This window comes from Hyla sarda, chromosome 2 (genome assembly GCF_029499605.1).
Source record: "Hyla sarda isolate aHylSar1 chromosome 2, aHylSar1.hap1, whole genome shotgun sequence".
Lineage (NCBI taxonomy): Eukaryota > Metazoa > Chordata > Amphibia > Anura > Hylidae > Hyla > Hyla sarda.
The window spans coordinates 458,006,911-458,121,875 of record NC_079190.1 but is presented as its reverse complement, the minus strand read 5'-3'; the positions used below and the strand labels follow the sequence as shown (position 1 = coordinate 458,121,875).

At 42.9% G+C, this 114,965-nt stretch overlaps 1 protein-coding gene and 1 long non-coding RNA gene across 3 annotated transcripts; one reads left to right on the top strand and one right to left on the bottom strand.

Annotated features, from left to right (window-relative positions):
* The first annotated feature begins 12,537 nt into the window (after positions 1–12,537).
* LIPI (lipase I) lies at positions 12,538–92,767 on the top strand. Its single transcript, XM_056559381.1, has 10 exons — positions 12,538–12,676; positions 36,071–36,450; positions 47,896–48,004; positions 48,271–48,372; positions 53,184–53,273; positions 55,760–55,927; positions 57,620–57,715; positions 61,828–61,939; positions 65,336–65,509; positions 91,511–92,767. The coding sequence occupies exons 1-10, from the start codon at positions 12,610–12,612 to the stop codon at positions 91,653–91,655; spliced, it is 1,443 nt and encodes a 480-aa protein (XP_056415356.1). The 5' UTR covers positions 12,538–12,609; the 3' UTR covers positions 91,656–92,767.
* LOC130357060 (uncharacterized) lies at positions 91,568–112,786 on the bottom strand. 2 transcript variants are annotated; one of them, XR_008889092.1, is made up of 3 exons: positions 112,731–112,786; positions 104,041–104,160; positions 91,568–91,683 (listed from the first exon to the last, which is right to left on the bottom strand). It is a non-coding gene; the product is annotated as an uncharacterized LOC130357060 (long non-coding RNA). The 2 variants fall into 2 exon arrangements; XR_008889091.1 differs by lacking the exon at positions 91,568–91,683 and adding an exon at positions 96,932–96,972.
* Positions 112,787–114,965: the final 2,179 nt, after the last annotated feature.

Sequence of the window (114,965 nt, the reverse complement as noted above, 5' to 3'; positions counted from 1 at the left end):
GAAAAGCTACTGCCGCCCGGGCTCCGACATACTTTCTCCCCGCTACCCTCACTGCGCTATCGGGACACTACAGTCACTACAGTGATTTACATCCCCCCCCTCTCACCTGCCAGCGCCACACAACTCCCATCTGTCTGCTGTTGCAAGACTACAAGTCCCAGCATGGCCTTACAGTGAGGACACGCTGGGAGTTGTAGTCTTCTAGCAGCGGGAGCTGAGCGGCGCGGGCGGGAGACAGGGGGGGGGGGGGGCAGCGAGGAGGCCGTATGAGGAGCCCGGGCGGGAGACAAGGGGGGTAGCGGGGAGGCCGTATGAGGAGCCCGGGCGGCTGCACTGTAATGTCAGCCCGGGCTCCTGCCCTGAGAGCCATAGGCTTTGGCTGTCAGGGCATGCTGGGTGTTGTAGTTTTGCAACAGCTGGAGGGCCACCGTTTGCAGACCACTGGTGTGTGGTCTGTAAACTGTAGTCCTCCAGCTGTTGCAAAACTAAACAGCTGAAGGGGGCCGGCGAAGAAGTTCACTTACCCTTCCGAGGCTCCAGCGACGATCGGTGACGGAGATCGTCGCGCGGCACTGTCGCGCGGCAGTGTCGCGCGGCAGTGTCGTGCAGCGCTGGATCCTACGGAAGCCAGTAAGTTGCGCAAGCTTCCCAACCAGGGTGCCTCCAGTTGTTGCAAGACTACAACTCCCAGCATGCCTGGACAGCCTTTGGCTGTCCGGGCATGCTGGGAGTTGTAGTTTAGCAACAGCTGGAGGCACCCTGGTTGGGAAACACTGGCCTAAAACAGTGTTTCCCAACCAGGGTGCCTCCAGATGTTGCAAGACTACAACTCCCAGCATGCCTGGACAGCCAAAGGCTGTTTAGGCATGCTGGGAGTTGTAGTCTTGCAACATCTGGAGGCACCCTGGTTGGGAAACACTGTTTTAGGCCAGTGTTTCCCAACCAGGGTGCCTCCAGATGTTGCAAGACTACAACTCCCAGCATGCCTGGACAGCCTTTGACTGTCCAGGCATGCTGGGGCTTGTAGTTTTGCAACATCTGGAGGCACCCTGGTTGGGAAACACTGTTTTAGGCCAGTGTTTCCCAGCCAGGTTGCCTCCAGATGTTGCAAAACTACAACTCCCAGCATGCCTAGACAGCCTTTGACTGTCCAGGCATGCTGGGGCTTGTAGTTTTGCAACATCTGGAGGCACCCTGGTTGGGAAACACTGTCCTAAAACAGTGTTTCCCAACCAGTGTGCCTCCAGATGTTGCAAAACTACAAGTCCCAGGTTGGGAAACACTGTGCCCGGCCTCCGCCCCACCTTACTGTAAGGGCATGCTGGGAGTTGTAGTCCTGCAGCTGGGGGCAGGGGACAAGCTTGTCACTTGCCCACACATCTCCTGCACCACACAACTGCAACTCCCAGCATGTCCTTACTGTAAGGGCATGCTGGCAGTTGTAGTCGTGCGGGGCGGGAGATGTGTGAGCAGGTGATAATAAATGTACTAACCCATTTTTTTTGTTTTCTTCTCATTTCAGATCCATGTATCCTGTGGACTCCTTCGGATTCGGTGGACTACTTCGATGACCAGCGTTTTTCTTTGTTTGATTTTAATAAAATGGTTAACGAGGGCTTGTGGGGGAGTGTTTTTTGTAATAAATTTTTTTTAAAACCTGTTGTATTTTTTTCTTACTTTACTAGACAGGTTTAGTAGTGGAAGCTGTCTTATAGACAGAGTCCATTACTAACCTGGGCTTAGCACTAGCCACAAAAACAGCTAGCGCTAACCCCCTATTATTACCCCGGTACCCAACGCCACAGGGGTGCCGGGAAGAGCCGGTACCAACAGGCCTGGAGCATCAAAAATGGCGCTCCTGGGCCTAAGCGGTAACAGGCTGGCGTTATTTAGGCTGGGGAGGGCCAGTAACAATGGTCCTCGACCACCCTGGGAACGTCAGGCTGTTACTGTTTGGTTGGTATTTGGCTGAGAATGAAAATAGGGGGGACCCTATGCGTTTTTTTTTTTTTTTTTAAATAAATAATTAAATATATTTAAAAAACGCATAGGGTCCCCCTATTTTTATTCTCAACCAAATACCAACCAAACAGTAACAGCCTGACGTTACCAGGGTGGGCGAGGACCATTGTTACTGGCCCTCCCCAACCTAAGTAACGCCAGCCTGTTACCGCCTAGGCCCAGGAGCGCCATTTTTGACGCTCCGGGCCTGTTGGTACCGGCTCTTCCCGTCACCCCTGTGGTGTTGGGTACCGGGGTAATAATTGGGGGTTAGCGCTAGCTGTTTTTGTGGCTAGCGCTAAGCCCAGGTTAGTAATGGACTCTGTCTATAAGACAGCTTCCACTACTAAGCCTGTCTAGTAAAGTAAGAAAAAAACACAACAGGTTTAAAAAAAAATTTATTACAAAAAACACTCCCCCACAAGCCCTCGTTAACCATTTTATTAACATCAAGCAAAGAAAAACGCTGGTCATCGAAGTAGTCCACCGAATCCGAAGGAGTTTACAGGATACACAGATCTGTAGAAGAAGTAACCAAAAAAAAAAAAAAAAAGTGTAAGTACATTTAGGGAGAAAAAAACTGTGTTAAAAAAATTTAATAAACACACACACACACACTAAACACCGTTTACCACTTCTGAGCCATGACTACAATTTACAGTGATCCCTCAACTTACAATGGCCTCAACATACAATAGTTTCAACATACAATGGTCTTTTCTGGACCATCGTAAGTTGAAACCAGACTCAACATACAATGCTACAGACAGTCCAGATCTGTGAAACGTGTCAATGGCTGGAAGAACCAACCAATCAAAATGGGCATTCACTGGTAAAACCCCTGTATTACTGAAGTGTATGCACTGACTGGTGTCTGGTATTACATGTTCTGTACACTTTACCTGTATCAGGGTTAGCTGCTCTTTTGGACACCAGGTGAGGGCGACTCCATTACTTTTTTAGGACATTGCCTGTACTGTACAGGACCCCTGAAGACGCTCCTGTCCTCTACATAGACCAGTGTTTCCCCAGCAGGGTGGCCCCATCTTTTGCAAAACTACAACTCCCAGCATGCCCGGACAGCCTTTGGCTGTCCAGGCATGCTGGGAGTTATAGTTTTGCAACAGCTGGAGGCTCCCTGCTTGGGAAACACTGACATAGACAGTAATTTACAGCTCCCAGCAGATCTTTCTTACTTTTATATGTAAGGATTTGCTTTATCTATATTAGTTATCTACTTATTTTTCTTTGTCACTTTTTCCTATTTTGGATGACATTTTGGTGCCTTTAGAACCAATTACCACGTTTCCATAGAGTTCTGGTCTCAACATACAATGGTTTCAACTTACAATGGTTTTCCTGGAACCAATTAATATTGTAACTTGAGGGACCACTGTAGTTATTGAATTATTTAGATGTGGTGAAAAAGCTAAAAAAAAACTCAAAAACAAAAGATCCAGAAGGAAACCAGCAGCCAAACCTATTCAGACAGCAGGAAAAAGGAACAGACTATTTTTTGTACTACATGAAGTAAATTTCCCACTTTTGCCTATGTGTGCCAAATTTATTAATGCCGTGCAACAATTTAGTAAATTTGTCGCACATAGTCAAAAATGAAGTAGAAAAAAACAGGGTAAAAACCAGACTACATAGTAAAAGATTAGTAAATGCCCCTCTTAATCCTTCCAATAGTTATTAGCTTCTGAAGTTGAGTTGTTGTTTTCTGTCTAACTGCTCTCTGATGACTCACGTCCCAGGAGCTGTGCAGTTCCTATGGGGAAATGTTCCCATCATGCACAGCTCCCGGGACGTGACATCATCATAGAGCAGTTAGACAGAAAACTTCAGAAGCTAATAACTATTGGAAGAATTAAGATTTTTTAATAGTAGTAATTTACAAATCTGTTTAACTTTCCGGAGCCAGTTGATATATAAAAAAAAGTTTTTGCCTGGAATACCCCTTTAACTTCTTATAAATAGAATAATACCTATTGCTTAGGTTTTTGTATAAAACGACACATTTGCTATCAATGACTCCTTATAGGGGATCCCAAAAAAAATGAATGCAAATGCAATGAATGAGGGATAATATCACTACATCACTATAATATCACTACATGAATACAGATTAAGTAGAATGTCTGTGCTAAATGATTTCAATCAGTGTTTCCCAACCAGTGTGCCTCCAGCTGTTGCCAAACTGTTTTGCAACAGCTGGAGGCACACTGTTTGGGAAACACTGCTTTATATTCTTTGAAAAGGTAACAGGGTCTTACATTTTTAACAAATAGAAGTGTATATATGTATAATGAAAAGATATGGTATTATTTAACATACTTTCTGTATCAGTTTCTCACAGTTCACTGTACATGCGCGATGTTATTCATTAGGACCCTCCATTGCTTATAGGAGCAGACTGCCCGGTCATGCTGGAGGTTGTAGTTGTCTAGGGATCTTCCCAAATAGAAAAGACTACCCATATTTTTAGAAAGATCCTTGTGGGCAGCTCACATATCTTATCCTAGCAGTGATCATAGATAAAACATCCTGATTTGCACTATTCATGGGGGACAATGATGCTCCAGCGGAGACATAGATTGGGGACGCAGAGCACTTAAATGGGCACTTTCAGATTCAAAAACATTTGATATATTGTACATCTTGAAAATGTTTCTCCTTTTTATAGAAATCATGACTTATAAAAAAAAGACCACTAGGGGTCGCCATACCATTCAGAACATAATCCTGTCTGGCTTCAGCATCATCTTTGTCCCTGCTGAAGCATAGGTAGAAACAAAATCCAGTAAGTGAGGGCAGGACTAGAAAGAAAGTAAAAACAGCTTTGGACTGACCACAGAAGCTCTTTAAAGGGGTACTCTGGTTGAAAACCATTTTTTTTAATTAACTGGTGCTAAAAAGTTGAAAAGATTTGTAAATTACTTCTATATACAAATCTTAACCCTTCCAGTACACATCAGCTGTTGCATACTACAGAGGAAGTTCTTTTCTTTTTAAATTTCTTTTCTGTCTGATCACAGTGCTCTCTGCTGACTCCTCTGTCCATGTCAGGAACTGTCCAGAGCAGGAGCAAATCCCCATAGAAAACCTATCCTGCTCTGGACAGTTCCTGACATGGACAGAGGTGTCAGCAGAGAGCACTGTGGTCAGACAGAAAGATCTACACAACTTCCTCTGTAGTATACATCAGCTAATAAGTACTGGAAGGGTTAAGATTTTTAAATCAAAGTCATTTACAAATCTGTTTAACTTTCTTGCACCAGTTGATTTAAAAAAAAAAAAAAAAGAAGTTTTCCACCGGAGTACCCCTTTAAACTGGTCTTTCAGCTGGTATTATTCATGTAACGGAATGTATATTTCACGGCTGTTTCAAAAATTTTGTTTAAAATTTTTTTTGCTGGCGCAGGAATACAGTGGCCGCATTCTTATTCGTCACGTGAGTTTGGAAAGTGAAATGATGCCATGGGAACCTTTCTGTTTGTGCTGCGTTCCTGCCATTCTGACTCATTCTCACTCTGAGATAATCTTCTACTTCACCTTTTCACTCTCGATTTTCAACATCAGTGACTTGTGGGAATTCTAAACTTTTTTTTTTTAGGAAACTTTAGTTCCTTTAAAGGGGCTATCCAGGATTAGAAAAACAGAGCCGATTTCCTCCAAGAACAGCACCTCACCTATCCTCAGGTTGTGTGTGGTATTGCACCTCAGTTCCATTGAAGCGAATGGAGCTAAGTTGTAATACCCCAGACAACCTGAGGACAGGGGTGGCGCTGTTATTGCAAGTAATTAACTCTGTTTTTCTTTTCTTTGGTAACCCCTTTATTTTAACTGAATAATTCACATGTAAATAGAAACAACTCAGTTGATTTTGGCTAAAATTGGAGCAAAGGATTACCTTTTGTTTGTGTCATATGTGTGATATATGACATGGTTATCTACATGATTCACAGCACTTGTGCATTTTTCAGTTTTTACAAATTATTTTTTTGCCACTGAAAGGTACGCTCACTTTTATTTTGAAAAACATGTATCCTTTACATTTCTGAATGATTACTTGGTAATTAAAATATATAAACACAAATCAGTGCAAACTAGTGATTGTATATTTGGAAAATGTAGCACCTTTAAAGTGTACCTGTCAGGAGATTTAAAAAAAAAAAATGCCTCAGGCTTAAAGGGGTACTCCACTGGAAAAACATTTTTTTATATCAACTGGTGCCAGAAAGTTAAATAGATTTGTAAATGACTTCTATTAAAAATTTTTAATCCTTCCAGTACTTATCAGCTGCTGTTATGATCCACAGGAAGTCCTTTTCTTTTTGAATTTCCTTTCTGTCTGACCACAGTGCTCTCTACTGACACCTCTGTCCATTTTAGAAACTGTCCAGAGCAAGATAGGTTTTCTATGGGGATTTGCTCCTACTCTTGACAGTTACTAAAATGGACAGGTGTCAGCAAAGAGCACTGTGGTCAGACATAACAGCAGTTGATAAGTACTGGAAGGATTAAGATTTTTTAATAGAAGTAATTTACAAATCTATTTAACTTTCTGGCACCAGCAGTTGATTTGAAAAAAAAATAAATAAATAAATAAAAAAATATATAAAAAAAAAAAAAAAATATATATATATATATATATATATATATATATATATATATATATATATATATATATGTTTTCCAGTGGAGTACCCCTTTAATGTTTAACTGGTGCAGATCCTGTCTGTACTTAACCCCTTAGGCTAAGTTTCCACTTGTTTTTTTTTCTGGCAGTTTTTGGAATACTGCCACTGCAGTTTTTGAGCCAAAGCCAGAAGTCTATTCAAAAGGAAAAGGACATATAAAGGAAGGACTTACACTTCTCCTCCCTTATGGATTCACTTCTGACTTTGGCTCAAAAACTGCAGTGACAGTTTTCCAAAAAATCTTAATCCTTCTAGGAAATTCTTTTCTTTTTGGAACATAGAGCTCTCTGCTGACATCATGACCACAGTGCTCTCTGCTGACACCTCTGTCCATTTTAAGAACTGTCCAGAGTAGGAGCAAATCCCGATAGAAAACATATGCTGCTCTGGACAGTTCCTAAAATGGACAGAGATGTCTGTGTTCCAAAAAGAAAATAATTTCCTCTGTAGTATTCAGCAGCTAATATGTACTGGAAGGATTAAGATTTTTTAATAGAAGTAATTTACAAATCTGTTTAACTTTCTGGCACCAGTTGATTTAAAAAAAAAAAAATTCCATTGGAGTACCCCTTTAAGTCCCCATAGGGGGCTATACCATGCAATTTTTTGATTGCATACACTGTTCACTGTGGCATAGCATTAATCAGTATTATTGGTGCTCTGCTGCTCCAGCCTACTATAGCTGGCCAGATCCTCAGAATACCGATCAGACGACGAAGAGGCAGGTATGGGCCCTCCCGCCGTCCACTCAGCTGATTGGGATCAGTTATTTTGCCACCGATGTCCCGATCAGCTGCCCTGAGCTAACCGGCAACAAAAACCCTGCATTAGAACTTTGATTGTGGCGTCTAAGGGTTAATTACGGGCATCGGCCTGGTCTGCGATGCCCGACATTAACCGTGGGTCCTTGCTGCTCATACCAACTGGGACCCACCGGGTATGAAGCGTGCCCAGTTTGTGAGCAAGCTTCAAACCCCAGTAATGGGGCCTCAGAGCACCAAGGATGTAAGCCAGGATTTACCCCCTAAAGGATGAAGGGCGTACAGGTACACTCTTGTGTCCTGATACTTTAGGACCAAGAGCTTACAGGTATGCCTTTGGTCTTTAAATACCAGGACGCAAGGGCATACCTGTATGACCTTCGTCCTTTTATGGCTCATGATTACCTTGTTTATGTTGCTCACATGCATGTAGTTCACTGAGGAGGAGGCATTCCCTAGGGAATCTCATGTAGGAATTTCCATCTTCATTTCTTAGAGCTGATAACTGGCTGCTCTGTGCACTGAGGACAATCAGGACTCCGTGCCCTGAGGACAAGCAGAGCTCTGTACACTGAGGACAAGCAGGGCTCTGTACACTGAGGACAATCAGAGCTCTGTACACTGAGGACAAGCAGGGCTCTGTACACTGAGGACAAACCGGGCTCTGTACACTGAGGACAAGCAGGGCTCTGTACACTGAGGACAAGCAGGGCTCTGTACACTGAGGACAGGCAGGGCTCTGTACACTGAGGACAGGCAGGGCTCTGTACACTGAGGACAAGCAGGGCTCTGTACACTGAGGACAAGCAGGGCTCTGTACACTGAGGACAAGCAGAGCTCTGTACACTGAGGACAAGCAGGGCTCTGTACACTGAGGACAAGCAGGGCTCTGTACACTGAGGACAAGCAGGGCTCTGTACTCTGAGGACAAGCAGGGCTCTGTACTCTGAGGACAAGCAGGGCTCTGTACACTGAGGACAAGCAGGGCTCTGTACACTGAGGACAAGCAGGGCTCTGTACACTGAGGACAAGCAGGGCTCTGTACACTGAGGACAAGCAGGGCTCTGTACACTGAGGACAAGCAGGGCTCTGTGCACTGAGGACAAGCAGGGCTCTGTACACTGAGGACAAGCAGGGCTCTGTACACTGAGGACAAGCAGGGCTCTGTGCACTGAGGACAAGCAGGGCTCTGTACACTGAGGACAAGAAGGGCTCTGTACACTGAGGACAAGCAGGGTTCTGTACACTGAGGACAAGCAGGAGTATGGAGCATTTTGTAACACCAAAAACTATTCACATTTTATAACCATGTATATTACCAACATACATATAATCTTATTATCTACATTATATAAATAGTTTTTGCAAATGACAGTGCCCATTTAGCAATGATGCATTTGGTCATCCCCCTATTGTCGCTCTTACTGTGTCCAAACTTGAAGGAAGAGAAAATAACACGTTTTTTCAGATTTTTCTGTTGTGACTCTAGAGAGGGCAAAACCTCTTGAACTGTTTTAATCTGATACAATCCAGTCCTGTGTTAATCCTCCCTCAGGCAGTGTCCTTTTATATGTTAATAAACTCTACATAGCCAACATAATGAAAGGGAATTATCCCCTAAAACAGCCTTCGGCTGTCCAGGCATGCTGGGAGTTGTAGTTTTGCAACAGCTGGAGACACATTGTTTGAAAAATATTGCCCTAAAATAAATAAAATTGCAAGCATGATATAAGCAATGCAAAGTGCAATATATCGCTGGCGATCATATGTAATAACATATTGGAACAGCGCAAATGTCACCTTGGAACCCGGATCTTATTGGATAGTTGAGTATTAATACTGTACAGCAGTGGTCTCCAAACTGTAAATAAAAAAAATAAAAAAAATTCTTTATTGATATACCAGACACTGTGCTGTGAACCACCAGATTTATCAAAACTACAACTCCCAGCATGTCTGGACATTGGTTGGCAACTTCATTGTCCAAATGTTGCAAAACTACAACTTGCAGCATGCCAGGATAGCAAATGGCATGCTAAGAGTTGTAGTTTTGCAACATCTGGAGGGCTACAGTTTGAAGACAACTGGAAACATATAGGTTGTATAATAAAAAACGGATATAGTAACAAATGCTTAAAGCCATACATGCTATACAGTATAATCCATTTCCCATTAATGTACATTATAAAAAAAATAATAATAATAATAATAATAATAAAATAACAGTAACGGATACATTTTGGCATATGCAGTAGTGTGGTTGACCATGTTTTTGCATAGATAAAAAAAAAAAGAAAAAAGACTAATGGAAACAGTAAGGCTACAATCACATGTCGAAAATTCTGCTATTCCACTCAAATTCCGTTCCTCAAAACTTCCTGTGGAATTTATGCAGATTTGCCGAATTTGGCAGAATTTGTGTGCTCAAAATACAGAATGCTGGCAAAATTCGAAGCCCCATTGACTTCAATGGGATTCTGCCGCAGAATTTAAGGCAGTTCTTATATGTTTGCAGAATGCAGAATTTCCGCAGCAGAATTTACAAATCGAAAATTTTGCCGTGTGAATAAGACAGCAAAATCCCCATTGAACACGATGGGGGAGATTTATCAAAGGATTTAGACTGGTTCTTCCTAAAATTGTTTTGATAAATCTCCCCCAATCTGCCTTAAACTTTGTGGAATTTCCTGCTGAATTTTTCCACAGTATTCTGTGTGGAAATTCTGTCATGTGAACATAACCTACGGTTGTGTTCAGGTGATGGAATGTCCACAAGGAAAATCTCCTTGCGGACATTCCACCAACAGCGCTGCGCCGGCATGTTCTAGGACTGCTCGGAATTGCTCCGTCTCATTAGTGCATTTCCGTGCAGACTTCACAGAAGGAATACACATGCCTACTCTTCCTGTAGACTCCGGAATCGGGATTTCCGACATGTGCATAGCTTGTTGAAATCAAAGGGACTCTGCTGCTGCTGCCGAATCTCCGCAGAATAATTCTGCATTGACATTCCATAGCCTTACAGAGACCCTAGGGAGTATTCCTTGTCATTCAGGGGCATGGAAAAGCTGGGTAAAATCTTTAGAGCGCACATAAATATTTGTGGGCTCAACCAATAGATAACCCAAACCGTGGGTGCTACCAATGCTTCATAGTAAGCACATAACTTTAAACAAGAATAAGCAAAGAGCACATACAGGCGCACACCAATAAATACATTACAATTTATCCTTTATTCAGATCACATAGAAAACAATGTATGTATCACACATTTAAAAACAATTAAAATGTGGGAGCCAGATTGCACATGGTCTCCCAAAGCCAAGGAGGAGAACCCCGAGAAATCTGGAGAGTCCCCTCAAAGGGACACCTACTAATCCAAAGTCACTAATAACACTCCTCTATTAAAGGGGTATTCCAGGGAAAAACTTTTTTTTTATATATCAACTGGCTCCAGAAAGTTAAACAGATTTGTAAATTACTTCTATTAAAAAATCTTAATCCTTTCAGTACTTATGAGCTTCTGAAGTTAAGGTTGTTCTTTTCTGTCACCTGTCTCAGGAAACACCCAGTTTAGAAGCAAATCCCCATAGCAAACCTCTTCTAAACTGGGCATTTCCCGAGACACGTGTCATCAGAGAGCACTTAGGCTATGTTCACACTACGGAATTCTCGCGGAATTCCACGAGCGGAACTCCGTGAGCAGAATTCCGCGGTGTGAACTTAACATTAGTGTGAATGGGTCTCCGAGAGACCCGTCCACACTGCGGAATTTCCGCGGCAGACAATTCCGCCGCTGAAATTGTTTCGCGCAAAGAAAGAGCATGTTCATTCTTTGCGCGGATTCCGCGAGCACTGCATAGCCGTCAATGGTGACGGCTCAGTTCCCCACAGCCCTAGCGCCGAAGCCCCTTCGGCGGCCGCCAGGCAGAATCTCCGCTCGGGGAATTCAGCGAGCGGAGATTCCGTAGTGTGAACGGGGCCTTAGACAGAAAAGAACAACCTTAACTTCAGAAGCTCATAAGTACTGAAAGGATTAAGATTTTTTTAATAGAAGTAATTTACAAATCTGTTTAACTTTCTGGAGCCAGTTGATATATATATAAAAAAGTTTTTTCCTGGAATACCCCTTTAACACCATGTACCCCTATACTTATATGTAAAGAAATAAATATATTGCACAATTTCCCAGCAGCCAAGGAATGTAAACTAATCTACACAGTAAATAGTTCTTATGCAGACAAGATATAAATATAAACACACAATATTAGATAGTCATGCGAAACATATGAAAAGATGCTGCCCAATATACAGGCTGCTCCTGTACCTATCTTGTGATGTATCATTAACTGCCTCTCTTCCCTTTACTGCATATTGGGCAGCCGGGTGGCGACCACGGGGCCGGAGTATCGTGACGTCACGACTCCGCCCCTGTGTGACGTCACCCCGCCCCTGCTATGCAAGTCTATGGGAGGGGGCGTGACGGCCGTCACGCCCCCTCCCATAGACTTGCATAGCGCGGGCGGAGTTGTGACGTCACGATACTCCAGCCCCGTGGTCGCCACCCGGCTGTTTGTGAGCCGGCACCGTGGCGTGCAGCTCAAACAGGTGGGTGGCGAATACAAGATTGTGGGGGTCCCCAGCGGCGGATAAGATGTCTCAGGGCCGGAGTACCCCTTTAAATGTGTGATACATACATTGTTTCCTATGTGATCTGAATAAAGGATAACTTGTTATTTATTAATTGGTGGGCGCCTATATGGGCTTTTTGCTTTTTCTTGTTTAGAGTTATGAAATCTTTAGAGGGCGCTGTATTGGTTGTTCCTCATCTTTGCAAGACAATTACATATGAACACCCAGAAAAGAAAAAAAAATTATAAGAAGAAGAAATTGCTGTAAAGCGGATATACAGGTTCCACTGCAGCAGTGTGATTCCAGACAGGTTATGGTTAATTGAAGGTGCAACCGAAATCAGCTGTCTGGAAGCTGCCTATCCCTAGTGGGGAGGAGTCCAGGTATTCTGAACCTCAGAAGCTGTCACTTGAAGGCTCAGCACTTCCTGCTTGTCACCCCTAGGAGAGTGTCTTCCCAGCGCTGCCTCTGTACCACTTCTTACATGTACTCTGTGAGCACGAGCTGCACCTATGCTGCCAAGGTTGTGCCTGGGTCTCTGCTTCTTCTTCTTCTGTCAGATCTACCCTGCCAAACCTGGTAAGAAATGTTACTTTGTAGCACTTTAGCTTTGCTACACTTGGCTGTTTCATTTGAGGTTTACTGTAACTATAGCTATACTTTACTTTTACTGTCAATGTGTTTATATGACCGAATTGTATTATAAGCAAATTTATTTATTTATTAGGTTGTGTGGTGTTAAGGTACGTTCCCGCATGCCGTATTTTGCTGCGTATTTGCTGCTGAGTATTTTCTTTCCCATTGAAGTCAATGGGTTGCAAAATACGCAGCCAATTTTGCAGCAAATACGCTGCAAAATACGACACGTGGGAACGTACCCAAGGGTACGTTCCCACCTGGCGTATTTGCTGCTGCGTATTTTATTTTCCCATTGAAGTCAATGGGGAGGAAAATACGCAGCAGCAAAATATGCCAGGTGGGAATGCACCCTAAGGGTACGTTCACATGCGCAGATTTTTTAGCGGGTTTTCTGCTGTGTATTTGAAAGTGGGCGGGGTCTTCTCAGCTGTCCGGAGCAGATTTTCCATGGCGGAATTTGCGCTGTGGAAAATCCGCCACAGTCCCTACTGACTTCAATGGGGCTTGCAGCGGATTTTCCGCAGTGTACATTACACCGCGGAAAATCGGCTGCGGACAGCCGAAAAGAGCCCGCCCACTTTCAAATTTGCAGCGGAAAACCCGCTAAAAAATCCGCGCGTGTGAACGTACCCTTAGGGTACATTCCCACATGCCGTATTTTGCGTATTTACTGCTGCATATTTCCTTTCCCATTGAAGCCAATGGGTAGCAAAATACATACCGTAGCTGACTTTTCTTCCCATTGACTTTAATGGGTAGAAAAATATGCAGCAACAAATATGCAGCAAAATAAGGCACATGGAAACGTACCCTTAATGTGTACAGGGTCCCTATTTATTCAATGGTTGCGCGGCGTGTGATTATAGGAGGTGCTATACTTCAGTGCACTACTTTGTATGACTCCACCTTTGCGCCTTTTTATCCAGTTGCGCCAAAATGTGCTACTTTTTGTACAAATGCTGTCCACAGCCAGTTTAGAAACTTGGCGTAGATTTAGATTTGCGACAAATTGTGCGAAAGGTCAGGTAGGATCAATTCCAACATGCCATAGTTATCCGGGCTATGGCATGGCTACACAATTTAAAGAAAAAAAGCTCCTACTTTATGTTTATTGTTCACCTGCCATCTGGTATAGTTTAGTTGTTTCCATATTGGAGGAAAAAAGTTTCTTCGAATCTCTGGTCAGTTACCAAGGTTCCTTCAGAAGTTTCTTTTCTCCATTCCGGAGACAACATAGAAACACTCTGGGGGAGATTTATCAAAACCTGTGCAGAGGAAAAATTGTCCAGTTGCCCATAGCAACCAATTAGATCCCTTCTTTCATTTTGCATAGGCCTTGTTAAAAATGAAAGAAGTGATCTGATTGGTTGCTATGGGCAACTAGACAACTTTTTCCTCTGCACAGGTTTTGATAAATCTCCCCTTCTAAGACTCTGGTTGTTGCAAAACTACAACTTCAAGCATGTCTGGACAGTCAAAGCCTATTCCTGAGACAACATAGGAACTTTCTAAGCCAGTGTTTCCCAACCAATGTTCCTCCAGCTGTTGCAAAACCACAACTCCCAGCATGCCCGGACAGCCTTTGGCTGTCCGGGCATGCTGGGAGTTGTAGTTTTGCAACAGCTGGAGACTCACTGGTTGGGAAACTACTCTAAGGCCATATTCACACGTCGAAATTTTGCACGTATTCAATGGGATTCTGCTGCGCTGTGCATACAGCAGATTTTCCGTAGCGGAAACATCCGAAGTTTAGATTTCTGTCCATTTTTTCTGAGGACCCCACACGGAATGAAATGTCATCTATGAGACAACACATTCCCATCCGGTCCTAGTGCCAGTATGTTATGCCAGCGCCCGCAGTCCGCAGAATGTCTACCCGTGCGGACATTCCGGACGTGTAAACATTGACTAAGCCTCAGCACCCCAGTGGAGGCTCCGTAGTTCCCCTGACGGTTTATGCTAGGTACCGCTTTGTTTTTGTCTACTGTACAGGGGATGTACCTAGCATATATATATATATATATATATATATATAATATATATATATATATATATATATATATATATATATATATATATATATATTCGAGTATAAGCCGAGGCCCCTAATTTCACCCCAAAAACCCAAGAAAAGTTATTGACTCGACTATAAGCCTAGGGTGGGAAATACATCATCCCCCATGTCATCATCCAGACCCCCTTCATCATCCCCTCCCTTCATCATCACCGCCTGTCATCATCCGCCCCGTCATCATCCAGACCACTGTCATCATTCCCCCCCCTTCCTCATCACCGCCTGTCAATCCCTTTTAAGTGGTCTTCAACCTGCGGACCTCCAGATGTTTCAAAACTACAACCCCCAGCATGCCCGGACAGCCATCGGCTAGTGACGTTGCCTTGACGACGACGCACAGAGACGTTCATGCGCAGGGACGGACGTCCCTGTGCGTCGTCGTCAAGGCAACGTCACTAGTCCGGAGCGGAGAAGAGGGCCGCCCGGGTGAAAATGTACAGCCCAGAATGACTAACCCTCCCCACCGGACGGTCCCTGCAGCATAGATGGCCCGGAACAGCTCACCCTTCCTTCCCACCGAGGGGAGGTGAGTAGAAAACTAAAGGGGGGTGGTGGTCTGGATGATGACAAAGGCCGCAGTGGTCTTCAACCTGCGGACCCCCAGGTGTTTCAAAACTACAACTCCCAGCATACCCGGACAACTGATGGCTTTCCGGGCATGCTGGGAGTTGTAGTTTTGCAACATCTGGAGGTCCACAGGTTGAAGACCACTGAGATGGGATTGACAGGCAGAGAGTTCACTCGAGTATAAGCAGAGGGGGGCATTTTCAGCACGAAAAATTGTGTTGAAAAACTCTGCTTATACTCGAGTATATACGGTATGTTTGGAATGTTGTTACAAAAAATATGTAATTGAAAATCTTTGATAAACATGTATGGAATTAACCCCCCCAAAAAAAAAAAAAAATAAGAAAATCAATCAATAAATAAGTATAATAATAATAATAATAATAATAATAATAATAATAATAAATAATAATTCTAAAGCACAAGTAGCATTGAAAAATCTCTAAGCAACAGCTGTGATAAATGACATACCCTTTGGAATGCTGCGTCTTATTTCACTCTGTGTCGCCGCAGATTTGCGCATGGTTTTGTACGCAGAATAGCTCCATTCAATGCTGGCACCCTGCCGTGATTCCTCAGTGGAATACATACGGAATAAGACATTTCTCTTATCCATAGATATTTGAAATATAGATTGAAAAAAATGTTTACTGTGTGAACTGTGACATGTATTTTCCATTGAAAACCAAGGGATGTGTTTGTCATGCGGTTTTCATATTTATTCTGCTATGGCAATATTTCCCAAACCAGGGTGCCACCACCTGTTGCGAAACTACAACTCCCAGCATGCCCGGACAGCCAAAGGCTGTCCGGGCATGCTGGGAGTTGTAGTTTTGCAAAAGCTGGAGGCACACTGGTTGGAAATCACTACGTTATATGATAAAAAAACAGGAATATGTTTAAATAAACATGACTTGGTCCATTCACTGAATAAGCTACTGGGGGAGATTTATCAAAACCTGTCCAGAGGAAAAGTTGCCCATAGCAACCAATCAGCTTGCTTCTTTCATTTTTAACAAGGCCTCTGCAAAATGAAAGAAGCAATCTGATTGGTTGCTATGGGCAACTGGGCAACTTTTCCTTTGCAAAGGTTTTGATAAATCTCCCCCACAGTGTGCGATGACGTATTTGGAAGAGATTTATCAAAACTTGTGTAGAGGATGAGTGGTGTAGTTGCCCAGAACAACCAATCAGATTGCTTCTTTCATTTTGCAGAAGCCTTTTTCAAAAATGAAAAAAGCGATCTGATTGGTTGCTATGGGCAACTCAGCAACTTTTCCTCTGCACAGGTTTTGATAAATCTCCCCCATTGTCCAAAATCCAACATGGTCTTATATTCCAACTCAAGCAGAGAAAGTCAGTATAGGATGTTTTATATAGTGTTGGGCGCGAATATTCGCATTGCAAATTTGCGAATATATTCGCTATATTCAAAATTACAAATATTCACTTTTTTCAGCATATGGGAATATTCACATATTCCTTCTTTTCACTTGTGGGCCAATTAGAATGATGCAAATACACTTGTCAGAGGTTATGAACAACTTCCCTAGCAACCAATAGTAAAGTTGCCCACCCCCTCATTGGTGTCTTCCTCAAATATGCGAATATTTGCATATGCGAATATAACAAATACGCAAAATTCATGAATATAGGAGGAATATTCGTCTATATATTTCCTAAATATCGCAAATTCGAATATGGGCAATGCGGCTCATCACTAGTTTTATAAGACATGGGCTGCACAGCAACTTATTGCAGTGCCGGCTCTGCCTGGGCATATTGGGCAACCCCTTCAAGATCACAATGTCACACCCCTACAGTTCCACTAGTGGTAGTGAATGTGGTCACCTTGTCATCCAAAAGTTATTTCGACCACAGCATGACAGTCGGCAGAAATACTAACTTCTGTGATTTTAGTGAAACCATTTCATATTGGCGGCCTAAAGCCACCATGTATCCGTAGCCCGGCTTTGATAAATGAATAGCATTCATCCCAAAGTTTGTGATGAATACTTTTTACTAGCTGAGTACCCGGTGTTGCTCGACCTTTCTACCTAAATCTTGTGTGTGAGGAGATTTAGTAATATCCCATTCCTAGTTATATCACTTGCATTTTTTTTAGAGCATCTAAGCTCTGCCCATCAGTTCTGGACAGCCCAGATAGACCAGAGGAGACCATTGTTTGATCAACCAACAACCACAAGCGGTTCCCACAGCTTCCTCTTCCACCATACACGGTGGCCCCTGCATTACACACTCCTGTCTCTGGCCGGACCATTTCCAGGCACCTAGCATGAGTTGCGACCCTATCATCATCTAGCGATGGATTAAGGTTCTGTTTGGAATCCAATGATGGCGTGGTTAAAGTATAAAGGCCTCGTGTGGAGCGTGTTAATTCTGCCATTGTTGTAGAGCGACGCACTGCCCCGACTGCTGGTGTGATGAGTGTGGTGTGATGCAGAGGAGTAGCTATAGGGGATGCAGAGGTAGCAGTCGCACAAGGGCCCTGGTGCCTAAGGGGGTGCCAAAGCACATCTTCCCCATAAGAGACCAGTATTATAATTGGCACATGGGGCCCTTTTGCAGATTTTGCATCGGGGCCCAAAAGCTACAAGTTACGCCTCTGTCTAGGGAGCCATGGCATATAACAGTCGGTCACCCCTAGTAGTCATACGAGGGACACTTGAAGCTCAGCGACATGTGTAGGCCATCCTGCGGCCAAATGTGTCAACTCTCATGGCTTCCCACTGCCATTTTTCAGGAATGGCTCCGTCAGATGGCAACACTTCCTTAGCCCGTCCAGTCATCAGATTTATGGCCAATGGAGCTTTTATGGGACCAGCCAGGATGTCCGCTTGGATGGATTTGGCATGTTGACCCTACACTCCAGTCACTGTTCTGGAGATCACAGGGGCCCGGTAGTCGGACCCTTCTCGATCAGACACTTATTCTCTATCCTGTGGATAGTAAATAAGTTCTTAGATGTAGGAGTGCCCCTTTAACTCATCAGCTGCCTAGTTTCAATGCTTGCAACTACTTCACCATGGGGGGCATTTACTAATCTTTTACTATGTAGTCTGGTTTTTACCCTGTTTTTTTCTACTTCATTTTTGACTATGTGCGACAAATTTACTAAATTGTTGCACGGCATTAATAAATTTGGCACACATAGGCAAAAGTGGGAAATTTACTTCATGTAGTAGAAAAAATAGTCTGTTCCTTTTTCCTGCTGTCTGAATAGGTTTGGCTGCTGGTTTCCTTCTGGATCTTTTGTTTTTGAGTTTTTTTTTAGCTTTTTCACCACATCTAAATAATTCAATAACTACAGTGGTCCCTCAAGTTACAATATTAATTGGTTCCAGGAAAACCATTGTAAGTTGAAACCATTGTATGTTGAGACCATAACTCTATGGAAACAGGGTAATTGGTTCTAAAGGCACCAAAATGTCATCCAAAAATAGGAAAAAGTGACAAAGAAAAATAAGTAGATAACTGATATAGATAAAGCAAATCCTTACATATAAAAGTAATAAAGATCTGCTGGGAGCTGTAAATCACTGTCTATGTCAGTGTTTCCCAAGCAGGGAGCCTCCAGCTGTTGCAAAACTATAACTCCCAGCATGCCTGGACAGCCAAAGGCTGTCCGGGCATGCTGGGAGTTGTAGTTTTGCAAAAAATGGGGCCACCCTGCTTGGCAAACACTGGTCTATGTAGAGGACAGGAGCTTCTTCAGGGGTCCTGTACAGTACAGGCAATGTCCAAAACAAGTAATGGAGTCGCCCTCACCTGGTGTCCAAAAGAGCAGCTAACCCTGATACAGGTAAAGTGTACAGAACATGTAATACCAGTCAGTGCATACACTTCAGTAATACAGGGGTTTTACCAGTGAATGCCCATTTTGATTGGTTGGTTCTTCCAGCCATTGACACGTTTTACAGATCTGGACTGTCTGTAGCATTGTATGTTGAGTCTGGTTTCAACTTACGATGGTCCAGAAAAGACCATTGTATGTTGAAACTATTGTATGTTGAGGCCATTGTAAGTTGAGGGATCACTGTAAATTGTAGTCATGGCTCAGAAGTGGTAAACGGCGTTTAGTGTGTGTGTGTGTGTTTCTTACATTTTTTTAACACAGTTTTTTTCTCCCTAAATATACTTACACTTTTATTTTTTTTGGTTACTTCTTCTACAGATCTGTGTATCCTGTGGACTCCTTCGGATTCGGTGGACTACTTCGATGACCAGCGTTTTTCTTTGCTTGATGTTAATAAAATGGTTAACGAGGGCTTGTGGGGGAGTGTTTTTTGTAATAAATTTTTTTTAAAACCTGTTGTGTTTTATTTTTATTTTACTTTACTAGACAGGCTTAGTAGTGGAAGCTGTCTTATAGACTGAGTCCATTACTAAGCCGGGCTTAGCGTTAGCCACAAAAACAGCTAGCGCTAACCCCCAATTATTACCCCGGTACCCAACACCACAGGGGTGCCGGGAAGAGCCGGTACCAACAGGCCCGGAGTGTCAAAAATGGCGCTCCTGGACCTAGGCGGTAACAGGCTGGCGTTATTTAGGTTGGGGAGGGCCAGTAACAATGGTCCTCGCCCACCCTGGTAACGTCAGGCTGTTACTGTTTGGTTGGTATTTGGTTGAGAATAAAAATAGGGGGACCCTATGCGTTTTTTTAATATATTTAATTATTTATTTAAAAAAAAAAAACGCATAGGGTCCCCCCTATTTTCATTCTCAGCCAAATACCAACCAAACAGTAACAGCCTGACGTTCCCAGGGTGGGCGAGGACCATTGTTACTGGCCCTCCCCAGCCTAAATAACGCCAGCCTGTTACCGCCTAGGCCCAGGAGCGCCATTTTTGACGCTCCAGGCCTGTTGGTACCGGCTCTTCCCGGCACCCCTGTGGCGTTGGGTACCGGGGTAATAATAGGGGGTTAGCACTAGCTGTTTTTGTGGCTAGCGCTAAGCCCAGGTTAGTAATGGCCTCTGTCTATAAGACAGCTTCCACTACTAAGCCTGTCTAGTAAAGTAAGAAAAAAACACAACAGGTTTTAAAAAATTTTTATTACAAAAAACACTCCCCCACAAGCCCTCGTTAACCATTTTATTAAAATCAAACAAAGAAAAACGCTGGTCATCGAAGTAGTCCACCGAATCCGAAGGAGTCCACAGGATAAACGGATCTGAAATGAGAAGAAAACAAAAAAATGGGTTAGTACATTTATTATCATCTCCCGCCCCGCACGACTACAACTGCCAGCATGCCCTTACAGTAAGGACATGCTGGGAGTTGTAGTTGTGTGGTGCAGGAGATGTGTGAGCAGGTGATAATAAATGTGACAAGCTTGTCCCCTGCCCCCAGCTGCAGGACTACAACTCCCAGCATACCCTTACAGTAAGGTGGGGCGGAGGCCGGGCACAGTGTTTCCCAACCTGGGACTTGTAGTTTTGCAACATCTGGAGGCACCCTGGTTGGGAAACACTGTTTTAGGCCAGTGTTTCCCAACCAGGGTGCCTCCAGATGTTGCAAAACTACAACTCCCAGCATGCCTGGACAGTCAAAGGCTGTCTAGGCATGCTGGGAGTTGTAGTTTTGCAACATCTGGAGGCAACCTGGCTGGGAAACACTGGCCTAAAACAGTGTTTCCCAACCAGGGTGCCTCCAGATGTTGCAAAACTACAAGTCCCAGCATGCCTGGACAGTCAAAGGCTGTCTAGGCATGCTGGGAGTTGTAGTTTTGCAACATCTGGAGGCAACCTGGCTGGGAAACACTGGCCTAAAACAGTGTTTCCCAACCAGGGTGCCTCCAGATGTTGCAAAACTACAAGCCCCAGCATGCCTGGACAGTCAAAGGCTGTCCAGGCATGCTGGGAGTTGTAGTCTTGCAACAACTGGAGGCACCCTGGTTGGGAAGCCTGCGCAACTTACCGGCTTCCGTAGGATCCAGCGCTGCACGACACTGCCGCGCGACGATCTCCGACAGCGATCGTCGCTGGAGCTTCGGAAGGGTAAGTGAACTTCTTCGCCGGTCCCCTTCAGCTGTTTAGTTTTGCAACAGCTGGAGGACTACAGTTTACAGACCACAAACCAGGGGTCTGCAAACTGTGGCCCTACAGCTGTTGCAAAACTACAACTCCCAGCATGCCTGGACAGCCAATGGCTGTCCAGGCATGCTGGGAGTTGTAGTCTTGCAACATCTGGAGGCACCCTGGTTGGGAAACACTGTTTTAGGCCAGTGTTTCCCATCAAGGGTGCCTCCAGCTGTTGCAAAACTACAACTCCCAGCATGCCCGGACAGCCAATGGCTGTCCAGGCATGCTGGGAGTTGTAGTCTTGCAACATCTGGAGGCACCCTGGTTGGGAAACACTGTTTTAGGCCAGTGTTTCCCAACAAGGGTGCCTCCAGCTGTTGCAAAACTACAACTCCCAGCATGCCCGGACAGCCAATGGCTGTCCAGGCATGCTGGGAGTTGTAGTCTTGCAACATCTGGAGGCACCCTGGTTGGGAAACACTGTTTTAGGCCAGTGTTTCCCAACAAGGGTGCCTCCAGCTGTTGCAAAACTACAACTCCCAGCATGCCCGGACAGCCAAAGGGTGTCCAGGCATGCTGGGAGTTGTAGTCTTGCAACATTTGGAGGCACCCTGGTTGGGAAGCTTGCGCAACTTACCGGCTTCCGTAGGATCCAGCGCTGCACGACAGTGCCGCGCGACGATCTCCGTCAGCGATCGTCGCTGGAGCCTCGGAAGGGTAAGTGAACTTCTTCGCCGGTCCCCTTCAGCTGTTTAGTTTTGCAACAGCTGGAGGACTACAGTTTACAGACCACACACCAGTGGTCTGCAAACTGTGGCCCTCCAGCTGTTGCAAAACTACAACACCCAGCATGCCCTGACAGCCAAAGCCTATGGCTCTCAGGGCAGGAGCCCGGGCTGACATTACAGTGCAGCCGCCCGGGCTCCTCATACGGTCTCCCCGCTACCCACCCCCCCCCCTTGTCTCCCGCCCGGGCTCCTCATACGGCCTCCCCGCTACCCCCCCCCCCCTTGTCTCCCGCCCGCGCCGCTCAGCTCCCGCTGCTACAAGACTACAACTCCCAGCGTGTCCTCACTGTAAGGCCATGCTGGGACTTGTAGTCTTGCAACAGCAGACAGATGGGAGTTGCATGGCGCTGGCAGGTGAGGGGGGGGGGGATGTAAATCACTGTAGTGTCCCGGTAGCGCAGTGAGGGTAGCGGGGAGAAAGTATGTCGGAGCCCGGGCGGCAGTAGCTTTTCCTGCTCCATGTTGGAGCTGGAGTAAATTTAGTCAATTTTTACGGCCGTTGCGACAGTTTATTGCGCAACTGCGACTGTCTCAGTTAATAAATTCCTGACCACTGCAAGTCAAAACTGAAAACTTGCGTAAATTAAGCGGGAATTTTTTTTTTGACTTTCTAGCTCTTGCTAGGGAAAGTCGCACAATTTATAGGGTAGGCGCAATTGCGACAATTTTGCGCCAAAAATAGTCAGAAAAAAATGACTAAACCCCTTAGTAAATGCCCCCCCATGTGTTTATAGCCTAGGCAGTGGATAGGTCATAAATGTCCATGTTGAAAATGCCCCTTTATGACAAATTTAGACTTATACAATTATTAGTTTATTTTTTTTGTTTATTATTATGATGACATAAAAATATAACAGCATTGTGCATTGGCAGTAAATATATAAGTTGGACTGAAGTTATAAAAGATATATTGTTAGAAATCTTCAAAAGTGATCCCCCTGCACCAAGTTGTTTATAATCTATAGCGGTGTTCTCCAAACGGTGGCCCTCCAGATGTTGCAAAACAACAATTCCCTGCTGGGAGTTGTAGTTTTGCAACATCTGGAGGGTCACTGTTTGGAGAACACTGATCTATAGCAATGTTCTGCAACCTGTGGCTCTCTAGTAGTTGTGAAACTGTAACTCCCAGCATGCAAGGAATGTTGTACTATGAACTCAGTGATCTTGGCTTCGGGCTGGAGAAGAAACAAAAGAAATTTATAAAGGAAAGACTGTTCCTTGGCCTCTCTTGTGTCCGCTCCTGTGTTTGGCCAACAAAACAGCATCAAGGACTATCTGTTATGATCCGACCAAGAATATTGTACAGCAGTGATCATTTTTAGGGGGAGGCCATGTCCCCTGTAAAATGTCTGTGCACATAATCCAGAGCTTGGAGCCATGTACTGATAGTATAAGGGTGACTGCAGGGGATCAGCCTGTGTACACCAACAACACCTCTATATCCAGTTTCATGTCCTTATGAACCTTGGCATCATGTGCATTGTATAGTACAGTATTTGCATTACTAGACAGCATGTGGGACTCAGCTTATCTTTATGGGTTACATTGTGGGAGGATTTGTGACATGAAGAACAGCTTCCTGGGAGATAGTATGGCTGTATTTATCTTGGTTAGTTATGTTTGTCACTATGGTGAAGGCTCTGTTCATATCTTATGTGAACATGTTTGTTGTACGCACTGAAAAAGTTCCTGGCGCATAGGCTGAATGTAGTCATAGGCCCCCATGTTCAACAGAGATTAAAAAAGTGACCCCCATCAGAGTTATATGTATACCTTTACTAGCAGAGTACCCGGTGAGAAGAAAAGCAACAGTGATGCCCTTGTGGTCATATTCTGTATTGATAACCCCATACTGATATCCCCTGCCTCATATCCCATACCCCGCACTAACTATTTTCTGCACCTGCCTGCCAGGATGTTAAAAAGTCCCGGGCAATCTCTGCAGCCTAAGAGTAATGCAATCAGGAGATGTATTGGAAGTCCCATAGACTTGTATTGGCCTATGTTATTGCATAATGGGGTTGTTTAGGGTTAATTTAACTATACTATACTACTATTTTTAGTTGACACATAAGGGACATGTTTAAAGGGGTACTCCGGCGCTAAGACATCTTATGCCCTATCCAAAGAATAAGGATAAGATGCCTGATCACAGCTGTCACGCCCCCTCCATACGCTTACATTGAGGGGGTGGGGCCGTGACGTCACTATGCTCCGTCCCCGTCATCGCCAGTAATCAGACCCAGAGCGATCACGCTCCGGGGGCTGATTCTAATGGGGTGCGGCGTGGAAGATCACGGGGGTCCCCAGCGGCAGGACCCCCACGATCAGGCAGCTTATCCCCTATCCTTTGGATAGGGGATAAGATGTCTTAGCGCCGGAGTACCCCTTTAACAAGTTTCATTAAAACATCTCCAGCCATTTGGAAGTGATGCTAGAACATACATACTTTACATATACACCTTTTGAGTTTTATATATATACAGCAGACTGCTAATATTAGCAGGAATCTGCTAATAAAGATGTATGAATGCGGAGCATTCCCCCCCCAGATTACAAGCTGTCCTATAGTAATTCTGTAAAACATTTTGTATATAGCAGATTTATCACAGCCAGACTGCAGACAGTCCATGCGTTTACATTTAACATGTCCTTGTGTTATTCCTGGGTAGTATTCTGTGGTCACCATCATGAGAACAGAGTCTCGCACATTTATGTTATTGACTTGGCAGAGGTCTCCTCCCAATGCTTTCATATATTGTCTCTATAAATACCTTCTACAACCCTTGCTACATTATTTCCCAACCAATGTGCCTCCAGCTGTGGCAAAACTAACTCCCATTGTGTTGACACAGGGGTGCAAGATATACTTCTTAAATCGTGACGCCAGGGCACTGGTAACCTACACCTTCCGAGGTGGAGACTGTGATGTAATAAAACAAATGGCACTGTATGACTTGTGATAGTGGGTCTGCATAATATGGGCAAAAAAACCCCCCCAAAAAAACAGTGCTTCTTTAAGAATCGTATCAAAATCCAAACCATAAGAAAATGTTTCCCTTCTCCCCTCTCCTGAATTTACCTATATGACCCCTCCCCTGTCTGGTCTATGACTATGGGGGTCAATGGTGCAGCTGGGCCTATTTCTTCCCCCATAGTTACACAGCAAGAGAGAAGCAGTGCAGTCATGCCACTTGCCCCCTTCCCCACCATTTGGAGTAACAGGTGAGTATTGTGGAGCCGAATCTCTCGGGGCTGATAGATCTTTAATGATTATTTAGCTGGCGGTTATTTAATAGTTTCTTTTGAGTTAATATTTGGGGTTTGGTTTTGCACGGCAATTGCTATACACTACTACTTATGAAAAGAAAAACAGGTTTACATTGAGGGATTGCTGTTTTTTGTAGCGATGACATACATATAATTGTGATTCTTATTGGACTGTTGACCCAATGGAGTAGTGTCTGTCCTAACTTAAGGTCATTGTATTGGTGACCCCATCTTCCCAGAAGGGAATTTCCCCCTTTACCATCCATCTTCATGTGTGTTCTTTGATTCGCTCTTTGGGTGGCCTGAGAGACTTGTAAAGGTTTTGCACATTGTTGGGATGTTGTACTCTTGGCCTACTAGAGGACGACATATAAGGGATTTATGTTGCCATATGAAGCCTCCATAGAGTGGCGCATGGATTGCCTACAACTCTGCGTGCATGTCTCCTTCATGTGCAAGAGGTTGTCTTCTGCTGGATCCCATCATCCTGTCCAAACCTGGCCCATTGGGAGATCTTCTGGTTCTCTAGTAGGCCAGATTAACCTTTCTCTGCTTTTGTTTTGTTGTATTTTTTCCTATTAGTAATCAATAAATGATTCCTGTAACTCAGAATTTTGCCTGCGGACCTTTTTAAAAGTGGAATTTTGCTTGGTTGGCGTGGGAGACATTCCGTGTCCACTTACAGTAAAAACATTTGCAAATATTGGGCGTGTATAAAAGAGTTAAGCAGGGGGTGGGGGGTGGTATTGGCATTACATTGACTGTTTACTTTACCTTTTTTTTTTTTCTTTGTACTTTCCACATCTAGACAGGGTGTGATCATGATCTGTGTTTGTACTGGAATGTGTTGTATTAGGTGGTAACATACTGGAATTACGTTATCAATACTGACCGCAGCAGTTCAACTATGGGGCTCCATTATACTGTAGCTGCAGAACGAGTTTAGTCCTGTATTAACCTTAAGATTACTTTACTGCTGTCTGTTTCTCCTCCTATTACCTATTTCTGATACTTTTTGTTACATTACTTGCTATACTGTATTTTCTAATAAATTAATGGTTATATATTTCCTGATTCAGTGTATATATATATATATATATATATATATATATATATATATATATATGACAAAATCAACAACTTAGTGTCCAACTAGTTCTAGAGGAGGTACTGCACCATATGATTTATGCTTTTATGGCAGAACTCCTATCTAAGCTCTTGTATATTTTGGACTAGGATAGGGAAATCCAAAGGGGGAATTTTTTTCTTCCTCACAAGCACATATTGTGCTTCACCTCTATTTTAAGGCTGTGCTCACATGCAGCTTTTTGATTTTGAACCCCCAAATGTCTGAAAATTTCAGAAAATTTTCAACTTTTTTTTATTTTTTTAAACTTATTTAATTTTGGGTAAATAGAAAAATAATATATACCTATTTAGCCACGCTCCTCCGCTGGTTCCCTGCAGCTCCAGTTCCTGGTTTTCTCTCTTCGTCCCGCTTCAGAGAAGAGCGGTGGGTGCAAGCCCTGCATGGTCAGGCAATCGTTGGACACATAGGAGTCCTGTATTGGTCAGTGATTGGCCTAGCCAGCAGGTCCTGCATAAACCTGGAGGACCGGACAGAGCCAAATCCGAGCTGCAGGGAACCAGTGGGAAAGTAAGGCTAGGTAAGTATAAGTTTTTTTTTTTTTCTATTTTTCTACCACCCCAGCAACCCATTAACGTTTTAGTAAACACTGGATAACCGTATACAAAACAGGCTATACTTAGGATAGACAGGATAAAGAAGCCAAGGAAAGATGGGAAAAATCTCCAAAAGGCATCAAATTACAGATTAGACATTCTTATAATATGTCAACAAAAGTTACATTTTATTTCCATCATTTACACTTTCAAAATAACAGAAAACAAAAAAAATTGCATCTGGAAAAGTTTGGGCACCCTGCAGAGTTAATATCTTGTACTGCCCCCTTTGGCAAGTATCACAGCTTGTAAACACTTTTGGTAGCCAGCCAAGAGTCTTTCAATTCTTGTTTGAGGTATCTTTGCCCATTCTTCCAAAAGTCTTCCAGTTCTTTGAGATTTCTGGGCTGTCTGTCATGCACTGCTCTTTTAAGGTCTATCCATAGATTTTCAATTATGTTGAGGTCAGGAGATTGTGAAGGCCATGGCAAAACCTTCAGTTTACGCCTCTTGATGTAATCCCCCGTGTATTTCGAGGTGTGTTTAGGACCATTATCCATTTGTAGAAGCCATCCTCTCTTTAACTTCCGCTTTTTCACAGATGGCATCAAGTTAGCATCCAAAATTTGCTGAAATTTTATTGAATCAATTTTTCCTTCTACTCGTGAGATGTTCCCAGTGCCACTGGCTGCAATACAACCCCAAAGCATGATTGTTCCACCCCCATGCTTAACAATTGGACAGATGTTCTTTTCATTAAATTTTGTTCCTCTTCTTCTCCAAACGTACCTTTGCTCATTCCGGCCAAAAAGTTTAATTTTAACCTCATCGGTCCACAGAACTTGTTTCCAAAATGCATCAGGCTTGTCTATATGTTCATTTGCAAAGTTCACATGCTGATTTTGGTGGTGAGGACGTAGAAGAGGTTTTCTTCTGATGACTCTTCCATGAAGACCATATTTGTACAAGTATCTCTTTATAGTGGAATAGTGTTCCACAACTCCAGTGTCTGCCAGATCTTTCTGGAGGGATTGTGCAGTCAAATGTGGGTTTTGAATTGATTTTCTCAGAATCCTGCGAGCTTTTCTGTCTGACATTTTTCTTGGTCTTCCAGATCTTGCTTTAACTTTCACTGTTCCTGATGACTGCCATTCCTTAATTACACTCTGAACAGAGGATATTGACATCTGAAATTTTTTTGCTATCTTCTTATAGCCTTCTCCAGCTTTGTGAGCGTCAACTATTTTCAGTTTCAGATTTCTAGACAACTGCTTAGAAGAACCCATGGTGCTGATTGTTGGGGCAAGGTCAGATGAGTCTGGGCATTTAAAACCTTTGAGATTGACATCACCTGGTCTTCCCAGATGATGATTGAGAACAATCCATGACACTGGCAGGTCTCAGCTTTGCAAAGGGGGCAGTGCATGCTATAAATTCTGCAGGGCCAATCTTTTGTAGACACCATTTTTTTGTTTTCTGTTATTTTGAAAGCGTAAATGATGGAAATAAAATCTAACTTTTGTTGACCTATTATAAGAATGTCTAATCTATAATTTGATGCCTTTTGGAGATTTTTCCATCTTTCCTTGGCTTTTTTTATGCACATTAATACAAATTTTTACCTGGGGTGCCCAAACTTTTGATCCCCATTGTATGTGTGCTGCTGATAGGACTTAAGGGAAAATATTCATGTTTTGTCCGTATTATGTCTCAAAATATGACAAAGAATTACAGTATGTGTGAACTTAGCCTAGATCAGATGTATGTCAGGGAGTCCCAGATGTGTACATCCGATGCATACCTATGGCAGATGCTGACATTTCTCATATACTGGACAAGTAACTACGGTATTGATCAGATGCATTCAGAGGATAGCTACTTAAATCCAATGACTCATGGGTAATGACTTCTCTGATTGTAGTCTTTAACTTTCCCTGTCTGTTATATCTGACCTAGACCGGCATGACAACTTCTTCCAGCTATGATGCCACTGCTTATATGTCCCATATGTCAATTGCAATGCACCCATGGCAGCCTTATGGTCCAATGAGGTGTATACAGTTAAGTGTCTCACATAAGACGAAGGACAGAAGATCTGGTGCATGTTCCCCTGGTGTCTGTAGCCACTGCCCACAAGTGTATAGGCAACAAAAAACGTGGATCTGGGTTAGGGCCAAAGTTTTCAGTGATTTTTTTTCTAATCTATCAAAGCCTATTCCAGCAGATATCAAGAAACCATATCAGCTGTCTCCTCCACCTACTGTCAGCCCTGTAGAATGTAAGCCCCCATGGGCAGGGCCTTTTAGGTCAGTCTGTCCTTTACTTTTCCAGGTTCACAGTACTGCGTCATGTATTTTAGGCCCTATAATATGTCCAGCACTCTAGAAATAAGGGCGCTATAAAAATAAATAATATCAACAATACTATTATTATTTAAAGCCATGCTGACACAAAGGGTCTATTTACACGGCAGAATTTCCGCTTGGGGAATTCTGCCTCAAATCAAAGCACATAGACGTCTATGGGATTCCGCACTCCCATTCACACTTCTGAATTTCCGCGGAATTCCGCAAGTGAAAAATTCAGAAGTGTGAATAGTATTGTGGAATCCCATAGAAATCTGTGGGCTTTCATTTGAGGCAGAATTCTGCAAGCACAAATTCTGCCCTGTGAATAGACCCAGAGTGTATTTGTGAGTTGGTTTTGCCACAGCAGTATCCACATCGCCTTCCATTCTTTGGTTGAATTGATGGACGTGCCTTTTTTTTTCAATTGTACTATGTAGGTATGTGTTTTTCACTTAGGTAAGACTGTTTTTGTTTGTTTGTTGCTTGCCTTTAGCAGATCGTATACCCCAGGGATAGGCAACCTTAGTGGGGCAGAGATCTACCGTAGTAATAGAGAAGTTTCTGAAGATTTATGTCTCATAATATAATGTCCTTCTTTAACCAAGAAGAGAAGCTACCATACCTAGGTCACAAACTGTACCTACAAGGGGCTAACTATTTTGTGGAAAGACATAGTACATTATAAGCATCTTCTTGCAGAAAATGAGAAGGAAAAGATGTGTTAGGCAGTTTAATAACAGAAATGGCCCCTAGTAAATCCTCATGACCATATATTAGTTTGTTATCCTTAACAGGTCCATCCTAGAAATTAAAAGCTGCCCTGGCACACAGACCCCATTAGCCCACACATATATAGCTCTTTCTCCCTATTTCTCCGAGCACACACAATGTTTGGCCAAGCGTTTATATGTTCTGAATAGAGAGAGCGCTGTTACACTTCCTTGGTGGTGGGAAAGGATTGCACGGTTAAGATTGTCTATTCCGCCTCCATACACATTAGATGGTTGGCCAAACCCACTAAAATAGACAGGTAATGATGACACCTTTAATGTATGGGGCCCTCACTCCTCTTACAAATGTTATGACTTAATCTGCAACTTCGTGTTACTATTTCCATTGTGAAATTGCTGGTGACAAATCACTTTACAAGAGGATATGGTAACAAACAGTTGTCAATTTATTCATACACTTCCTGGGGGAAAAATGTTAACATAAAAACATTCCTCCGGAATTATAATCATCAGAGAAATACAAAGGACAAGACACCAGCTCCTCTATAAATCCAGTGACTCACAGGTGACGTCTTCTCTTATGTAAACGTAGGAGATTTACCAAAACCTGTGTAGATACCCCATAGCAACTGATCAGATCGCTTCTTTCATTTTTAAGTTCTCTTCTGAAAAATTAAAGAAGCTGTGGTGTCCTGGTACCGTATTGCATACCGTACCTAGTGTGGTGGTCCCCAAAGTCAGAGTAACTACGATCAGGTAGGGTCCCCCAGGTGGGACAGCCCCTAGTCACCTCTTATCTACTCTAATTCTACACTCTTAATATATGTATATATTTAATAATAATGTATATTTAATATAATGTATAGTACTAACCTTGTTTAGCGTCGCAGGACCTTCGGTCATGTGACCATGTTAATATCCCCTATGGTATGTTGGAGGACCTTTGAGGTTCTTGGGTCACGTGTTACTCATAATCCTTTGTAATGGTGATTGACCCAAGTATTGGACCAATTAGCACTAGTCCAGCCCCTGCCCATATAAGGGAGCTGCAGCCAATTATCGCTCTCTTGGGTTGCTGCTCTCGTGGATGCCAGACTAGCAGGACGGATCTGCGCAACTTGCAAAGACACGCTAGGCCTGAAAACCTACTGGCCTCAGCGGAACTTAAACCGTGAGTTCTAAACTACCCCCTGCTAAAGCTAGCGTGACTACTGGACCGCAACTAAATCCCCTAAATCCAGTGGAACAGTGCATATTATCCTAAAGACTCTCTAAATTGCTAAAGTCCCAACCTTTGTCAATCTCCAAAGAAAGCTTGCATGTATAGCAACTGTTTCGGTTATGAGGCTTGCATAAAATCTTCAGTAAAAGTTACAATTGTTTCAGCAAACTCTCCGGTTGTGGACATTCCATTATTATCTACCTCCCTATCGCTCTTGGGAAGGGTGGTGGTAGGACAAGCATTACTGAGGAGCCCTCACCCTGGCATCACAAATAGCAAGGGCTAACAAGCACCCTTTAGTCACCGCACAGCTACACTCCCCATACCCTACTCCCCCAGGCTATCACATAGCTATCTGATTGGTTACTATAGGCATCTGCACCACTCTTCCTCTAAGCAGGTTTTAATAAATCTCTTCCCGATGTCTCCTTCTTTCTTCTTCTTCCAGTCCAGACCTCCATGATGACTGGAGAGTTTGTGAAACTCTTCATCCCCTTACTTCTGAAACCATCTTTAGTCTCTACAGTAAATCAAATAAGACCCAAGACAAGACCAATAAACCTATCCGTCCTCTAGACCAGTGGTCTTCAACCTTCGGACCTCCAGATGTTGCAAAACTACAACTCCCAGCATGCCCGGACAGCCGTTGGCTGTCCGGGCATGCTGGGAGTTGTAGTTTTGCAACATCTGGAGGTCCGAAGGTTGAAGACCACTGCTCTAGACCCTGATGAGATATTGGATAGTATTAATCTCCATTTGACTCTTAGTCCTATACAAATTACAGGATTTATGTATTGGGCCTCCCGATTCTGGCCCGACAGATGATGTCAGGGGGAGAAGGATTGATCAAGCTGAATTTCTGCTGGATCCTTTTGTTCTTGGGAAGATACAAAACAACATTTCTGCAAATTCCTAAAAAATTTTTTTTACTTTAGTTTTTTTTTTTTTTTTTTTTCCGTTCTATGTTTCCAGTCATATTTACTGCCATTAATTGCATGAGGCTATGTTTGTTTTTTAGCCATTTATGGTTCAGGAACCTACCCATAATAATGTATTGGTACATGGCCTTACACTGTTGCAATTCTTCACCATTTCCATGTTTCTCTTTGCTGTCAGTAAATAGCAATAACCTTTGATTTAGTGTTTTTAAAATACAGTTGTGCTCTCACACAGCTGCAGTATGTTACAATGTTTTAGCGCTGTGAGCCTGAAGTGTAGGCAATTTAAACCGACAAAGGATTGTCAAGACTTGTACAGTGTAACAACCCCCCCAGTTGTGAACAAGGTTGTTTGCTACCATTCCTTACAACATTCCACAACACTCGTGTTCTTGAAGATGTTTCTCTATATATATATATATATATATATATATATATATATATATATATATATATATATATATATACGTGTTGGATGTATCAGGACAATACAGATTGTCTAAAACTGTTGCTACACACACGGCGCCAATTCACGAGCCACTGATTAAGAGTAATTTAGGACATTTTCTACCAACAACTCATTTTCTACACGAGCCAATGTAAGTTTATTTGCTTTTAATATTATGTTAGAAGCGTCCTTTATAGTCATCATGGGTGTGTACCGTACCAGCCTGATCTAAGCGGGTAGGACATACCAAACTCTGTGTGAAAGTGGCCGGAGAATGACTTGTATAACCTCACATATTGTCTTCCCTCTCTATTCACTGGGTCTTCATGGGATACTGACCAATGGATAGTTTCTCAGATCCAACAAATGCTGGATTAAATGTATTGTAATACGTATAGCTATTGGATAACATTATATATGTATATTTTTTTCCTTTTTTACCTCTTTATGGTAGGAGAAGTACCCATGGGACCATTTATCACCAGGGCAGTTTTGTATAATAGGGGAGAAGATGGGAAGGTAGGGAATAATCCCTTGGCTCCCCATGGAGTTGCCAAGAGAATACAGGTTCTTTTGATGTCATACAGTTTCGTAACTATATGTTTTTATAGGGTTACAATTGCCTCTAAATAAAACCCAATAGCCATTGTTTTAGGTTAGGACACATAGGAAGACTGATGTGATGGATGTTACTACATCAGAAAGGCGTCTTCCACTGTCTATTGATAGTATAGAGATTTCTATAAATGCTGCCTATAAGGGGTGCTTAGGAGTTAGTTATAACGAACTTCTCCAGTTAGGTAGTATGGATGGTTTGTGATCACTAGTACGTTACAGTTGTAGACTTGAAAGAAAGATATGCAAAGCAGCTCTCTTAGGCCACCTTTTGGAGGTATAAAGGGCCCCCCCTATCTCTCCCACCTCACCGCTTCTGGACAAAGCAGTGGCGTTGGAGGGTGAGGTGGGGGAGCTTGGGATCCTTGGTCAGCACTTTCTTTATTATTATTGACATTTGAGGACTGTCATTTGTATCTCTTTGCACCATTGTTCCCTTTTGGGCGTTTTTTTTAACTTCCGTTCACTGCCATACTGATGCACTTTATTAACTCCTTATGCCCAATGCCATTTGCTGCTATATTACATATACTGCCAGTTTTTTAGTGCAATAACAACATATGCACTTTAATGCTATTTGCTGCTATATTATATATATATAATGTCAGTCTGTTGAGTGAAATAATAACTATGTGCACTTTAATTTAGTCTTTTATGCTGTTATAGTCATTGCACTGTTATATATATATATATGCGCATTATTAACTGACTTTTGTGCCACTATCGACCATCAGCACCAATTGGCATTTATTATGTGAACACATGACTCAATATTTTTTGATTATTTATAGAGATACTAACATAAAGGCTGTCATATTTATTGTTATAACTATCATGTATATTTTTGTATGTAATTCTTGACATCAATCATGTTATGTGATCCTAGCTCCCCCATCAAATTTTAATATGTCTATTAATTGTGTTTATGTTTTTATAGTTATTTTTGGTTGCATTATCTACTAATAAAAGTGAATTTTAATATAGTTATACTGTGTGGTTTTTCGTTTATTAGCTTAATTATCTTGGGGGATATATATTGTTATGTAAGCTATTGTTGATATTTGAGGAATTTGTCCTAACTTTTTTTGGTTATACCTTTTTGGAGGTAGCCTTTCTTTCAACCAATGTTTGGGTTACTTTAAGATGCCCAAGAACATGACTGGGGATTTAATTAGCTATGCCTGACAATTTTTCCCAGAAGCAGAAGTGGCCAATCTGTAGACAACTGTTTTGAATTCTTGCCATTTATCAGTACAGAGCAGGGTGCTGACTGGCTACAGAGAGTCCTGTCTGATAGGGCTGGAGCAATAATGTTTCTCCCTGAGGAGAGCATCAAACCGGCTTGTGGAGACTTATAGGCCATCCATGCTTTACTAAGAACTCTGGGAAGAAGAATATGCAAAGTAGCTCTTTGGTGCCAATATTGTTGCTACTACAAAATTATTATTATTTTTTTTTTTTTTATGACCTTCAGCTGTCGGGACATGATGGGTATTGTAGTTGGTATGCAAAGTAGCCCTACACTGGAAGGAAGAGAGCTTGTTCTCTGCTGCTACCTTTTGGTGGGAAGCTGAAGAACCCCAAAACAGTAAACCCCTCTTTGTTAAAGGGGTTATCCACCATAAGGGGATTTTAGTAGTACATACCTGCCAGAACTGTGTATTTCCTGTTGAATTTCATTCTCTAAACTACACATCCCATAGTTCCATAGTTTGTATGAGGTCACTTTCCTCCCTCCCACACATCAGCCAGCCCATCCATTGAAACACACCTGTGATCCCTTCAGTGCAATAGATCAGTGTTTTCTAATCAAGGTGCCTACAGCTGTTGAAAAGTGATCTACCTCCCACCCAGCGGTCGCTCCACCCATTAAAGCAGGACAGACTCCCTCTGATCACCCGACTAGTGATGTCATTATGCTGTTAAAACTAAATATTGGGGCGACAGACACATAGGAATTGTGAGAAAACTGTCACACACAGGTACAGACACTATATTCTGAACTACACTAACTTTACAGCCCCTGTAGCATAGTCAAATAAAAAAATTCCTTGAATACCCCTTTAACTACTTTCTCTGGTGAAGCATTGACTTATAGGGTTGCAGCCTCCAACTATCTGTTGTCCTTCTGGTTGAAAGCTACTTTGCCCATTGGCCTGGAAGACTTTACACTTTATTTGGCTCTCTGCTAAAGGAGGAACTCTAACCTATGCTTCAGAATTTCTGACAGCAATGGGCAATGACCAGCTGTGTCCTCTTGGTCCATTCACAAAAACTGTGCTGATAGCTGTTATAGGTGTTCGTAAAGTCGTAGACTACAGCTTTAACCCATATTGCAACTGGAGCTAAGCAGTTGTACAAAAGTCATGGTGATGGATAGCTTCAGAATCACATGATCCTGGGGGGGAAGGATCTCCAGACTAAGTATAATATTTTCATTCTGACATCATATCTTTATTACTCCATTCTATCTACGTTAGACCTTTTGTAGAGTAACTTGTGTTAGTACGACATCCCTCTATGGGTCCTTATGGAAGGAGATTGTCTACATCATCTGTACTATATAAGTACATCACTTCTAACCCCTCTCCATCTTGATTTTTTCAGATTCCGAAGAAACATGCCATGAATTCACAGATCTAAACTTACCTCATGCCATTGTTGGGACTGATCTTCACCTGCAATTGTTAATATACACAAGAGACAATGCAAACTGTGCAGGGGACCTTAACAAAGAGAATACCACGGCTTTCGAGAAGTATTGGGATGCTTCCAGAAAGACTATTTTTATCACTCATGGGTACAGACCGACCGGGTCTCCTCCGGTGTGGATAGATGAAATTGTACAAAAACTGCTCTCTGCCGGTGATTTCAATATAATCGTAGTGGATTGGAACCGAGGAGCCACAACTCTCATCTATCACAGTGCTGCCGGGAAATGCAGGAAAGTTGCGGAAATATTGAAAGATCACATTGATAAAATGTTGGTAAGAGAACGTGCTGAACCATAATGGTTACCTTATATTCTGCTATTGTGGTGCTGGGGTGTTGCAATGGTCTAGCAGGGTCTGGTGGTATTAACCCTGTGGGGTAAGGTGTTATTAACGCCTGATTAGTCATGACACCAGGATGTGGTTGTTTTGGTATAAGGCCCTGCCGACATCTAACCCAGAGATGGCAGGCAATAAAGGAATGTTCACAGCAGGAATTGTGAGAATAACTGGAACTTTTACTTGAAATTCTTATTAAACAGTCTTTACAGTTATGCAGTTTCTCTAGAGGCAACCGGGATGCAGGCTTGCTGGGATTTATAGTATTGAGATGATTTATACAGGACACTGTGCTACTAATATTATTCTTGTGTTGAGTAGTAGTCACTAGAATTGAACATAGAGCTTGATAACTTGAAGTGGCTGCAGGTTCTTTAGGCTTTGGCCTAGATGAGATGAATTTAGATAGTACAGGTATTGTGCTTTCTTATGAATCCAGGATTTAAGAAAGAGAGAGGGAGGGAGGGAGGGAGGGAGGGAGAGAGAGAGAGAGAGAGAGAGAGATTAGAGACTACAGCCCCTTATATAGTAGGGGGGCTGGACTAAAGCCCATTGGTTGCTAAGCCTGTGGTTCCTGTGCCCATGGCACTCTGGGTAGGGTCACATGACTAACCTCTATACATTTGTACAACTTTATTTATAATGAACAATATGTACACAACACATTTACAATGCATTAACAGAAGGTGAGCAAGGGGTGAGCCCCGCAGGAGAGCCCTATGGACTGCAGGGACTCTTCCGGAGGGGACCTAGAGATGGTACAGGACCATGACCTGTACCAGGACACCACACTATGCTTTCTATTTCTATGAATATTTTCACTTTGATAAAAAAAAAAAAAAAATTATGAATGCTGGATACTTACTAGGTGGAAGGCTAAGGTGGAATTCCGCAGAACATCTTCCATGGAAATCCCAATTTCACCATCTGTAGAAACATTGAACTGTTGAATGTTTGTTCGGATTATGATCAGAAATGCATTGCCGCCTATAGAGACAGAGCATTTGAGAGATCCTAGCTTCACCAAAGCATCCAAATATGCGAAATGCCCGCCTGCATTTTCCAGGCAGACCCCCCCCCCCATTTTCAGTCATTTGAACATGGCCTAAAGCTGACATAATTTGGCACCTTATTTGAGTAGAAAATATCTTACAGTTGTCTTGTCACTAGAGGACAATAGGCCAGGGGTACCAAGCAGCTGATAATAGACGTGCAACATTTAGGCAACACCTACAAAAATGACAGCTCACTCGACCAGATAAAATGTATATTTAACATAGTTACAGTAAATTAATAAAAACTATTAAAACAGAAGCTAAGCAAGTGCAACATGACAATCACATGTTACCATACATATAACAAAAAAAAAACACGAATTATTAATTATTGACCCATTTCCATTGTGAAGTAAAAAATACTAAGCTTAAGTGCCAAAATAACAAGTGTATAGGAGTAGTAAATGATTTGAGGCATTTAGACCACAGATGCTGCACCTCGACGCAAGTTTCACTGGCTATGCTTCTTCAGGGTGTGTGGGCAGTTAAAACTCCTGGGTTGCGATGAACAGGACAGTTGTAGACATTTTCTGCATATGCTGTCAACAGTGGTGTTTGCCTCCATGTCTCCCCTTTGTGTCACCATGTTTCACATAATATCTGTGCTGTTTGGCCAAGGATGGAACAAGTTTTCTGCATACAAAAACCTTTTCCCATTAAATGGCACCCACATTCTGTTTTTAGTGCAACCACAGAGGATTTTATTTTCCCAGGCTTGCTGTCTCTTATTACCCAGATTGGTGTTTCCTAACCAGTGTTCCTCCAGCTGTTGCAAAACAACAACTCCCAGCATTCCCTGGGAGTTGTAGTTTTGCAACAGCTGGAGGCACACCAGTTGGGAAACCCGACCCAGATTGTACCCTGCCCAGTTTCCCCTACAGTTGTGCATTATGACATATATATATATATATATATATATATATATATATATATCTATATATATCTATATATATAATATATATCTATATATATATCTCACATTACATGTATGTCTGATCATAGGCTCTGGCCTATAGGACTACCACAAGGGTCTTTTTACACCCTTGGGCAATCCAATGTGACCAGCGAAGGCAATTTAGCAATTGTTGTTAACTAAGGGTCTTCTCCAGTTCTTTGTATAGATCCAGTACCCCTAATAATCTGTTATCGCTACCAATTTCCAAACATGCTATAAAAGTATAATATATTTACAGAATTTTTGTTGATTGGATAAGTGTTATGGATCATTTGATCGTTGTGGAGGCACAAAGACCTTTTGGGCCATCCTATTGATCTTGCTGCTCACCAGGAATGATTTCCAGTACTTCAAAATAGTTACTTTCAAACCTGGTATCATTGAGGAATGATAAAGGGGTTATCCACAATAAAGTGACTTTATTATTTGCCTGCCAGACAGTAATGGACATTAGGAAGGCTCCGTGCTTGTCTTGAGGCTAAATCTGCTACTTTATTTTTGTAAAATTGCTGTTGGAGTTCCTTTCTGCCAACTACAAGTCCCAGGATCCCTTATTTGTAAGTGTAAGGTCACATTTCTCCCTCCTGCACATCAGCCACCCCACCCATTGAAGCACACCTGGGACAATTTCCTGAAGCCCTGTGGAAATTGATTCCCCCCCCTCTCACCCAGTAGTCGCTCCACCCATTGAAATACAGACAGGCTCCCTTTCAACACCTTGACTCTTGATGTAATGTATCAGGCTGCACTGCAACCTGGGAAAAGCTGAGACAACACTTCTTTTTGTATGCTGCTAAAAATAAACATTGGGGCAAAAATCACACAAGGATTGCGAGACCAGCCATCAAACACAGGTACAAACACTATATTATGAACTACACTAACTTTACAGCCCCTGGAGCACAGTCAAATTAAAAAAATCGCGTAATACCCCTTTAAATCCCCCCCCCTCCCCCATTCATGTCACGTTTTACAGCACTTGTATCTTCAAACCCAAAATGACATGAGTTGTAGGGGTTTTGTCAGATCACGGTCTGAATATTTTGCGTAGTCCTGTGATCAGTGTACATTTGGTTGATACCAGACTTGAATCTTCTTGCATTTTCACTGACAGAAACTTGACTCGATATGACATCTCTAACTCTCATATTATGCAATAGGCCGTGAGTATTGAATGAATTGCTCACAACAGAGTTTCCTTGTGCTACCACTCGATGAGTTTTGGTCTGTCTGCTCACGCTATGTGGTCATCCTGCTGTGAAATCCTCCGGTTATTTTTAGATGCAGGAATTCTGTGAACCTTCTATTCGGCTGCTTGAGAAAACTAAAAAAGGTTGATATTCTGTAAAATAACAGAATTTTTAACTACTGTTGATATATATATATATATATATATATATATATATATATATATATATATAATATATTTATTGTGTGTGTGAAGGGGTCTCGTTTCACAAGGCAGGCAGAATAGGAGATGTCTAGGAAATCGGTGGGGGTCAGACAACTGAGCACCCCCCCCCCCCCCCCAACTGGTTTCAAGAGCACAGGGTGGGATAAATCGTAGTAGGTGAAGCATTTTCTACACCTTTTTTGTGTGCTGGTAATGTGTAGGAGCACCAAATTTATTAAATGGTTGCAGGGCATTTGATACATTTTGTGCAGGTCACATTTACTGAAAGTTTACTTTACACAAACATCAAAAAGCTAAGCTAAGGGTTGGTGTATTTTCAGGCATTCTCGGACTTGGTGAGAGTCTCAGCAGTGTGGGGGGGCCTCACTTCTTCCTATTGAAAATACCTTTTATGCTGGAATGTACAAAGCCTACAATGCTACGGGGCCTCTGTAAGATTTGGTGCCTGGGTACCTTCAAAAGCTTGTTTGTCCAACAGATTTTGAAGGTACCTGGGCAGATTACATACTGAGGTAATAGGATGATCTCTCTTTATTTTTATTTTTATTTGTCAAATTCTGTAGCATACTGGCAGATGACTATTATGTTCCATCTGCTCTGTATGTGCAGAGGTGTTATCTAACCCCCGAAAGCAACGCTTCTAATGGAGACCATTTTTTTTTAAAATCACAATCTGTCCCTTTCGAATACCACAAAAGAAGGCAGCTATCGGCCATTATTTTGAGCTGCCATTTATTTTTATTTTTTTGGTCAATGTTTTGTACTGTATTTGACGAGTTGTGCCAAATGGCAACAATGAAAGTGTAGAATAGGCAACAGATCACAAAAGAAATGATCGTCGATTGTCCTTTTAACTTTTGACGTTGTAATCTAAAATAGTTTTTTCAGGTCTTCCATGGAACAAAAGTCATTTAGCAAAGGTCATCAGGAATCCCTTGTATAGCTATACTGGTGATTCCAGCTCTGCCTGGGCTCACAACTTGCTTTTTCTATGTAGGACACACATTGCTCCTCAAATCTAATATAATAGCTGTGGATTCATCAGAGATTAGAATTTTGTGGCACACAATGAGCTGAATAAGTATTTAAAGGAGTTAAACAGATTTGTAAATTTCTTCTATTAAAGAATATTAATCCTACCAGTACTTATTAGCTGCTGAATACTACAGAGGAATTATTTTCTTTTTGGAACACAGAGCTCTCTGCTGACCTCATGAGCACAGTGCTCTCTGCTGACATCTCTGTCCATTTTAAGAACTGTCCAGAGTAGGAGAAAATCCCCATAGCAAACATATGCTGCTCTGGACAGTTCCTAAAATGGACAGAGATGACAGCAGAGAGCACTGTGGTCATGATGTCAGCAGAGAGCACTGTGCTTGTGATTCAGCAGAGAGCTCTGTGTTCCAAAAAGAAAAGAATTTCCTCTGTAGTATTAAGCAGCTAATAAGTACTGGAAGGATTAAGATTTTTTAATAGAATTAATTTACAAATCTATTTAACTTTGTGGATCGAGTTGATTTAAAAAAAAATAAAAATTCCAACGGAATACCCCTTTACAAATCTACACCATACTTTAATTTTCAAAACCCCGTCCATTTGGATTATACCATAATGAAGTTACATCTTGTTACATAATAAAATCTAAAGCCGGCCACAATAGATGGAGTTCATCTCCTCTGATCTTCCTGTACACTTGAATGTTCTGCCGGGAGAAGGTAGACAGCCATTACCAGATGACCAGGGCACTGTAATATCTCTCTAAAAAACTATTGGAATTGGAAAGTATCAGGAGGCCATCATGCATGTTAGATTGTTGGTCGTTCCTGTCAAAATTGGCATATTTGACCAACATATGCCAAACTTGTTTTACCGGGCCACACGTCATTCATGTGGTCTGTATATATTATTTGTAAGATTTATGTTTAAAGTTTAAACTGAACCTGTCAAAAATCTTTTCACATGTCCTAGGGAGATCTCAAAAGTTTTTTCAGATGGGGGTCTGAGTGTTCAAACCCAAACTGATCCTGAGAATGAACAGGAAAAAAGCCCACTACCATGTGTTTCATTTCCTTTCTGTGTCTACGAGACCAGGGTGGCACTATAGACTTACATTTTGATCCTGTCCTAGTCACATGACACAGCCCTAAACATACAATGTGCACCCATCCATGCTCGTTCTCTCAATTGGTCGGGGTCTAAGACCCCTATTATTTTGAGCTACATTTGGAAGACTCCTAATTAGAGATGAGCGAACTTACAGTAAATTAGATTCATCACAAACTTCTCGGCTCGGGAGTTGATGACTTTTCCTGCATAAATTAGTTCAGCTTTCAGGTGCTCCGATGGGCTGGAAAAGGTGGATACATTCCTAGGAGACTCTTTCCTAGGAATGTATCCACCTTTTCCAGCCCACCGGAGCACCGGAAGGCTGAACTAATTCACGCAGGATAAGTCATCAACTGCCGAGCCGAGAAGTTTGTGACGAATCGAATTTACTGTAAGTTCGCTCATCTCTACTCCTAATATGCTTCATGGATCTTGAGATGCACAAATCTCTTTCTTCTCTGTTTACAACTAAAGTTAATTCCAAATTCTTCTGTCTTCCTGTTATGAGAATGCAATTCTATTTAAAGGCTTAGACAGCAGGGATTAGAGCTGAGATAAGATCTTGTGGTTGTTAGATTTCATGTAGCAGACAGCAGAATTTAATGGGGAAATGCACAGATAAGCTGGAAATTGGTCTAAGTTATTTAGTATTTCCGAGAGATCACATTGATGGCCTATTCTTTCGGTAGTCCATCAATGTACAATTGGCAGGGGTGGTACTTTAGCTTAGCCCTATTCCCCTGTATTGGCATGCTTCTGTGTGCCAATCCAAGTAAATATTGGTATATTTTGAAGGGACACAGTGCTCTCTCTTCTACCACTGCCCTGCTGATCGATAGGATCCCAACTGCTGATCAATGGGATGTCCAACCACCATCAGTCAAACTCCTCAATACCCATCCTACCTCAAACATTGAAAACCGTAAAGTTCGGAAAGTCAAGAAGTTAGTTTTTTTTTCTCTCTCTCCCCTTCTCTGTCCCTCCCTTTCTCTTTCTCACAGCCCAAACATTCCTGCAGACAGATGACTAGTAAACAATATAGCTTTCCATTTTATGACAGAGGTGCTTTCCTACTACTAACTATGGAGGAATTTACAATGAGTCACAAGCAGGTTCTCTTGGTTGTGAGACGTGTAATGTTGGATCACTATATGAAAACCAGATGAGTCAGGTGTATGTTAAAAGGTAATGAGAGAAATGTATAGCTGCGTCATGTGCGTCCAGCATCAGCGCTGTATCCCGTGAGAACGACATCGTTCTGTTCACATTTGGTGCTAGGAGCCTCTGTAGCAGATACCGTTGTTTTTTCACAGTAAAAATGAGGCTGAATGCAGTCGTTTTTTTTTCCTGATCAAAACAGTTCACTAGTGGAACCCAATGGACAGTGGCGTCCATTGTGTGATATGTCAGTGTTGGGTTTTCTGTTTATAACTAATAGATATGTGAACAAAGCCTTAAATGTAATATAAAGCATGCTCACTTTTTCATAACTGATATATAAATTTGTATACGCAGATGTAGCCATTGTTATCTTGAGTGTTCATATGGCAAAGATGAAAGAAAAAACGTTGGCGACTCACCAATTCTTCTTTCTTGAGCTTTATTGCAAATACTGACATATTACAAATATGTAAGGGGGTGGACGGGTCCAGGGGGGGGGGGTACAGTAGGCTACAGCGGCCGTTGTTTCGCACTGGAGTAGTGTTTCGTCGGGCCTCCTGGAGGCCCGACGAAACACTACTCCAGTGCGAAACAGCCGCTATCGCCTACTGTACCCCCCCTGGACACGTCCACCCCATTACATGTTTGTGTGATAGCCTGGGGGAGTTGGGTATATGGGGTGTAGCTGTGCGGTGACTAAACGGTGTCTGATTAACCCTTGCTATACGTGACGCCAGGGTGAGGGCTCCTCTGTAATGCTTTTCCACCGCCACCCTTCCCAAGAGCGATAGGGAGGTATAGAATAATGGAATGTCCACAACCGGAGAGTTTGCTGAAAACAGTTGGAACTTTTACTGAAGATTTTATGCAACTTCACAACAGGAACAGTCTCTACAAATGCAAATTCTCTTGGAGATTGAAAAAGGTTGGGACCTTAAGCAGTTTTGAGTCTTTAAACTGATATGCGCTGTTCCACTGGATTTAGGGGATTTAGTTGAGGTCCAGTAGTCACGCTAGCTTTAGCGGGGATTAGTTTAGAACTCACGGTTTAGTTCAGCTGAGGCCGGTAGGTTTTCAGGCCTAGCTTGTCTTTGAAAGTTGCGCAGATCCGTCCTGCTAGTCCGGCATCCACGAGAGCAGCAACCCAAGAGAGCGATAATTGGCTACAGCTCCCTTATATGGGCAGGGGCTGGACTAGAGCTAATTGGTCCGATACTGCTGTCAATCACTTTTACATAGCATTATGGGTAACATGTGACCCAAGGACCTCCAAAGGTCCTCCAACATACTATAGAGGATTTAACATGGTCACATGACTGAAGGTCCTGCGACGCTAGCAAGGTAAGCATACTATACATTATATTAAATATACATTATTATTAAATATATACATTACAAAATTAGCATAGAGGAGAGGCGACTAGGGATTGTCCAACCTGGGGGACCCTACCTGAGCGTAGTTACTCTGACTTTGGGGACCACCATACAAAGTACGGTATGCAATATGGTACCGGGACACCACATTTGTAATATGTGAGTATTTGCAATAAAGCTCAAGAAAGAAGAATTGGTGAGTTGCTGACGTTTTTTCTTTCATCTTTGCCATATGAGTTATTGACTACTGCATGACGTCTGAGCACCACTGAACTACAAAAGACAGTGTCCTACTACACTCTACTAAGGTATCCTTTCGGGTATGCAGAAGTAAGCAGTGCCGAGCTACTTCACTTTATTGTTCCTATCTTGAGTGTGTTAACCTAATACACAATGGCTCTGATTTACTACCTGTCTTGTGGGTTTTGCACCACAATTTCTTTCTGCGCCAGAATATGCAAAAAAAGGGGTGTGGCCGTCCAGAAAGGGACCGTGTCCCTGACAATCTCAACATATTTATTAATGTTTCCACAGAAAATGTGGTGGATTTAGGCTGAGGAAAATCCTACAGCTCAGAGCAGTTGTGATAAAAGCAAAACATAGGGAAAAATACTTGTAGAAAACTACAGAAAAGGTATTGTGTTTGGATATCCCAATGCACCAGGAATCCCGATAAGGCCAATAATTGAGGATTCATGTTAAAATGAGGTTTGTGTGATGTGTTATGATAACTTATCTCGACTTTAGTAGTGCCTTACAATACAGTGATCTCTCAACATACAATAGCCTAGGTTACAATATTTTCTGGACCATTGTAACTTGAAACCAGACTCCCCATAGAATGCTACGGACAGTCCAGATCTGTGAAACCTGTCAATGGCTGGAAGAACCGACCAATCAGAATGGGCATTTCACTCAAGAAACCCCTGTATTACTGAAGTGCATGCACTGACTGGCTGTGTGGTAGCACCTCCTACAGTACAGGGAGGGACTACATGTTCTGTACTACTCTGTACCTGTGCCGGGGTTAGCTGTTCCTTTAGACACCTGGTTAAGGTGGCTCCATGTTACTTTTTTAGGACATTGCGTGTACTGTACAGGACCCTGAAGAAGCTCCTGTCCTCTACATAGACAGTGATTTACAGCTTCCAGTAGCTCTTTATTACTTTTATATGTAAAATTTGCTTTATTTGTACAGTGGTCCCTCAAGTTACAATATTAATTGGTTCTGGGACGACCATTGTATGTTGAAACCATTGTATGTTGAGACCAGAACTCTATCGAAACCTGGCAATTGGTTCTAAAGGCACCAAAATGTCATCCAACAAAATAGGAAAAAGTGAGGATTAAAGAAAAAGTAGATAACTAATATAGATAAAGCAAATCCTTACATATAAAAGTAATAAAGATCTGCTGGGAGCTGTAATCACTGTCTATGTCAGTGTTTCCCAAGCAGGGAGCCTCCAGCTGTTGCAAAACTACAACTCCCAGCATGCCCGGACAGCCAAAGTCTGTCCGGGCATGGTGGGAGTTGTAGTTTTGCAACAGCTGGGGGTACCCTGCTTGGGAAACACTGGTCTATGTAGAGGACAGGAGCTTCTTCTTCGGGGTCCTGTACAGTACGGGCAATGTCCTAAAAAAAAAAAAGTAATGGAGTTGCCCCCACCTGGTGTCCAAAGGAGCAGCTAACCCTGGTACAGGTAAAGAGTACAGAACATGTAATACCTCCCTGTACTGTAGGGGGCGCTACCAGACACCAGTCAGTGCATACACTTCAGTAATACAGGGGTTTTTACCAGTGAAATGCCCATTCTGATTGGTCTGTTCTTCCAGCCATTGACGCGTTTCACAGATCTGGACTGTCCGTAACATTGAATGTTGAGTCTGGTTTCAACTTACGATGGTCCAGAAAAGACCCTTGTATGTTGAAACTATTGTATGTTGAGGCCATTGTAAGTTGAGGGATCTCTGTATTATCTTTCTACTTTAATCCTCACTTTTTCCTATTTTTGGATGTCATTTTGGGTCTTCAGAACCAATTACCAGGTTTCCATAGAGTTCTGGTCTCAACATAAAATGGTTTCTACATACAATGGACGTCCTGGAACCAATTCGTATTGTAACTTGAGAGACCACTGTATATTAACCCTCTAGGGATTAAGATGATGCCGGATACATCTGTACATTTTATTACTTATATTGATCTTGAGTCATGGCCAATGTAATGTTCTAGAGTACTTATACATTGTTTTCCACTATAGTAAGTTATGGCATGGTACTAATGTTGCTAGGAATTATGGTGGCCAAGCATTTTTGTATAACTGTTTGATTGGCCATCAATTATCTTTCCCAATCTTCCTATACACGTGAGAAGAAAGGGCGCTGATCCACCGGGAAATTCAGTAAGGCTATCCTCCTTGTTGAATTCCAGTGTGAACATAACCTATAAATATGTTCACACAAAGAAAGCATTCTGCAGGTGTTGGTGCGGATTTGTTGCAGATTTTCTGCTGTGGATATTGGTGCAAAATATGCAAAAGTAAACATTTAAATGTGCTAAAAATCCCCATTTGTGAATGAGGCTTATTAAAGCAAATCCACCACGTGCAGATGTACCGTAATAAAGACTGTTACTCAGAATCAGTAATAAGTAATGCAAGGCATTTATAAACTCCATTTTTATATGCATTTTATATTTGAGCTGGAAGATAAACTGGGAGCCTGTCAGGCGAGCCATATGAATCACACGAGCCATGGGAAATATTAGTTTAACGCCTTACATGAAACAAGTAGACTTTTACAAGTAGGTTTTTAAAATGCTGCCACGTGCGCCTATTCCTAATACATGACCTGACCAAATCTGTCCCTCCTGCACCATTGCACAGGCCTCGGACAAATTGCAGGACCGCACATCCTGCTAGTTATCCCTCTCATACAGAAGCGCTTAATCATCTGCATGAACCACTGCACAAAACAATGAACTTCTTATGTGCCATGTTTCACAGTCATGACTTTCATCAGGGGTGCCAATCCCTCGTCTTTGGAATTGTAAACGTTTCAAAAATGTTAATAAAAAAATAAAGATAAATAAATATATATATAAAAACTTCTTGGCCAAGATGTCAGTATCCTGCTCTTATACCCCAGGTCTGCTACCCTAGTAAGCCTTAATTTGGTGGAGAACCAAACTTGGGGTGCGGTGTATATACGTTCTACCCCTCCTATATTGCTACGTAATATTATTATTTTATTAGTTTTATTTATTTTTAGAAACCACTTGTCGTCTTTTAATGTTTTACTATATGTATTTTTTACAGGACAACGGAGCATCGCTGGACTCCATCTATATGATAGGAGTCAGCCTCGGGGCGCATATTTCTGGTTTCGTTGGGAAAATGTACAATGGTTCACTTGGCCGAATAACAGGTGATTCCCTTTTGTCATGTTAACTGTTCTTTTTCCATTTTGATGACTAAATAATTACAATAAGACCTTTGATGCCCTTTGTACACAGTATCTCAATAGCCACCAGCATTTTTTGCCTCTTAGTCTGGTAACTTTGAACTTTAGAATTCTCAAATAATTTACACAAATTTTTAATTTTTTTTTTTACAAAGAAGGTGAAATCTTTCTTGCACGTACTAGAGAAACATTATCACCTTATTGGATATTCTCATTCTTTTTCATTGTAGGACTGGATCCTGCTGGACCTTTATTCAATGGGAAATCGCCTGAAGACAGATTGCATTATAGTGATGCAAAGTTCGTAGATGTCATCCATTCTGACATTGATGGTAAGTCTATTATACATAATAAACAAATCTATTCTACCAAAGAGACAGCACATTGTATCATTGTGTAAAGATATATAATTATTTATTATGGGTCACAATTGCACTTATATTGTATTTACGATCAATAGGATATCACAAATCTCTCATTTTGTAAAGAATCCTTGAGGTCAAAGAATAATAGGTAAAACTGTGTTCTTAGTTGTTCTATATTTAACAAAGCAGTAAGAAATTAGAAATTTCCTTCTATGATGACACTTCTGTCCAAGCCCTTCTGTAAAAAGAAATAAAGGGATATTCCGGCTTTATAGATCTTATCCCCAATCCAAAGGACAGGGGATAAGATGTATGATTGCAGGAGTTCTGCTGCTGGGACCCCCACAATCTCGATGCAGCACCCAGCATTCTGTGACGGGCGATGTCTCCGGGACCGGGGGGGCGCGGCCATGATGTCATGTCTTGGAGGCAACACCCTGCACAGAATGCTGGTGGCTGCACCTAGATCGCGGGGGGTCCCAGCAGCAGGACCCCTGCGATCATACATCTTTTCCCCTGTCCTTTGGATAGGGGATAAGATGTATAAAGCCGTAATACTCCTTTAATTCTGTCTCTTTCTGTAACAGCAATTTATGTCTGTCTCCCTGGCTGGTTGAAAGGATTTGGTGAAAAACCGTGTGTACCATTTACATATTGTGTGAGCTTGGCTTCTTATTGGCCACCCTAAGTTTTACTTCAGCCAGGTAATACATGGAACAGTAGGGGCCCTTTGCTGTCGTCAGTTGTCGGCCACACATCCCCCTGTTACAAGCAGAGATGTCCTCCTGATGGCCATTAATTTTTTGACAAGTCAAATGATGCGATCAGCCAAAAAGAGTATGTTTGCCCATACATCAGCTGATCGCTGGCCCTATTACACAGGGTCATATTGGCCTGTCTGGTTGATAATTTCCCTGTGTAATAGGGGGTATTCCAGGAAAAAACTTTTTTTTTTTTAGATCAACTGGCTCCAGAAAGTTAAACAGATTTGTAAATTACTTATATTAAAAAATCTTAATCCTTCCAATAATTATCAGCTGCTGAAGTTGAATTGTTCTTTTCTGTCTAAGTGCTCTCTGATGACACGTGTCTCGGGAGCTGTCCAGAGAAGAAGCAAATTCCCATAGCAAACCTATTCTGCTCTGTGCAGTTCCTATGGGGATTTGCTTCTACTCTGGACAGCTCCCGAGACATGTGTCATCAGAGAGCACTTAGACAGAAAAGAACAATTCAACTTCAGCAGCTTATAAGTACTGAAAGGATTAAGATTTTTTAATCGAAGTAATTTACAAATCTGTTTAACTTTCTGGAGCCAGTTGATATATATAAAAAAGTTTTTTCCTGGATAACCCCCTTTTAAATGGACCATCTATTGGGTGGGGTTTCTTAAAGGGGTCTTCACCTAGGTTTTGTGAACAACATGTTACTGGGGGAAAAAAACTATACTTGCCTACCTCTGATCCTCCACAACTCCTGTTTGGCTCCTTCCAGTCCCCCAATTTCCTGTCTTCTTCCTGCTTCTGAGACAAGAGCTCATCTGTTACCCTATGTTGGCCAGCGATTGGCTGAGCTGGCAGGTCCTGCACCCAGCTCTTGTCTTGGAAACAGGTAGAAGTCAGGAGATTGTGGGGACAGAAGGAAACAAATCCGAGCTGTGCGGGACAGAGAGTAGGTAACAATAACATATTTTTTTTACAAAGTGCCAGAATACCCCTTTACAATAATCCACAGGCTTCATTACAGCATGGTGATGCAAAGCATTGATCTTATCACACATATATCTCCTGGCAGTAATAGACTTTTCTTTGGCCTACTTTACCATCCATACCTCCCTCTGTAGCTGCCTGGAAGACTGCTCTCAGCCACAGCAGAACATTCCGCACTGCAAGTACTGAGACCTACTGTCTGGGCAACCTAGAAAGTAATGGTATCATATACAAAGTCACCTACAGTAAATAGGAATAGCTAAGCCCAATAAGTTATTCTTAACCTGGTGTTTCTATATGTTCAGTATAGAATCTCTCTAATCGATAAAACCAACATGGAGGCGGAAAGGACTTTGTCCCTACTTATTATTTCATTTAAAGAAACAGATGACAATTAATAAAGGATACATCTGCATGAGAGCATAGAGTTCAGCCCTTGACACATCAGCTTACCCAATGGTGTCTACAAGATGTCTACTGTCGTGTCCCCTTGACTACCAGCAAAAATCTACTATACTTGTTTATTATCACCTGGCAATTCTTTTATTGCCCATGTGCTGTAATGATGTTGTTTTACATGCAATATATTATGTACAATTTTGTGCAATAAATTATTTTAATCAGCAAAACGTATCAGTAGCCCATACATTTACTATATCAGTAGCGCTTCCATATAGTAGACATAAATACACATTAAGATGCCGCTAAAGACTATTAACACCGACTGCCTTTTAAAAGTTCTTTGTTTTTGAGCCACTTTCTTAGCTTCAAACTCCGTAATTGAAAAATTAGTTATGGCTTTGCAAGCAATTTATCATTTTTGTATTTTCTGTACTATCGCACCATTAGCCGGAAGAAAAGATATACAACCTATGATTTCCTGAAGAAAAAAAAAAAGCTTAGATAACGCAGAAAGGGTCTCTTAAGAAATTCAAGGGAATAGAAAGTCAATGAGATGACAATAAAATAATTTATTGACTGCACTCACATAAAACGCTTTATGTTATTTGGTAATTTATTCGCCTCAATTCTCCTGGTACACATTTCCCAGTTTCTGCATTCGCTTGAATAGAAGTAAAAATATAACAATAAAAGAAACTTATGCATGTTTAAAATGTATATGCTAAAGCCTCTAATCTGCTGCTCTCCAGCTATTGCAAAACTACAACTACCAACATGTCCTGATGTATATATCATATTTGTTCCCCCCATTTATTATATATAAAGTATAAAAATCCAATAAGCAGCACCATCCAATGTGAAAAAATGCAGTGGGTGCCAGCGTCCAGCAAACCTGATCAGGGTTTTCCTTAGATATATAGCCAGAAGACGCAGCACTCCGAAAAAATGTAAGAAACGTGTATTTATTCCAACATATACAGTCCACAAGCAACGTTTCTGCTCTCTATGGAGCTTGAAAATGGCTCCATAGAGAGCAGAAACGTTGCTTGTGGAGTGCTGCGTCTTCTGGCTATAAATATATATATATATATATATATATATATATATATATATATATAATATATCTCATACATACATATATATATATATATACAAAAAAAGAAGGTTGCAGCGGCTCTCTTGGTCAAAAAATTGAAGTGCATGTCACCCAGTCAGAGGCTATATGCCCAGCAGAAGTGAGTGGAATGAGCGTGTTAGGGTGGATGGGGGACACGTTTTGATCAAAAAGTGTGCTAAGAAACTCCATTTTTTGACCATGAGTGCTGCTGCAACCTTCTTTATTGTATACTTTGTACTTGCCACAGCAGCGTGCACCCGTGTATTAGGTAGCTGTTTAATTTTTTATTTTTTTTTGGTAATGTATATCTATACAACTTAATGGCCCTAATTTACTAATGTAAACCTGATCTGTTTTGTCGAGGCGTCGCCGCATGAAAAAGGGGGCGTGTCCCCCAACAGTTTTGAAAAATCCCAACATGTTTACTAAGGTTTCCACAGAAAATGTGGTGGATTTGAGCTCTGGAAAACCCCACAGCTCAGAGCATGTGTAAAAAAGCAAAATGTAGTGAAACATTATAATATACTGTGAAAAAAAAAAATCTGTTCGAAAAAAAAAAAAAAAAAAAAAAAAAAAAACACAATGAAAACCCCATTTCACTCTTCGTAAATCAGGGCCGGTGTGTATGTGTGTATGTTTCAACATCACTTCCAAACAGCGAAGGATATTAACATGAAACTTGGCACACGTGTTACTTATATGTCTACAACAAACATAGGATAGGTAACTGAACCCTTACCCACCCCCCATTTGTGAGGGTCGGGGTTTTTGTTTATAGTCCCCTACAAGTCTATGGGAAATATATGTTACTGCATAACTTCCGTACGGCTGGAGATATTTCGATAATACTTGGTCACATGTTACTTATATGTCAAATAAAAATATAAGATGGTTAAATCAACCCTAATCTACCCCCATATGTGAAGGATGGGGTTTTTATTTCAAGTCCCATGCAAGTATATAGGACTTCTGGTACCTTACTCCACAAGCTCCGCTCTGCATCTCCTGGTGAATGTGTCAGTCCGGCTACCAAGCCACACCCTCCCTGCATGCCATGCCCCATCTGTCAAAGACACGGCCACCCTTTAAGCCACACACTCTATTTTCTACTCTTTTTGTGTATCGGTCTGGCTTGCAAATCACGCCCACTCCAACAACACCACGCCCCTTTAATTTTTGTCTTACAATATCTTCTTTACAACTCAGTCCCACCTGAGGTTGGGAGATGAGGTCGGGATAGGGGGAGGGAATTTGGGTTCGGAATATCAGGAGGGGATACAAAGACAAAAGCTTTCTCCTTTTGTAGGAAAAAACGGGCAACGCCCGATACTCAGATATTATATGTATATGTGTATATATATTTGTCTATAGCTATTTATCTATTTATTTATAAATATATATGGATGTAGGTTATTCTAAGAGTAACTGATCAGTTCCATGGTTCAATGTTGACAATTTGCTAAAAATCTATTGGAGAATAATGTCCTTTTTTGGGCCTATTGCACCTTAGTTGACTGTTGTACCTGAACTCACACGGCTTATCTCGTCCACAGCTTTAGGCTATCGGGAAAATTTAGGACATATTGATTTCTACCCAAATGGAGGAACTGATCAGCCCGGGTGTCCTAAGACCATATTGTCAGGTAAGTCCAATTTTTTTTTTAAACTAAGTTTGTGTATGGATTTACTATTCCGGCCCATGTCCTGTATTAAATTCGTATTCCAAACAAGTGTCTATCTCTAAAGGTGACTATCAGTTTTTACTTTGGAAAAATTCACATTAAATCTTCAGCATTTCCACAACATACAGGAGTGTTTCCCAACTAGGGTGCCTTCAGCTGTTGCAAAACTACAACTCCCAGCATACCCGGACAGCGGTTGGCTGTCCGGGCATACTGGAAGTTGTAGTTTTGCAACAGCTGAAGGCAGAAGAGAATCGATCCAGTGCTGAAGACATAATGCAGCTTTATTGTAGATAAACGGACACACTTGGAGGACAGAGTATACAAAAAAGAGGATTGCAGCAAAACACCACCTATGAGAAAGGGGGAGGGGTGCACAGCGAAAGAGGGTGCCATTCCCCCTGTGTAGTAAATACAAGCAAAAAGAAAAATAGCCAACACAACAACCTAATACACGGGTGCACACTGCTGTGGCAGATACATAGTATACAAAAAAGAGGATTGCAGCAGCACACATTGGTCAAAAAATTGAGGCTCTTGGCGCACTTTTTGATCAAAACGAGTCCCCCATCCACCACGGGGAGGTGGCCTCATTTAGGATGGGACCCCAACACAAATTCTGAGCCTAAAACTCAGATATCAACTCACCTCTGCTGGGCATATAGCCTCTGACTGGGTGACTGGATCCATATACAATTTAAAACACCACCTATGAGAAAGGGGGAGGGGTGCACAGCTAAAGAGGGTGCCATTCCCCCTGTGTAGTAAAATTCTGAGTGTTAGGGTCAGAATTTGTGCTAGGGTCCCATCCTAAATGAGGCCACCTCTGTATTAGGTTGTTGTGCTGGCTATTTTTCTTTTTGCTTGTATTTACTACACTTGGAGGACAGACGCGTTTCTGCTGCATGCGCGCCATTTGTCACTGAGGAGACTTGGGGCACCCTGGTTGGGAAACACTGACATACATTATATTGACATGCTGCGGATTTAAAATCTGCATCGCAGGTCAATTTGAGTTCTGTTGTTTTGCTATTGCTGTACATTATACAGCATAGAGGAGTAGAGTGTTTCATTGGGATCTAATGGACATTGAAAAATCCCTTACGGTTTTTCCGCGTACATTTATTTTTAGAAAAATCTGATTAATAAAGCAGGCTGATAAGGAATATATGTATAGTGTATCTGCTATCAATACAGGTCCAGGTCCATCACCCTGGATATTCATGATGACTTCAGATTAAAGGCGAACTCCCCGGTGGAAACAAGTGGAAAACAAATGTTTTCAAATCAACTGGTGCCAGAAAGTTAAACAGATCTTTCAAAAAACTTCAAAATCCTAATCATTTCAGTACTTATCAGCTGCTGTATATTACAGAGGAAGTTGTGTAGTTTTTTTTCCAGTCTGACCACATTGCTCTCTGCTGACACCTCTGTCCGTGTCAGGAACTGTCCAGATTAGAAGCATATCCCCATAGAACAGTGTTTCCCAACCCAGTCCTCAAGGCACACCAACAGTCCAGGATTTACATTTTTCCCTGTTCTATTCCAATGAAGTAACTGAAAAAACCCGGAATGTTGGTGTGCCTTGAGGACTGGGTGGGGAAACACTGCCATAGAAAACCTCTCCTGCTCTGGACAGTTCATTACACAGACAGCGGTGTCAGCAGAGAGCACTGTGGTCAGACTGGGAAGAACTACACAAATTTCTCTGTAGTATATCTGTGGTATACAGCAGCTGATAAGTACTGGAAGGGTTAAGATTTTTAAATAGAAGTAATTTGCAAATCTGTATAACTTTCTGGCACCAGTTGAGTTGAATTATTTTTTTCCCACCGGAGTTCCCCTTTAAGTCCACCCAGACTCTGCGCTGAAAACAGGCAATGAGTTTTTATTTTTTTTTATTTTAAGTGCTTTTGACATGTTCCCCACACAAAAAAACTTTTTCTTCGGTTGGTAAAGGAAATTAAAATATTCCTGTTTTACATATCAAAAGACGGTAACATAATGGGGGACCGATTCTTGCCTTTGTAATTTAGTGGCACATGGTTTTTATTTTTACTTTTTTAAGTATTCTAATTAGAGATGAGCGAACTTACAGTAAACTTGATTCGTCACGAACTTCTCGGCTCGGTGGTTGATGACTTTTCCTGCATAAATTAGTTCAGCCTTCAGGTGCTTCGGTGGGCTGGAAAAGGTGGATACAGTCCTAGGAAAGAGTCTCCTAGGACTGTATCCACCTTTTCCAGCCCACGGGAGCACCGGAAAGCTGAACTAATTTATGCTGGAAAAGTCATCAACTGCCGAGCCGAGAAGTTCGTGACAAATCAAATTTAATGTAAGTTCGCTCATCTCTAATACTAATTCATAATAAAATATAGCTTTCTACTACTTTCTATAGTGTTTATGGTGTTTTATCCCATGTGTGACTTCATCTTTTCTTTGTGCAGGTTCAGAATATTTCAAGTGTGACCACCAGCGGTCCGTGTTTCTGTACATGTCGTCCCTAAATGAGTCTTGCGGCGTGGTGACGTTTCCCTGTAATACTTACAAAGATTATAGGATTGGAAAGTGTGTGGATTGTGAGATGTTTGCTCCTCTTAGCTGCCCAGTTTTAGGTACAGTGAAGTGAATAAATCACATTTTTTGTATAAATTTATATATATATATATGTATGTGTATATATATATATATATGTATATATATGTGTGTATATATATATATATATATATATATATATATATATATATATATATCTCTATCACACACACACAGTGTATGTGTGTATGTGTATATATATGTATATAATATATATATATATATATATATATATATATATATATATATATATATAATTTTTTTTTAAATAAATATAAATGCATATTATATATAAATAATATTTATTTTATGAGGTGTTTGTGCTAAGGTAAAACGTGTTTTTATCAGGATCACCCTTACCCTTACCTGTATAGGTTAGTACAGTTTCCCTTTTAAATGGGTACTCTACAGGGAATTTTTTTTTTTAAATCAACTTTAAATTTTAATCTTAATCCTTTCAGTACTTATCAGCTGCTGTATGCTCCACAGGAAGTTCTTTTCTTATTTTAATTTCCTTTCTGTCTGACCACAGTGCTCTTTGCTGACACCTCTGTCCATGTCAGGAACTATATAATAAAAAGAGGAGTTGGGGGCTCACACTAATATTTTGGATGAATTGTATGCCTAGGTTTCTGCGTTACACGTAACCCCACGTGTAAAAAGTGAATACAATAAAAGAAAAAGGGTTGCAGACCTCAAGGTATATACTTACTATATGTGGAAGGGATCACTGGGTTTTTAATAAAAGTCAAAAAATTTTACTAAAAACCCAATGATCCATTCCACGTAAAGTAAGTAAATGTCAGGAACTGTGCGGATCAGGAGCAAATCCCAATAGCAAATCTTTCCTGCTCCGGACAGTTCCTGACATGGACAGAGGTGTCAGCAGACAGCACTGTGTTGAGACAGAAAAGAAATTAAAAAAGAAAAGAACTTCCTCTGTAGCATACAGCAGCTGATGAGTACTGGAAGGATTAAGATTTTAAATAGAAGTAATTTACAAATCTGTTTAACTTGCTGGGACCAGTTAATAAAAAAAAAAAAAGTTTTCCTCCGGAATACCCCTTTAAGGTTTCTGTAGATGACAGTGACTGCAAATAAAAATCTGACCGCACATGATGCTGTCTATGTAATGAATAAATTCTTATGCCTGTAAGCCAAAGATAAAACTCTGCCACAAAAAAATTCTGTAGTGTGCACTGTTCGGCAGAATCCTGTGGACAGCAATGGGACTCTGCTACACCAGAATTTTCAAGCAGAATTCTACTTGGAAATTCCATATTGTACTGGTGAAATTGGTGAAAATATTTAGGATTGGTGAAAATATTTAGAATACATATTTTGCAAATTTCCTCCTCCTAATTTTTGGGCCTGGAGGACCCCATGCCATAGATAGCCTATTGAGTTCAATAAGAATTGTGTAGTAATAAATTAACCCTGTGGTGGTCCTGCAGGGGAACTTTTCACTTGCTATTAGATTCCCTTGTAGATTGTAGCAATCACTGAAGGTCTCAGCAGACAATGTCCTATTTATCATCTTCCTTTTGGAGGATTGTTAAAAAAAAATGAAAGCATTGTAAAAAAATAAAAATAAAAATAAATAAAAAAAAGGGACAACCCTCTTAAAGTAATGTTTTTATTTTTTTGTAACATTTGTACTTGATGGAGAATCCCTTGTGCTGCTAATGGCTTTGTTGATATATTTGTTGCAGGTTTTTATGCTGATAAGTGGAAAGATTATCTGGTGGCGAAGAATCCTCCAGTGACGAAAGCTTTTTTTGACACGGCTTCGATGAAACCATTTTGCAGTGAGTGAAATTGAATTTGCATAAAGTAAAAGCTGCCAGACTGAGATAATGGGGGCTTTGGGAAGTTGACGACATTTGCTTGGAACATTAATTGCTTTAGACCGAGCAATGTGAGCCGCAAATAATAATGGCGAGGAGAAGGGCTGCTCGGGGTATAGGTTTTGTCTTCCATTTTGGCCTAGTTCTTTGTTGTAGCAGCGTTGGGGCTGATCCGTGCTCTTCAGACATGGATTTCTTTTCACCGAGGGACCTATTTAAATATTGTTGTGTGGTCGAAGCCCAGAGCTGCTTTTGTTCTCCTGGCTGCGCACTGATCTTTCATCTTTTTTGTGCTTCAGGGGCGTACAAAACAGAATTATTCCCGCAACTCGAGGGACTGACTAAGCCCCCATCTCTATTACAATAAAGAGAACAAGTGAACAACTTGACCTTGATTTTGTGAAAATGCTGTAAACATACAAATATAATTACAGAAAGGAAGGAAATAGGCTTGAGGATGTAAGCGTTTAAGATGCTAATACACAGACACTAATCATTCAATGAATGGGTGATATGTCATTGCATTTTATATTGAGGATCCTTTAGGTTTTTACACTTCAGGAGGCAGAAGCTGGACTTGGAGGATACCAGATCCGTGCCAAAAGAATGTTCCTATTATAGATAACGTCTGGCCAATCAGGACAGACACTGGGGTCACGGTCAGAGGTTGGCTGGAGCAACAGATCTGCAACCTGGTGGTAATTGCAGTAGATACAGGACAGGCAGGGGCAGAAAGCGGCTTCAGGTGATGGTGCTGGTCAGCGGAAGGGGATTCAACCCAGTGAAGGTTAAGCAAGAAGGTGAAGATGTAGCAGCAGGATGATACATGCTCCAGAAGGTTGGCTAAAAACAGGCTCAGGTTTAGTGTCGACAATCTAGGTCATGCACAGAAGGGTCAGTATGGAACACAAAGGTCAGGCAGAGGCAATGTCAGGTAATAAAGCACAGGTCAGATACAGGATAGCAGATCAGGAACACAACTTTGCTATGGGAGAACCACACTATTGCTCAGACACAGGTAATCTGGTGGAGCACTCTTAAAGGGGAATTCCAGGTTTATACATCTTATCCCTTATCCAAAGTATAGGGGATAAGATGTATGATCGCAGGGTCCCGCCGCTGGGGACCCCCGTGATCTTGGAGCAGTCCCCGGCATTCTGTGCCAGGCGCTGCTTCAGAGACAGGGACGTGACGTCATGGTGATGCCTCCTCATGATGTCACACCACGCCCCTTCCATTCATGTCTATGGGAGCGGGTGTGATGGCCGGAAGGGGTGTCCATGACGTCACGCCCCTGTCTCCGAAGCGGCACCCAACACAGAATAAAAATGGGTTAGGTTTTTTTTGTATTTGTATGTTATTTGTTTTATGCAAAAATGTTTAATAAAAATGTATTATTTAAAAAAATAATAATAATACGGCCTAGCGGTGGTGAATGCTTGGACACCCTGCACGCTGGTGGGTGCCAACCACCAGCATTACATACCTTATGTTACTACATTAGAGAACATCTTGTACTTGTACAGGGTATGTGGAATTTTTACAACCTTCGTCAATTCCCCTAAAAGTAAAAAAAAGTGATGGAACTTTTCAAATAGTCTTAATAAAAATATCTACTGTTTTATGTCTACAGCTTCTATGCAGCCCTATGTGTCTCCATGTTTGCAGACTACAAATAAATCCTATATAGTTTGACCCTGTTGTCATATGTTGCCCTTTTCTCTTTGCATCCTCTCTTTGCTAATTGACAGGTAGGTAGAAGAAGGGAGTAACCTATGACTACAAAATTGTTTGCATATAGTAACTCACAAAATGACTTTGTCCCTATTTAAAATAATTGAGTTTACTGTGAATCAGGTCATGGAAGTACTAGATTTTTGTTATTCTTGGCATTTATTTTTATAAGGGAAATAAATCTTCTCTATAGTATAGGAAAGAATGAAAAATGAGAATCAATTTCCTCTAAACTGTAGTGAAGACCAAAGTGAAAGCAGCTGTGCACGAATTCACTACTTCTGTATTAAATTCCCCTCTAGTCTTCATGATGGGAAGGTTTGGAATGTAGATTATAGGTTTCCCAGAATAGAAAGCGCCTTTAGCCTAAAAATGTGTCTGTCATGCTACCTGTAAGCATAAAGTAACCACAACAGCAAACAGAGTGTATAAAGTTTGATTTAATCTCCTCTTATTACTATGGGGACTTTTTGTGGGTGCCTCAGGAGACCTACTCCCGAAAACCCCTGTAATAGGAAAAAGTGTATAAAACAATATAGGTTTTGGTTACATGTTTGATCTATTTTTATTTCCTTAAAAAACATTTATACCAAATTATCTTGAGAAAGACATTCTCCTTTTGGATATGTAGTTTATTAATGCTAATATCTCCATTTACAAATTTAGATGATACGAGGTGCTAAGTATTGAGCCTTACACAGAAGAAATGGAGCTAGGAAGCTGTAACTACCGGACCATTCTACACATATTCCCCCAGGAAGTCAATGCACTTGTGACATCTGTTCTGCAGCTTCTTAAAGGGGTGCTCCGCTGCCCCAGCTTTCGGAACTTTGTGTTCCGAACGCTGGGTGCAGGCTGCGGTGGTCATGACGTTACAGCCATGCCCCCTCGTGACATCAAGTCCCACCCCCTCAATGCAAGTCTATGGGAGGGGACGCCACGCCCCCTCCCATAGACTTACATTGAGGGGGCATAGTGTGACGTTGCTAGGGCCGTGGCGTCACAACCCCCACAGTCTACACCCAGTGTTCTAAATGTATGCAGTGTGCTGCACAGAGATCAGATGGGGTCCTAGCTGTTGGATGCCTGTGATCAGACATCTTATCCCCTATGCTTTGGATAGGGGATAAGATGTCTAGGAGCAGAGTACCCCTTTAAACCCTGCAATAAAATTCCTCCCACTGCTGGTGTAACTACTCATTTTTAGCATTAGTTGCCTCTGGAACACTCCCAAATCATTGTCCCTTTCAGTGTTTTTTTTTTTTAGATTGGGGAATAGATAATAGTCAGTCGGAGGCAGGTCAGGTAAACAGTGTGGATGGGGCATCACTTGAAAGCCTAAGGAGGCCAATTTTGTCATGGCTTCACCTGCAGTGTGTCCTGCAGTGGTCCTCCATAATAATGTCATGGATGGCTTTCACATTTACAGGCACAGAGACAGACAGGCCTTTCGCTTGGTTTCTCACTTTTAACACTGAAATGGTCAGTTTTAAAATTGACAACCCAACAATTAAAAGGTCACTGTCATTAAAACTATTTTTTGCTATTGCACTCCTTATGGTAAATAAAAAATATTTCTAATGTACTTTGTTTAAAAAATGTATGTTTTATTAATTTAAAAAAGCTGCCACTAGGTGTCTCCCTACTTGTCCAGAGCACATTTCTCATGCGCAGACTTTGGCAGAAGTCCAAAATCAGGAAATGCAGCCTGGAGTGCTGAGGGGTGTGTGCACAGCTTTAGCCAATCATAGCTCATCTCAAACACTGAACTGCTCTGGGCTGTATGTAGCAGAGTGAGGGAGGAAGTTCTCCCCTGTATGGCTTCAGATGGTGTCACGCCTGCTGGGTAATGCCCCTTCTCAGTCTGTGAATTTGTCTGAGCAGAAAATACAGAGCAATATCAAGGTAGAAAACTTAAAAATTATTTAAAAAAATAAATAAAGGCAGGGAGTGGTTTATCATGATGGGGGCAGTGACCCAGGAGGATTATAAAATTTAACAAGATCATCAGAGATTCTCTTTAACTATTGCATATGAAGGGTCACTGTCATCCAACGTTTCTGACCTTTCATCATAGATGTGCTTCGGACCTTTCCCTTGGAGAAACAGGAACTTGGATATGGTCCTATGCTCTTTAACATTGAACTTTTCTGGAGGTGTCGCCATAAAGAGAACTTAAAATTATTGGTGGTTGATTTTTGCACCATTGAGTACCCTACAATTTACAGCTTCCTAACTCCATTTATTTTAATTTTTTTGTAAGGTTCAATACTTCTCAGCACCCTCATATGATTGCTTTGGTCAATAATAAGAACTTTTGTGCCTTTTTTTTCCTTTAGTATTTCATTATTTCTTGGACTTCATCACTTTAAATGATAAACCACGTAGTGGGTTTATTACCATCAAGCTTGAGTCCCCATCAGGAAATGTCACGGAATCAAAGCTTGATCAGTAAGTATAACAAATCATTGCCTCATATAATATCAATGTTGTGTCTCGCATAATACAATTTTTTTTTTTTTTTTTAGTATTGTGAGAGAAATGAGGAATTGAGGATGTCTAAGGCTGGGTTCACACCACGTTTTCAGCCATACGGGACCACCACAGTTTTAGGTCCGGTGGGAAAAATGAGCCGACCGGAGGCAGCATTTCACTCCGGTCGGCTCAATGAAATGAATTACATACGGGCGGCATACGGCAGGGATACGGGAGCGCCCGGTTTTAGCTCCCCCCAGCCTTATGCGGTCCCGTATGGCTGAAAACGTGGTGTGAACCCAGCCTAACCAAGTATGGTAATTCTGTTGTAGTAGAGGTATCTTCATCAGCCCTTAAGTTCCACCAGGTTGTCTTATCTAGTTGGCTGACGGTCTCTTAGTGTAGGCTGGCTGTACGCTCAGGTCCTGGGCAGTGGTTGTCTTGACACACCTGGTAAGAAGTTAGGCTGCATTCACATCACGATTTTGCCATACTGTTCTGTATCAGTTTTTTTTTTTTAGTTTTTTTTTTTACAGAACGTATTCCCTAAAAACTGATAAAACTATATGCAAACGTGTGCTCTGAAATTCAACTGCATACTGATTTAAACCGTATGTGGTTTGAATTAACCCCTTAAGGACGCAGGACGTAAATGTACGTCCTGGTGAGGTGGTACTTAACGCACCAGGACGTACATTTACGTCCTAAGCATAACCGCGGGCATCGGAGCGATGCCCGTGTCATGCGCGGCTGATCCCGGCTGCTGATCGCAGCCAGGGACCCGCCGGCAATGGCCGACGCCCGCGATCTCGCGGGCATCCGCCATTAACCCCTCAGGTGCCGGGATCAATACAGATCCCGGCATCTGCGGCAGTTCGCGATTAAAATGAACGATCGGATCGCCCGCAGCGCTGCTGCGGGGATCCGATCATTCATAACGGCGCACGGAGGTCCCCTCTCCTTCCTCCGTGCGGCTCCCGGCGTCTCCTGCTCTGGTCTGTGATCGAGCAGACCAGAGCAGAAGATGACCGAAAACACTGATCTGTTCTATGTCCTATACATAGAACAGATCAGTATTAGCAATCATGGTATTGCTATGAATAGTCCCCTATGGGGACTATTCAAGTGTAAAAAAAAATGTAAAAAAATGTAAAAGTAAAAGTAAAAAAAAAGTGAAAAATCCCCTCCCCCAATAAAAAAGTAAAACGTCCGTTTTTTCCTATTTTACCCCCAAAAAGCGTAAAAAACATTTTTTATAGACATATTTGGTATCGCCGCGTGCGTAAATGTCTGAACTATTAAAATAAAATGTTAATGATCCCGTACGGTGAACGGCGTGAACGAAAAAAAATAAAAAAAGTCCAAAATTCCTACTTTTTTAATACATTTTATTAAAAAAAAAATTATAAAAAATTTATTTAAAGTTTTTTATATGAAAATGTGGTATCAAAAAAAAGTACAGATCATGGCGCAAAAAATGAGCCCCCATACCGCCGCTTATACTGAAAAATAAAAAAGTTATAGGTCATCAAAATAAAGGGATTATAAACGTACTAATTTGGTTAAAAAGTTTGTGATTTTTTTAAGTGCAACAATAATATAAAAGTATATAATAATGGGTATCATTTTAATCGTATTGACCCTCAGAATAAAGAACACATGTCATTTTTACCATAAATTGTACGGCGTGAAAACAAAACCTTCCAAAATTAGCAAAATTGCGTTTTTCGTTTTAATTTCCCCACAAAAATAGTGTTTTTTGGTTGCGCCATACATTTTATGATATAATGAGTGATGTCATTACAAAGGACAACTGGTCGCGCAAAAAACAAGCCCTCATACTAGTCTGTGGATGAAAATATAAAAGAGTTATGATTTTTAGAAGGCGAGGAGGAAAAAATTAAAACGTAAAAATTCAATTGTCTGAGTCCTTAAGGCCAAAATGGGCTGAGTCCTTAAGGGGTTAAGAGGTCCGATTGCATCTATTTTTGTAATAAAAAAAGTATACTTCTTTTGGTTAACACTTTAGTGCAATAAAATTCTAATTGTTTTATTGAAATTCTGCAGAATGGTTTGTGGTTTGCCATGTACAAGAAAAAAATGTATCCCAAAAACTGTGTCTTAAAAACTGTATTGCACTGTAGACACCTCAGTTTTTCATTGACTTCAATGTTAAAAATAAAAAAATAAAGTATATGGTTCGTGTACGGTCTTTAAACAGGACACAAAACCGTAGTCGACTGCAGTTTTGTGTACATAAAAAAAAAAAAAACACACAACAGCGTACACGACCTAAAACTTACACAACCGGATAGATCTTGTTGCATACATTTTTGCATGTATATGGTTTTCACTACGGTTGTAGCAAAATCGTGATGTGAATGAATCCTTACCTGCTACAGACTTTACAGTTTGTCATTCTTCATCCTTGGGCGTCAAAAGAACCACTTTTATAGTTGAGATGTTGTCGCTAGGGGGGCTCCTCCCTTTGAATAATAGCTGTTTTCTGCCCAAAGTATCACTTTAGAGTCTGGTTATTAGATATAGAATAGGAATCCCATGATCCTGAAGTCTATGGTTGTATCTTGATTGAACAAAGTAAAAACTATTATTTGTCTGTTGTTCTTATACAGTACAGTGGTTTAACTTTTTGTGGGAATAGGTCAGTTATAATGCAGGTCTTTTTTTGTTGCTTTGTGCCTAAAATTGTTTAAGGTGCTGGTTAGGTGTGATGTGGTCACCCCTATTCCCCTATCCCGTAAAGTGATGGAATTTTGCTAGAATATACGATGACTTTGGTGGGGGCTGACCCCATTTACTTGAATAAGTTCCCCTGCAATGTAGGTTGCCCAATGCTGTACTGGTAGAGGAAAAAATCATTGTAGAGGTTTTGGAATAGCCCTTTAAAGAAGAACTCCGGTGGAATTTCCATTGGGTGAAGTATGAAAAAAATACCAAGAAAACGTTACTTACCTCCTGCTGTGCCTCCGGTGTTCTGGGTCGGTTACTTGCAGCGATTGTCTTTCTGAGTTACAGTGTGTCGTCTACGTGAGCACACAGGCCCAAAATGTCAGACTGCAGCACAGTTAATCATTGGCCGCAGTGATGTCCCTGAGCTGCATTGTGACATATTGGGCCCAGGTGATTCTGTCATGCAGCACCTCAGAAAGATGATCACGTCTGGGAACCATGGGAGCTCTGGAGGTAAGTATTTTCAATTTTTTTTTCATTCCCCATACAATGGTCATAATTAGAAAAAACTCCTGCCAGAGTACTCCTTTAACATTGATTTCCAAATGTTATACTTGACCCTATTATGTTGTAGAATTTAATAATAATCTTTATGATTTTTGTTTGGTTTACTTCATTCAGAGATGCTACCACATTTGAACAAAATAATGAAGTTACCTTGCTGGCCAAGTTTCATCAGGAGCTTGAAGAGATTTCAAAAGTTTCTCTAATGTTTACCACCGGTTCTATTGTTGGACCAAAACACAAACTACGAGTTCTAAGGATGAGGCTCAGATCTTCCTTTAATCCAGACAGGTAAAATATCTTATCAGTAACATAATATGATACTTGGCTGCTACAGAAATGACCGACCAGTGTATAGATCATGTCTTACTGGCTAACATCATTAGATATTTTTGGGACAGTTCATTGCATCATGTATGGTGTTTGCCCACTGTTAGGCAAATTAAAGTTTAAATGTGTTCTCTCAAGATTAAAAGTTGTCCTATATCCACAATAAAGGGGACATCTATCTGTTCAGAATACTGGGACCTCCAGTGATCATAGGCATGGAGATAAATTGTGTTCTAAACAAAAAACTTTAAATGGGCACTGTCAGATACAAAAACTTTTGATATGTTGTAAAGCATGCCAAACCAATAGGATTTGCAATTGCTTTCATTGTAAAATGTTCAGTATTTCATACTGAAGAAGCCAGTCAAACAACAGCCCCCCATCTGCTTGGACACATACTAGTCCTGCTGTGTCCAGGCATCCTCACCTATGTCATGGACACACTTCCTTGATTGACAGCTGTGAGTGCAGGGCTCAGAGCTGGAGGAAAAATCCTCCCACTGTCAGCTTGTGCCCTGCTACTGTCAGTGAGGGCAAGCTGGGAGTTGTAGTTTTGCTAATGCTAGGGGAGATGTGAGCAGACAGCATACTGAGGAAGGGGGCGGAGACCTGCACAGTGAGGCCACGCCCCCTCCCTTTGAGAGGAATTCAGACTAGTGAGTGTCACGATGCCGGCTGGCAGGAGGTGGATCCTCTGTGCCAGAGAGGGATTGGCGTGGACCGTGCTAGTGGACCGGTTCTAAGCCACTACTGGTTTTCACCAGAGCCCGCCGCAAAGCGGGATGGTCTTGCTGCGGCGGTAGTGACCAGGTCGTATCCACTAGCAACGGCTCACCTCTCTGGCTGCTGAAGATAGGCGCGGTACAAGGGAGTAGGCAGAAGCAAGGTCGGACGTAGCAGAAGGTCGGGGCAGGCAGCAAGGATCGTAGTCAGGGGCAACGGCAGAAGGTCTGGAAACACTGGCAAGGGACACACAAGGAACGCTTTCACTGGCACTAAGGCAACAAGATCCGGCAAGGGAGTGCAAGGGAAGTGAGGTAATATAGGGAGTGCACAGGTGATAACTCTAATTGGAACCACTGCGCCAATCAGCGGCGCAGTGGCCCTTTAAATCGCAGAGACCCGGCGCGCGCGCGCCCTAGGGAGCGGGGCCGCGCGCGCCGGGACAGAACAGACGGGGAGCGAGTCAGGTAGGAGAGCCGGGGTGCGCATCGCGAGCGGGCGCTACCCGCATCGCGAATCGCATCCCGGCTAGCAGCAGGATCGCAGCGCCCCGGGTCAGAGGACGTGACCGGGGCGCTGCAGCGGAGGAGGTGAAGCGAGCGCTCCAGGGAGGAGCGGGAACCCGGAGCGCTCGGCGTAACAGTACCCCCCCCCTTGGGTCTCCCCCTCTTCTTGGAGCCTGAGAACCTGAGGAGCAGACTTTTGTCGAGGATGTTGTCCTCAGGTTCCCAGGATCTCTCTTCAGGACCACAACCCTCCCAGTCTACTAAAAAAAAATTTTTTCCTCTGACCTTTTTGGCAGCCAAAATCTCCTTGACCGAGAAGACGTCCGAGGAGCCGGAAACAGGAGTGGGAGGAACAGATTTGGGAGAAAAACGGTTAAGGATGAGTGGTTTGAGAAGAGAGACGTGAAAGGCATTAGGGATACGAAGAGAAGGAGGAAGAAGAAGTTTATAAGAGACAGGATTAATTTGACACAGAATTTTGAAAGGACCAAGATAGCGTGGTCCCAACTTGTAGCTAGGGACACGGAAGCGGACATATTTAGCGGAGAGCCATACCTTGTCTCCAGGGGAAAAAACGGGGGGAGCTCTTCTTTTCTTATCCGCGAACCTCTTCATGCGTGAAGAAGCCTGTAAGAGAGAATTTTGGGTCTCTCTCCATATAATGGAAAGGTCACGAGAAATTTCATCCACAGCGGGCAGACCAGAGGGCAAGGGGGTAGGGAGGGGGGGAAGAGGGTGACGGCCGTACACCACGAAAAATGGGGATTTGGAGGAAGATTCAGAGACCCTGAAGTTATACGAGAATTCGGCCCATGGAAGGAGATCTGCCCAGTCATCCTGGCGGGAGGAAACAAAATGTCGCAAATAATCACCCAGGATCTGGTTAATTCTTTCTACTTGTCCATTGGACTGGGGATGATATGCAGAGGAAAAATTTAATTTAATCTTGAGTTGTTTACAGAGAGCTCTCCAGAATTTAGACACGAATTGGACCCCTCTATCCGAGACAATCTGCGTAGGCAACCCGTGAAGACGAAAAATGTGTACAAAAAATTGTTTAGCCAACTGAGGCGCAGAAGGAAGACCAGGAAGAGGAATGAAATGTGCCATTTTGGAGAATCGATCAACGACCACCCAAATAACGGTGTTGCCACGGGAAGGGGGTAAATCAGTAATAAAATCCATACCAATCAGAGACCAAGGCTGTTCGGGGACAGGCAGAGGATGAAGAAAACCAGCGGGCTTCTGGCGAGGAGTCTTATCCCGGGCACAGATAGTGCAGGCTCGCACAAAGTCCCCAACATCCGTCTCCAGAGTCGGCCACCAATAGAAGCGGGAGATGAGTTGCACAGATTTCTTGATGCCCGCATGACCTGCGAGATGGGAGGAGTGACCCCATTTGAGGATTCCGAGGCGTTGGCGTGGAGAAACAAAGGTCTTTCCTGGAGGAGTCTGTCTGATGGAGGCAGGAGAAGTGGAGATCAGGCAGTCAGGTGGAATGATGTGTTGCGGAGGGAGATCAACTTCTGAGGCATCCGAGGAACGAGAGAGAGCATCGGCTCTAATGTTCTTATCGGCAGGACGAAAGTGAATCTCAAAATTAAATCGGGCAAAGAACAGAGACCACCGGGCCTGGCGAGGATTCAGCCGTTGGGCCGACTGGAGGTAGGAGAGGTTCTTGTGGTCGGTGTAGATAATAACAGGAAATCTTGATCCCTCCAGCAGATGCCTCCATTCCTCAAGTGCTAATTTAATGGCTAGAAGCTCTCGATCCCCGATGGAGTAGTTCCTCTCCGCTGGAGAGAAGGTCCTAGAGAAAAAACCACAAGTGACAGCATGCCCGGAAGGATTTTTTTGTAGAAGAACAGCTCCAGCTCCTACTGAGGAGGCATCAACCTCCAATAGGAAGGGTTTGGAAGGGTCAGGTCTGGAGAGCACGGGAGCCGAAGAAAAGGCAGACTTGAGTTGTTTAAAGGAGTCTTCTGCTTGAGGAGGCCAGGACTTGGGATCAGCATTTTTCTTGGTTAAAGCCACGATAGGAGCCACAATGGTAGAAAAATGTGGAATAAATTGCCTGTAATAATTGGCGAACCCCAAAAAGCGTTGGATAGCACGGAGTCCGGAGGGGCGTGGCCAATTTAAGACGGCAGAGAGTTTGTCTGGATCCATCTGTAGTCCCTGGCCAGAGACCAAATATCCTAGAAAAGGAAGAGATTGGCATTCAAACAGACATTTCTCAATTTTGGCATAGAGTTGGTTGTCACGAAGTCTCTGAAGAACCATACGGACATGCCGGCGGTGTTCCTCTAGATTGGCAGAAAAAATTAGGATATCGTCCAGATATACCACAACACAGGAGTATAACAGATCACGAAAAATTTCATTGACAAAGTCTTGGAAGACGGCAGGGGCATTGCACAGTCCAAAGGGCATGACCAGATACTCAAAGTGTCCATCTCTGGTGTTAAATGCCGTTTTCCACTCGTCCCCCTCTCTGATGCGGATGAGGTTATAGGCGCCTCTTAAGTCCAATTTAGTGAAGATGTGGGCACCTTGGAGGCGATCAAAGAGTTCAGAGATGAGGGGTAAGGGGTAGCGGTTCTTAACCGTGATTTTATTAAGACCGCGGTAGTCAATGCAAGGACGTAGGGAGCCATCTTTTTTGGAGACAAAGAAAAATCCGGCTCCGGCAGGAGAGGAGGATTTACGGATAAAGCCCCTTTTTAGATTCTCCTGGACGTATTCGGACATGGCAAGAGTCTCTGGGGCAGAGAGAGGATAAATTCTGCCCCGGGGTGGAGTAGTACCCGGGAGGAGGTCGATAGGGCAATCATAAGGCCTGTGAGGAGGTAGAGTCTCAGCCTGTTTTTTGCAGAAAACATCCGCGAAGTCCATATAGGCCTTGGGGAGACCGGTTACTGGAGGAACCACAGGGTTACGGCAAGGGTTATTGGGAACCGGTTTTAGACAGTTCTTGGAACAAGAGGACCCCCAACTCTTGATCTCCCCAGTGGACCAATCCAGGGTTGGGGAATGAAGTTGAAGCCAGGGAAGTCCAAGAAGAATCTCCGAGGTGCAATTGGGGAGGACCAAAAGTTCAATCCTCTCATGATGAGATCCGATGCTCATAAGAAGGGGCTCCGTGCGGAAACGTATGGTACAGTCCAATCTTTCATTATTTACACAATTGATGTAGAGGGGTCTGGCGAGACTGGTCACTGGGATGTTGAACCTGTTGACGAGAGAGGCCAAAATAAAATTTCCTGCAGAACCAGAGTCCAAGAAGGCCACTGTAGAGAAGGAGAAGGCAGAAGCAGACATCCGCACAGGCACAGTAAGACGTGGAGAAGCTGAGTAGACATCAAGGACTGTCTCACCTTTGTGCGGAGTCAGCGTACGTCTTTCCAGGCGGGGAGGACGGATAGGACAATCCCTCAGGAAGTGTTCGGTACTAGCACAGTACAGGCAGAGGTTCTCCATACGGCGTCGTGTCCTCTCTTGAGGTGTCAGGCGAGACCGGTCGACCTGCATAGCCTCCACGGCGGGAGGCACAGGAACAGATTGCAGGGGACCAGAGGAGAGAGGAGCCGAGGAGACGAAACGCCTCGTGCGAACAGAGTCCATATCTTGGCGGAGTTCCTGACGCCTTTCAGAAAAACGCATGTCAATGCGAGTGGCTAGGTGAATAAGTTCATGTAGATTAGCAGGAATTTCTCGTGCGGCCAGAACATCTTTAATGTTGCTGGATAGGCCTTTTTTGAAGGTCGCGCAGAGGGCCTCATTATTCCAGGACAATTCTGAAGCAAGTGTACGGAATTGTACGGCATACTCGCCAACGGAAGAATTACCCTGGACCAGGTTCAACAGGGCAGTCTCAGCAGAAGAGGCTCGGGCAGGTTCCTCAAAGACACTTCGGATTTCCGAGAAGAAGGAGTGTACTGAGGCAGTGACGGGGTCATTGCGGTCCCAGAGCGGTGTGGCCCATGACAGGGCTTTTCCGGACAGAAGACTGACTACGAAAGCCACCTTAGACCTTTCAGTGGGAAACAGGTCCGACATCATCTCCAGATGCAGGGAACATTGGGAAAGGAAGCCACGGCAAAACTTAGAGTCCCCATCAAACTTATCCGGCAAGGATAAGCGTATCCCAGGAGCGGCCACTCGCTGCGGAGGAGGTGCAGGAGCTGGCGGAGGAGATGACTGCTGTTGGCCTTGTTGCGCAATCTGTTGTGACTGCTGGGCGACCACCGTGGTGAGGTCAGCGACGACTGGCAGAGGAACTTCAGCGGGATCCATGGCCGGATCTACTGTCACGATGCCGGCTGGCAGGAGGTGGATCCTCTGTGCCAGAGAGGGATTGGCGTGGACCGTGCTAGTGGACCGGTTCTAAGCCACTACTGGTTTTCACCAGAGCCCGCCGCAAAGCGGGATGGTCTTGCTGCGGCGGTAGTGACCAGGTCGTATCCACTAGCAACGGCTCACCTCTCTGGCTGCTGAAGATAGGCGCGGTACAAGGGAGTAGGCAGAAGCAAGGTCGGACGTAGCAGAAGGTCGGGGCAGGCAGCAAGGATCGTAGTCAGGGGCAACGGCAGAAGGTCTGGAAACACTGGCAAGGGACACACAAGGAACGCTTTCACTGGCACTAAGGCAACAAGATCCGGCAAGGGAGTGCAAGGGAAGTGAGGTAATATAGGGAGTGCACAGGTGATAACTCTAATTGGAACCACTGCGCCAATCAGCGGCGCAGTGGCCCTTTAAATCGCAGAGACCCGGCGCGCGCGCGCCCTAGGGAGCGGGGCCGCGCGCGCCGGGACAGAACAGACGGGGAGCGAGTCAGGTAGGAGAGCCGGGGTGCGCATCGCGAGCGGGCGCTACCCGCATCGCGAATCGCATCCCGGCTAGCAGCAGGATCGCAGCGCCCCGGGTCAGAGGACGTGACCGGGGCGCTGCAGCGGAGGAGGTGAAGCGAGCGCTCCGGGGAGGAGCGGGAACCCGGAGCGCTCGGCGTAACAGTGAGCTAAATTAAAGGTGTAATAAAAACATAAAGGTGCTAGACACATAAAAATTAGATGTACATGGTCAGGATTAGGTACTGAGAGATATATTTAAAAAAATTTTTTTTTTTTTGTTGGATCTGACGGGTACACTTTAATGTAAAGATGAACAGAGTCTCCTCAATCACATATAGTCAGTGTGCTCACTTTAAATGTATTATCTCTCCATGAAAAGTATACAGAAGTGTACAGTATACAGAAACTATATGTCCATTAATAAAGTATAGAATGGTGGCAGAACATTGGAAAAGGGCAATAATGCACAGAGAAGCATGGAAGGCACTACTGCTACACTTTAAACAACTGCAAATGATGCTATCGAGATGTGATGCAAACGTAGCACCGTGAGCCTGGTGAACCTCGGGGGTGCGCAAACCAAAAAGTTTGGAACATAACAATAAAAAAAGTCAAAAAGTGGCAGCACTCACCCATAATGTAAACTTTATTTAAATCCTGGATCAGATCAAGTAGACAGGGATAGTAAAAAAAAAAAGACCAGCCGTAGCTGCATAGCACAATGAATGGGGACAGTTTCACGGGAAGTGTTACTTAAATGAAGCTCTAGAGAGATCATGTAAGCAGCTACTGATTTCAGACTTGGAAAGAAAGGGGTTAATCAAACAAGAAACAATATGTAACAGCAAGGCAAATATAGTCATAGCAGAAATAGAGATCATGTAAATTTATAGATAAACATGAGTTTGTGTTGATCGTTCAGTCCTAGAGCTCCTAGGCTGTTAGTCTGGATGATCCAGGCAACTTCTTCTTCTGCACCTCTTTCTCCCATTGGGCTCCTAAGCTATGGACTCGATCATTTCCAGCAAAAGTTAAGTATGGTGGTTTTACTGTCATGGCAGCTCACCTTATGATTGCTCAGTCTAGGAGCACGCAGACCAGTATGTATTGATCGTCAGAGCTGGCTCTGCCTATAGGCAAAATAGGTAGCTGCCTAGTGTACCCTCTTATTGGGGGGGCGCCGCTCTGCCTGCCAGAAGAAAGTTAGACCATCAGCATCCAAACCACTTACTCAGCCAGCAGAATGAGGAGGAGATTTGTTACAGTGTGTCTCAACAGTAGTAAGGTGGGGCGGGCCAAAGGGCGGAGTCATGGTGGGGCAAATTAGTTTTTTCCTAGGGGGACAAAAATCCTTGCACCAGCTCTGTTTGGCAACTGTGTACACATGTAACCACTGCTTTAATACGAGAGACCATTCTTGAGATAGCATTGTGCCATTACACAGATAGTAAGATTAACTTTTCAGGAGTGTGTGAAAGCTGGGTGACCACATCTGGGGTGGCGACTGTAATGGTGGCCATATTGGTTGTCATACTGCTTGTCCAGTGGACTGTTCCTATGTGATCTCTCCATGTGGACACTTCTCTGTCAGGGATTTTCCTTCTTCACAAATATTGCTCTGATGCTCTTCTGGTGTTTGTGATCTCATAACAGGAGCCCGTAAAAGCGTCTATGAAGATCTATTACTCCATGAAATGTTCTCCACTGTGTTTTCAGTCTAGCCATGAGTTGCACTGATACATTGTAACAAACCCTCACTTTTTATATTACCATAAAAGCTATTGCTGGGTTTAGAAAACCCATTTTACATATGATCTATTAGGGGATTCTGGGTAATAGATGGGGATCCTAATCTATTAGTCAGAATGGAGAGAGGTTACTAGCAGCATGAATACAACATTTGTTAGATGGGCGTCCAATGGAAATAAAGACATGTAAAACCCCGTAGGGGTTAAAAGAGAGAATTTATTTATAGGGATGGGGTGGACGGTAATAAACAAGTATGCTTTATACGATTTATATATGTGGAAGTTAGTGGTCTGTTGTACTAAATTTTTTATTATTTGTGTACTAGTCTAAAAATTATGTTTAGGGCAAATATATACAGTGAGGATCAAAAGTTTGGGCACCCCAGGTAAAAATTTGTGTTAATGTGCATAAAGAAGCCAAGGAAAGATGGAAAAATCTCCAAAAGGCATCAAATTACAGATTAGACATTCTTATAATAGGTCAACAAAAGTTAGATTTTATTTCCACCATTTACACTTTCAAAATAACAGAAAACAAAAAAAGGCATCTGCAAAAGTTTGGGCACCCTGCAGAATTTATAGCATGCACTGCCCCCTTTGCAAAGCTGAGACCTGCCAGTGTCATGGATTGTTCTCAATCATCATCTGGGAAGACCAGGTGATGTCAATCTCAAAGGTTTTAAATGCCCAGACTCATCTGATTTTGCCTCAACAATCAGCACCATGGGTTCTTCTAAGCAGTTGTCTAGGAATCTGAAACTGAAAATAGTTGACACTCACAAAGCTGAAGAAGGCTATAAGAAGATAGCAAAACATTTTCAGATGTCAATATACTCTGTTTGGAATGTAATTAAGAAATGACAGTCATCAGGAACAGTGGAAGTTAAATCAAGATCTGGAAGACCAAGAAAAATATCAGACAGAACAGCTCTCTGGATTGTGAGAAAAACAATTCAAAACCCACGTTTGACTGCACAATCCCTCCAGAAAGATCTGGCAGACACTGGATTTGTAGTACACTATTCCACTATAAAGAGATACTTGTACAAATATGGTCTTCATGGAAGAGTCATCAGAAGAAAACCTCTTCTAAGTCCTCACCACAAAAATCAGCGTTTGAACTTTGCAAATGAACATATAGACAAGCCGGATGCATTTTGGAAACAAGTTCTGTGGATCGATGAGGTTAACATTGAACTTTTTGGCTGGAATGAGCAAAGGTACGTTTGGAGAAGAAGGGGAACAGAATTTAATGAAAAGAACCTCTGTCCAACTGTTAAGCATGGGGGTGGATCAATCATGCTTTGGGGTTGTATTGCAGCCAGTGGCACAGGGAACATCTCATGAGTAGTAGGAAAAATGGATTCAATAAAATTTCTGCAAATTTTGGATGATAACTTGATGCCATCTGTGAAAAAGCTGAAGTTAAAGAGAGGATGGCTTCTACAAATGGACAATGATCCTAAACACACCTCGAAATCCAGGGGGGGATTACGTCAAGAGGCATAAACTGAAGGTTTTGCCATGGCCTTCATAATTCTCCTGACCTCAACATAATTGAAAATCTATGGATAGACCTTAAAAGAGCAGTGCGTGACAGCCCAGAAATCTCAAAGAACTGGAAGACTTTTGTAAGGAAGAATGGGCAATGATACCTCAAACATGAATTGAAAGACTCTTGGCTGGCTACAAAAAGCGTTTACAAGCGGTTATACTTGCCAAAGGGGGCAGTACACGATATTATCTCTGCAAGGTGCCCATGGAAATAAAATCTAACTTTTGTTGACATATTATAAGAATGTCTAATCTGTAATTTGATGCCTTTTGGAGATTTTTCCATCTTTTCTTGGCTTCTTTATGCACATTAATACAAATTTTTACCTAGGGTGCCCAAACTTTTGATCCCCACTGAATATCATTTTTATTTTTTTTTAAATATAGATTTTGTTTGTAATAGGTAAACTTTTTATGTTCTTATACTAAACCTATTTTCGGTTATGTTGATCCGGGGAAGACGAAACCCCCTGTAAGGAATGAGCCAATTGTCCTTACTTTCAGGGGGGAAACTTCCTTCCCAACCCCAAATATGGCAGAATAAATCCCTGGATCAAAGGATGGTACCAAACTTGAGTGATAGGTGGGGGGGGGGGGGGGGGGATAAATTAATTTATTTTACATGTGTACTAGTCTGTTTCTATTTGGGCAAATACATTTTTAAGATAATATAAATATATATAATTTATAAAAAAAAAATTGGAATTTGTTGTGTTACTAATAGGGTTATTTCTGATGTTATTATGCTAAACCTATTCACAGCTATGTTAATCCAGAGGAAGGTGAAAACCCCCTGTGAGGAATGAGCCAATTGCCCTCAAAACAGGGGGAAAAAATGTTTCCTGACCCCAAATATGCCAATTAGCATAAATCCCTGGATCAAGCCAATATGTCTATTTGTGCTATGTGACTATTTGTGTGGGCCTATCCCTTTTGTGTAGTGTATGTGGGGTGAGTGCAGTACTTACCCATCCTGTGTTTGGTTAAGTTCAGGGATAACAGCTACCACTCAGTGCCCCAGGACTACAACATGCGGCTATTTTCCTGAACTCTCCATATGGAATCTAAGCACAGGCCGCTCCGGGGGGTGTAGATGATCTTTGGGCTGGAATGATGTCAGATGCCAGCTCGGGGGATGCCAGGTAAAGAGCTTGGGGCAGCAACACAATGGCAAAGGTGTGGCATAAAGCTGTTGAAGAGAGAGATTATGTACTAGGGCAGCCAAGGTGACAGCTGCAGAGACATAAGGCATGGGTCAGGAGGCCAGAGGTTCTGGGCAGTAGGCGCGGGGTCCTCAGAGTCCAGATCTTCTCATCCACCGAAGGAGAAGTGAAGACATAATAATTTGTAACTATAAAAGACAAGGAGAAAGATGTGGCCTTCTGTATCCAACATAATGTTCTCTGGCTTGAAGTCTCTGTGGACTATGTTATGTCCATGGAGGAACTGGAGGCCACATACTATCTCTGCTGCATAGAACCTTATGTTGTCCATGTCCAGGTAGCCGCACATCCTGATCAAATCCTCCAGACTGCCGCCAGACAGATACACCGTGATGAAATATGCGTGCTCCAGAAACTGATGTGCGGCATAAAGGTGGCATAAAGGTGGCATACTCGAGCCACCAGGAGTATCTGCCGCTCTCTCATGATGGTATCCTCATTTTCCTCTTTTTTGTTGATGATCTTTATGGCCACGTAGGTGTCTCGGCCAGGGACTGATGCCATGACTACCTGTGGAAAACAAACTGAGGATTCTCATTAGAAGACATCATAAGGTTGATATTGATCAGTGTTTCTCAAGTGCGGTCCTCAAGACCCCCAAACAGGTAATGTTTTCAGTATTGCCTTAGTCTTTCACAGGTGATATAATTATGGTCAGTTAATCAGGCATCACCACAGTTATATCACCTGTGAAAGACTAAGGAAATCCAGAAAACATGACTTGTATTTGAGTACCACTCTTGAGAAACAATGACATCAATGGAGAAGGGGGGGGGGGGGGCGTCAGTCTGGAATTTTATGGGTGGTCTGAGTGGTGGGTCAGTTGGATAGCACTCAGGAACCTTTTGGCTTAGGAATACTGAGCTACCGTCATGATTTTGTGTCTGCTATTGGATGCTCTATGGAGATGTAATAAAGTGATATTCCACTATTTTATTCAGTTGCAAGAAAGAGCTACAATAACCTGTAAATCCCCCTTTAGCAGCAATCATTTCCCCCAAAGTTTCCTGCAGCTGCAAATACTGTATTCAGTGGTGTGCCCCCACATCCAGAGAGCGGCTGCGCTCACTCCCTGCTAGTGGAACTGTTTGCTCCCTCTGTATGCTGCACGTTCGTCTTGTGGAATAAAGCCTTTATTTTGGATCCACTACTATTCTGTGACTAAAGGTCTGTCGACCTGAAACGCGTCAGTTGTTGTACCATGAAGGCTTCTCCTGTGGTCAAAATGGGCTTGGTCATTAATGTAAAATAAAATAAAAACTAAAAAGAATAATAATGAATGATATAAAAAAGCATAAACCACGATCCCTAGTGTAAAAGTGATTTATAAAAGTGGATGAATAAAGTGCAGAAACAGTAATAGGCGAATGTCACTGAATATTAGGCGGGTGCACGGTGGTTATGTAGCAGTCGTATATAATAATTGTAAAGCTGGGCTCCACCAGATTTGGTACCAAGAGGAACAAAGAAAAATTTATAGAAAAATCTTATAAGGTAGAGACAAAAATGCATAGAATGCAGAAAATAGTACTAGAGTAGAGGGGAAAAAAAAGTATATATAGAAAAAATATATATATAGTCCTGTGCAGAATAGTCCACTATGTGGTGTTGCAGTTTTCTCCAAGGGACAAAGATTACCCAGAGATTATTGTTAGGGTCTATTCACACTGCAGAATTTCCCATACACTTCTATGGGATTCTACACTCCTGTTGATGTGAGTGTAAATTATTATACAGAAGTGTATGGGCTTTCATTTCATGCAAAAATTATGCAGTGTGAATAGACCCTTTATAGTCTCTGTAAATTAGGGAAAGTAGAAAAGGCAATAGAAGGGGGTCCAATCGATAAAAACAATGGTCCAAACATTTATGAAATTAGTTACTGTTACGCCGAGCGCTCCGGGTTCCCGCTCCTCCCCGGAGCGCTCGCTTCACCTCCTCCGCTGCAGCGCTCCGGTCACGTCCTCTGACCCGGGGCGCTGCGATCCTGCTGCTAGCCGGGATGCGATTCGCGATGCGGGTAGCGCCCGCTCGCGATGCGCACCCCGGCTCTCCTACCTGACTCGCTCCCCGTCTGTTCTGTCCCGGCGCGCGCGGCCCCGCTCCCTAGGGCGCGCGCGCGCCGGGTCTCTGCGATTTAAAGGGCCACTGCGCCGCTGATTGGCGCAGTGGTTCCAATTAGAGTTATCACCTGTGCACTCCCTATATTACCTCACTTCCCTTGCACTCCCTTGCCGGATCTTGTTGCCTTAGTGCCAGTGAAAGCGTTCCTTGTGTGTCCCTTGCCAGTGTTTCCAGACCTTCTGCCGTTGCCCTTGACTACGATCCTTGCTGCCTGCCCCGACCTTCTGCTACGTCCGACCTTGCTTCTGCCTACTCCCTTGTACCGCGCCTATCTTCAGCAGCCAGAGAGGTGAGCCGTTGCTAGTGGATACGACCTGGTCACTACCGCCGCAGCAAGACCATCCCGCTTTGCGGCGGGCTCTGGTGAAAACCAGTAGTGGCTTAGAACCGGTCCACTAGCACGGTCCACGCCAATCCCTCTCTGGCACAGAGGGTCCACTACCTGCCAGCCGGCATCGTGACAGTAGATCCGGCCATGGATCCCGCTGAAGTTCCTCTGCCAGTTGTCGCTGACCTCACCACGGTGGTCGCCCAGCAGTCACAACAGATTGCGCAACAAGGCCAACAGCTGTCTCAACTGACCGTTTTGCTACAACAGTTGCTACCACAGCTTCAGCAGTCATCTCCTCCGCCAGCTCCTGCACCTCCTCCGCAGCGAGTGGCCGCTCCTGGGATACGCTTATCCTTGCCGGATAAGTTTGATGGGGACTCTAAGTTTTGCCGTGGCTTCCTTTCCCAATGTTCCCTGCATCTGGAGATGATGTCGGACCTGTTTCCCACTGAAAGGTCTAAGGTGGCTTTCGTAGTCAGTCTTCTGTCCGGAAAAGCCCTGTCATGGGCCACACCGCTCTGGGACCGCAATGACCCCGTCACTGCCTCTGTACACTCCTTCTTCTCGGAAATCCGAAGTGTCTTTGAGGAACCTGCCCGAGCCTCTTCTGCTGAGACTGCCCTGTTGAACCTGGTCCAGGGTAATTCTTCCGTTGGCGAGTATGCCGTACAATTCCGTACACTTGCTTCAGAATTGTCCTGGAATAATGAGGCCCTCTGCGCGACCTTCAAAAAAGGCCTATCCAGCAACATTAAAGATGTTCTGGCCGCACGAGAAATTCCTGCTAATCTACATGAACTTATTCACCTAGCCACTCGCATTGACATGCGTTTTTCTGAAAGGCGTCAGGAACTCCGCCAAGATATGGACTCTGTTCGCACGAGGCGTTTCGTCTCCTCGGCTCCTCTCTCCTCTGGTCCCCTGCAATCTGTTCCTGTGCCTCCCGCCGTGGAGGCTATGCAGGTCGACCGGTCTCGCCTGACACCTCAAGAGAGGACACGACGCCGTATGGAGAACCTCTGCCTGTACTGTGCTAGTACCGAACACTTCCTGAGGGATTGTCCTATCCGTCCTCCCCGCCTGGAAAGACGTACGCTGACTCCGCACAAAGGTGAGACAGTCCTTGATGTCTACTCTGCTTCTCCACGTCTTACTGTGCCTGTGCGGATGTCTGCTTCTGCCTTCTCCTTCTCTACAGTGGCCTTCTTGGACTCTGGTTCTGCAGGAAATTTTATTTTGGCCTCTCTCGTCAACAGGTTCAACATCCCAGTGACCAGTCTCGCCAGACCCCTCTACATCAATTGTGTAAATAATGAAAGATTGGACTGTACCATACGTTTCCGCACGGAGCCCCTTCTTATGAGCATCGGATCTCATCATGAGAGGATTGAACTTTTGGTCCTCCCCAATTGCACCTCGGAGATTCTCCTTGGACTTCCCTGGCTTCAACTTCATTCCCCAACCCTGGATTGGTCCACTGGGGAGATCAAGAGTTGGGGGTCCTCTTGTTCCAAGAACTGTCTAAAACCGGTTCCCAGTAACCCTTGCCGTAACTCTGTGGTTCCTCCAGTAACCGGTCTCCCTAAGGCCTATATGGACTTCGCGGATGTTTTCTGCAAAAAACAAGCTGAGACTCTACCTCCTCACAGGCCTTATGATTGCCCTATCGACCTCCTCCCGGGTACTACTCCACCCCGGGGCAGAATTTATCCTCTCTCTGCCCCAGAGACTCTTGCCATGTCCGAATACGTCCAGGAGAATCTAAAAAGGGGCTTTATCCGTAAATCCTCCTCTCCTGCCGGAGCCGGATTTTTCTTTGTCTCCAAAAAAGATGGCTCCCTACGTCCTTGCATTGACTACCGCGGTCTTAATAAAATCACGGTTAAGAACCGCTACCCCTTACCCCTCATCTCTGAACTCTTTGATCGCCTCCAAGGTGCCCACATCTTCACTAAATTGGACTTAAGAGGCGCCTATAACCTCATCCGCATCAGAGAGGGGGACGAGTGGAAAACGGCATTTAACACCAGAGATGGACACTTTGAGTATCTGGTCATGCCCTTTGGACTGTGCAATGCCCCTGCCGTCTTCCAAGACTTTGTCAATGAAATTTTTCGTGATTTATTATACTCCTGTGTTGTGGTATATCTGGACGATATCCTAATTTTTTCTGCCAATCTAGAGGAACACCGCCGGCATGTCCGTATGGTTCTTCAGAGACTTCGTGACAACCAACTCTATGCCAAAATTGAGAAATGTCTGTTTGAATGCCAATCTCTTCCTTTTCTAGGATATTTGGTCTCTGGCCAGGGACTACAGATGGATCCAGACAAACTCTCTGCCGTCTTAAATTGGCCACGCCCCTCCGGACTCCGTGCTATCCAACGCTTTTTGGGGTTCGCCAATTATTACAGGCAATTTATTCCACATTTTTCTACCATTGTGGCTCCTATCGTGGCTTTAACCAAGAAAAATGCTGATCCCAAGTCCTGGCCTCCTCAAGCAGAAGACTCCTTTAAACAACTCAAGTCTGCCTTTTCTTCGGCTCCCGTGCTCTCCAGACCTGACCCTTCCAAACCCTTCCTATTGGAGGTTGATGCCTCCTCAGTAGGAGCTGGAGCTGTTCTTCTACAAAAAAATCCTTCCGGGCATGCTGTCACTTGTGGTTTTTTCTCTAGGACCTTCTCTCCAGCGGAGAGGAACTACTCCATCGGGGATCGAGAGCTTCTAGCCATTAAATTAGCACTTGAGGAATGGAGGCATCTGCTGGAGGGATCAAGATTTCCTGTTATTATCTACACCGACCACAAGAACCTCTCCTACCTCCAGTCTGCCCAACGGCTGAATCCTCGCCAGGCCCGGTGGTCTCTGTTCTTTGCCCGATTTAATTTTGAGATTCACTTTCGTCCTGCCGATAAGAACATTAGAGCCGATGCTCTCTCTCGTTCCTCGGATGCCTCAGAGGTTGATCTCCCTCCGCAACACATCATTCCACCTGACTGCCTGATCTCCACTTCTCCTGCCTCCATCAGACAGACCCCTCCAGGAAAGACCTTTGTTTCTCCACGCCAACGCCTCGGAATCCTCAAATGGGGTCACTCCTCCCATCTCGCAGGTCATGCGGGCATCAAGAAATCTGTGCAACTCATCTCCCGCTTCTATTGGTGGCCGACTCTGGAGACGGATGTTGGGGACTTTGTGCGAGCCTGCACTATCTGTGCCCGGGATAAGACTCCTCGCCAGAAGCCCGCTGGTTTTCTTCATCCTCTGCCTGTCCCCGAACAGCCTTGGTCTCTGATTGGTATGGATTTTATTACTGATTTACCCCCTTCCCGTGGCAACACCGTTATTTGGGTGGTCGTTGATCGATTCTCCAAAATGGCACATTTCATTCCTCTTCCTGGTCTTCCTTCTGCGCCTCAGTTGGCTAAACAATTTTTTGTACACATTTTTCGTCTTCACGGGTTGCCTACGCAGATTGTCTCGGATAGAGGGGTCCAATTCGTGTCTAAATTCTGGAGAGCTCTCTGTAAACAACTCAAGATTAAATTAAATTTTTCCTCTGCATATCATCCCCAGTCCAATGGACAAGTAGAAAGAATTAACCAGATCCTGGGTGATTATTTGCGACATTTTGTTTCCTCCCGCCAGGATGACTGGGCAGATCTCCTTCCATGGGCCGAATTCTCGTATAACTTCAGGGTCTCTGAATCTTCCTCCAAATCCCCATTTTTCGTGGTGTACGGCCGTCACCCTCTTCCCCCCCTCCCTACCCCCTTGCCCTCTGGTCTGCCCGCTGTGGATGAAATTTCTCGTGACCTTTCCATTATATGGAGAGAGACCCAAAATTCTCTCTTACAGGCTTCTTCACGCATGAAGAGGTTCGCGGATAAGAAAAGAAGAGCTCCCCCCGTTTTTTCCCCTGGAGACAAGGTATGGCTCTCCGCTAAATATGTCCGCTTCCGTGTCCCTAGCTACAAGTTGGGACCACGCTATCTTGGTCCTTTCAAAATTCTGTGTCAAATTAATCCTGTCTCTTATAAACTTCTTCTTCCTCCTTCTCTTCGTATCCCTAATGCCTTTCACGTCTCTCTTCTCAAACCACTCATCCTCAACCGTTTTTCTCCCAAATCTGTTCCTCCCACTCCTGTTTCCGGCTCCTCGGACGTCTTCTCGGTCAAGGAGATTTTGGCTGCCAAAAAGGTCAGAGGAAAAAATTTTTTTTTAGTAGACTGGGAGGGTTGTGGTCCTGAAGAGAGATCCTGGGAACCTGAGGACAACATCCTTGACAAAAGTCTGCTCCTCAGGTTCTCAGGCTCCAAGAAGAGGGGGAGACCCAAGGGGGGGGGTACTGTTACGCCGAGCGCTCCGGGTTCCCGCTCCTCCCCGGAGCGCTCGCTTCACCTCCTCCGCTGCAGCGCTCCGGTCACGTCCTCTGACCCGGGGCGCTGCGATCCTGCTGCTAGCCGGGATGCGATTCGCGATGCGGGTAGCGCCCGCTCGCGATGCGCACCCCGGCTCTCCTACCTGACTCGCTCCCCGTCTGTTCTGTCCCGGCGCGCGCGGCCCCGCTCCCTAGGGCGCGCGCGCGCCGGGTCTCTGCGATTTAAAGGGCCACTGCGCCGCTGATTGGCGCAGTGGTTCCAATTAGAGTTATCACCTGTGCACTCCCTATATTACCTCACTTCCCTTGCACTCCCTTGCCGGATCTTGTTGCCTTAGTGCCAGTGAAAGCGTTCCTTGTGTGTCCCTTGCCAGTGTTTCCAGACCTTCTGCCGTTGCCCTTGACTACGATCCTTGCTGCCTGCCCCGACCTTCTGCTACGTCCGACCTTGCTTCTGCCTACTCCCTTGTACCGCGCCTATCTTCAGCAGCCAGAGAGGTGAGCCGTTGCTAGTGGATACGACCTGGTCACTACCGCCGCAGCAAGACCATCCCGCTTTGCGGCGGGCTCTGGTGAAAACCAGTAGTGGCTTAGAACCGGTCCACTAGCACGGTCCACGCCAATCCCTCTCTGGCACAGAGGGTCCACTACCTGCCAGCCGGCATCGTGACAGTTACCATGGAATTCATGGGTCCAACATGATAAAGTCTCAAAAATTAGCAGAAATCCTTACAAAAATGATGGGTCCAGAAAGAAAATTTGTATCCTCATTGAGAAAGAAGCAGAGAATGGGTCATCAGGAGGCATCAATGGTGGTGCTTATTAGACTTATCCCCATTAAAATAGGGGTCAAATTCTCCAAGTAAAGATACTTGTGCCAGGATCAGGCAGGTCTGGGATCAGATGAAGAAATATGGACGCTGAGAAAATTCCAACATCTGTTCCTCACAGATATGTCCAAAAGGTGAAGTCGGACATGGTCAGTCACAGGCAAACATAGTAAGGGGGTATAGCAAGTAATTGGTTCCCCTTACATTTTGGGGAACACATTTTATTAGTAGTTAATGCATAAATACTGGGAATTCCAGAGGGGTCCCTTACTTTATCTCCCAACTCTATGAATACATTGAACAATGAATAGACATGTCTTTGAGTTGGTTGGGATCAGTGTAGTTCACATTTCCTGGTCCGAATAGGTTTCTGTAAGATTGAACTGAAGCCATTGAGATCCATGTATGGATAACTAAAAAAGTAGCATTGAAGGGAACAAAATTCAAGGACATTATTCGACAGAAGACTGGGTGGTTTTCACCTTCTGGTCCTGGTCTGGTCACACACCTGTAGAGTCAGGGGGATACCTCACCTGGATGCACCTTGGATGATGTCACATGTGGGCCATATAAAGTAAGTGGTGTGGGGATCCTACAAGTGTTTCTCGGTCCACCCCCAGGAATATCCAGGCCAGTAAGCTCAATTTAATTGTACACCAAAAGTTTCAACCAGGGAAAACAAGGTAACGTATACGTTATTGGTACCATTAGACCCCCAAGTAATGCATAAAAGAAAGAAAATGTGCAAAAAAAAGCAAATCCAACAGAGCATACAGCGATATAGGGCACGGAGAACACAGGAGATAATAGAGAACCATAATCACATAGGGGGGAAATCTTTTGTTGAACTTGCACTTTATTATTGGGTTTATATGAGTCCTGTATACATTACATGTGAAGAGATTTTATTATTTATTACCAGCGGTATTGGAGGAGCAATTTACAGTGATATTATATCAGCACATATGCACTTTTCCAAATTTACTTTATATTATTGAGAATTCCTGTGCTCATTAAAAAGACCTGTGTAGAGGAAGAGCGGTGCAGTTACCATAGCAACCAGATTGCTTCTTTCAATTTTCAGAGGCCTTTTTAAATTGGTTGCTATGGGCAACTGCACAGGTCTTAATAAACCTCTCCATGTATGTACTGATTACACGCTGCTCCAGAAATAAAGACCCTGCTGCACCTTCTCCTCTTCTCCCTTCATCTGGTTTCCTGCACCCACACGATCTTGGGCTCCCCGACTTCCATCTGCCAAGGCACAGTACATGGAGGTGCCTCAAAGGATCTTTTCACACATAATACTAAGTGTAGGCCCTTCAGGGAGTACCACTCAAGCCATTAGGGACCAGCAGACCCACCTTATCACAACACTGCACCCTCCCCCCAATCTCTCCCCACAACACATATCCAGCCAAAAATTGTTGATAACAGGAAACAAGATGGAGCTAGAACTTACCTTGCCAAAGTTGCCCCTACCCAGTACCTGTTGGAGGTTGTAGCAGCTGATGGTAAGCCTGGGGTAGAGGCCCGATATTCCTTGGTTGCTCCCAGGTGTTGGCTCCTCATCCTCCGATCCTCCCTCGTCATCTCTTCTTCTCCTCTTGACTCCATCCTCACCTTTCTCTTCCCTTGTCCTCTTCCCTTCCTCACCATCTTCTCCATATTCAGTGGACGCCATCCCAGGTGTTTGCTTCTCATCCTTTGATCCTCCATTGTCATCTCCTCTCCTCAAGACTCCATCCTCGCCTTCCTCTTCCCTCTTTCTCTTGCCTTCGCTCTTCTTCTTCTCCTCCTCGCCATTTTCTCCATGTCCAGTGGACACCATCTCCGTGGTTCTACCTCAGTCCAGTCACATTGGTCGCCAGCAGAGAGTAAACGGCAGTTAGCCGTGTGCAGGTGATGTCCTCGGCCATGGAATCCTCAGGTGGCACCTGCCTGGCACTGGCCTTATAGACCTGCTCTGCCATATACAATGTGATGGGGACATAATGAAGGACATCTAGGGTTGGCCTTGGGTTGGTTGGTACCCTGTGCAGTTTGAGGGACCTTGTAATTGAACATAGTGGTCTGCAAACTATGGACCTCTAGATGTTACAAAACTACAACTCCCAACAAGCCCAGACAGTCAACGGCTGTCTGGGTTTGTTGGGAGTTGTAGTTTTGCAGTATCTGGAGGTCCACAGTTTTGAGACCAATGGTGTACTATCTGGGTTCAGGCACCTATTATGGTCGTTGGGATCCAAGTACATCGGGCACCTCCATCAGTGAAGACAGGAAATGCCCCTTGTGCCCTGGTGCAGGTTGCATACCCTGGTCATGGTCTAAAGTCAAGAGGAACAACTAATAATTTATGGGGGGTTCTTCAGTATCTGGGGGTAGGTGGTGTAACAGGTAGTGGTATATATTGGCACAGTGGTCATATAGGTGGTATATATTGATCTAAGTAGAGTTAGAAATATAGTACATAAAACACCCACACATGTGAGCATGTAAGCATAATAAGCAATATGTACCTATTACAACTATTCCTGTAAATCCGCTGCACACACAGCAACAGATATGATCTATAGCAGTGGTACCCAACTGGGGAACCATGGTCCAGATTCAGACCGCGACTTCCAGACATCTGGACTACGAGCCAGCTCTCCCCTAATTTTTTTTTTGTAACAACGACAGCTTTACGGAGTCAGACAGGTGTAACAGTCTATACTATACTTGGCTAGGCTCACGGAGGTGACCAGTGCCTTCAGAGACTGTATGGCTTGCTGGGACTTATAGTAGACTGGGACAATTTGGATGCAGGCCACGCTGACTTGAGACAGGATGACTTGGACTGACTTGACTATGACAGACTATGAATGACTTCATCCCTTCTGTAGCTTATCAGGTTTTGACTTGACCTGTGGGGCAATGGACTTTAGAATCCATTGCTGCTTGACTGACTTTATGCCTCCTCTGGACTCCAGACACACACCTAGGACTTGACCTCACTGCAACTCAGCAAAGACTAAACGCGAGAGCAGAGGCTCCACCCAGGGCTTATATGGGAGAGACTCTCTCAAAAGTCACCCTTAGGTCAGATGGTCACTGATACCTCACTGGGTTACAATCACATGACAACAGGCTAATCAAATGACAACAGGTCTTAAAGTTATAACACATTTTATGTACATCATACTGCACAACATAGGCACTTAAAGGACAACTGTAGTCGTACAGTTTTATATATGCCCGGGCCTAAAAAATAAACAAAATAAACTCATACATACCTTCCTACGAGCCCCCTCACGGTCTGGCAGTGCTGACGTCATTCCACTTCCTGGGGACGGGGACACCGCAGAGCCGTCTGCGTATCACTGGCCGTAGCCGACTGTCATGTAAGAAGCCGGCCAAATCATAAAAAAAAAAAAAGAAGAAAAAATTAACTGAAAAAACAAACTTTATTGAAATCTATTACACAGAAATACACTTAAAAGGGTACTCCAACATTTAACAGCTTATCCACCTAGCTAAACTTGTTGACTCCAAACCTCATTTGGAATTAAAATGAGCAGCATCATATTATGGTAGGGTCACATGGAACTGCCCCAAAGCGTAATTTCGGGAGGTTGTGGGGGGACGGACCTCTCTGTATATTAGGTTCTTAGGGGCCGGAATACCCTTTTAACGTCTATGGATGTAGAATGGAATGTCTTACAAGCTCCTGAAGGTGTAATGTGTTAATGTCTCAGTACCTCCGCCCATGTAGGGTAGATTCAGTGTGTGAACACAGCCCAATCCACATGGGGTCTATGTGAATCTGATCACAACTATGTCACACACTAAAACATGTCTTCCTATTGGATCTTCACTGACTATAGCGCATTCGGTGGTGATTTTAGAGATTACACAGCTGTTATACACCAATTAGGCTAGGTTCGTTTTTCAAGTCTGTCTGAAGCATCGGTCGGCATCCCGCCCAAAAATAGGATGCCGACATATACTGTAACGTAGCGCAGAGGGTGCCATTCATTTCAATGCATTTGCATATAATAGCCAGGGTTGCCACTAATTAGCATAATTATTTATATATACGTGATATCACATATGCGGGGGAAATTTTTCTAAATCACTCCAAAATAAAGCAATTTATAATTTTAATTTTCATATACGAAGTGACCAAAAAAAAACAATTCCGGACTTTGGTATCTTTTTTAAATTTTTTTAAATTTTTTTTTTTAACTTTTACGCCATTGACCGTGCGATTTAACGTTATAAGGGAAGATTTATCAACACCTGTCCAAAGAAAATGTTGCTGAGTTGCCAATAGCAACCAATCAAATCGCTTCTTTCATTTTTTAAAAGGCCCCTGAAATATGAAAGAAGCGATCTGATTGGTTGCTATGGGCAACTCAGCAACTTTTCCTCTGGACAGGTTTTGTTAAATCTCCCCCAATATGACATTTACGCACGTGGCAAAAACACATGTTTACATTTTATCTATAAAATTGGAAAAGGGGGGATTCAAGCTTTAACCTCTTAAGGATACAGGACGTACTTGTACGCCCTGCGCCCACTCCCCTTCTATGACACGGGGTCATATGCTGTCCCCGCATCATAGTGGGTTGGTCCCGGTGGCTATCAACAGCTGGGACCCGTGACGAATACCGGACATCACCAATTGTGCTGATGTCCGGTATTAACCTCTTAGACACGGTGATCAGAGTTGATCACTACGTCTAAAGTGAAAGAAAAAGCTTCCTGGGAGCTCAGCGGAGCTGATCAGGATCACTGCAGTAAAACCGCAGTGTCCCGATCAGCTGGGAGGATGCTAGGAGGGTCCCTACCTGTCTGATTGGCGATCTACTGCTCCATGCTTGAGATCCAGGCTGGAGCAGCAGAGCGCCAATAAAATTGATCAATGCTATGCAATGGCATAGCATTGATCAGTGTCTGCAATCAGAATATTGCATGTTTTAGTCCCCCTAAGGGGGCTATTAAAATGTAAAAAAAAGTATTAATAAAGTTAATAAATGTGATTTAACTTCTTCCCTAATAAAAGTTTGAATCACCCCCCTTTTCCCATTTAAATGAAAAAAATATGTAAATAAAAATAAACCTAAACATATGTGGTATTGTCATGAGCGTAAATGTCCCAACTATGAAAATATAATGTTAATTAAACAGCACGGTCAATGGCGTATACGTAAAAAAAATTCCAAATTCCAGAATTACAAGATTGCATATTTTTGGTCACTTTGAATACCCTATAAAAAGTATACAATGTGATCCAAAAGTCCCATCAAAACAAATATGGTACCGATAAAAACTTCAAATCACAGCGCAAAAAATGAGCCATCATACTGCCCCATATGCAGAAAAATAAAAATGTTATAGGGGTCAGAAGAGGACATTTTTAAACGTACAAATTTTCGTGCAAAAAGTTTTATAATTTTTTAACAGTACAGTAGTAAATAAAATCAAACCTGTATAAGTTGGGTATCATTTTAGTCGCATGGACCTACAGAATAAAGATAAGGTGCTATTTTAACTGAAAAGTACACTGCATAGAAATGGAAGCCCCCAAAATTTACAAAATGGCGTTTTTCTATTTTGTCCCACAAATAATTTTAATTTGGTTTTGCCGTAGATTTTTTGGTAAAATGACTGACATTACAAAGTAAAATTGTGGGCGCATAAAACAAGCCCCATTTGGGTCTATAGGTGGAATACTGAAAGCGTTATGATTTTTAAAAGGTGAGGAGGAAAAAGTGCAAAAATGGAAAAACCCTTATCCTTAAAGGATTAAAAAGGAGGATTGTACATTTATTACCTATACCTTTTCAATCTGATTCCCCCCCCCCCCCCCCCGTGCCAGGCCAGATTTATCTTGGTGGGGTGACAGATGTGTGGGAGGGAGACAAGTGACTTCACACTCACATACAAGGCATCTAAGGGCCACCAACGCTATGTGTATAATTCCAGGAATTTTTATGCCTAAGAGTAAGGTCACACGTAGCACATCCACAGCATATTTGACACTGCGAATGCACTACTGACTGTCCCTAGAGTGTTCCCCCTGCCATGCCCATGTGTCCTGCTTTGTCTGCTCGTAGCCACAATCTGCCACTACGAGCAGACACACAGGGATCTACGACTCAGAGACATTGCGGTCGCTCCTCTTGTTCCATGAGCTAGGCCGAGAGCAGCCACGATAAGCTTTCTAATTCACAGATCCCAGTGTCTGTTCATAGTGACGGATTGCTCCTATGAGCAGACAAAGCAGGACACACGGGCACAACAGGAGGCACACTCAAATACGCTGGCAATCCGCTACGCATGACCCTAGGGGTATTCCAGCCTACAATACTTATACAGGATGAAGCAGAAGTTTATAATCACAGGGGTCCAATTGCTGCCCCCCTCCCCTCCTGCCTCTCAAGAAATGGATGCTGAATCTCCTATTGGAAAAGCTTGGCTATCTTTGGCAACAGGTCCGGCTCTCCCTAAAGGCAAAATAGGCAGCTGCCTAGAGCGCCCTCTTAATGGGTGGCGCCGCTCTGCCTGCAACAAGAAAGTTAGTCAATCAGCATTCAAATCACTCACTTAGCCAGCAGCATGAGGAGATTTGTTACAGTATGTCACCACAATAATCAGGTGGAGCCAATGGGCGGAGTCAAGGGGCGACAAAATCCAAACCCTGCCACAAAGTGTTTAGCACACTTTCTGGAGGTAAAAGTGAAATAAACTGGCTCCACATTGATTGGCAATTTCCAATGAAGAAAATGCTCTTATTGTAGTCATTGCCAAAAAGGGTCAAATATACAGATTGGAAGAATCTCCATAAGAGCAAAACAATCCTTCTCCTGTGGCACAACCTAGTTGTATATTGCCTCCTTTCCCCTTCTGAAAAGTGTTATATAAACTTTATGAAAAGATGCTTTTCCACCTACGATTGATACGTACTAGTCTGGGTGCTCTAGACCGATCAGTCATATGGGGAACCGCCATGACAATAATACTGTACTTACCTTTGCTGATATTAATCGCGTCTATAGCTCAGCAAAAGCTGTGAAATAGAGAAGCCACCCGGATTATTCGGATCCTCATCCTAGGAACATTTAGAACTGAATGACCCAAAACAAACTCCGTTTTTATAAATGTACATGATCTTTTCCTCTTTCTCCTCATTTCTGCTATGAAAATGATGCTTGCCTTGCTGTTACGTATTGTTTCTTGTTTGTTTAACCCCTTTCAAAATCAGTAGCTGCTTATGTCCTCTTGCTGAGCCATGTTTAAGTGATGCTCCCAAATGACGTAGAGGAGCCCAGAAGACCATGCAATGTACTGCTGCCATTCTTTCTACTTCTGCCCACTTAATCTGATCCATGGATTAAATAAAGTTTGAAGTTTTCATCACTTAGTGTCGCCACTTTATGACTTTCCTTATTGTTAACATCCAAAAAACAGTTTGTTATTCACACTAGAGGCAACTTTACATCTTTCATCTTACTTTTTTTCAAGGTTTTATTGAAACGTTGCATTTGGCGTGACTAAACAACTTCTTTTTGGACGAGCTACCTCTATTCTATACTTTACATGATCTTAGAAGAACTTTGCAGGGGGAGGATGAAAAATATTATGTAAAATGCTTGAAAATATGAAAATATATCAGGAGTAACCCATTTTATTTGAATTTTACAGGGAAATACTCTGCCGATATGACTTTGTCCTTCCTGAAAATGTTGAAGTGGATTTCCGGCCTGTTTCATGTCAAAAATCAAATTTTTTTTCTTCCTGTTGTGGGGCAAATGGAAATACATGCCCTGCCCTCTTACATCCGAAATAGTGAATGCACTTACAGATGGTATAAACTTCTATCAAAACGAAGATGCAATCATTACTTTAGCCTTTGAATCCTGGAATCCTGGTTTCCATTATATTCATGATGGCAATGTCTAATCGTCAAATGGTGGACAGGAAGGACCTGCTGATTTACAATGGGTTCTGTTGGGTTTCATGGTGGTGTCCAAAGTTTTGACAGTAAGAATGGAGTAACATCCTGAACTGTCTTTCTGTCAGACAGACCTGTGATCGAGGCCCCAGGCTCTCTAACTGTAATGTGAACATGGCCTAACTCTACAATAACTATGGACAGTCCTTTTCCAGGCTGAGCTATATTCAAGGACACTACAATAAGAGTGTGGTTATGGCAAGGATTTAGCCATTTCCTATATTTTTTACTTCTGTTAACAATGTGAAAAGTACTTGTAAATGTAAGTGATTTTGCTAATATAATATAGAATATTTGCTAAAATGTTATTTTTTTATTTTTGATCATATGAAGTAAATTGATAGAAGTAATTTTGCTTTCAGTACATATGCTCTGCCCACAGATTAAAAAATATATATATTTTTTTTACCGTAGATTTTTTTTCAGCCTACTGTTTGTAATATGTCTACCTCTGCATTTCATGTAATGAATGTATATTGTACAGCATGTTTATGTGTGTGTATTCATTGTATATATGTATTTTTTTAATTACAACTGTGTCAGCAATGTATTTCTCTGTACAGCAGTGGTTCTAAATCTTTTTTGCCTGAGTACCCCTTGACAGCCCATTCCCAAAAAATTGTACCCCCATATTAGAGACATTTTGGAATTGTTGAGAGCCACGGTGAATGGCGGGACCACGGGGTGTAGTGGTGTAGGTGGATGGGGCAGATCATATTAACCCCAGGGGCAAGATGTTATCAGCCCCTAATGTTCGTGATGCCACAGTGGTTTTTGGGTATCGGGAACCACCCAAACGATATCAACAATATCTCCACTATCCCAATGGCTAGGCAGTGAAATGAGTCCACGACCAGGTTATGGTTTAACGGAGGCTTTCCTGAGGTCAAACAGTTGTTATAGTCTCTACAGCTAGGCCAGAATCCCAGAGAGGTTGCCAGGAACATAGAAGGACCTCACAGCTTGCTGGGACTAGTAATAGACTTTAGATCATTGATGTTAGGCTTGACTGGACTGTAGGATGTGACAGAAGACATAGACTTGATTTACTGAAAGTGATGGTAGATTTGAGGCCTTCCAGGTAGCTGGACACTCTCTCTCTCTGTTCCTCAGCAGCAAAAGAGGCAGATTGCAGCACCTCTCTTCCTTATAAAGGGGGGGGGGGGGGCTGTACTAGAAGCCCATAGGTCAAGCTGCGGGTCATGTGTTAAGCTGGTGCTCTCTTGGTAACATGCGATAACATCATGTGAACATATCATGTGACCTCCACAGGTCCTTAACACCTTATATACAAAATACATAACTTTATACTGACTATACATATAGTACATAACCTTGTACTGGCTAGACATAGTAATACCAACTAAATTATGGGGGAGACACTGAAGGAGAGCCCCCAGGACACTGAGGGACTCAACCTGACAGGGCCCAAGGTTATTGTACAGGATTACATCCTGTACTGGGACATTACAAAATTATTATAGTATAATTCATATGCTTTACTTTCCTCTATAACAGGCCCCCTGTTCCTCTCCCAATCTCCCCAGTCCCCCGATTTACAGGTGATGTCTTCTCTAACCGGAGTTGTTTACTTTTCTTTTCTTCACTATCTGGCCTAGACCACCATTAAGATTTCATCCATACAAGACTTCTCCACAGAACCAGCCAAACAAACATTTTGGGCTTCTTTCTGCAGTACAATACCCACCTATTTACAAACTTCCCGTGTTTATTGTCACACACAGTAATAGTACCCGCTTTGCGTCCCCATAAAGTTGTTAGGCCCCCTCTGTGCCCCCACATATAAATGTAGGCCCCCAAATTGCCCCCATATATAGTTGTAGGCCACCATACTGTCCCGCTTTGGTGCTCCTCTGGTCTGGGGACCTATTGCTGTGGCTCATAGCAGTTGGTCCCCGGTCTGCAAGGGCAGTGGAGCAACAAAGCTGATGGTAGTTACTGCCCACAGCAGCCCAGTGCCCACGCTTTCCTTCTGCTGTCCTCCTGCTCCACTCCTCGTGCAGTGATGTCAGCCTACCATTTCTTTCAAAGTGGTCCAGACCAGTAACCAGTGGCTGTGGCTGCCATTACTGATTCTTTTTGTTTTCAAGTACCACCTGGATAACTGCTAAGTACCCCTGGGGGTACTTGTACCCCAGGTTGAGAACCACTATGTATACAGTATATATTTAACATATAGATGTATGTATGTATGTGTGTATGTGTATATATATATATATATATATATATGCTTGTCACTGTGTTTTAATATCTTTTTTTGCTTGTGTTTACCATAACATCTGCTGATTAAGGGGCAGGGGTAAAGTCATGAAAAAAAAAGTGAGGGAACTCATCCAAGATTTGCAGGACTCCTGCTAATGGGAAGGACTTGAGCCCTGTTAAAGGCAGAATAAGGAAGATAATGGTTGGACCTTAAATTGCTGAGTATTTGCTATTTGGCTGAGCTATGTCTACAAGAGCAGGAGACGGAGTAAGCAGCTCGTTACTCTTCATCAAAGATAGGGGTCTCTATGGCATCCATAGCAAATGAAAAGGGGTTGCCTTGTCTTTAGGAGTCAACCCCTTTTCATTTGCTATGGATGCCATAGAGACCCCTATCTTTGATGAAGAGTAACGAGCTTCTTACTCAGTCTCCTGCTCTTGTAGCCATAGCTCACCCAAATAGCAAATACTCAGCAATTCATATTTATGGCCAGCTGCGTTGCTGCCAACCCCTATGGTGCTGCCTATTGTCGGTAGTTTTCAATTTTCAGGTTCTCAATTTTTACTTATGTTAAAGATTTGAATCTATGTGAATATCACTACTGACATGAATATGGGCGTGGATGGGCAGCAGGCTTTTGTGTTACTGACATCAGTTGTTGTTTGATTGTAGTCAGTGTATTGGTTAAATACAAAAAAAAAATTGCAATGTGATGCCTAAAGGGGTTTTCCAGGCAAAATTAACTGATAGCCTATACTCAAGAGAGACTTTGGTGGGGATACTGGGCCATTGTTAGGCCATTAATCAATTTTGCCTGGAAAACCTTTTTAACAATGTATAGGATGCCTCTGTAAAAGTAATTTTGCATGCCTCCTAATGTTTCTTGTATTCTAAAATATGGAATTGTGCTAAGAAGACTGTGCGCCCTCTACTGATGACAAACATTTGTTTGAATTTTATCTGTACAAAATGTATTTTTTTTTCAGATGACAATACTTTTTATTAAAACTATTTATTTAAAAAAGTAGTTTAATTTTCTTAATTTCTGACAATGCAGTATGACACATGATCGTTTGCATTAAAATCAGCATGTTGCCACAGTGTGGGGCAGTGTGTGTGTGGGGCCTAACTACAATATTAGGGCACAGTTGAGCCTAACTACAATTTAGGTACACGGAGCGGACTTATCTACTATATGGGGTAAAGAAGTGTAGGGGCCTAATTACTATATGGAGAACAAAGGGGGCCTAATACAATATAGGGGCATTTTGGGACCTAACTACAATATGAAGGGGCCTACAGAAAGGGCTTTTAATATATGAAAAGGAGGAGGAGGCCCATTATTATATGGGGCACAGAGGGGGCCTATATTAAATGGAGCACGGGCCCTTACTACTAAATTAAGCCCAGAACAGGCCTAATACTGTATAAGGGCAGTTTGGGGGCCTAATTACTATATGGGGCACAGTTTGAGAGGCCTAACTACTATATAGGGACTGTGTGCGGGGGTAAGTCCAAACTTTGCCCTGGGGCCAACAAGACTAATTAAGTAAGGATGGGTGGAGGAGAGCACACTGAATACATATCTGTACAGCTGTAAAAGGATATCTGTATGGGGTAGATGTAGGTCCAATGAGGTAGGTGACACCTGTGGGGTGCATGCAATATGGAAGCAGTAACTAATACAAGCAACAAGAAAACAGTAGCATGCACTCACCGCAGAGATGTGTCTTTCCGTCCGGGATCACAGGGTAACAACTAGCGGATACCGAAGCGCTCAGAGGCTACGCCTCTGAGCGCTTCGGTATCCGCTAGTTGTTACCCTGTGATCCCGGACCTCCGGACGGAAAGACACATCTCTGCGGTGAGTGCATGCTACTGTTTTCTTGTTGTTGTATTAAATACTCTAATTAAGCCTCTTTCTGTCTCATTTTCATTGAAATTTTCTAGAATATTCAGTACTGTTAAGTGATTGTCAGCCCCATCTTTATGCACACATATACACCTATATCTGTTAATCACTGTGAAGGACTTCCCATTTGACTACTTAGCCCTAAATGAGCAGAGATTTGAATAAATGTCATGAAAAATATAATACTTTTCCCACAAAACTATATATATATCAATAAAATATAAAATATTTTCAACATGTAATGGTCTTTCCTGGACCATTGTTACTTAAACCATACTCAACATACAATGGTTATCCTGGAGCTAATACCTTCAGGAACCTCTGTAAGCAATCCCCAGTGGGGACACAGTTAAAGCCTTTAATCCTTGGGTGGGACAAGTATTAGGAGACCCCATTGTAAGGGATATAAAACAGAAACATGTAATTTTTTTGTAATAAATTATTCCCTTTCCAAATCTTTTTGGTAGGAAAAAAAGACATATGGTTTGAGAAATGACATCAAAACTTTTCAAATCCCCCCCACTCCATTCACTGATATATCAATATAATATGAATTTTTGCTCCACACTTGATGATGGTTGTTTGCTTTTCGCCAGTTCTCAGGAACATGAAATGTTGAGTACTTTACTTATATGATACCATGACTATTCTATGACCAGATTAATTTCAGTTGCATTTATAATGAAGTTGAGGGTAGTTGTCATCTCCTTGTGACTTTATCAATGTCTGAAGTAAAATAATGCTTCATTTGGAAACTAATGGGGTGGAAATAAAATCTTATGCTCAAAGACCTTCCTGTGTGCCAAGTTTACTTTGAAGCACCAAGGTTACTATGCCCTTAATTTACCCAGCTGAGTGGAAAGGAGGATTTAACTTGCACCAGATGCCTGGTACGAGGCATAAGTTTCCTTCTAGACAGGGAACGTGTAAGGTAAATGGTGATTTAATGTACCGATTGTTCCACTAGATCACAGCGTTATGTTCTCTGCCTTCTGGAGCTGGTGGATGTCTTCATCCTGTACGTGTTGAAGGGAATGCTATAGATTACATTCTGAGTGCTTTTATAGAGGTTTTACTATATTACAATTAGGGCGGCAAAAAGCCTTAGTTTTGTATGGAGTCATAGAAGTCCAATTGCAGAGCATGATGCCTGTATTCTATATTTGTATGTCCCTTGTCCCTGATATCATATAGAGTCAAAAGAAGACTTATTTTATCGGTTGGAACTAGCACAAATACAACTGAAAAAAATTGTGACACGCTCCTACTAACTCTTAGTTTACAGAGATAATGGCCCTCATTTACTAAGGGTGGAGTGTAGGTTTCTTTGTGGGTTTTAATTCCCTACAATTTATTTTCCACGGTATTTACTAAGGTTTCCCTACATTTTCCACTTTCCCTACACTTTGCTTTTTTTCATACATGCTCTGATCTGTAGGGTTTTCCTCAGCTCAAATCCACCACATTTTATGTGGAAACCTTAGTAAATATGTTGGGTTTTTGTGAAAATGTCAGGGACACGCCCCTTTTGGAGACCACACCCATTTCCCCAGCGGCCACGCCCCTTTTTCGTCAGGGTTTCTTCAATTCTGGCGCAAATTCTGGTGCAGACAGAATTTGTGGCGCAATGCGACAGAATCTGGCGCACAACCTGACAAAAAATGTCGGGTTTGCAATAGTAAATGAGGGCCAATCTCTTGGTTTTAATAGAAGAAAAGCTTGTTACAGGGATGATTTAAGGCTCTGGTGGGTCCCCCCCATCCCTTACCCATGTATGTGAGTGGTAATGCATACAGTGTAGGCTTTGCCGCTCACCCCATAGATTGGGGTTTAGAAACCTAAAATAATGCCTGTACTCCCGGTTGGCCTATTACTAATGCAGTGGCTAAATATTATCATCCTACTGTTAAGAAAAAAATATTTACAGAGACCAATATCACCTCACTATATAAGAGATAAATGATTGCACCGCACCATGACCACTAACATTACTAACACATAGTAACTGGGTAATACCACCAGGCGGATACACATAGTAACTGGGTAATACCACCAGGCAGATAGGTAAGTAAGTAGTTAAGTAGCTAGGTAGGTAAGTTGGAATGTAGCTAAGTAGGTAGCCAAGTAGTTGTGTAACAAATTAGGTAGGTAGCCAGATAGCTAACTAGGTAGGTAGGAAGTCAAGTAGCTAGGTATGTAAGTAGGTAAATAGGTAGTAAAGTAGATATGTAGCATTGGTATGTAGTGTTGGTGTATAGAATGGAGTGTTGGTCTGCATGCGAGACCTAATGCTCCATTCAAATGGGAGACATGGGTCCCCCGCGATCAGATAGTTATTCTTGGGATACGGGGATAATTTTGTAAGATAGGAAAACCCCTTTAAATGGGGTTTCAAACTAAACATAATTTTGCATATTACCACAAGATAGGGTAAAAAGGTGTCCTGACAGCCAGAAGCCCGGCCATCTCATGAATGGATGTCTGTGAATGCCCTTGTGAATGCAGTTGTAGTGCACTGGTATGGCCACCGCTGCATTCACACTCTATGGGACAGAGATTGCACTCCATTTACAAGGGGCACTCAGGAAACTGTTGTTCTTAGGATTGCTGTGGATAGGTGATTTCATTATAGTCAGATAACTCCTTAAAAGCTGAATATATGTTTCCAAGACGGAGGTTGATTTATTTTTTATGAAATAAAAAAAAAATGTTTTAATTTGGAATGTAGTTTGAGTCCCACTGGGATTAGATCAGATGTAAATGATCCTTATACAGTGCTGTAAAATATGGAATATGTTTAAATAATATATATATATAATTACAAGGGAAAAAAACTAAATCAACTGGTGCCAGAACATTATACAGATTAGAAAATGAATAGAAAAAAGTTGCCCGGACCTTCTAAGTGAGTAAATGATGGTATAGATATTAAATGAGAAATATTAAATGAATGATTGTCTGGATCGTACTTCAATGATAATAGTATAAACAGTTTAATAAGATAGGATAAATAGACTGTAGTTAGTTACTTCTCACAGGGCCCATGTGAGAAGAACATATACAATAAAAACAACCTTTAGGTAATAATGTACATGAAAAATATAAAATGACAATAATACCAAAAATTAAGATAATGTTAATGGCATGCTAATATCACTGGCATATAGTGAGTGCAGCTGGTATTTAACCGCTAATATCTAGGCACCCGCTGCACAATATGTTCAACAATTTATGACAGTTTCAAGTGAATATTACCGGTCCTTAAGGCAGCAACCTAGGCAAAAGGCGCTGCTTTCACAGTGTGTAGATGGTGCCGGTACACTGCGTCCTCTGTGCAACGTTCCAGATGGTGTTGGTAAAGTCCAGTAAGGTCCTGGTAAGAGCGGAGGCGATTGGCGCTGGCAGGCGCCGATGATTGCGGATCGCCGGGAGGACGTTGGCGCTGGCAAGCGCTAGAGATGGTAAGTCCTCACCGCTGGTTAGATGGAATCAGGGCCATACACTGGATACGAGGAGCTCACCTCGTGTTGTCGGCGTGTGACGTCAGCTGCTGCTGGAGCCGAATTCGTTGCACTGGAGGTAGTTGACAATGGTGGACCGGACTGATGTCGGACTGGATGTCCTGATGGTCTTAGTGGTTTAAAAGCGATAAACCAGCCTTGGTGGATATGCACAATATATAAAATAGATATGCCAGTGATCATGCCCAAGTGGACTAGACGCGTTTCAGGGTTATTTAATGTAACCCTTTCCTCAGTAGTCATAGCCATATGACTACTGAGGAAAGGGTTACATTAAATAACCCTGAAACGCGTCTAGTCCACTTGGGCATGATCACTGGCATATCTATTTTATATATTGTTTGTATTCTGTCTGGTATATCTGGTTGTCTAGTAGTTTTCTGTTCTGTTCTGAGACCGACTATGTATATTATGTGTTTTTATGCCACTGCACTGTAGCACAGGAAGGGACTGGCGCCCAGTTGTCGATCCACCGTTTAGGATGGATGGGCAAGTAGGCAGGAAGAGATGTTTTAGGGTCAGTTTAGGGCTCACTCTCCCTGTCCCCTGATCGGTGCCTGACAGAATAAATGAGAGATGGTAGGATCAAAGAAAAAGTCAAGATTAGATGTTCATACATTTTCTGCATTTAGGGGGAGATTTATCAAAACCTGTCCAGAGGAAAAGTTTGAGTTGCCCGTAGCAACCAATCAGATTGCTTCTTTCATTTTTAATAAGGCCTCTGCAAAATGAAAGAAGATATCTGTTGCTTTGGGCAACTCAGCAATGTTTCCTCTGGACAGGTTCACACAATCTGGTTTCACACAATCTGGTTTGTAAATTGCAATTATTGAATGCAAAGACAGTAACAGATCAGAAATGGATGACAATTTTAAGGAAAGACTGAGATTTCATATCTTTTTTTGATCCATTCCTTGCTTTCTGTTCAATAATTGCAACTAAAAACATGAAAATGTGAATACACGTTTAAAATCCCCCAATAAATACCACATACTTATATCTTTATAAACAATAAATTACAATGTTTTAACTCAATTTTTATCACCCAGGTGACTTTTTAAATATTGGAAAATACACTGCCATAAATCTTCTTGGCAAAAAATGGGTAAAACGGGCGCTGTCAGATTCGAAAACCTTTTATATGCTGTACATCTTGGCTAAACATTATTTTACTTTTGTAAAAAAAATCTATCTTTTTATAGAAATTATGGCTTATAAAAAAATAAAAAAAGACCACTAGGGGTCCCCATACCATTCAGAAAATAATCTTGTTCGGCTGCAGCATTATCATTGTCCCAGCTAAAGCACAGACAGACACAAAGTCCAGTAAGTTAGGGCGGGGCTAGCACTTCTTTGTGCTCACTCCTGTCCTGTCTGTCAGACTGCAGCATGGAAACAGATAGGAGGGGGTTACAGAGCAGCCTGCAGTGATTGGATGAAGAGACCCAGCATAGCACAGCAGACTAAAGGAGGAAGTGAATGCATGGTGAGTGAGGGCAGGCCCAGTGCTTGACTCAGACACGCCCCTTCCTGAGCAGTGGTTGTCAGAATGAGTGAGCAGCAGAATGGAGGGATTTGGGAGCAAAATACAGAGGCCTGACACATAAAAAAGACATGTAATGCATCTGCATGACCTATTGAATAACATATAGGCATTATTTTATGACATATACGCTTTAAAGGATTTTCTTTTTTTCGAACCACAGGATATCCCTAAATGTTTGCCACATATGGGTCTCACAGACACCTGCATCTGTGTGGAGTATTCCGGACCCACATGGTAAGGTGTTTGCTGTGTCCATAGAGGACAGGAGGTGGCCACATAGATTTGAATGAAGAGATCTGCACACATGCATTGCCACTTCTCTCCCGTGATTCCCAACCAGTGTGCCTCCAGCTGTTGCAAAACTACAACTCCCAGCATGCCCAGACAGCCTGTTGCAAAACTACAACTCCCAGCATGCCCAGACAGCCTTTGGCTGTCTGGCCATGCTGGGAGTTGTAGTTTTGCAACAGCTGAAGGCACACTGGTTGGGGAACACTATTCTATTCATTCTCCATTCTCATGTGTTTGTAGGGGACCCCTGTTCTCCACACACGTGGGACCTGTATCCATAAGACATTATGGGGGAGAGTTATCAAAACCTGTCTAGAGGAATAGTTGCCCAGTTGTCCATAGCAATCAATCAGATTGTTTCTTTCATTTTTGAAAAGGCCTCTGAAATATGAAAGAAGCGATCTGATTGGTTGCTATGGGCAACTTTTCCTCTGGACATACAGTACAGACCAAAAGTTTGGACGCACCTTCTCATTCAGAGTTTTCTTTATGTTCATGACTATGAAAATTGTAGATTCACACTGAAGGCATCAAAACTATGAATTACCACACGTGGAATTATATACATAACAAAAAGTGTGAAACAACTGAAAATATGTCCTATTCTAGGTTCTAGCCACCTTTTGCTCTGATTACTGCTTTGCACACTCTTGGCATTCTCTTGTTGATATTCAAGAGGTAGTCACCTGTTTTCACTTCACAGGTGTGCTGGTGAGGAGGAGGAGGTGTGATGGTGTGGGGGGCTTTGCTGGTGACACTGTTGGGGATTTATTCAAAATTGAAGGCATACTGAACCAGCATGGCTACCACAGCATCTTGCAGCGGCATGCTATTCCACCCGGTTTGTGTTTAGTTGGACCATCATTTATTTTTCAACAGGACAATGACCCCAAACACCTCCAGGCTGAGTAAAGGCTATTTGACCAAGAAGGAGAGTGATGGGGTGCTGCGCCAGATGACCTGGCCTCCACAGTCACGGGACCTGAACACAATCGAGATGGTTTGGGGTGAGCTGGACCACAGAGTGAAGGCAAAAAGGGCCAACAAGTGCTAAGCATCTCTGGGAACTCCTTCAAGACTGTTGGAAGACCATTTCAGGTGACTACCTCTTGAAGCTCATCAAGAGAATGCCAAGAGTGTGCAAAGCCGTAATCAAAGCAAAAGGTGTCTAGAACCTAGAATATGACATATGTTCAGTTGTTTCACACTTTTTGTTATGTATATAATTCCACATGTGGTAATTCATAGTTTTGATGCCTTCAGTGTGAATCTACAATTTCCATAGTCATGAAAATAAAGAAAACTCTGAATGAGAAGGTGCGTCCAAACTTTTGGTCTGTACTGTATTTTGATAAATCTCCCCCGTAATGTAACCCTGGATATGGATATTTCATAGGTGTCCAAGTTGGCAATACCACTTTTAATGAGTCCATGCGAAAAAAAAAAAAGCAGTGTTCACATGTGTCATAAAGAGTTAAAGACGTCTTTCAGAGAAGACTGTTACTAACCCGTCCTCTGATCCTTACATATCTGCTCTTTTATCTGCATTGTTGGTCATCAAAGTAATTTTATTGTCATGTGAAGACAACATCTCCTTTGCCTGTCAGGGAAAATTGGAAGGCGGTATCGGCCGTGACATGTTTTTGGTGATCTAAAGTAAATGTCCCGGCGGTGATCTGTGTTTATGCTGCTCTCCAGACAATAGATTTCAGAGCCTCATAGACATGGCAGACAAGATACGGTATATCACGTCAGGCAGATGACATTGGCTGGGAGTCCGATGGAATGTATTCTGTATAGGGAAATCCCTAATACACTAACTGTAATGGAGTAGGTCCTCTTTTTAGGGAGATAAATTTTTGTTCTAGTTTACTAAAAGGGCTCAATCGGCCTTAAAATACAAAATATTCCATACTCACCTGCCTGATTTCTTGCGGCTGCCATTCAGATGGTGCCCTGGGGTATTTGCTGAATGGACATTTCCAGCGTGTCAGCAGTTACCTACAAAGTGGTGAACCATAGGGACCCGGGCAGCAGGCCTGGTGCAAGGATTTTTGCCACTCTAGGTGAAAGCTATTTTTGTCGCCCCTTCACCCTGCCTATGGGCTCCGTCCTTTGACATGCTCCACTTTACAACTGGGGTGAGACACTGTAACAAACCTCCTCATGTAAGCGCCTTACTACTGGAGTTATACACTGTAACAAACCTCCTCCACATGTAATATTCTTACTACTGGGGTGACACACTGTAACAAACCCCCTCCTCATGTAAGCGCCTTACTACTGGGGTGATACACTGTAACAAACCCCCTCCTCATGTAAGTGCCTTACTTCTGGGGTGACACACTGTAACAAACCTCCTCCACATGTAATCTTCTTACTACTGGGGTGACACACTGTAACAAACCCTCTCCTCATGTAAGCGCCTTACTACTGGGGTGACACACTGTAACAAACCCCCTCCTCATGTAAGCGCCTTACTACTGGGGTGATGCACTGTAACAAACCCCCTCCTCATGTAAGTGTCTTACTACTGGGGTGACACACTGTAACAAACCCTCTCCTCATGTAAGCGCCTTACTACTGGGGTGATACACTGTAACAAACCCCCTCCTCATGTAAGTGCCTTACTACTGGGGTGACACACTGTAACAAACCCTCTCCTCATATAATCTTCTTATTACTGGGGTGACACACTGTAACAAACCTCCTTCTCATGTAATCACCTTACTGCTGGGGTGGCAGGGTTTAGCTGGTTGGGCAGGTGCTTTGGATGGTGGATAACATTATTGCTGCAGGCAGAGTGGCGCCATCAAGAGTACGCTCTAGGCGGCTGCCTATTTTGCCTACAAAAATGAAGGAATAAGCACTCCATAGAGTAATATTGTTTAAACCCTGATGGTGAGAAAATGATGTAAATTAGCTGCTCACCCTGGGTGGTTGTGTAGCCACATACACAACAATGGTAATCACATTCAAAGTAGGTCATCTGCTGCCCTCCAGTAGGTATACAGTAATGAATTGTTAGGCTTCAAGGGAACGCTGCTCCACAGCGCTGATCGACCAGACAGGTGAGTAGGTAAAAGAGGATTTATTGACCAGAATGCAACGTGTTTCACTGCGCTTTCGCAACTTCCTCAGGCATGGGAGGAAGTTGCGCATGCCTGAGGAAGCTGCACAAGCGCAGTGAAGCGCGTTGCATTCTGGTCAATAAATCCTCTTTTACCTACTCCCCTGTCTGGTCGATCAGCGGCGTGTAGCCGGGTTCCCTTGAAGCCTAACAATTAATTATTTTGCCTATAGGCAGAGCCAGCCCTGCCAGGTAGGAAGTATTGGGCAAATACCCTAACTGGGAAAGACATGTGGGTTTTAAGTGGTTCTCTTTTAAAGAAACAGTCACCAAGATAGGCTAGAAAGTTAAATTAGCTTTTCTTTTTTCACAGTGCAGAGGCACAAAATGCTTCATGGTTTCAGCTCTTACATATGACACTAAAGCATGTCGGTTGCGGTTTACGCTAGGTGGCGCTGTTGCTTGAACTTGAAATGTGTTTCTCCTTTTTATAGAAATGATGGCTTATAAAAAAAAAAGACCACTAGGGGTCCCCATACCATCCTAAACCTAATCCTGTCTGGCTGCAGCATCATCTTTGTCCCAGCTGAAGCACAGGCTGGGACAAGTTCCAGGAGGTATGGGCAAGACTAGAACTCCTCTGTGCTCACTCCTGTCCTGTCTTTCAGACTGCAGCATCAAAACAGAGAGGAGGGGGTTACAGAGCATGAATGCATGGTTAGTGAGGGGGGGGGGGCTCAGTGATTGCCTATAATAGGACCCTTCCTGAGCAGTGGATGTCAGAATGAGTGAGCTGTAGAACTGAGGTATTTGTGAGCCAAATAGAGAAGCTAGACACATAAAATGACATGTACTATAAGCCATCGGCATTACCTAGTGAGCAACATATAAAGTAGCAGTCTTCAAACTGTGGCCCTCCAGATGTGGCAAAACTACAACTCCCAGCATGCCCGGACAGCCAACGGCTGTCCGGGCATGCTGGGAATTGTAGTTTTGCCACATCTGGAGGGCCACAGTTTGAAGACCACTGATATAAAAGCTGTATGGTTTTATTCTGTGATATGATAGGTACGCTTAAAAAAACCCTGACAAAATGCATGAAGATTTAGCCCCCGCTGAGACATTCTTTCTAATCTTTCTATCTGATTTACTACCGTGTTTATTCACAATTTATTCAAGCTTATTTTCCTTAATAAGGTGTATTCTACAATCAGGATTGTCACACTAGTTCTGCTCAGTGGGTGGTGGTCAGACCAGGTGGTTATGTACTTTTCAATTATTATTAACCCCTTAAGGACTCAGGGTTATTCCGTTTTTGCACTTCCGCTTTTTCCTCCTTACCTTTTTAAAAATCATAACCCTTTCAATTTTCCACCTAAAAATCCATATTATGGCTTATTTTTTGCGTCGCCAATTCTACTTTGCAGTGACATCAGTCATTTTACCCAAAAATTCACGACGAAACGGAAAAAAAAATCATTGTGCGACAAAATCGAAGAAAAAACGCAATTTTGTAACTTTTGGGGGCTTCCGTTTCTACACCTTATCATTAACTTCTGGAAAAAGTCATAACTACATGCAGGAAAATTTATACGTTTAAAAATGTCCTCTTCTGACCCCTATAACTTTTTTATTTTTCCACGTACGGGGTGGTATGAGGACTCATTTTTTTGTGCCATGATCTGAAGTTTTTATTGGTATGATTTTTGTTTTGATCAGACTTTTTGATCACTTTTTATTCATTTTTTAATGGTACAAAAAGTGACCAAAATACACTTTTTTGGACTTTGGAATTTTTTTGCGCGTACGCCATTGACTGTGCAGTCTAATTAACAATATATTTTTATAGTTCGGACATTTACGCACGCGGCGATATCACATATGTTTAGTTTTATTTACACTGTTTTATTTTTTTTTATGGGAAAAGGGGGGTGATTCAAACTTTTATTAGAGAAGGGATTAAATGACCTTTATTAACACTTTTTTTTTACTTTTTTTTTTTTTGCAGTGTTATAGCTCCCATAGGGGCCTATAACACTGCACACACTGATCTCTCATGCTGATCACTGGCGTGTATTAACACGCCTGTGATCAGTGTTATCGGCGCTTGACTGCTCCTGCCTGGATCTTAGGCACAGAGCAGTCATTCGTCGATCGGACACCGAGGAGGCAGGTAAGGTCCCTCCCGGTGTCCTGCAAGCTGTTCGGGACGCCGCGATTTCACCGCGGCGGTCCCGAACAGCCCGACTGACTAGCCGGGATACTTTCACTTTCGCTTTAGAAGCGGCTTTGACCGCCGCTTCTGAAGGGTTAATACCGCACATCACCGCGATCGGCGATGTGTGGTATTAGCCACGGGTCCCGGCCGTTGATGAGCGCCGGGACCGACGCGATGTGATGCGGGGTAGCAGCGCGACCCCGCTTCATATCGCGGGAGCCGGCGCAGGGCGTAAATATACGTCCTGCGTCGTTAAAGGGTTAAACTCTAACCTGTGCGTGTACTATTTATCCTATGTTTTTTATTTGATTTTTTCTTTTTTTTCTTTTTGCATTTTTGTATGTCTGACCTAAAGGTCCTCTTGTTGGATGCTTTTTTTTTTTTTTTTTTTTTTTGCTATCAATAAAGTTATACTTTGTTTCACATCACATAGTATGTTCTGTCAAATTGCTTTATGCATGATAATTGTTCTCTTAGATGTATCAGTTTATAGAATTTAAAGGGGTACTCCCGTGGAAAACTTTTTTTTATTTTTTAAATCAACTGGTGCCAGAAAGTTAAAAAGATTTGTAAATTACTTCTATTAAAAAATCTTAATCCTTCGAATACATTTTAGGGGCTGTATACAACAGAGGAAATGCTTTTCTTTTTGGATTTCTCTGATGTCACAACCGCAGTGCTCTCTGCTGACTTCTGCTGTCCATTTTTGGAACTGTCTAGAGCAGGAGAAAATTCCCATAGCAAACATATGCTGCTCTGGACAGTTCCTAAAATGGACAGCAGAGGTCAGCAGAGAGCACTGTGGTCGTGATATCAGAGAAATCCAAAAAGAAAAGCATTTCCTCTGTAGTATACAGCCCATAAAATGTATTGGAAGGATTAAGATTTTTTAATAGAAGTCATTTACAAATCTGTTTAACTTTCTGGCACCAGTTGATTTTAAGAATTTTCCCACAGGAGTACCCCTTTAAAGGGGTACTCCGCTGCCCCAGCGTTTGGAACATTATGTTCCGAACACTTGGAAGCGGGCGGCAGGGGGTCGTGATGTCATGGCCACGCCCCTCGTGACGTCACACCACGCCCCACGATGCAAGTCTATGAGAGGGGGCGTGGCTGCGGAGTACCCCTTTAACCAATTTAACCACGATAACGCTCTTTCCAGTCACCATTTAAATTAATCTGTCCGCTGTATTTACTGCTTGTCATGTTATTAGTTAGTGTCCCCTGCCTTTTAACCCCTACAGTATTGGCACCTTAGATTCTGCTGGGGTGGTAGTTTTGCAACAGCTGGAGGCACACCAGTTGGAAAACTCTGCTCTAAACTATACCCTTCTGTGCACTTTACAAAGATTTAGTTTAAATAATATGGGTTAGTTGAAAATTCCAAATTTTTACAAGCCAAAAATTCGGCCACTGGGTATTGCAATATTAGTCTCTGTTCATTCAGTGATAATAATTTTCAACCATTTGCTTTACATAAAGCATAAAAAGGCAATTTCTATTACCTTAATTCCCACAATCATAACCCCTTCGCCATCCTTGACAAAAGCGTCTCCAGACCATGTACTTACTGCAGTGTTTCCCAACCAGGGTGCCTCCAGCTGTTGATAAACTACAACTCCCAGCATGCCTGGACAGCCGAAGGCTGTCCAGGCATGCTGGGAGTTGAAGTTTTGCAACAGCTGGAGGCACCCTGGTTGGGAAACACTGACTTAGGCTGCATTCACATCTCGTTTTTGCAATACGGTTCCCGTCCCCGGTTTCAGTGAAAAAACCATATGGAACCGTATTGCAAACCGTATGTATAGACATTTCATAGAAAACCGTATGCCAACCATCGCATCCAGTTGTGTACATTTTGCATCATTTACAGTTTTATCCATTTTTTTCCCGTATACAAAACCGTAGTCTACTACTGTTTTATGTCTAAGTAAAAAAACAAAAAAAAAAACGGATACAACCCGTATACGTTTTTTTTTTTTTTAAATGGTGGTCTATGGGAACCGTACTGAACCATATGTGCCTACAGTTCCATTCTGTTTGCACAATACGGTTTTGCAGTTTGCACATGCGCAGTGCAGGCCGAAAGTTCTTCACAAAAATAGAACAAGAAGAACTTTATCTAATTAAGGACAAACATAAAACCGTATCAGTTTTTTTTTTTTAAACGTATTGAACCGTAGGCAACCGGACATCCGTTTTCAAACCACATACGGTTTAAAACCGTACAGAGGTACATAGGGTTGTACACGGTTGTATACGGTTCGGTCTGGTTTTGAGACATACGTTTTTTTTTTTACAAAAAAACTGATACGGGAACCGTATTGCATTAACGAGATGTGTATGCAGCCTTACTACAATAAAAAATAATGTTACGTGCCAGTCCCTCTCTATGCCACTAGATGGAGCCATTTAGTCTCTTTAGTGAAGCTTCCCTGGTTTGCAGGCCGTACTCCTAATATACATGTACATATAGCGTAGCCATCTCCTATTCATTACAAGGAAATCAATGTATCGCTGCTAAATGTTTGGCGCTCATCATTTAATCATGTGCGGGATCACATACTTATTTATGTACAAATGAATCCCCGCAGTTGCATCTTCTTAGCAGTTTTTTCTTCATCATGTAAACCGGACAGTTGTGTTATATTTTATTTATCAGAGCGCATAGTGCGAATAGCTTCTTCGTTCCATAAAAAAAATAAGTGCAGCAATAAATGATGAAATCTGTGGATGTTATGTAAGAGAATGTTGAATACAGATGATTTGCATTTTTTTTTCTTCTCTGGTTGGAATCTACAGAGTTTATTAACATTTTTACTTTTTTGACTTATTTGTATATATTGGGCCATTTGCCTTTTTTTTTTGTGCACATGTGGTGCTCAGCAGGGTAGGTGAAGTGGCCAAGGCCAACTGAGGGCAGCAATCCTTCTGGCAAAATATATCAACAGGGTGTAAGAGGGTGGTCTTTCTAACCTGGTAAGTCCCCCTGTGAACCTGTGCAAGTTTTGTAAGTAGGGGTACCACGGTTTAGGCAAGGTGGGCAAAAAAATAAATAAAAAAAATTAAATCAGAAGCTGAATTATCAGGGCTTGTTCACACTGCAGACATTCGACTTGCAACAGAGACCCATTGTTTTCAATGGGATTCTGCTGCTCTGTGCACACTGCGCAATCGTCTTAGAGGAATTCCACCGGCAGAATGGACGTCCGTCCAAAGAAGGAACATGTTCATTCTTTGGGCAGAGTTCTAGCAGTTTGCATTGGTGTCTATGAGATGCTGCACATCTTCACTGTCCTACTGTCACAGTGGGAACGAGCCCTTTGTAGTGGTGGTGGTTCAAGGTACTGCATTGTCCTAGTCAAGTAATTGGGGCAATGCTGCAGTATCTTAAAGGGGTTCTCCACCATAAGGTGATTTTAGCACTTACCTGGCAAACAGTAATGGACATGCTTAGGAAGGATCCGCACTTGTCTTTGGGTTAAATGGCTATGTTGTGAGATTACCGTAATGCTGTGGTTTCTTTTTGTGAACTGGTATTTCCTGTTGGAGTTTTCTCTTTTACTACAAATCCCATAATTCCACTTTTATCCCTCCCACACATCAGTCACCCCATCCATTGAACAACAAACGAGCTGAATTCAATGCAAAAGACCAGTGCTTTCTAACCAGGGTGCCTTCAGCTGTTGTAAATTCCCTGTGGTCACTCCACCCATTGAAGCAGAGCAGGCTTCCTGTCATCACCTGACTAGTGAGGACGTGTCTCGGCCGCACTGCATCCTGGGAATATTTGAGACAGGATTCATTTCGTATGCTGTTAAAAATGAACATCCAGAGCAAAGATCACATAAGAATGCAAGACCAACCATTAGGGACAGGTACAGACACTATATTATGAACTATACTAACTTCACAGCCCCTGTAGCATAATCAAAGAGAACCCCGTTGAATTAAATAAGCAAACAGCTATTTTTCTAGTAAAAGGTGATGTAAGCTATACAAATTGTGTACAGTTGGAATTGTAACAATCTGAGAAATACAGATACAAACATTCAAATTTCACCACACAGTGAACAGTATAAAAAACATTACATACACATTAGTAAAATAGCCATGTTGGTAGAGTGGCCCCTTGAAACCCACAGAAGCACATGCTTGGTACAATGGCCGGCATTTATCATTGTAGTGTAAGTGAAGCATTTATCATTGTAGGTGTAAGTGAAGCATTTATCATTGTAGGTGTAAGTGAAGCATTTCTCTACATCTTTTTTGTGTGCTGGTGATGTGTAGGAGCAACAAATTTATTAAATGGTCACAGAGCATTTGATACATTTTGTGCAGGTCACATTTTCAGAAATTTCTCTCTTCACATACACCAAATAGCTAAGCTAAGTCTGGACTGGTGCAGTTTTAGAGACTTTTCAGTAGCTTTGCGCCTTTTTTGCGCCTTTGCACAAAAAGGCGCAGTTCATAAAACTCTTCCATATCATATGTATTGCCAAAATCAGTGGATTGGCACTGAAAATCAGCAGAAATTTTTAAACCAAAAGGTGCAAAAAAGGCGCAAAAACACCCTGCTTGCGCCTTTTGTAGACACAAAAAACAGTCTAAAGTAAATGAGAAATGTTGGCCATTGTCTAGTGGTAAAGGTCTCTGAGGCCGAGATATGGTCCTCCACACTGCCAGTAGAAACAACTCTTATTTCCTGTCAGGAACTGAAACCAGATAGAGATGACAGTTCTGTACAAATCACACTTTTAATAAAATAATGAAAAATACTAAAATAACAAACAATAGTGGAATCCAGGGACTTGGTCAAACACAGTCATGGGTCTGGAGCAAGATTTGGTACTCAGTAATAACAAAAGTCAGAATACCATAAGCAGTGTAGTCAGAACCAGGATGAGGAACCAGAGTGGTTGTCAGCCAGTCCAGGCTCAAACATGGAATCTCAGTCAGGAACATACAAACACTTTTGGAGATCAGAGGCCATGTAAGGGCAGGGGCAGAATGAACTGTTGCAGTTTAAATAGCCAGGGCCCAGCAGGGAAAGGTTTTAGAAGCTGCTCATTAGTATCAGCTGAGGTGTAGCTGTCTACTGAGAAGCAAGTATTGGAGCAGAGGTGGGGTAAAAACCATGCAGATCCCTGCTGCTATCATTTGTGACCATAGCATCAAGGGGGGTAAAAAGAGAGATGTAGATACTTGTAGTATAGCAACATCTGGGATTTTCTAATGCAGACAAACCCTACAAATGTCCCAAGCCTAAAATGTCCAAATAAGTGCTGATCATTGTCAGTCACTCAGATGTAACCCATTAATATCCCCTATGCTGCTAAAAAAATGTGGTATAACAGCATTAAAGGGAAGCCACATTTAACTTATTCCCTATCCACAATAGCTGATTGTGGGTGGTCCGACCGCTAGGACCCCCGTGATCTCTGGTACGGGACCCGGCTTCCAGTAAGATGGCACACTCTCTAATCATTTCTATGGGAGCACCCAAAAGACCCAGGTACAGCACTCCAAAAGAAATGAATGGAGACGATAGACAGCCCGTGCTCCTCGCCGCTCACTGGGCGGTCAGAACCCCGCGATCAGCTACTTATCCCCTATCCTCTAGCTTGAGTTCTCCTTTAATATTATCCCAACACAAAGCCAAATATAGTAATGAAGGTTAATCAAGATTTCTGCTTTCTTCTGTTGACACTGATAAGAAAAAACCCTCATTGCTTGCATACATAATGCAGACAGTGTTATATAAGGGAAATTGCCCCCCTATGTAAGTTCACACAAAGAGGAAACAGAACATTTTCTGCAATATGGCGAGTTCTCAGGGTGACATTTGGCGAAAGTTTTTTGAGAAATATATCACATTCTCATCAAAGCAAAGCCCGACAGAGCAGATTTATAGATGGCGGAGCCTATTAAATTGAACTGTACATCACGGCCGTCTACCACATAGACCGGCTCTTCTGCTAATGTTAACCAAGTGTCCTTTTTGTCATTCTTCCTTCAGCGCGTAACAGGCAGGGACGCTTTGTTTTGGACAGACATCTGTATTCATCACTTCTAATCAGTTTATTGTATATATTATGCATATCCTCTGGTGTCAGGTTAGCACTTACCAGACAATGAGATGAGATATGGGCACGACGTCTTCTGCACCTAATGTAATGTATTCTGCAAAGATACACAAATAGTAAGTTATAAAAACAATGCAGCAAATTTATGTAACAAATTACAAGAAAATAATAGGCATAAATATTTTTGGTTTGCATAAAAATGCTCAATATGTGTAACTTTGTAGTGGTTTTAGTTACTTTTGGGGAGGTTTATTGATCTCGGCCTTTTTGGTTTCAATTATGTGCAAAATTATGCGCTGTCAATTTTTTGTGTTTTTTTTTTCCTTCATTTTTTACATGCCTATTCATTTACGCTACTATGGGAAAGGTAGTCTAGTGTGGTCATGTTTTGGATGTGTGCATGCAGTGGTCATTCATTTATGATGTGCAGTACAGTGTACACAGTGTATGTGCGCTATTTTTCCCCAAAAAAATTGTTATTTACATTAACAATATCACAACATATACATTATGATCACTCCCAAACTATCTTCTATGCTTAACTAGTGATGTCGCGAACATAACCCTTTTGGTTCGCGAACGCGAACTTCCGCAAATATTCGCGAACCGGCCAACCCCCATTGACTTCAATGGGCAGGCGAATTTTAAAACCCACAGGGACTCTTTCTGGCTACAATAGTGATTTAAAAGTTGTTCCAAGGGGACTCATACCTGGACTGTGGCGTGCTGGAGGGGGATCCATGGCAAAACTCCCATGGAAAATTACATAGTTGATGCAGAGTCTGGTTTTAATCCATAAAGGGAATAAATCACCTATTATTCCTAAATTCTTTGGAATAATGTGCTTTAGCCCCCTTTAGGCAGCACATAGTTAGATCCCCCCTTTAGGCAGCACATAGAGCCCCCCTTTAGGCATCACATAGTTAGATCCCCCCTTTAGGCAGCACATAGATTCCCCCATACTAGGCAGCACATAGTTAGATCCCCCCCTTTAGGCAGCACATAGATTCCCCCATACTAGGCAGCACATAGTTAGAGTCCCCCTTTAAGCAGCACATAGGTAGAGCCTCCCTTTAGGCAGCACATAGAGCCCCCTTTAGGCAGCACATAGTTAGATCCCCCCTTTAGGCATCACATAGTTAGATTCCCCCTTTAGGCAGCACATAGATTCCCCCATGTTAGGCAGCACATAGTTAGAGCCCCCCTTTAAGCAGCACATAGAGCCCCCCCTTTAGGCAGCACATAGATTCCCCCATATTAGGCATCACATAGTTAGAGCCTCCCTTTAGGCAGCACATAGAGCCCCCTTTAGACAGCACATATTTAGAGCCCCCCTTTAGGCAGCAAATAGATTCCCCCATATTAGGCAGCACATATTTAGAGCCCCCCTTTAGGCAGCACTGGTTTTATTTCACAGCCAAAAAAGGTATTTTGTATTTTTATTTGAACAACTGTCACACCAATTGTGATTTGCACTAGTGTGACAATGAGCAAAAAAGGTTGCCAGCGAAGTTCCCCTTTTGCTAGCAGAGGTCCCCAACCAGGGTGCCTCCAGCAGTTGCATGACACACGGACTGAACTTATAGCCCTTTTAATACTGTAGTTAGTTGCTTGAAGGAACTTAAGTTTTACACTGGAGTACCCCTTTTAACCAGCGGTTCCCTCCCAACCAGGGTGCCTCAAGCTGTTGCAAGACACACGGACTGATATTTGAGCCCTAAAAAGGGCTTTTTTGGGTGCTGTCCTTAAAGCAGATGTTAGACTAGTGCTTTAAGAGTAAAGTGGACCCTGAATACACCACCTAGCAGCAACCTAGCTATCGCTTTCCCTATACAGCAGGAGCAGCTTCTCTGTCCCTCCACTTCCTAAGCCTGCAGCATGCCGAATGAAGGTAAAATGGCGTCCGTGCAAGAGGTAGGAGGGTCTGGAAGGGAGGGACTGCTGCTGATTGGCTGTAATGTGTCTGCTAACTCTGACTCACAGGGTCAAAGTTTACCGCAATGTTAAAGTATAGGGGGCGAATCGAACTTCACATATGTTCGCCTGGCGATGCGAACGCGAACATGCAAAGTTCGCCGGGAACTGTTCGCGGGCGAACAATTCGCGAAAACTCTATGCTTAACCCCTTAACATCGTCTGACTATGAAGCGAGTGCAGGAGCGGTACTAGTATTCACTGATTGTGGGCTGAAAATGTGAGTGAAAATTGCGGCTAGAACTCTGCTTACCTACTCCGTGGTGCTATGGGGATCTTCTTGTTTAGTCTGCATAACACTGA

What these genes read in the sequence shown, in the direction of transcription:
- LIPI (XM_056559381.1), top strand. Translation starts at nt 12,610, where the DNA reads ATGCTGCCAAGGTTGTGCCTGGGTCTCTGCTTCTTCTTCTTCTGTCAG. An exon ending in GATCTACCCTGCCAAACCTG is followed by an intron (nt 12,677 to 36,070) that starts GTAAGAAATGTT and finishes TGATTTTTTCAG; the next exon opens with ATTCCGAAGAAACATGCCAT. An exon ending in TCTTCCTTTAATCCAGACAG is followed by an intron (nt 65,510 to 91,510) that starts GTAAAATATCTT and finishes TGAATTTTACAG; the next exon opens with GGAAATACTCTGCCGATATG.